General features: G+C 42.3%; 6 protein-coding genes across 10 annotated transcripts; 3 read left to right on the top strand and 3 right to left on the bottom strand.

The window, feature by feature from the left end:
* Positions 1-13,529: 13,529 nt before the first annotated feature.
* si:dkeyp-59c12.1 (Ras-related and estrogen-regulated growth inhibitor-like protein) lies at positions 13,530-15,202 on the bottom strand. The gene is made up of 4 exons (XM_053886366.1): positions 15,151-15,202; positions 15,016-15,069; positions 14,862-14,938; positions 13,530-14,203 (listed from the first exon to the last, which is right to left on the bottom strand). Exons 1-4 carry the CDS (start codon positions 15,197-15,199, stop codon positions 13,781-13,783), a joined length of 603 nt encoding a protein of 200 aa, XP_053742341.1. The 5' UTR covers positions 15,200-15,202; the 3' UTR covers positions 13,530-13,780.
* A 9,412-nt stretch (positions 15,203-24,614) lies between these two features.
* slco3a1a (solute carrier organic anion transporter family member 3A1a) lies at positions 24,615-61,376 on the top strand. The gene is made up of 10 exons (XM_053885235.1): positions 24,615-25,209; positions 34,196-34,655; positions 56,092-56,190; positions 56,402-56,677; positions 57,137-57,301; positions 57,364-57,562; positions 59,012-59,180; positions 59,399-59,571; positions 59,647-59,711; positions 60,494-61,376. Exons 1-10 carry the CDS (start codon positions 25,051-25,053, stop codon positions 60,844-60,846), a joined length of 2,118 nt encoding a protein of 705 aa, XP_053741210.1. The 5' UTR covers positions 24,615-25,050; the 3' UTR covers positions 60,847-61,376.
* Positions 61,377-64,050: 2,674 nt separating this feature from the next.
* Positions 64,051-80,714, top strand: st8sia2 (ST8 alpha-N-acetyl-neuraminide alpha-2,8-sialyltransferase 2). Of its 2 annotated transcripts, none has more exons than XM_053886649.1 (5): positions 64,051-66,373; positions 69,808-69,942; positions 70,005-70,262; positions 72,465-72,758; positions 78,175-80,714. In XM_053886649.1, exons 1-5 carry the CDS (start codon positions 66,273-66,275, stop codon positions 78,455-78,457), a joined length of 1,071 nt encoding a protein of 356 aa, XP_053742624.1. In that variant the 5' UTR covers positions 64,051-66,272; the 3' UTR covers positions 78,458-80,714. The 2 variants fall into 2 exon arrangements, with proteins under 2 accessions (XP_053742624.1, XP_053742625.1); XM_053886650.1 differs by lacking the exon at positions 64,051-66,373 and adding an exon at positions 67,947-68,054.
* A 3,303-nt stretch (positions 80,715-84,017) lies between these two features.
* Positions 84,018-87,128, bottom strand: fam174b (family with sequence similarity 174 member B). 2 transcript variants are annotated; one of them, XM_053885703.1, is made up of 3 exons: positions 86,607-87,128; positions 84,828-84,959; positions 84,018-84,417 (listed from the first exon to the last, which is right to left on the bottom strand). In XM_053885703.1, the coding sequence occupies exons 1-3, from the start codon at positions 86,876-86,878 to the stop codon at positions 84,414-84,416; spliced, it is 408 nt and encodes a 135-aa protein (XP_053741678.1). In that variant the 5' UTR covers positions 86,879-87,128; the 3' UTR covers positions 84,018-84,413. The 2 variants fall into 2 exon arrangements, with proteins under 2 accessions (XP_053741678.1, XP_053741677.1); XM_053885702.1 differs by having other exon boundaries at positions 84,018-84,959.
* Positions 87,129-99,268: 12,140 nt separating this feature from the next.
* On the top strand, positions 99,269-116,470 carry chd2 (chromodomain helicase DNA binding protein 2). Of its 3 annotated transcripts, none has more exons than XM_053885237.1 (38): positions 99,269-100,187; positions 103,288-103,516; positions 104,140-104,226; positions 104,353-104,414; positions 104,769-104,891; positions 105,069-105,257; positions 105,440-105,579; positions 105,654-105,879; positions 105,940-106,040; positions 106,111-106,152; positions 106,229-106,407; positions 106,473-106,597; positions 106,669-106,885; positions 106,949-107,038; positions 107,106-107,296; positions 107,366-107,554; positions 107,628-107,787; positions 107,862-108,014; positions 109,084-109,155; positions 109,236-109,385; positions 109,451-109,599; positions 109,661-109,757; positions 109,846-109,938; positions 110,620-110,790; positions 110,867-111,036; positions 111,115-111,156; positions 111,218-111,357; positions 112,201-112,339; positions 112,415-112,565; positions 112,659-112,778; positions 113,181-113,300; positions 113,615-113,755; positions 113,828-113,944; positions 114,011-114,189; positions 114,263-114,362; positions 114,436-114,616; positions 114,817-115,063; positions 115,130-116,470. In XM_053885237.1, the coding sequence occupies exons 1-38, from the start codon at positions 100,126-100,128 to the stop codon at positions 115,407-115,409; spliced, it is 5,424 nt and encodes a 1,807-aa protein (XP_053741212.1). In that variant the 5' UTR covers positions 99,269-100,125; the 3' UTR covers positions 115,410-116,470. The 3 variants fall into 3 exon arrangements, with proteins under 3 accessions (XP_053741212.1, XP_053741211.1, XP_053741213.1); XM_053885236.1 differs by having other exon boundaries at positions 113,612-113,755; XM_053885238.1 differs by lacking the exon at positions 104,769-104,891 and having other exon boundaries at positions 113,612-113,755.
* A 798-nt stretch (positions 116,471-117,268) lies between these two features.
* Positions 117,269-131,966, bottom strand: rgma (repulsive guidance molecule BMP co-receptor a). The gene is made up of 4 exons (XM_053886290.1): positions 131,550-131,966; positions 125,209-125,324; positions 123,368-123,885; positions 117,269-119,159 (listed from the first exon to the last, which is right to left on the bottom strand). The coding sequence occupies exons 1-4, from the start codon at positions 131,561-131,563 to the stop codon at positions 118,488-118,490; spliced, it is 1,320 nt and encodes a 439-aa protein (XP_053742265.1). The 5' UTR covers positions 131,564-131,966; the 3' UTR covers positions 117,269-118,487.
* Between the last annotated feature and the right edge of the window lie 5,285 nt (positions 131,967-137,251).

Here is a 137,251-nt window from a genome sequence, read left to right as displayed (position 1 = left end):
CAGTTTTAAAAGATACTTACAGTGGCACCTGGATCTACAGTGTACATTGGTACAGTAGGTGACAGTGTTGCATTAAGGACATATGGGTCGAGGAACTGAGCTGGGGTTTCATGATGAAGGGAGCGTCTGACGAGGCATACACTGTGTTTTACTGCGAAGGAAATTAACACGGAAGTTGGCGCAAGTTTCAAGTAGTTTCAAAGAGCCATGATGAACGATTAAAAGAGTTCCCCGCTGAAAACAGAGCCGTGTTTCTAACCACTACTTTAATGTACCTGTTCCACTTAGGACGGACATGGTACCACACATATGAGTCACGATGACTTTTATATCTGATTTGACTTGACCCTGAAACCACTGACAGACTGTAGAAGTTGAAAGAAAACAAACTGACCTATGTAATAAAACTTCGTTGATAGGGCACACAGGGAGCACATTATCAACATAAGAACATTTAAAGATAAACTAAGGTTGCAGTTTTTCTTTTGAGCTGAACTTTTCCTGTTTGTATCCTTGAAGTGACCCCAAAAGATCTCACCCATTACTGCACCGCTTACCAATCTCACATACTACTGATGTCAAGTACATTCACTCTAGCAGGTGTGGTTGACTGACCTCATGGTTCACTGGCTTGGACGCCCATTAGTCTAACCAGAAATTAATAATTCAAAAAGGGACAGAAACGCTCTTGTTACCTCTGTCAAGGAGGTGATGGTTCTGACAGCCTTCTTTGTCTGTGCTCCAAACAACAGGATAAGTTATGGATGATATGTTTACATTTTCAGGAATAGAGTAGAATGGGACAAGAAATAATGACCGAGTTTTGAGAGTGATCCGTGTCACCATCCGGTTCAAGGAATTTTTAGAGCTTTACAGTAATGCAAGTTTTTGTGTGTACTGAAATAGCTCATTTGGGAGCGTTAGACTGAAGGTCCCTATTTCAATCCTTGGTTTTGCAGTCACATGGTATCGCTTTCATTTTCACGTGATCTGCCAAGGAGGTTATCGTTTTTGAAGAATACTTTGTCAGTGGGCAGTTGTGTTTGAAGTGGACTGAAGCTGCTTGGCGGAGGTTTACTCTCTCCAAGTGCTTTCATTTTAGGTGATGTTTGTGTTCAGTTAAAAAAGGTGTGCATACAGTAATCTATCACAAATGCAACACATTTAAGAACAATCTTTAATAGAGGGAATAAATGGCATCACAGCTCTTTGTGGTCCTGTTTTTCGGTCGTCTCGGTCATGAAGACAAAGTTGTCTCTTCTGAAGTGATTCTCCACGACTGGCACTTCATCAAATGCAAGGTAGGCTTCCTCTTTGTCGTACTTTGGCCAGTGAACGAGACCCCTCCCATTTGGAGACCTGCATGCACAGAAAATGATGCGGTTGTTTGGCGTCTGAGGTTATAAGTTTTGACTTGAATCTTACCCGGTGCGAGCAAAGTTGGCCCAGTAGCTCATAATGTCTCTGTTAGACTGTTCCTCATCTCCTGGGCAGGGATCTGGGGACACCGTTGACTAATGTGGTAACCACATCCTACCACAGGTAGGATAGGAGTAATCCACACTGGGCTCACCAGGCAGTTTGACGTAAGTGTCTGCGAAACAGTATCCAAACACTGAAAAAACCTCATCTCCGTGATCACTTCCTGACTTCAAAAATGAAAGCGGATACCTGAACTCATAAAAGTATGTGGGGGCACCGGCGTCTGCAAGAAAGCAGATGAGCATCTGACACAGTTCAGTTATGTTTGGTCCAGCATGCCCCAGTTTCCTGCCATGTGCTCATCACCAGTGCTGCATTGTAGATGTTTATTCTGGTCAGTTTTGAAGTCAGGTCATTGCTGTGGGGTGTGATTGAAGCATGTATGTGTTCTTCGTCCTGGTTACCTTAGAAAGCCAAGGAGTCCCAGGCGGTACTGGATTGACACCACAACTACATTCTCATAGGCTGCCAGGGCAGATCCATCATACATTGACGCTGAGCCCATTACAAAGCCCCCTCCATGGATCCAGACCATGACCTGCCCAGACAAGAGCTGCTCTGTCAAACAGGCCAATTCTTGCATCCAGTTTCATTTTATATGAAATGAAGTTTGCTCATGTGGTCCTTAACAAACTTCACGCTTTAGGTACCAAAGCAGCAAAATTGCAACAGGCAACATTGCAGCATTTTTTTTTTTTTTTTTTTTTGAACACCAGGGTTTTATTTAGTTTGGAAAAACAATCTTGTTTCTTGCTTTAAAAGAGAGACTTGGGAGGAAGCCAAGAAACCCCAGTGATGACAAGATCAAGTCGTCTCGCACTAGTCTTCACCACATTGCAGCATTTTAAACAAGGTAAGCTGCAAATAGGAAGCCGGTTGAAAAATGTCGTTTGAAAAATCCTAAAATAAAAATAATAGACTTAGAATTTCTTTATTGTCATTGCACAAAAACAAATCACTATATTGTGGCAACGAAATTTCGGTCTGAGGCCTCCGGTTTCCAAAAACAAAACTATATGTCCATAAATAAATAAATATTAGATAAATACTAGTCCAGAAGATGTAAAAATAAACAAATAAACAGTATTGCAGCTACTGTCTAACATTCAGCAGCCTGACAGCACCAGGAACGAAACTGTTCCTGAATCTGGTGGTTCTGCATCAGATGCTACGGAACCATCTGCCAGATGGCAGGAGGGAGAACAGTGCATACTGGGGATGAGTAGAGTCCGCGATGATCGGGGGTCCTGATTATTTTCTCCGCTGTCCTCACCACCCTCTGCAGAGACTTCCAGTCTCATGCATTGCAGCTCCCAGACCAGACGGAGATGCAGCTGGTCAGCAGGCTCTCGATTGTCCCTCTGTAGAAGGTGGTCAGGATGAGGGTGGGCAGGGAAGCTCTTCTCATCCGCCGCAGGAAGCGCAGACGCTGCTGTGCCTTCCTATTTTTCAGGTGTTAAAAAAAAAATAAAACATGGAAATAGTGGCTGATGTTCGCGAGAGATGAGGAAGAGTACAACCGCTTTGAAGCAACAGCCAACCGTAGTGGCATTAAAGTTCAATATTTCATTGAATGAACTCTTGCACCTAAAGGGTTAAGTTTGAGTCACTGGGAGAAAGCCCAGAAAGGCGAAAGAACAATGTTTGTTTCAGTTGTAAACATTGAGCTGATGTAATAGGTGGCATGGGATTGCTGCAATCCTAAATCTACTGTTTTTCCTGACTCTTCCTAAACATCCTGAAATGATATCGTTGTTGCTCATGATCCCTAAACTCATCGGAAGAGGTCCATTGCATGGTTTGAGCCACTTTCCCTGACATAAGGATAGTGTTTATATCGGGAGTGTCAGTGTGTGAGATGTTACTTGGTCAAAGGTGCTGAGTTTATACGTCACATGTTGTTCTCAGTAGCACTAGCTAAAAGCAGTGGCCCATTCCAGCACCCTTAGGGATCCCCAGTGAGGTGTCCCAAGAAATGCTCTGGGTCAGATTATTATACTGGATATTCAGGCTCCTTCTGGTGGTGGAACCCAACCAACCCCCTCTGGTGGACATGCACAAAAACAGATCCATCTCCCGGGAAAGGCGACTTTACCGGGCCGACATGTTTGTAGCAAGCTTGTCATGTACTCCTCAACTTCTTCTTGTTTTATTGTGCATGTACCATGGGTTAAAATATTGTATCACATCTGTTAAAATGTTTTTCATAAATATATTTTTTGTCAGCCTTGGCTCGATTTTGTCGTGAAAACTCTCATTGACTTGCGTTAGAAGTTCAATTCACTTTTGTCTACTCACCCTGCGTTTCAGCAGCATCACAGAACAGCAGAAGAGTGGAGAAGAGGAGCAGGGTTTGTTTGGAGACCGTCTTCATGGGGGTCTCTGAGCTGCAGCTCTCGGTATCTGATAACAAGATCGTTCGACGCGCTTCCCTTCAGAGACTCTCACAAAGGAGTGTGAAGCGAAGGGCAGTGCAAAGGTCTTCCCATGTCCATACGCAAGGCTTAAACATCTGTGTCAGTCTTATGCAACATCCAGGTATGTACTGTAACAGATATGTTTTGGAAAAGACAAGTTGTTTTTAAGTGATTTTTTTTTTAAAACGTCATTTTGCGTCCTGACGTGGTATGGGAGCTTCCCGCCAGCTCAGAATCTCTTGGAGAAACTTGACCTGGAAGAGGAAGTGCTCCGTGGCTCACACTGACCACATGTGGCTGGTTTGGGGAATTGCTTATTGTGTTTTACCAATTCAGGTTAAAAATAAATTATATTAAAAATAATTCTCAAACACATTTAAATATACCAAAACATTGACAAAAAAATAATCAATTCCAAATGAATACTTTCTTCGTGGCTTCTGCCACTCTACACGGTTAGTGTTGCATTAATAGTTAATAGTTTTTGCTTGATTCATGCGTCTGATTGTACTACATGATACTGATACTCAATTTGCTAAGGACTTAATTTTGGTCATTCCTGGTTGATAATAAGAATTGTATAATCTTGACGAGAGCACCTCCTAGTGGTGGACATATTTTAGTCACTCATTTTGGACAATATTATTTATCTTATATATTTATTTATGTGGTTGTTTTTATATTTGTGATAGTTGTTTTGACCTATTTTAGGTTTTAGTTTCGATTCCCGATGTTGCCAAACGGAACTGTAATGCACTTTATCACCATTCCACTTTTTATTTATTTATTTTTATTATTATCCCATTGAAACACTAGTCTCTCACACACACACCTCAGCATGGTTAAAGTAAATTAAAGGTGTTAATGACTGAACAAGGATCAACTGCAAAAAGTAGAAACAGGAAGGAACTCTCAAAAACAAGCCCAAGCCCAGTGAGTAAAGCACTGATAAATCAATTTCCTTCACTCTTACGCTTTTTCCTTGGTAAATATTGAATTGAATAATCATTTATATATTATTTGATCTTGCCAAGACACGAATTGTGGCCTGTTCCCATGATGGTAATAATTATTTTCTGAATATGTTTGCATTCCATATAGTAAAACATGTTGAGAATATTCAATTTTACATTTTTTTGGGGTTCAAATTTGGGGTTTACATAAATGGTTGAGTGTTATGATCAGAACACAAGCAACATTAATGATTGATGGACTAACCCCAGAAGTTCAGGCTCCCATCACTGGGAGAAAGTGCAGTTAAAAGGCCTTTTTCGGGCACGATTGTACATGTTTTGCCTTTTGTGTCGCCCTGTAACATGGTACACAGAAGAGCTCAGATCAAGTTTGTGACAGACACAACTTGTACGACACTGTGAAGAGCTTTGACTCGGCCTGTGATGTTTATTGTGCTTCATTCATCTTCAGGTGTTAAAAATATTAGTTTCTTCCTGTAGCTCTCAGGTGTTCGGGAATCATGGATGATGGACGTTATTCACACTGTAAAAACATTTTCACAATATATACAGTCTGTCCATCCACTGTCTCTGGAATAGCCCCACCTCCACCATTGATACACGTGAGACAGCTCCTCTCCACAGCACAGTTGAGGCGCTAGAAGTCACAGAAAAGCAATTTAGGAGCCTTAAATTGATATGTAATTTGTGACATATTACAATTCTACTGGATGAAGGGACCCATTCTAACAAGAGGACGTCGAGTGTCGGGTCCTTGGTGGCTCTTACCTCTGTGATTAAATGTGGCTTTGTCATTCAGGAAAATGGTTTTATGTTCATTTTCCTCCGGTGTGAGTTACACTTTCAGACTTTCTTTTTTTTTCTTCTTCTTCTCTGCTCTGCTCTGAATTTCTTGGGGTTTGAAGCCGTCCAGGCCGAGGTGGTTTGTTTCCTATGAACTCTGGTTTCCTCCCACCATTCAAAAAAAGACACACAGCTTATACGCTGATTCTCCCACTGTTTGAGTGGTTATATGAAGAAAGGGAGGCCTGTCTAAGGCCCCCCTGCAACCCCCCTCTTCCCCCCACACGGTCATAATTTATCAGCGCCTTGTTATATCACATCATGCACATGCTGTGGGAACCCTGGCAGTTTCAGAAAATGCAAAACAGCATTCGACACTTTCAGCTGCGACTGCAACTCGGCAGCATAAACCCAGAGTTAAGGCTGTTATATAAGACCAGGGGCCCAGCTTTTCGACTTGCACATGCAAAACTTTAATATTATGTTAATAATGTCATTCCTTCAGTGGGAAAAGTCGACTAAATAAAATCTATTTCTGCCACTTTTCGAAAACAAAACTTTCATGTACTATTATTATTATCATTATTATTACTATTATTATTACTATAATTTAGTTGTATGAATGAGCGTTCAACTGCTTTCATTAATTATTATTGTGACTACTGGCAAAGTGGCACACAACACAAATTCAACATTACAGTGTTTATTCATAAAAAAGAAAATCATAATTCTAAATTTTAATGGAATGAGATGGTGAAAAGGACATGGGGACAATAGGGATTTTTAACTGAAAAAATTCAAAAAGACAGCAGAAGCTGTCACTGTCCACAATTGAATATATTTTATTTAATAAATATATTATAATAAATAATCTATTATTATAGATCATCATGTATTGAAGTGAAAAACTGCATTTATTTTCAAAACAGAGAGACAATTTCATTCAGATTTTCTGGTGAATAATGGCATTATAAAAGAAATAGTTGAATAAATGTGAGGGAAAATGTGAAATTCAACTTCCCCACTATTTTCTTCGGCTGCGTCCATTTTTTTTTTTTGATCAAAAGTGTTGATGCATTCCTTTAACTCGGCGAGATGAGTCACTCTTGATTCGATTTCCAGACTCACGTGGAGAAAACTGCTGGACTTCGCCTCCACGTGAACCCGTCATGAGAGAAGGAAGGTTTTCCAAACAAAATCAGCCGCTTTATATTAGATCACGGCATTAGCAGCGCTTCCCTGCAGACCTCATTACCCCCCGTCAGGTGGGGTGTTGGATTATTATCAGATTATGAAGCTGGAGCACCAAAAAAAAGTTAATCTTCTGGATCATGTTGATGGGGAAATCAGCTGTGAGGCTCTCAAGATGCGATAATTTGGATCCTGCTTTATCTGATGTGATCACAGGTTGTATTGAAGAGCCTCCTCTCTGTCCCCCTGAGCTTTCTGCTGCATGAAGCTCCGACAACCACCAGGTGGTGATGAGCTCCACCGTTCAACCTTTGGCTCTAGTCTCCTACTTGAGGTCTGTCAGGTCACACAGGGGTCTGTCCTGGGTCCCCTACCTTTGTCACCATTCGGAAATTCTCATGCTTCTTCCTTTCCCATCTTCTCGTTTTCCCAGCAGCAGAGCCAATCTCAACCTTCAGTTCAGGTCTGCAACATCTCAACTCAACCGTGAGAAGACTGAGCTTCTACTGTAGCCACCAAAAGCATCACTAGATCTGCCTCAACAGTGTGAATATGGACCCTTGTTTTTGCTTCTCTTTATCATGTCCACATCTAACTCGGGCGGCTTCAGCCAGGACACTTCCTTCAGCTTCCCCTTGTGCCCTTGACAACTCAGTTTATATGAAGTCAACCAGAGAACTTCGGCTTCTCCCTTCAGGGGCGGCCACAGCGGATCATCCTCTTCCATCTCACCCTGTCCTCTGCTTCCTCTTCTCTCAAACCTACAAACCTCACGTCCTCCTTTACCACCTCCATCAATCTCCTCTTTGGCCTTCCTCTCCACCTTCTGCCTGGCAGTTCCAACCTCAACATCTTCCTACCAATGGACTGGCTCTCTCTCCTCTGTACATGTCCAAACCATCTCCATCTAGCCTCTCTGACTTGGTCTCCTAAACACCTGAGCACATGTGCTGTCCCTCTGATCTACTGCTTCCTGATCCTATCCATCCTGCTCACTCCCAGAGAGAACCTCACCATCTTCATCTCTGCCACCTCCAGCTTTGCCTCCTGTCTTCTCCTCAGTGCCACTGTTTCCAAACCATACAACATTGCTGGCCTCACCACCTCAGTACACTTTCCCTTTCATCCTTGCTGACACCCTTTTGTCACACATCACACTTTTCTCCAATGATTCCATCCTGCCTGCACCCGCTTCTTCACCTCTTTCTCACACTCTCCATGGTCCTGGACAGTTGAGCCTCAGTACTTAAAATCCCCCACCTTCTTTATCTCTGCATCCTGTAACTTCACCTGTCCACTTGGCTCCCTCTCATTCACACACATGTATTGCGTCTTACTGCGGCTAACCTTCATTCCTCTCCTTTCTAAGGCAAACCTCCACCTCTCGAGCTGGTCTTCCACTTGCTCCCTGCTCTCACTACAGATCACAATGTCATCTGCAAACATCATTGTCCAAAATTTGAAATTGCACTTCAGTTCTTCTTGACACCATGTGACTTTAAAGACAGACAGCTAGCTCATTCTAGGTGAGCTCACGGCTGGGTAACAACTGTGGGTGACTGTGAGAACGAGGTGAAGAAGAATGTCAATGAAAAATAAGCTCTTAAATTGAAAGGTAAAAGAGCCAGCACAATTTTAACAAAATGGCGGAGCAGTTTTTTTCTTAAACATGAGATTTTCCTATTACACAAACTGCTGCTCTCCTCTCAGTTAAGCTGTACTTTAAACTTCACGCTCTAATGAGCAGGAACCTTATTTGGAAAGTTGCTGAGCTACAGCACCGCGGGGGGTCCTTGACATTCTTTGCGGGGGATCTTAAGAAAACGTAATTGCATATTCAGGACGATAGCTGACATTTTTGCACTTTTTTTTTGGCGTGTGATCTGAAGGTGTCGAGGGTCATTGAGCACTCACTTATTTTTGGCGGAGCATTCCAGACCCCCACGATCCTCCTTTATTCGGAAAATTGAAAGTCTAGTTGAAAAATTGAGCGTCATGCAGGGTGAGTTCAGAAACAGGACGTGAAGTTCCGCAGACTTGAGAGTGAGGGAAAAGAAAAAAGAAAAAAAATGGAAATAGTTGATGAATTTTAGCTAAAAAAAAGAGCTGTTTTTTCGCTCTTCTGATACATATTTTCATGCCAAATTTGAAAGTCAAAATGGGCCCATAGGTCTATTTCGTCCAGAGTTACTTGCGTCTGGAATGGATCTCGGCATTAAACAGCGGGATGATGGGGACACCCTGGAAAGGTGGCCAGTCCAAGGCAAGGTCTATGAGCACAATGATCACCCCCTTTTTGGAAAAATATTCTCCGAATTTGTTTGTGGGAAGACATCTTGTAAACAATCCCACTGAGGCAGGTACACAGAAAGTCAAAAGGATTTGAACCCCCAACCCCCTTGTAGAGATCGGAAATCCATCATTTGGCACTACAACACCAAAGGATCGCAGGAGCACTGCGGTGTAGCCAAACTACAAGCCCGGCACACGTGCACGGCATGGCTTTTTTCTTGTTTCTGAGCTCGTCGCACATTCGTCTTGTTTGAGCCGCGATAATAGAATAACTCTGCCGTTCATTCGATCAGTTGGCAGAAAATCACATTGTGTCTGTGCAGCGGTCACACGTGTCTGTTGAAAACCTGCAGCCAGAGAGAGCTCCCTCCAGGGGGTCAGACTTGGTCCTTAGCACAACATTGGTCAGTGTTTTAGATGTTCCTCTGTCTGTGAACATGATGTCTCACCACAGCTAATTTTAGCCTTTTATTATCTCCATATTATCAAGTCAATACTGCATATAAATACACAGCCAGGTGTGACTTCTCCTTCACCTTCCCTAACTCGTGTTCTTATTCTTCTCCTCATCGGTTGCTCTTCTTCATCTCCAACATCCTTGGTCCAACACTGCCTCACCTCTCCATCTGGCCTCCATAACTTTGTCTCCAAACATGACATTGTCTTGCTGATGTTGGCGTCCAGGCACACCATGAGGCACACTCTGGTTTGTCTCTTTGAACCATATGTGGTCATGATAGCAACACTTTCATTCTGCCTTAAATCAATATGAAGTTGAATTTTCAAATGTACAAGTAACATCCGACATACGACCTGCTCAACTTACATCCACCTGTACGTACGACCACGGCCTGCAGATGCTTTTTTTTTACGTAGCAGCTCGGCATCACGTACGACAGTTACGGCAGCACAGTATCCCAGCATCTCACTCTCACACAGCCATCTACCATTACAGTTGTACCTATAACCCTTGCGTCGGCTATTTTGAATGGCATTCCACTTGGTCCAATCTGACTTACAACTGGCTGGTTGGAACCGATCCCGCTCGTAAGTCGGATGTTACTTGTGTTGAAAACTCTTATAAGTTATTTAATTATTGTCATAACCAGATTTGGCCTCCGGACCATGACTTTGATTTGACCTGCACTGTTCCAAGTGGTGCATGACTACAGTATATTAAACAATGCAAAGGTGGTTATTATTACCTGCCGTTTATCTCTGAGTATGTTCTCAAAATAATAATCACATAATCAGAAAATCACGAATGGATTTCAGTGAAATTTTGAGGACATGCTGACAATGATTTTGGAGGTGTTGAGCACTTCAAAAGGAGGGAAAACTTTCGAAGTACTCATCACTTTCCGTCAAAAGAGCGCAGCAGCGGCAAGCGGCAATCGAACCATGTGGCGATGAATGTCCTTCACTCCACATGAGGAAACTGCACATTATCAACTGACAAGTGCAGAAGTCTTCACTTGGCGTGTAAATAAACCCTCACTGTCATGAGCTTGACGCTGCTCAGCTCGCTGATCAACCAAGTGGTGCTGGAACGCACAAAATATTGCAAAATATTATTAAAATTAACTGGATAACTTTCACAAAATGATGTTATTACGGGATGAGTATCGCAAAATGAAGTGTTACTGGACCAAAAATTACATTGCCTGGAAGGAACCTCTGACTTTGCTACATCTGAGACCAATGATCAAGAAAGGTCTTTGTAGGACAATAATATTGGTTTAAACTGAAGTGACTTCAAGTGAGATGCTTGGCGGAAGGCAGCACTCACTGAGTTGAACTTCAGTTCCATTTTCACGGCAGTGTTTTGCACTGTAACTCCAGTTGAAATGTGAGCGATACTGACTGAGTTCTCATCACGCACAGGTGAGTCAATGATTGAACCTATGACGCTGCCATGTTGTCGCGCATCTGATTCTCAGTCACGTGTGGCGGAACAGTCAGCTCAGTCACTGTGGCGCGGCCAAACAATCGCTGTGCTCCACGCTGTGAAGGTGCGCACCCACCTGTTGGGGTGAGTCACCCGTTTGAGCAGTCAGGAAACAAACATTAACTATGACATCACCTGTTTTGGCCAGTGGAGAATATTGTGTTCCTGGTTCTTAACTGGTTGATGTCGACGGATACTTCAAATGTCTTTTTTAATTATTACTATTTTCTGTTTTAGTAGCATCCCAGGTGTTTTACGATCCACTAAATGACACGACATGTCTTGTCCTAGTGGAGATTACTCATGCAACTGTTCTGTCCTGAAGAGTCGAGCAGACAGTCTGCTTCTCCTCCGTCTAACTGGCTGGGACACCGGCGCTGAGCACAAAATGCATTATTTGGCCATAGAAGGATGTTAAAAACAACAATCTCACCATGTTCTTCTCAAGATTTGATTTGCATTTAGGCCGAATGATAATGAGATTTGGGGGTTTCAGAGCGCAGTCCGTGCCGGGAAGAGCAGGTACATGGAGAGGAGGACACAAAGAAATGTGTTTTGTTTTTCTGGCCTAAAAGAAAAATAATGTTTATTCTGCAACAGAAATACACACACACACACAGGTGGTTTGGGTTAAAATGGATGAATACAGCTTTTTTTACAAATGATTTCCGCTGAATTCTTGGCTCACTGAGCTATTTCATATCAAGGCCACACAGCCATCGCTCATTAGGAGAGGCTCTGCAGAGCTTCACTGAATTAACCTGTGGCCTGTTCCTGTCAGACGGTTCCTGTGCCAGAATTATTCCGGTGACATCTTCCTGACGCCGGGGGACACAAGGTCAGGAGAAGAAAAGGGAAAAGGGGTGGGCACGGATATCAGGGGTGCGAGTGTGTTTACTGGAGCTAGGCCAGGAGACATCGACCCCACAGGAAGTTTAGTGGGCCAAAGTTAGTGTCTTCTCCATTAACTTATCTCCTGGAAAACACACTGTTTTCTTGGCATATGGTTGTAAGTCGTTGCCACTTTGCAACCTTCACTTCTGCATCTGCTGAACCAGAGTGTCACGTTCTTGTGTGTTATCAGTATCAACTCCTTGTTGGTATCTTCGACAGTCTCGGCCAACTGTTCAAGACGGTTTTCCATGTGAAGGATGACGTCACCCCATATTTCCCCTGAACAAGGAAGCGGAGGACAAGACACCAATGGTCTGTGAAAGGATCATTTGGCAAGTCCGAGCTTGTTGACATGTTGACTCTCAATCCAGTCGTTTTTCTGAGTGACAACGTAATATTTACATTGCTTTTAGATCGCTTCATATGAATCAGACCAAGCTCCAGCGGCATCCCACACCCATAAAGTTTTCAACACCCTCTAACACGGGGGTCTCAAACTCAGTTGGGCCATTAACCTGCAGGGTGAGGGGTCCTGTGGTTTTCCCTCTTGCTATTGGTCATTTTGTCTCATTTAATGATGCTATATATTTGCATTAAAAGAATCCTTGGTCATTCCACTTTACCTCTTGAAGATCTATTGAACAGACTAGAGGCATCCCATCATGAAAAGTCTCACTTGCCTCATCTGGTCATAATGTTAAAATCAGATGTGGTGACTTTTTTTGCACTAAAATAAAGGTGCTTCCAAGGTCCTCCATTGCAAGTCACTTGTACAGCGGTTTCTTCGCACCTCACTGTGGACCAACAGGCGGGTTGTGCAAAACTGCATCCTGGAGGTCATATATGGCCCACGGGCCGTAAGTTTGAGACCCCTGCACTAACATAAACAAAAATTGACAACTGTAACACGTGTGTTATTACTGAATGTTCAGTGGTTATAATACACCTCACACATGGATTCAGTGGTTCTCTAACTTGGGAAATAGAACATCTGAAGCGTTGAGGCATCAGAAATGTTCCACGGTACCACGGTGTGATTTCTAACTCAATATCATGGCTACATTTTTTTGCTTGGAGTCTTGAGCCAATGATGCTCTGAACTACAAAACACACATGTATTGTGTCACAGCCTCAGACATTGTTCTCCTTTCGCTACATGCACATCCTGTTAAATAAAGCACGACTCTGAGTTTGTCAAAGAGGATGTGAACATTCCTGTCTTTCGCGATTCCCTAATAAGATGGCAGGAAGCCTACCCCAGCTAGTTGGGGCGAGATGCAGGGGACACTATGAACAGGTCTACAGGGCTCCTATCGACATGAAACCATTCATGCAGTTATTCACATCTGCGGATAATTTAGAGTCCTCCATTCACCTGTTTTTTGGGGCTGTGGGAGGAAACCGGAGTACCCGACGGAAGCCTCCGCAAACAGAAAAGAGCCAGGTTCACTCAAAGTTCTCTCAAAGTGAACTGAAGCCCACAACCTTCTTGTTTCAAGAAGGTCACTGCCAACGTCTTTTGTAACCGTTTATTTTCTCTTCATTTCATCCGACACACAAGCATTTGATGCATGTTATCCTTTATTAAAGTTCTGTAAACAAGTTAAGGAGAATAAATACAGCAGTGTTTGGTTCGACAGTAATAAGTCACATCATATCATTGGCAGCTGTCGCACAAGGCACAAGAACGTGCGAAGAATCTCTTCCAATCTGAAAGTTCTGACTTTAAAAACCCGCTAAAGGGTCTCCTCGTGCCCGGCTTTAGATCCTTCAACAAAGTGGCATCCGCATGAGTCCACTCAGATGGAATCAATCCTCCTTCTCCCAAACACCGCCGACATGGTCTTGACTATTCCCTTCAAGCCCAGAGGTCTCTTCACAGGGAGCTTTGTGTCCTTCATCCGGTCCATCAGTCCATGAAAGACCATCAGCACGCTGTGGTAGTTCTCAGCAGCGGACACCTCGTAGAAGTGGCAGCCCGTGTTCTGAGCCAGGAGCCGACCCTCTTCGCTCAGCACCGTCCTGCGGTGGTGAAGGTCTCGCTTGTTCCCCACGATGACGATGGAGGACTTGCAGCCGCTTAGGTAGTCCCTGGAGGACTTGAGGGTCTGGATAAGTCTGCTGATGTAGGTGAAGCTGCTTCTGTCACAGATGCTGTAGACCAGGAGGAAGCAGTCGGCCCACTGGACCTTCTTCTCGAGGAGCGACACCTCAGACACGTCCTGCAGTATCAGTGAAGAACCGTGTGGATGTTTGGTTAGTTTTAAATCTTCCAAAGAACTTCTGAATTTTTCCTCCCTGCTTCTAACCAGCGTGTTTTATATGTATTAAAGATGAATTGCTCCATTTTATTTCCTGATTGGATCAATGTAACTTCTGGATTTATTATTTTTAGATATTCTCATTCACTTATTTTTAAATCTTCAGTACCTGTAATCGTTGTTTTTTACTTTCATTTCTTTGACTATTAACTTGCATTTTAATTATTTTTGTCAGTTTTTAGTACAATATATTTAAAATCAATGTACATTTTCCAAAAATATTTCGTTTTATTACTTGTTTATTTTGTTTTTAATTAAAGAAATTAAAAATTTAAATTTAAAATTTAAAATTATCATGCTTTAATGTGAACTTTTTTTTTTAATATATTTTTGTCCAAAAATGTATGGAATAGAATACCGATATTATGCTGAATGATTTCTTAACTTTTTTCCTTGTAAATATAAATAAATATGACTAAATATGACAGAATACCACACTTCTAGTTGCAGACTTTTCCCAGTTATTCATCAGTTTTATCGATTTATGCCAATATTTGTCCTTAAAATGGAGGAAATCTTTGAGCATTTTTGTTTTACATTTTTTTATGGTTGTTCTTACCTCAGTAAAAGGCGAATCCCAAATATTGACGTTAAATTCTCTCCCATCTACAATGAAACTGCGACAGTAAACAGACTCTGAAAGATAAAAATCAGACAGAAAAATTAACCAGGAGCGAATCGTTGTGTTCAGTGTTGTGGGTCTTAAAACGTACCGATATCTCCATACTCGCCGATAAACCTCCTGGTTAAAAGTCGCACAGTCAGTGCTGAGAAGGAAAGAAGAGCGTTACTTTGAGATGTGTTTGTCTTGTAGAAAAGTTGAAGACATGCGGATCATCGTTCTTCACCTGACTTGCCAACGCTCTCCGTCCCCATCACAACCACGTTAACGTCCATCGTGGGGGAGTCAGGGACACGGGGCTCCATGTGAGCGGCAGACCGCAGCTGCCGCGCTTATAGTCGGCGGACTGGAGGCGGAGTCACCGGAGGAGACCCGCGCTGACGGACGGAGGCTCACGTTGTGTTCCGCATGAGTCACAGTCTGCACCAACACGAGGCGAGCGATCGGACAATTAAATTTTAATCTTATTTAATTGAAGCATAATTGGGCGTCACATGTTACGCAAATATTGAAAGAAACAGTGGGATTAGATCTTGTGACATCGGTCTGATGGTTAAATTAATCTGAATTTAATACAGGTGGGTTAGAAAGTGATTTTTCTTTCAATCTATTTTAACTGAAAAAAATGTAACATAAAGATTAACTTTTAATATGACGATACTCTCCAGTTCGGTGGAGTTTAAGTATCTCTGGGTCTTGTTCTCGAGTGAGGGAAAAGGGGAGCGTGAGATTGATAGACGGGTTGGTGCCGCGGCAGCAGTGATGCGGTCACGTGTTTTGTCGTCCTGCTGCTCGGACAGTGCGTTGTTTTATGCACCTTATTGTTGTTTATTTTATTTATTTATGTTTCAAGTTTAGATTGACAGTGTTTATATAAACATAGAGTGAAGCACATGGTGATATTTCAAATCTACTTCAACAACGTTTATCACGCTGAGAAAGAGGCGTTGTGCTGCTGCTATAAACCTCAAGATGGCGCTGTCTCCCAAAACATTTCACCCTGACATGGCGCTCACAGATTACATTGCGCCCACTGGTGGCCATAGTTGCACTAACACTTTAAATTACAATTTCATAAAGATGCATGTGCAGTCATTGGGTAGCTATCAGAACACTATAGTGATCTTGACTTTCTAGCTACATCCTGTTTACTCTGGCCAAAAATAATGCTCATAAACAGATCATTTTTTCATGTTAAATGTCCTTATGGAAATATAGTAACACTACGCAATATAGTATCCATCATTGATTCAACATCTGTGTGTATCCATCACACATGACGTGTGTTCAAACATAACATCATAAAAGTCTGAAGAACTTATTTCAGTTAAAAGGAAAGAAAAGTACATTTATTTACAGCCAATTAGTGACTTCACAAATGGCCACAGTTTCCCACAGTCCTTGTTATTGTTATTTCACCACTGGAGTTTATATCAACAAAAATAATCAGCGCATTCCAACCACTTATCTTGGAATATATATGTAAATAAACAAATCCCATTTTCCTCAGGAGCAACGGTCGTCCACACACTTTTATCAAAGCTGTTTCACAGGAAAGTGCCGGCGCTGTGTGTGCTTATGCAAATAAATCTTCTTACCGACTTAACACACACACACACACACACGCACACACACACACCCAACGTGTGCGTGGTAATTCCACTCCCTGTGTTTCAGAGTTGCAATAAAAGGGAGAAGAGTGAAAAGTGTATTTTTTGATAGCTGGGCTTCAGACGGCTTCTACACTTGATTTGCAATTCTATTTTAAATTTCCCGTACAGAGACGCAGAGTAGCAAAGAGCTGTATGGTTTGATTTAAATTCACGCTGAGATTATTTGCATTATGTCTTTGTGAAAGAAGCCAGAGGAGGAAAGATGTGCGGCTGAAACTGTTCATACCAGAGGGACTTGAGGGATGGGTTGGTCGGGAGATGGTCGGTGCTGACAGGGACAGGTTGACTGAGAGGGAGGTCAGGTGATAAAAATGTAGGTTGTTCGGTCTGTTCTCCAGAGTAGTCTTGAGCTTTCTGTGTCAGATACATTTTGAATATCCTTTTTTTTATTTAGGTTTTCATTTGACCTTTGCTGCTACCTTTGACTGCACAGTTGTTGCAGTATGGTTTGAGCAAAATTCTGGGAAAAACTGTGACTATGCACATCAGGAGCGATTGAATACATGACATTCGTGGCACACTGTTTTTGTGTAGAAGATGGACGTGTGTTTAGGGAAAAGTGGTGTGAGGGGACACTAGTATTATCCACCTTTTAGTGCCGAGTGTTAAATGTTGTTTTTATCATAGTTGTCTTTGTAGTTAAGTCCTAAAGAACCGGGTGCTTGGATCCCAACACAGTCAAGTAGTCCGCCATGTTGAATGTTTTGGTCCATGACAAGTGTTAAGAATGAGCATTTCTATTGGTCGGTTTTGGGCGCATCACAAGCAGATCTTTGCTCCAAGGCATTAAATTGGATTGAATTTATGACATTACTCTGCATTCATTTGTACTGAATATTTTATTTTTAGAGAGATATAAGGGCGGAGGGAGGAGGACCAGGGATTCAGGCTGTTAACGTTGTTCAATAACCCTTAAAAAATAAATAAATAAATAAACAAATAAATAAATGGCCTCGTTCTTTAGGGTGATATTGGGAAGTGACAAGAGACATACACCAGATGCGAACCACATTGTGATTCAAGAGGACGTGTTCTAACTTTCATACTACTACAGAGTCATGTGACTAGCGGCTTTGCTTTCCTTTACTATGAACAGCAAGGTTTGAAAAAAATAACAAAACCTGGGGAATATTTTGAGGTTTTTCTTGCATTTCTCGCCACCTCAAGATGATTCTGCGGCTTCAGTGAAACTCATCTTAAATTAGATGCTTATTATATATTTCATTTTCTCGATGTTTTGGGCCAAACAGATGCAGACAAGACGCCTATATTTAGCAGCAGCCGACAAAGACGGATGCGGCTCTTCACTGCAAAGTCGATTACTGGTCGACTATAGCAGTATCTGATGGAAGTGAAGGCATCTATCATCAGTGAAAACGCAGCGCTTTCATGAGACAGCTGTGATGCAGCCCTGGCGCTGAGCGCGGAGAGGGCCATTAGCATGTCATTTCCCTGACAGGAAGGAAGCGCTCAGTCTGGCAGAATTACAGCGTGAAAAAAACTAATATCTGCACACACGCCTCTTATGGCCAGACAGAAGCCTAATGTTTGCAAGAGATGAGTGAAACGGCCATAACATGGACTCCATTGGATCCTCATACGTGAAAGAGTAACTTCAGGTTAGTGTCTGAGATTCAGTGAAATTACTTCCGAACATGTAGTGAATCTCCTTCATCAAGTATTTAGTGTTATAGGAAGACGCTCTGCCAGCATCTTGGCGTGCGTCCCTCCGCGCCCACGTCACTGAAGCGGCCATATGTTTGCATGTTGCCTTCCATTTTGCGCTATGGAATTATGTACAGCCTCCGTCAAAGTGCCGGCTGAATATTTCATGGAATAAACACGGTAAGTGGTGCGTAATGGTTGTGAAAGCTCTTCAGAATTCCTCGATAATGTCGCCAACTTCATTTAGATGCTGTGTTTCAGCGTGTGCGTCGAGGGCCGCTGCATGAAGACCATCTAAATGGGTTCCATTGTGATGGTGGGGGGAACAGCTGAGCATCCAGCGTCGAACTCTCTGTAGGAAAGAAGGTGTGAGCTCTTCCTCTGGGGCCACTGATCCTTGCTTGATGGTCAATAAAGTCACCTGAGTCTCAGCATCACTGAGGAACAATTCAAAGGGATTTGACCCTTTGAACCTGTATATACCAGATCTTCCTGAGGAGATCTGACACAGATCTTCCTTGGAGCTGACACAAGGCAGAAGTAGGAAGTAGAAGGTTCACTGTTTATCTGCCTCTGATTTCATTTCCTGTAATCTGATTTCACGGTCAGCTCAGAGGTTCTGTTACTGCCGACGGGATGGGCATTTAAATGGTAAACCATTGTTGGTGATCAACTGTCTTTTTCACTGACTTCCTCCTCTCCATCGTCTCCTCGCATTTGGTCTCAAACTGGTGAACATCAGCCACATTTCTTGCTTATGTTCTTGACATTATTCAACAGCTAGATTTGAACTGTCTCCCAGGATTTGTGACTGATCCGTGTTTTTCAGATGCACCAGCCACACAAAATGTTTGTGTCACCTGCCTTTAGTTTTTTTTTCTTAGTTCAGGTTAGTACAATATGCCCGGTACCATTGTGCTGCTCTCTGGAAAAGGGCACAATTCCTACCATCCTGAAGGACAAACCTCACCTCAGGGAGGGTGATGTCTGTGCTCTGTCCTGCTGCTTCTTTGTCACGTCTTTGTTCTACTCACCTCTGACATGAAGAAGGTCAGTCTCTAGGTGGGTCACTTCCGTGTTTAGCCCCTCACAGTCATGTCCCAGTCTCATACAGACGGGGCATATCTGCCAAACTGCCAGGTCACTGGGGGTTTAGCATACCATCCAATTGGAGGAGAAGACTGAGGAATATATGGTGCCTTTCCACCGAGTCTGGAAGTGATGCGGAGCTGTGTGTTGGTTTTTCAAAAAGAATAAATAGTTTTCAATTTGTCGATTTCCTCCGGCAGTCACGGAACCGTCAACCGTCTGCTCTATTTTTGCGGAGCTCCACACAGCACCGCGTTCAGACAGGAAATCAGCCAGTGAAAATTGATGTGACTCTGCAATATTTTCTCAATAAAAGACTATATGTCAACATTATTCGTGTTTTACTGTGAAAGAGCACTGTAAACATGTACGGTCACTGTACCTGATGGTAATTCAGGGTTCGTACTGTTTTTTGGTCCGATGATAGTGGTGCCACTGGGAGGCAGAGTTCACATGGTAGAGTCTAAATAAGCACCACGTACCCAAGATGGGACTTGGACATTGACTCAAGTCGCTGTTTTGATGATTTGTGACTTGAAAAAATGGACTTCAAACTCAACTTGTAAGTTGAAGACTCAACACTTGGATTGTCTTGAGACGTGATGACTTGAATGACTTGATTTTATATTTTTAGTTTTAACACAAAATATCAAACAAACACTTGGTGGAAGAGGTGTTTTTGTTTACAGCGAAAGCCAAGTTATTTCTGTTTAGTTTGACCCCAGGTATTTTACTGAATATCGATAACTGCAGTGCAAATCATACTGACGTCAAGTGGCTGTTACTAATATTTGTCTTTTCAATAAGATCAGATTGTGATGTAATATAGGGTGACTTGACTTGACTCGCCAAGAAAAAGTGACTCGAGGGTTAAGCCCTGAGACTTGGACGTGCAACTTGGTCCCCTGTTGCTGGTTCCTTCCACTGCATCAGTTTGTGTCTCATCTGTTTTCTGTTCAGTACATCTATTTGGTTTTCCACTTCTACATCTCCAAGTACAGTAACTGAAACTGGGATTCACTCTGTTTGTACTGAAAATATTGTTGCGCCAACTAGTCAAACAGAACCTCGCATGCATCAACGTAATCGGAAAGTCGTGACGATGAGCCACACTTGTCTGGCATTCAGAGTAAAATCACATGAATAGCTTGTGCTTTGTGAGAACGGAGAGTGAAATATCAGACGCATCAAATGATTTTCACGCTGGAAAGCCTCCAGTGACAGTCTTTTAAATGTGCTGCCCAATTAGTCAGCTCTTCTCCAGCCCACCTCCCACCACGCACTGACAATCAAAATAACAATTTCCAAAGAATTTCTTGTCAGAAAAAGAAACCACGGCCTTCACAGTAGCACAGCAGATCCATATCTTGGTTGACTTGTAGTTTCTGTTCCCGGTGGAAGAACATGGGGGAGGGCTCACCACACCCATCATAAAAAAAGCTTTTCCTTAACTTCCCAGAATTTACTTGAATCTAGTGAGTCATGGTTTTGTTCCTGAATTGGAGCCAGGTTCAGATGTGTAAAGTGATTGTAAGTGTTACACTGTCTCAAAAGGTGCACACAATATTTCTGTGTATGGGTCACTTTAATTAGGTTTTTTTTTTAAACATTTATTATAGGTGGGGAATAACACTCCAGACAAGCGCTCAGAGACTGCAAATCTCCACCAAGCAGCTCTTGATTTTTACTCTGCCATGTTTGTCTCACACTCTTTCTGCGCTGTTAAGGCCCATTTCAGGTCTGTTTCAAAGGATGTTACCGTCATTGATCACATGCTTCCACGCATTAGTTACGTTGGTTTTGCGGTTCACCAATACATCAACCAGATGGAGCAGCCCAGAGTCAAGAGTTTATGACAACAACAAACTCCAAAACTAACATGGCGACTGTGGAAGATGTATTGACAATGTACCTCTTGAACAACGGATGAAACAGAGGCAGCTTTGTAGGGGTGTGTTCTTCGTATCTCAATATCTTGGGGTCCACATAGACAATAAACTGGACAGGGCTCGGAACACTGAGGCCATTTCCAAAAAGGACTGAGTTGTCTCTACTTCTTGAGGAGGCTCAGGTCCTTCAACGTCTGCGGGACAATGCTGTGGATGTTTTATGAGTCGGTGGTGTCCGGTGCAGTTCGGTTCACTGTGGTTCGCTGGGGCAGCAAGTTAAGGGTGGTGGACACTAACAGACTCAACAAACTCATCCGCAAAGCTGGTGATGTGGTGGGGGTGAAACTGGTGAAACTTGTGTTCATTACGTCACTGTTTACGAAGTTTCTTGTGCCTTGCCTGGAACAAAACACTACTACACTCTGCGTTTCGAACACCGATCTCCAACTCACCCCTCGAACTAGTTTCCCGGGCCGAAATCATTGGCGTCTGAGCCAAGCTGACCTTGACCAGTGGATTGTCAGTTGCAGTTGCAGAGCTACAGAGGCCATAGTTTTTGACGAACTTCGAACGAATTTCTTCCACTCAGATAAGGCTGGATTGTATTGAACTTTACGAGGTACTAAAACAGAACCTCCTCGGGATTGCGTGACTCAAACTTCTTCCCAAAGGCACCAGTTTGATGGATTAGTTCCAAGAAGAGGACGCCATCATTGCATACGTCTTTCTTACATAAGACTTCGAAGCAACTTCAGACTCTCAGTTATCTCATATCTGATTGGTTAACTCAACATTCCAGTACTTTTTATGTTTCTTCTTCTCTATTTCTCGGAACTCGATCATGTGCCTACAAAGCCTGGGGTCTTTTTAATCCCATCTGTAGACCTGTGTACCTTCCTCCCTCAATCGTCTTGACTTTCTCCTCTCTTCAGCTTGTATCCTTGTTTACCGTCTGGATAAGTGCCGAGGGAGCGGGGTGGGGGCTTTTAGAACATTGCTATATTCAGAAATAGGGAAAACAATCTTATTGCCTGAACCTGCCAGCGACAGAACATGCTGCCTCGTCCCATGAAAAACCTCTCCCCAACAGTGATAGCAGTCTATTTTAAAACTGGCCTCTCTATTGATACGAGAGTAAAAATAGATGGGGAGGGGGAGAGGCAGCATGAAATGGTTTAAATGTAGAACAGACAGCAGCTCGCTATATTTAGAGGGGACACAATCACAAAAAAGTGCCTCGTGACATTTTAGCTATCGAAGCTGAAATGCCATGCGAGTGTCCACGGAGCCATGAAATATGTATCTGCTCTGAAGTTCCGACGAAATCTTTCAAGGTGTCACATCGATGTCGGGTTATCGTGTGGCCACTTGAGCTTCCGGAGATGTGTCTCTGTTTGACTTGGCACTCGGTGAAGCTCGATATGACCAAAGCCTTAAGCAAACACTCGGTGTAATGAATCCAGACAAGTTATTTAGCGGAGACTTGACACTGCTGCAATGTCACGGGGGATTTCCACTGATCCACTGGAGGAGATGTTCCAAGAGCTGCAGCACCTGAGGCCATGCGGTCAGGTTTTAAAGGGGGAAGCGGTTTCTTAAGTCAGAAGTGAGAACGGAAACAGGATATTTGGTTTGTTTGTAGAAGTAGAATATTGCTGCTAAGAAAACCAGGAGTTGACTTGGAGGATAGAGAGGAAGTGTGGATCTGCATGAGGAGAATATGAGATGCAGAGGGATTCAGGTTGGGGAGTAGGAGCTTCATGGTTCAAGGTTCAGGAAGATTCTTTGTGGACCATGATGTTTGTTGATGATACAGTGATCTGCCGCAAGAGACAGGGGGAGGTGAAGAAGAGAGTTACGGTATGGGGCAGGCACATGCACTTCTTCTCTTTAGCTCAAAATATCATAAAGTGAGAAAGTAACTTTTTTTAAGAATAAAAATGGGCTCTGAGAGGGAACTTATCTTATGCAGAGAAAAAGGACTAGAGCTTGGTCATTGATGTGACTCGGGTGGATGAAGAGGATGAGGATCACTTGTTAAATGTTCATTTTGAAGTTGAAAACACATTAAAAGAGGACCTTAAAACTTAAAAGTTTATAGCATCTTCACAGTACAGAAAGATTTTTTTTTTCTTACAGGCGTACTTTAAAAATGCATAATATCCGAGCAGTAAATGTCAGTTTCATGGTACACCTGCTGTAGATGTATTGGCAGACCCTGGAAAGATCAAGAAATAAAAGAGCCACTTGAGCATGTTTCTCTGCAGCAAACTTCGACAGACCCCCTGGCGAAGCTTCACGTTTCCTGACACGTCTGCGGTAAACAGTCAGTGAGGTAATTTCTTTCAACAGGAAATGTTGTCCTCCAGCATTGTTTGACTTCACGTTAAGCTGTCACACGTCTCCAGCTCCTGAGCGTCTCCCAGCAGACGGGTGTGGCTTCCAACTCCATGGTATTCCAAATCCTATAAATAGCAGTCATGTCATCGGCAGAACAATGCCCCGCAGAAGTCTCTATTCAAATGTTCCTGGCGCGGGTGAAAGCCGACTCTGCCCATCATCACCTGGGTCCTCATGTGCGTGAACTCCACCTCAAGTTCATCTATGCTGATGTTAGTTGATGTCTTGAACCTAAAATCTTTCAAAACTAGTCTGGCCTCGTGAGTCCAAAACAGCCAGTGGCCTAAGCCAAAAAACAAATATATCAGAACAAACTATCTTAAAACAGCCCTGTTTGAACCTCACATGCCCCTCACACATGCACAGTTAATTCATTTAACTATAAAAGCATTCAGAGAGCGCAAACCCCCACCAAACAACCTCCTAGTCACAAAGTATGCTTTGAAAAGTTCAGGATCCAAATGGTGATCCGGATCACTCCCAAAATTGAGGCATTTATTCCTTGTCCCATTTCTCATTTTCCCCAAAGAATTATTGCCAAATTATATATTTTTTAAATTATTTAATGTGGGCATGCATCATATGGAGACTGAGACTGGAAGAAGTGATGCACCTATCACGCTTGAATAAAAAGGGGAGAAATAATCATGATTTAAAGATAAATATCTTTCTAATGTCTTTAGTTTGCAATTTTAATTTATGTTTTTATTACTTATTGTTTATTTTATTTTTTTGTTTTTATTATAAACCAGGATTATGACCTTATATTTTTGTTTTTTTTATGTTTTATCAAGTGCCTGAATACCCCAATCAGAAATAAAGACAGTTGAATATTCTTTAAAGTATAAATAATAAACACCTTTAAATGAGTTGACTTTGATTTAAAAAGTACAAAGGCTGATTGCTGTGGATCAAAGGAAGCCCAACTCAATAATAAGAACCGAACGCGGTGTTTTTTAGTCGAGTTTTCGCGTCAATCTCGGATGTGTGACGGTGGCTGTGTGAAGTAGCCAACAGCGCCTCTAGGGTCGAGAGCGAGCTGACACAGGAGCAGAGAGGAGCGGAGTCATTGTGCGTCAGGGACCGTGCGGCAGCCCCGGAGTTGGAGGAAGACGCGATGACTTAAAACCTTCCCCTGCCGGGTCTTCGCACTAGAACCATGCGTGTCGAGCTCACTCCGGATCCACATGTGCCTTCGCCAACAGCTCCGGAGGGACTTCACGTGTTCGTGCGCGTCGACGAGGAGGAAATGTTGACGACCGGAGGAGTTTGCGTGTCCTAGCGTGTTAGGTCGTCCGAGCCAGACGACGAGCGCGAATGTAGCGGGCGAGGAATCACTGTCGCCCGCCGAAGCTCCGCGCGTGTTCTGGTCAGGTCCGTGGCCGCGTTGTGCTGGAGCCGCTGGGGAGGATGCAGGTGAAGAAGCAGCGGGACTCGGAGCGGAGCGGCGCGGACATGCTGGAGAGAGACGCCCCCCGAAAAAGCCCCTCTTGCTTCTCGAATATCAAGATATTCCTGATAGCGGAATGTGCCCTCATGTTGGCCCAGGGCACCGTCGGCGCTTACCTGGTGAGTAAACACCACCGGCTGCCTCTTCTAGACACAAGCGTTTCCCTTTTAATAACCAGTCAGCAGAGACCGCTCTTCTCTCCTCAGCTGCTTCTTCTCTGCAACTTTTGCACAGTGTATTATTGATTCACTTTAATCACAAAGTAATAAAGAATGGAGCAGTTTAACATATTAATATTTCTGGTATTATATTGTTAATGTGTTGCCCTCTATTGCCTATATTAAAGGCGTATTTAACCTATTTGTTTAAAGAAATATTCTGTCATATGAAAAGATTGAACTTGACTTTAAATCTATTGTCTATCCATAACTCAAGTGAAGACACTTAGTTTACCGCAATATTCCACTCCACTCCTAATGCACAGCATCTTCAGGGATCAAACTGCACTTTTTAACACTTCATAAATATGTCTTCACACTTCTATGACGAATTGAATGTCCATCTATCATCCATCATCCTCATTTGCTTCTCTATTCATGTTTTTTTTTTTTCATGTTAGTGTCTCCCTAATCTATTCAGTTGCAAAAAACTTCACATAGTATGGTTCAATAGTAAAGTTCTCAGTCAATAAAAACATTTCTCTGAAGAATATTGATAAAATATATAACTTCATAGTTTTTGTTTAAGAGCTACGGCAGCCTCAATCTAATAAACTTTGTATGAAATCTAAATAAATATAATCTACATGAATCAATACAAGTAATTTAATCTACATTTCTCATACTAAAGGATTTTGGCTCTGATAACACTATCACACGAATCTAATGGGAGTATTTGCTATAGTATTTTTGAACATATTTCACACTGAAGGTGTGACTGCTGTGCCCACAGCTCTATATTCAACTGTATGTTCAATAGCGGCATATGAATGTCCCCTCCTTGCTCTCTGCGTTTTGCCATGTGACTTTTTCCTTTAACTTCCACGGCTTTAACACATATCAACGACATTTCTATGTCTAAGTTTTTCTCAGGTGACGTAACAATCATCTCTAAAATAATGCCAAAGTCTGTTTGCTTCATTATGAAAACATGTATTTGTCACATCGCAAACACCGTTTTAGTTAGTTTAGTGTTTCTTGATCTTATGCAACAGTTTTTTTCCCTGTGGACATGTTTGACTTCAACATCATTTTGGCTAGAAAAATCTAACTCAATGTGTTCTGAACTTATACAAAAGCTTCACCTAAAATCATGAACAGTGGTGTAAGTCGTGATGGGAAAACGATTTACTCTGAAATATCACAAAATGGAAAGTTCAGACTGTACTCTAGTGTTTGGTAAAATGCGCGTCTGATAATGGATCTCTAAATAAAGTATGGTGTTTAGTTCATGGTTTTTATTGATTTAAATGGGCACTTCTGATCAGATGTTGAACTGTAAAAAGCAGTTGACTCTTGTGGCTCTTAATTTAATCTCAAGAAGACCAGAGAAGCCTCTCCGATCAGTTTCTCAAAACCATTTTAATAGACTTTCTGAATCTCACTGATCCAGCGGCAGTCAATAATATCATTGTCAAGTTCAGTCACTGAGACTAACAAACCCATATTTGCTTGAGAATGTGACAAACTTCACTTGAAATGTCTGTTTAATTAACCTTCTTGTGCCAAAGACGACCGGGGGCAATCGGATTAAGTAAAACTCCTCCGATACAGAAGGCCAGGGAGCCGCTCCAAGTGCAAGTGGAAGGCACTGTTGAATTGCTTTAGTTTGGACATTGATAAGGAGAGTTAGTGGAAGACTTCATCTTGTTTTTGTGCACTAGTGTTTGACAGGTCATTTAGATCGTGGCCGCTTTATCACTAAAAACTAGAACCTTTTTTCTGACTCTACTTTGGAGAGGGTAATGAAGTCATTGCATAAATACTCAGCCACTGACTTCTGGCAATGCATGCTGATCTAAAACCATAATTTAAGTGAAGATATGTTTTATTCTGGGCTCCATAATCTGCAGGTCTACCCCTGAATTCACCTCTCAGCAGCCTCAAGCCACTCTGTCAGAATTGATCTTGATAAATGTTTATTTGTCAGGGGCGTTTTTCCTCTGCTCCGCCGCAATTACGCGACTAAAATCTTCAGGCCTGGGGCCATATATGGAGTGGAACATGTTATCAGCTGCTGGTGGACCTGCTGAGCATCAAGCACCCCAAAGCTAAAAGCTCTGACGGATCGCACTTGATGCTGGGCTTGTCTTCAAACTCAAAGCTCTTCTTCTTCTCTGGTGTCTGAGAAGGGCTGGAGTGTTTTATCTCACCGGAGACTGAATGGATTTGTTTGAGAAATTAGGGTAGATTGCGTAGTTACTAGTTATGGATAGATAAGGGCATTTGCTCAGTCAGTGATGTCGACTGTTTGCTGGTCTTTGTTCAAACTGTTGCTGAAGGTGATAAGGTTTTGAAGGGTTTGTCATTCACCTGTATGGCTTGGCTGTTGTGCGACTTCTTTGTTGCACGCCTATGATGTGTGCCACCGCCACCTTCTGTCAGGTTGAGCTCACTGCGTTCACTGATATTTCAAATGCGAAAAAAACCATACCTTATATTGATCAAATATATGTGGTGCGATGATGACCTCTTCTGAGTTTCTTTCTAGTCACGACTGCACCTTGAAAACAGACATTTTTGGGTTTTTTCGGCTTATCAAAACAGACTTTTTAGTTGCGCGACTAACTCTTTTCTGAATGTCTTTTGTCTTTAAATGAGGACAAAGCAAGGCACCTGGTTTCCCTAAAATCAGCTTCATCTGAAGGGACCATAACCTTTTTTAACTCTTGATCTGGAGGCTTTTTTTCGTCACACTTGTCTGAAACCACTCAAAGGAGACACCAGACCACTGTTCTGCCTTGTCAACACTCAAAAGAACTGATAAATCAAAAATTAAGGATTGTGACAAACTGACAATCTGTATGTTCTTTTGGGTCAGAAACTGCAGGTGGATTCTCCGCACCATTCTTGACACTGTCTCGGCCATTGTTGCATTGCGTAGTTACTAGTTATGGTTATTTGTTGGTGACAGACAAATGTGTTGAGGTGTTCATGCCCATGAATTCGCTTCCTTTCAGCATGTGATAGCTTCTAGTTGGAGGTCTGATGCTGGAGAGTTGTCTCCGACCACAGAACTTGGTTAACTGTGTTGCAGAAAACCGCTGTTTCTGTCAATATCTCAGTCATTTCAGACGCACAGCTACACGTCTGGACCTGAGCCTGTTATCGGAAGTTACGCACGCAGCTCCACCAAGTTAACTGAATTAACTTTAACTACATTACAAGGTGGATTAACTGCTAACGCAACTGCTGTTCCCATGATGCAGAGCGTCGGCCGACTGTCGAGTGAAGCACTGATAAACTGACTGAGAGCCATAGTTAAGTTTAAGGCCTCTAATGTGCACCTTCACCTTCTAGTACAGTTTTCAACTCTGTTATTGTCACGACTCCAGTTGGAAACAAAAAGATGAAAAAGCTCGGGAGAATAGCTGAACTGAGGCTGGGAATGTTCTTGATTGTAACCTTGCATGCACATACCTGGAGGCCAGTCTGGTTTCAGGAGGATCTTGGAATTGAGTCTGAACCATCAGGTATGTGTTAGTGTTGCCATTAACCAACCTGTCATTTACTGGACTTTAGAATCTTGACTTCTCAGATGGAAGTGCCCCCAGATCCGCTTCCATGTACCCCTAACTTTGAGGTGCATAGGATCCATTCTAGGCCTCGAAGCGCCAGGTGCTGGTCCTGATGCAAAGGTGTGCACCACAGTTATGTAACAGCTGAGCTGGGAGGAGATAAAGGCCGTGTTCCGTCAGACCTGGCACATTCCTTTATTGCTGCTTTGTGCTTGTAAGCACTTTAGCCAGTCACTGAGCATTTACCCAGCCAGCGGTAGGTAACTGGATTGTCATGATACAATTGAGAAATAATGTTTTAACGTCAAGGCCAGAGGGACAGGTGAATAACGTGATAAAATAAACAATCTTGAAAAAAATAAAAAGCAAGTCAGTCACGTTTTTAACAACAAATGAATGTAAAATAAAATGGTTTAAAAGAGTTTCAAAGCTTCAGGAGACTTTTTCTATTGTTTCTCACTTACAGGTCGAATGTAGTTCAGTCTGCATCTTTAATGGAAGCTAGCATGTTCAATATCAAAACCCTTAGCATTAAACATTAAACATCACTTTGGAATCAGTCAGGAACAACTAGTCTGGTGATATTTGTGTTGATATTTTTTGACACACTTATTGTAATGCGAATTAAGGTTGTCGAAAATATCAAAATGTCATTCGCGATCCAATACCAAGTCTTTCTTTTTATCGGTAATTGAATAATATAGTATCTGAATCAGGACACTGAAATGATCTGAATTACACCTAGAAACAATATAGATGAATGCTGGAACTCGCCAAAGTAGCTTTGGTAAATTAGCTGGACTTTCTGGAGGTTTTAAATATTAAAATGTTTGAGTGAGTTAATATGAATCCTGAAATGCATCTTGAGGGTAGCTAACTAACACTGACTCCCACCACCTCATAAAGTATGAGGCGTTTACGTTTTTAATCCGAAGACTTAAAACGGATTCCCTCAAATATTGTGCTGTGGTTCAAGAGTGACTGTTAGCAGCTTGATTCAGGCATCGCAACTTGGTGTGCATCCACAAGACTCCAAACTTATGTAATGGGATGTCACACAACTGCACAAGGTTTATTTTGTTGCCTAGCAACAGATTAAACACGATTTGATATCTTGGAGGGAAAACTGTGGCGGTGACTGCTGACCAACCTGCGAGCTGGTCTTTCCTCTATAATTTATGCTGCTCTTAGTCCCTCTGGAAGGCTGCCTGGTCTAAATCAGGCCGTAAGTGCACAAACATGTTGGACTTGCAGGGAAAACCGACTCATCCAGAGTGTTCCCCCTGCTGGGCAGAGTGCAGGAGCTGTCACTCGCATCGCTCGCTCCCGCCTCCCTTAATGGGATGGGAACTGATTGGATTATGGCTTTGCTCTTTGTGAAGCGCACTGCAACACTCGGCATGAAGCTGAGGCTTCGCTGTCCACAGGTTGTCCGGACTTGGCGCCAGAGGCTGAGACCTCGGCGGGGTGGGCGAAAATGATGCACATCGGAAGGAAGAGAGACGGTTTTTTTGGACCACATAAACTCACCAGATGGCTCCAAACAAATGTTTGATCTGAACCTGGTTCGTCCTCAGCCATTAAAAACCGACCGGTTGTCACTTCTGCTTTTCATTTTTTACCATCGCACTTCAATAAAATCACGATGAGTCAGCGCATACATGGTGTGTACGTCGACGAGCTTTGTGTTATAGTGAAGTTGTCGGTTTTGGGTTTCATTTCCTGATCCACGATGAGTCTGCACCCACCCCATAACTGCGCCACCTTGAATTAGCATTGCCATGTTTTCACATGGATTTGAATCAAGGTCTGGCGGCACATCGCAGGTTGAAAATTGCTAAGTCAATATTTGAATGATGTTTGATAGATGCCAACAAAGGTCAAATAAACTATTCTGTCCATCATGAGACGCCAAGCTGCGAAACACAAAAGCTAATGCTGAACCTAAAGGATTTTAGCGTAGCTTAGAGCATATATTTTAGACAAAAACACAAGCTAAATCTACTAAATCTACAAGCTAAAACGCCTCATCAACGTTCAGTCATGCAGGCGTTGTCTGTCTTGTGAGTCAAACCTTGTTATGTTTGTTCAGTTTCATTTTGAGGTTAAATTGTGGTTCCATTTGAGACAGTGATTGTGAACCTGCTGGTGAACCAAAGAGGTGATGGAAGATGTTGATATTTCCTTTAAGACCGACTTCTGTTGCCATAGACATCAAGTCACGTCTTTTTTTCATGACGTGTTTCTCTAGCTGGTGAGAAGTTTCTGTCAATCATCCAACTTGATAGTGTAGTGCCGTGGAAAACACACGCTTACAAAGACATGCTGGTGGACGAAGAGATACTTTTTGTTATGAAAAATGTGGATTTCTTCTGTCCGTCCCAAATTATACATTTGCAGTAAGATGCCATGGTGAATAGACAATCTCAGGCAAATGAAAATCCTGAACATTGAGATCTCATACTGCTGTTTCTATTTCCTTATTGACTTCAAGGGTGCTGTCAATAGTTTTCATGTTTTCCCTAAATGCCTTAAAAGGGCTATGTGAAAAAGAAATTGGCACCATTCAGGTGGTTTAATGTGTAAGAACTTTGGAGCCTTTTAACCTCCCTCGGGGCAACGTTGGTCATGGATGGTGGCTCTAAACGTTTTTTGGTTTAGTGGCTCTGGTTTACATGTTGTCCCCATGATGGCTTGGGTTTCTGTTTGCTGGTTTCCCATCATAGAGGGAAAAACCTGCGCTGGGGTTAACTGGTGACACATCGGTGACGTGTCCAGGATCCAGTGTTTATTGGTCTCTAGCACCAATAAGACAGATTAGACATGATCGTCTCGGGATGTTTTTTGTAAATATTCGGAATACACCTATACCATTTTTTTGTGCTTGCATTTGAGTACTTATGCCATTCCCCATAAAGAAACTTTGTTTTTTTTCCCCACACATATTGTTATTTGAACAACATCTCTCTCAGGATGTTTTTCTTGTGCATGGGTGACGGTCACGAGTTTCACTGCAGCACAAAATTGTCATAAACTGACATTCAAAAACTGCGCGTTGCTGTAAAGTGGTATTGGTTTCATGGTACCGGCGGCTATTCTACGAGTACGAGTATGTGTGCTCAAACCCGGTATAGGACCAATACCCAATGCCAGTGCATCCTTAGCACTGTGTTGATACTAAGGCAGATTAGCATCTGAGTACAGTGTTTGAGTATTGATTCTTGACAACCTTAGTGGTGCGTCCTTCAACATCTGAAGAAGCAGATGGATAAGGTGGAAAAAGTGTCATATGGAAGAAACTGTGGGAGGCCCCAAGTCCGAAGCAGGGGCGCCTTGGTATTCCCCTGGCAGAGCCAGAGCAATAGGCCAGTCTGCGCCACATAAACTACACAAACTCAGATGACAGGGGTTCCGTAACATGTAAGCTATCAGGGCGCAGCGAGAATGAGAGCCACCATGCCTTCAGAAAAATGATCTCTTTCACACGTTAAAACAAACAAGTGGGGCCATCGGAACACGCAGATCATGGAGATGGACAGGTTTCGGTGTGTTTGTAATGGAAAAATCTCCAAAGAAACATAAAAATTGAAGTTCACTGTTACTCACAGAACTGAAGTCGCGCGTCTCGCGGGACATACAAAGGGACTGATCACAAGTGGAGATCGGTTCAGCCGTGGTTTCAAAAGATCCTAGCGGATTAGGACAAGAAAATGGATTAAATGCGAGTGTCTCAGAGTTCTTTTGGTGGAACAGCACCGGTGACTTCCTCACAGATGGAAACCTTGATTCATTCCTCAATGTAGACATTTTTAGGATGTTTATGTTGGCTTCATCTGAATGTTTAAAAGAGCCAGTGGGAGAGTGGAAAACTCGATGCCCTTGGAAGGACAGCTTGGATCGAAATAACCATGAGACCCTTTTAACTGGGGTTCCCAGTAAATAGTTTCCCTCCCAACCGACCGACCGACACGGCCGCAGCTCTATTCTAAAATTTAACTCAGTCTTGCGTCTCTTGGACGTTACTGAAGACTTGCTGGTGAAAAGTGTCCCACGAGGGTGGAAATTGTGATGTGACATGGAAGTAAAGGTTTCTGTGTTCGGCTAATCAGAAACAGGCCTGTTGGCAGGGAGGAGCTGTGGCTTGGAACATCTGAACAGCTTGTTATTTGAGATCCTCCAGTGGAAATACACTTCGAACAAGCCTGACTGATGATGAAAACATGGGTGGATTTGGAAAATGATTTAGATTTACTTTCATGTCAGGATCTCCCAGACCCTGAATGCGACAGTGGTGACCAAACCTGTGAAAATGTGAAGCTATTTTATTGCCATTATATGCAATTTTTGTTTCACATTATTTTTCATTATTATTGCTATTTTCATGGCAATGTCAATTATTTTTGTCTAAGTCTTCAGTCTGTTTTTTGTCAATCTTGTTTCGATCCGAGCAACATAACAGAATAAAATCACATAAGCAGTTGACACTGAGTGGTTAACCAGTCATAACAGGTTTGATTGTTGCAGTACATTATGGGACTTGGCGTCAGAGTGGGTGTTATGCTTTTGGCTATTAAAAAGAAAATAATGCACTGCAGAAAACCTTGACCAAAATTAAAGCTAGAAATAACAAGTGAGTTCAAGTGACCTTCAGTGGCTACTGAACACGTTGCTTGGAAATAAGTTGTAAATTCCTGGATTATAAGACGTACATTTTTTACTCATGGTCTGAACCCTTATACAACTTCGCAGCTAATATATGGATTTTTTAGGGGCTAAAAAGCGTCATGCTGCCAAAATATTGAGTCTTGTCACATCAAAGCTTAAAGCCCTCGAAATGTGCTGCTTTCACCCGCATGTCCACAGCTCCGCCAACAGAGCCGGTCTCCTGGAGGAGCAGAGACAAGACCGGCTGTGGTGTCGGAACTTGGGACACGCGGGCAAAAACAGCAGATTTTGAGAGCTTTAATGTACATAAAAGATGTGAGGAAATCATGATTCAGGTTCAGAATATTGCCCAGTTTGTTTCATGTGTCGGTCTCCATGCTGGAGCCCGTTTTCGAAACTAGTTTAGAAGTCATCCTCATGCATTTTTAAGACGGGTGCACCACTGACCTTTCTATGACACAGACAGCACCACTACAGGTGCAGCTTTTATGTAATTAAAATGTATACATTTTAGATCTAAATGTAAATATTCCAGTGCACTCTGTAGTCCGTAAATTAGGTTAAATGTTAAGTTTGCTTTGTGTGATGTTTGAGCCAGAGGTGGACTGCAAGTGTGAGTTTTTTGCTTGTGCTACTGACAGATACTGTGTGTTTAACATGATTTGTCTTGTGTTGTGTATCATTCATTGCCCTGTGTTTTTCAGGTAAGCGTTCTGACCACTCTGGAGCGACGGTTCAACCTACAAAGTGCCGATGTCGGCGTGATAGCCAGCAGCTTTGAGATCGGCAACTTGGCGCTCATCCTGTTCGTTTCGTACTTTGGAGCCAAAGCACACCGGCCTCGTCTGATCGGCTGCGGCGGGATTGTTATGGCGCTGGGCGCCCTTCTGTCAGCGCTCCCCGAGTTTCTCACCAACCAGTACGAAATTGGGGAAAGGGTGAGGACTGATAAGGGTCGGGACGTCTGCTCCAACAGCAGCAACAGTGAAGAAATCTGGTTGGCGGAGAAAGCTCTGTGCGCGAACAAGGCCAACACCAACATGATGTACCTGCTGCTGATTGGAGCTCAGGTCCTGCTGGGGATAGGAGCCACACCGGTGCAGCCCCTGGGGGTGTCCTACATTGATGACCACGTGAAGAAGAAAGACTCTTCACTCTACATAGGTGAGCCCTTGAAACGCAAGTCTAGTTAACTGTAGCTGTGTTGTGACCGGTGAACTGATATCAAAGCTTTACTTCACTCTCCATCACGGCTGACACCGAGGTCAGAGTCGGGTTAAACGTCTTTGCGGCTCTCAATTCCCTCACAAAGGCGAGATGCTGCTGATGTGGCTCTTCAAGGTTTAAAGGTGCATTCAGATTGCTTCCCAGGCAGAATCGGCGCTCACAATGGCTGCTCAGGGATGTGCGTGTTTGCGAGGATGGGTATTTTTCGCGGAGCTGGCCAGAAGAAGCTTTAATCTTATTTACATGCACGCTGTGTGGAGGTCGAGTTATAGAGATAATCAATGTACTACTGCAATGTCAGTCAACGGTGGAGGGTTTCTTTAGCAATTCTGCTGATTCAAAATGTGATAACCTCAACTGAATACACTTACTAATTTCAGAGATGATCTAACTGCATATTGTAATGACACAGTCATTCAAATAACAAGGATTCAGATATGTTCCGAGATCTGTCGTTCTTTAAACGTTTGTGTCAGTTAGTCAACAGTTTGATTATTTCTGAATATTTTGTTCGCGTGATGGCATATGAGTGGGCTAGGGTGCCTTCCAGTTGCGCTCTGAAATTTCCAGTTACGCCTCCCCAGTTACCTCACCTGATGAAGGATTACCAAATCGAAACATCTGTAGGACTCAATCCAAGATGACTTCCCATAATGTAAACAAAAAGATTCATCCTGTGAGTTTTTTAGTTAGTAACCTACAAGTTGTATTTATCAACAAGTTGCTAATGTCCAAACAAGGTGCACCTGAGAATCAGCTTTCATGTATGTTGCTTTTTTTTCCACTTTGATAATTTGTATCATTTAGCCTTGACATGACCACACACAAAAAACATTTTTTCCATGAACTAAGGACCATGTCCGTCCCTTGGGATTGCCTCGCACACCACCTGGGTGTGGCACCCCACTATTTTAGCTTGTCTCAGTACACTCAGCAGTAACCACTCAACTGCAAGTGGCTCTTCTTCAGGTGCTAACAGCATTCTCCTTGGCAACTTGAACTACTTTGTTTTATTCATTTTGCCATTCATTTATCGGCGATGACAAACTCAATTTCAAATTTCCTGCATTGTGTTCTAGAGTTGGACATTTTTTGGACATTTTTTGGCAAGTTTCAGAATAAAAATGGACAGGTATTTTGACAGAGCTTTAGTGAAAGCATGATTTGTTATTGTGTTCCGGGCTGTAGCTTTGTGAACTCTCGTTTCAATCAAGTGAGTTTGACATGAATAAAAAAATGAAATCAGAATAATTGAGAGCTTTGATACAGTTGTTTCCATCTGGTTCCACCACCTATTTTACCAGACGTTCCCTATGTGAACAAATGGAATGAATTCCAAACACGCCTCAAACTGGACAGTCAGCTTTTTTGTTTTCCATTCTTTTGTGGCGTTGGTTGGTGTTCTCAGTCTTGAATGGCTCGCTGCTACGCTTGACTTTATTCTGACACACACTGTACGGCCTGGCTGTAATTCAAGAGCACCCCTGAGATTGAGTCAATACGCCGCGTGTTTCAAGTCAACAGGCTGCACTGGCCTCCACTGGTGTCGTACGGATGAGTGTGTTTGTGCTGCGTGGATGAGTACGGTCCTCTGATCCATTAGCAGTGTGTGACTTCCCTTTGTCTCTCAAATTCAGACGTGACCTGCAAATAAAAGCACCAGTGTTTGTCAGTAATCTGGAGCCCACAGCCGATTTCCATGTTGGTTTGTTTGGACGGAATCTTTGAGTCTTGAACCGGAAGTTAAACAAAAGTACCACGATCGGCTTTTGGCAGGGTGAGCTGGCCGGGCCTGGCGTGTTCTGAGTGTACAGTGGGAAGCGGACTGGGAGTTTGGCAAGCGTTTAGTTCTGTCCCGCTCTGATAAGCTGTAAACACAGTTGGAGGGAAAACAAGCGGTGTGCAAGCGAGTACAATGTGGTATTGAGTTGTGCTCAGCTGATCGTCCTAATCCGCCTGCTGCAGGCGTGTCATGTGGCCCGGGCGACATGAATGCAGTGGATTGTGTGAAACTCAGCAAGATTTTAGGGACGTGTGGATTATTATCGATGTACAGCTCTACTCTGTTCTGCTACAGAAGGCTTTTTTTCTTGTTGCACATGCTCAGTTGTCGATGGAGCTCACGTAATAATGTGAATACAATGAACAGATTTGTAAGTAAATCCTTTATCATCTCACCCGTGTAAGAGCCCAGCAGGGGTGTTTGAAATAAGAGAGCCACAGTGGATGTCACACATTCATTCAATCATTATTGTGGGTGTTTTGACTTGTGGGTCCTTTTACTTTGCTGCCCATCTCAGCTGAGCTTCAGTGTCGACCTTTCAGATCATGCACTCATAAGTGGCGGAAACATTGGTTTGCTTTGAACGGAAACAGTTGGCTCAATATCTGATGGAGCGCCTTCCGAACATCAGTTATGGACTTTATTCATTTATTTATGGACATTATTTCATTAAAAAAGTACATTCCCGTCAAGACAAGAAAACATATTCAGTGTTTTCACAAGTTTTTTTTTTGTCTTTTAGTGGTCTTTACTGGTCCCTTAAAGTAAGTTTTAAAAATGTATATTGTAATTTGTAATTTAAGTTTAAACATATTCTAACCATTTAATGACAAACTAAACTCAGTTCCCTCTGTGCTAAAAAAAACTACTGTTATTTCCTGCTGTTGGGTGGTGATAGGCCACTCCATTATAAATCTGTCATCATATCAAGATAAAAGCTTTTGTTTTTGCCGAAACAAAGGTAGATGAAAACACTCAATTCAGGGTTGCGACCCTTTATTGCAGTATCACTGATTTAGTCCATAAAAAAAAATTATAAGAAAATAAGTAAACAGAAAAATGTTATGTTTAACATTTCACAAATGTTAGATTCCATATTGGTCAAAAAGGCTAATATAGTACAAGAATAATGTGGTTTTCGTGGTGTAAAGGGATCTGATCTGAGCTCAGTTTCAGAAAGGTGTTCCAGGCAGAATTGAGAGTGTGAGCAGAAACTAACAGCTGCAAACAGATGTGCTCACTGAAAGTCTTTTGCCAAGAGTGTGTCTACGTGGCACAGTGACTTCAGTGTTTTACACCCTCCAGTGTTTAAGTGTGCTGCATACCTTCCACTGGGCTCTGATTTGTGTTGCTCCTACATTGATTTGCAAAGTCAACAACTATGGTCTGTTGCCTCGACACTTTTGAAACTTCTTAAATTTGCTTGTATTGGTGATGATTTCCCTGGAAAGTCGGCTTGGTGAGCCGGGTGAAAAGTGCAGCACGTGTCAACATGGGCAGGTCTTGCCTTGCTGTGGAACGGGGCCACGCAGAGACGCTCCAGAGAGGAGCCGTAATTACAGAGAGGCGCTGGAATGCCAGCCATGAGGTGGGTCTTAGTGGGCTGCGACGCGTTCACATACCTCAAAGACCCGTGAAAACAACTCCTCCAGTCACCCTGACTGCCTTCTTTTACTGTCTTTCCCCCTGCAGTCGGCTGTTTAAACAGCAGTAAAACACAGTGGAGCGCCTGCTCTGCCCAGACACATTTAGCGTTCACTGCTAGTTCTCATTGTTACAATAATATGGAACGCTTCTATACGCTTGAAACCCCCTTCAGAACAAGGAAGGATTTCATGCGCCTGTGGAAAACTTCTTCCAGTCGGACGTCGCCTTGGCAAAAAATAAAAATAAATATTTAACCGATTGCATCAAGTGGATTTCTTTTCCCGCTGCTCTGTGACCTTTCACTGTCCACTGCTAATTCTGGAGCTTCCCACAGGACCCGGCCACATAAATATTCCGTACAGTGAGAGAGGAGTCTAGAGTTGACAACACACACAGCTGCCCTGAAGGTCTCGCTGAGCCATCATGAAAGTGTAATGTCCAACATGAGGTGCCCCGAAGCTCATCAAACATCTTGTTGCATAATTCTGGACTGATCAGAAAGAGGTGTATTTCCTCTTGGCGTCTGATTTTTTTCTGTATTTTTCAACATCATAGTGGAGTTTTTCCCAAATCTTTCCCTCATAACGTTGCTCTCAGGAGAAACCCTTGTCTTCCCTGGGGCCAGTTTGTGGATATTCAGTCAGTCCATGAATTCTGCTCTTCTGGATTACTGAGAAAAAAGATCTTCTATCTGTGGAAGGCAGCTGTCTTTCTTGCATTCTTCCCTTGTGTTTTCTGCCGTCGGACTCCGCTGACCACATGCTGTTGCACATGACACTGACCATGGATGTGTGCATGGACGTGATCTTCCCCAGGCAGCTGGAGGAATTGTCCGGGCCACTTTCTCATCCTCCTCAGAATGGGAAATATACTTATGGTTGGAAGCCACGCCCCTCTTGTCTTCCATTATTATTAGAATCCAGGCACCTCCAGTTTGCTTTTGCCCCAACTGTATAGGTCACACATGGGCATGTACATTATGTACTGTCAGTGTCACTTGGGAATGTCAAAAAAAAAAAAAAAATCAAAACAAAAAAATAATTAGTGTTTTTATGACAAATGATATATACATATTAATGTAAAGACATTTTTCCAGAAGATGTTGCCAACGTTATGAAAAGGCAAAATGCTTGAATAACAGTTAATAAAAATCAAAGAAGACTTTTTCCTCAAAAATACAAAGCAATTCAATCCCAATAAATCCTGAAATTTATTAGGACTAAAAAACAAAAGTTGTCCAGCTTGCCCTCAAGGCAGCTGGTCCTCTGTAGTCGGAGCCCTTCTCTCTTTTGTGCCGACATATGTGTGTTCTGTAGTTCATCAACACGCCAGCGTGCTACCACACCTTCTGCCTTCTCCCCATCCGTCGCCTAGCAACTGGACACACCTTAACTGTCAGGCTTTCTCGGCCAGGTGAACACAATGTGTCAAGGAGGATCCACACATCACTGTGGTGCTTCCTCTTTTTACCCTTATTATATTCAAATTGTTTTTTTTTGGCGTGAGAATTGTTTACTGAAAGGTATGAGTGAGTAACATTTTCAACGTCTACAGTTAGTCAACATTGCTGTGAGCTTTTGACTGTAATAGCAGTTTAACAGTAGATTTTTTTCCCCACCTTTACAACATGGGAGTTCCAGTATGTCCTGCGTAAACAAAGCTATTTTGTATATTTACGACGGCACACTCCCTCCTGGCCTTCATTTTTTTCTGCTATATGACCAGTCAAGTCCAGTTAGTGTGTTACCACTGAATTAGAACTGAAAGTAACTTGGAGACCTGTTAAACAACATTGCCCAATTAGCCTTCAGGCTCTGATAAAATCCCTCTCTGACTCATTTTCTCACCCGAAAAGAACACAATCGAACTTGGTTTCCAGCCTGCTCTCTTTTGGTCTGACTCTCAGCGAACGTATGACCACAGCTGTGCGTGTTTAGCAGGGTTTCATTTCTTGCTAACTGAAAATACATTTTGATGTGACTGTACTGAGAGAATCCCACGTACTATAACTTTGCCCTGGCCTGTGTTTGGGCGGGTTACGGTCGGCAGTTGTAGGAAACCCAATGGTGTCAGCCATTTGCGGAGGACGCTTTTTCATTCATAGCAACGATAACTTCATCAGCAGCGTCCAAAAGAAAGAACCGAGTCAAATCAAGCATTCCTTGAAAGTGTAATTGGAAGTCACCCCAGTATTTTTCGCGGCATTCCCTATGCACGTTTGAGTATGCAATAGCAACAAACTATTAGACAGGGGGTTGTCTCACTTCAAGCTTGGTGAATTGAATTTTTATGGCAATATATCACTTGAAAACACACAAAGCCGGAGCTGTTAAATCTTTATTGGCTTTCCCTCCGCCACAAATGACACCTTAGAGAGCTCCGAACGTATTGTTAGTAGTAGACTGGGTAACTAAAAGGCCGACCTCAGCTCAAAACACATGTTCTTCTCTGTTATTATCCAGTTTTCTAGCCGTGCATGCATTTATTCAGCAGCTCTCTGAGGCTGTATTGGAGAAGTGTAAATCAAGTTTCAACCCTGCTCTTGTAGCTTCATGGAATACCGATGGAAGTCCTCCTGACAAAGGTTTGACAAGGATCCTCAAGAGACTTGTCAACATTCCTGCTTAAATGCTCTGACTCCAAACAGTTGCTGCAGAAGGGCGTTTATATAAGCTACTTAAACTCAGCGCATGTTAATGTCATCTTGAAGGATTAGATTCTAAATGGGTTTTTTTTTTTCAGTTCCCCCACCATAAGCCGCATGCTGGGTTTGCCTAGCAACGCCCGCTTGTTTTATCTCAAAATACTAAACTACATTGCAGTCGATGAGTGAGCATCAGTGTGGCGAGCCGTGTGTGTGTGTCGGTCTGGCCAGACGCTCCACAGTCGGCCGCACGTGCGGGGTGACCTGAAGCCAGCCCCGACACAGTGGTGGCCTGCAGCGAGGTCCGGGAGGGGCCGGCATGAGATGATGTCATATCCAGCAGAGTCACAGCACACTGCACTAGAGATGCAGCCGGGGCTCGGTTTACTGTTAAATGGGAAAGTTATTACCAGTGATTAGCGACTGGCGTGCGGAAAAGATTTCAGCGGAGCAAGTTGACTTCCCTCTGATGCTCCTTCTCCAGTCTCATCAGTTCATGTGTCCGTCCTGCCTGATGAGGAGGGGAAAGATAGGGTTTAGATGCCTGATGCGGCCACGTCTGTATGAGAGTTTGTGGGCTGAAGCTTATCTGGGAGACTCAGCGGAGAAGGTGCAGATTGTCAGTTCAAAGTAGGGTCTCTACCAAAACTGGGATGATCTGCATCATCGGTTCTTTTCTTTGTTTTTTCACATGATCTATTAGCCACATTTCTTCCAAGGTTTCAAACAAAGGAAACGAACAATAAAAATGCTAACATCAACAACCTTCAACAATAAAAAGATTTTCCCGAAAGATTAAATTTAGCACTATTTTATCCTATAAAACAGAGAAGCAAGAAAATGCCCCTCAGTCAAAAGCACGTGTCTCAAAAGGTTAGGTGAAGACATTTGTCGGACCACGGTAATAATGTGGTTTTCTCAGCTGACTTGCGGCATTTGTGAGCAAAGTGTCTGATCAGATGTCGTCATCTACTTTTCTCAATAAAGCGTATAATTATCAGATGAATATATATATATATATATATTAAATATTAATAAAGCAATTACTTGCTTGTTATAATGCTGTTCAATATTTAATAATGTGCTGTGAATACACATATGGATACGTAGTTTATTCAGGGTAATAATCTAATGTTTGACCAAAATACTGTATATAAATGTATTATATATATAATAGTAATTCGAACTGAAACTCAATGGTTTCAGTTTTGAAACAACCTATTTGCATTAATAATTATTTTGTATTAGGTTGGTATTTTCTTACTCTCTTTGTTACCTTTCTTTGTCATTACAATAAAATAAAATCTTGCCATAGTTGGTAATAGTCTTTCTGAAAGGTATTCTTTATCACCCCCTGTAGCATATTCAGTATTATTGTTTTTAATGTATTTGATAGTGTGTCTGATATTTTGCCTTCATTTTCTTTCAAAGGCTTTTCATTCACATTGAGATGGATCACAGCTTCCTTTCGATCCAACTTTCACCCTTGAGGATTTTTTAGATCTCTGCCAGGTTGTCGTCAGCAGCGACACTGGCACAGTTGCGTGAGCTCTGTTCCAGGTTGCATCCTGCTGCGGCGTGGCCTGTATTTTTGCCTAATCGTGCTGGTGGCACCGTTCTTGTCGATGTATAAATCCCTGTGGCCTCAGTAAACCTCTGCCACTATCCAGCTTTCTCAAGGCGATCTAGGTCAGGCTCTGTCACCACTGATTAAAAAGGGGATTTTTGTCCTCAATGGGGGAGGAGTGAAAGGTTAAGATGTGGGAGGTGACGGATCATAAACGCGGAACATCAGCGGCCCCATTGATATGGGCATAAAATAGTTGTTTCACTTACAGATAATGATGTGGTGTTCTCATCCACACGTTCCAGTCTTATATGGATTTAAGTGACAGGGACTCCTCGTGTGGACGACCCATACATGTAGCAGAAATGCTCATCCAAAGCAACTTAGTAATAGCTCAGCATGTGGCACCACTGACTTTTCTCCGGAGTCCTTGTTGCTAACCAGTGAGCTAACCAACTATCACTGTAATCCAAGTGCATTTCATGTGTGGAAATCACATATTACTCCACAATAGGTCCTTGTCACACAGGTCATGATGTAATTTGAACCTTTATTTGATTCTTCCGTGACCTGGGATCAGACCACCATGACCTCTACCTCTGGCCAGCACCTCACACCGATAGCTACAGCTCCTCTCACAGGCACCAAGTCCACCTATTCAGGCATTGCCCAGCCGGGCCCTATTGCTGAAAGCTTGGCCTACAGGTGCTCAGTTGCAGTCTTCAATCCCAGGGCGGGGCACCAGTGGGCCTCCGAACATACCGTTGATTCCTCAACTAGTCTCTGACGATGGCCAAATACTACCGACAACCTTAGGACCTGAGGTGGTGACCCATGTTAGTCTTTACCCGAAATGGGGAAATTCAAGTATTCGAGAATGCGAGTATGCGAGAAATTCCCAAACATATCGAGTCAGTGTCAACAGTGATAGGTACACTCTGCTGGTTGCTGCTGGGAAGAAGGCACAGCTCTTGATTCGGTCTACGTTCCAACTCTCACCTTGGGTACTGACTGAAAGGACCTCATGGATATAAGTGGCGGGATGTATGGACTCAGCCCGAGGGTTTAGGTCAGGGGTGCAGACATCTAGCAAGAGGCTGACTGTACAGTAGAACAACTGCATTGAGATGAGTCAGATGAAGTGGTGAAGGCATCTGGTAAGGATGTCTCTCCCTAGGGAGGTGTTTCGGGCGCGTCCACTCGGGAGGATGCCATTGGTCAGACCCGCCACATTCTGGGGAGATTATATCTCCCTGCTGGCCGTCGTGTGTCTGGGCTTCCCGGGTGAGACTGTTGCCCCTGGATAAGCAACAGAAAATGAATGGGTAACCCAAGGCAATGCAAATGAGCTCGATAATTTTGTTTGGTTGCTGTCAGTATTTGACAGATTTGACTACTTTACGTACTTTATCTAGTGATCAATATCTAATTTAATGTTTTTTAAAAGTCAGTCTAGTTAGTTCCCGAAACATTACCCTGAAAGACATAGCTGGAATTCCATCATTTAAACAGCAACCAGTCAGGTGTGGTTAATTTTAAACTTTAATGACTTATTAGCTAGCGCAGCCTCCAGCAAGAATGTCGGTGAGCAGCAGCAGCAATTATCCAAAGTGCTCCAAGCGAAACATCTGTTCCAAATGAGCTCACGTCTTCAACAGTGTGTGAGTTTCAAAAGTGTGTCTGAGACTGAACGTAAACTACGAATAGGATATGACAGCGTGAGCGTAGCTTCAATAGACTGTTGGCTGGTATCTTGTGCCCTCCAAAGAGCAAGCTGAGAAAAGCTTGAATAAATAAAGGTCTCCTTCCGAATCGACAGTGATGAGTAGAAACGCACACATAAGCAAAAAGCAAACGTGGAAATCGATGCGATAACTTCATCACTCGTGCTACCGTCGGCACTCCCAGCTTTGATCCCTGCATCCACAAAGCCACTCACTTTTCAGAATTTAAGCTTTCGCCCGTGGACTTTGCTCTAGAAAATATCGAATCATGCTGCGCTGGTAGCTTTTTTTTTCGCAAATCCCAGGCCTCATTGATTGAGCGGCGTGTAAGTGGTTGCTCCGTGAGCTCCTCGGATTACTCCGATGCATGTTCGGCACTTAATCCCCCTATCAGTTATGGCGGAGAGTGAGGGATGGCAGTGCCTAATTAAATGGACTCTGATCAATAGGTGTTGCGATTATAATTGACTTTTTTTCGTAGGGAGCGTTTGCCTTTTACTCAGCTGATTGAAAACAAGCATTTACTGGAGGAGCTCATGAGCGAGTGTTGCTTCGTGGTGGTAATTTATAGCAACTGTGTAAGAGATTTTTTAGAAAAATAATGGGAAAAGAAAGTTGATTGTAATATAATATCAAGGTAAAGGGGAAAGGCCTTTTACTATACATCAGCTTGTCACCTCTTGTGAGGCGTAATATGAACTATATCGCACAAAACCTTTCCTCAATAGAGGATCGATTGAATTTGTCTGTGTCTGAGAATTGGTAATGATAATGAGAGTTGCCCCGCGAGGATCCCGTCGTGGCTGGCATTGGGTAGCATAAGTTAGGTTAGCAGCTACTAGCAACGTGTGCTAACGTTGGAGTTGATAGTCCAATCTTGGCCGGCAATTGTCACCATCAGAACTAGAAGAACAGTGACCACACTGCACAGAGTAGTCAGACCAAAGCAATGGATCGATGAAGCTGTGACCTCTGTAAAAGCTGAGGTCATATTCAGGTCATCTTGTGAAGATGTCACAATGAATGTTTGTTTGTTTGAATGTGAGTTTGCACGTTAATACTGTCCTTGTTTTCTGTTTTTTAGAATTTCCATAACAATCGTACAAATATGTACTTTATTGAGCAAATGAAGGCAATAATTTGGTTTTCTCAGCAAAGGTAAACACCCATTTGGAGATCACAGGGCAAATGTGAGTTGTTGTCTCAAGGTTGTGCTCCAAATATTAGAATATTACAAATATTAAACTAAATATTGGACGAGAATTATCGAGCAAATTATCATGAGCAAGTCACAGGGTTTGTCTGTTTTTGTTGGAGGTACAAGAAAAAAAACTGGCTGGAATCCTTGAAGTGTTCAGGGGTATACTTGGAAGGTGCTTCACGAGTACTACACCTGTTAACTAGGACTATTTGCGGCATTGTCTGAGTCAGATCCAAATTTCCATTAAGATGGAATATGGGTTTTTAGTTTTGGTTATAACCCTGTATTGTGGATGATGTTGTTCTTTGGCCCCTGTCGAACCAAGACGTCCATTTGGCTCTACGCTGAGCATCACTTTGCGGTATCTTGGTGTCTTGCTCGTGAGTGAGAAAGATGATGAATTCAAGGTCTTTGAGACAGAGTTCAGGTGCACCAGGGATCTTGTAAGGGCACTTTCTCGACAACTTCCTGGTGAGTTATTTTGCATAGTTGTGTGTCATCTTATTGTCGGATATGTCAACCGATGGTCAGTAGCTGGAGCCTCCAGGATGCCGTCATGGATTCTGGGTTAAATTTTCCACTTTTTCAACCATTGAGATGTTGCACCATCTCAGCTGGCGCGTCAGCTTCTCACATATTTCTGGAGGAAGAAGGGGAAGGGGTTAATTACCAGGCATCTCAATCGTGATAATTAGGCCGAGCCACCTGCTGCAGATGCCGATAGCAGCTGCCGTCGCTCAGTCCCAAACCACTCGCCACTGCAGCTCCTCAATAGAGCAGATGTGGCTCCTCTGCAGAGAGCTCCGGCCCCGTGCCCTCCTCTCCTGCGGGACTTCTTCCTGCCACACAGCTTCCCAATTACAGACAAGAGTGAATGGCCGCGTGTCAGAACATGAGAGGAAAGATTACAAAAGATCAGTGTAGAGCGCGGCAGTTTCCTCCAGTGACTCCAACCCGCCGTCTCTCCCGCCTGTCCTCCCTCTCTCCCTGACTCCCAACGCCTCGCCACTTGAAAACGTGCCCGGACCGTTTATGTAATCTCATGGCACTGAAAGGACCATCATTATTATTGTATCACCCGCTGGTATTACTCTCTCTTAGAAGAGACAAGACAAAGCAGCAGTGAGTCACCCAAGCCGTGAATCAAAAAGGCGACGCGCGTGTCCTTGTTTGTGTGCGGCTACAATTGGGATGGCTTCGTTAATTGAGGCTAAATCCCCGCAACATAAAATGGAAACAAATGGAGGTTGTTAGCGTTGGCTAATTCTGGAGTCATTTAGGCTAATGAGGGCTTTTTACCTTCTTCCTGGAAGAGAGGCAGTGTGATGCCACAGGGTTAATTGGACTCAAAGATTAGACTTCTGCAGGTCGCACTTAAGCAGCGTAATGGAATTGACCTACTCGGAGAAAGTACGAGATTGCAGGACGCCCAAGTCAAACAACGTGACGTGCAATGGGTCGTGATGTAAGAGCACCGCAGGAACGTGACGTCCGCAGATAATGATACACCTCTACACTACGTTTTTCTCACTTGAAATGTTACAAATTTCAGCACATTATTTTAGGAAGTGTTGCCAATGAAACAAAGAGCTAATGGTTGCATTTTGGAGGTATCATCTGTGCGGCCGGGGGGCCATATGTGGCCCTCTGCCTTTGTTTTTGCGGCCCTCACTAAAACTCTACAACTGATAAGTTGTCATTTTCTGTCATTTTTTTAATCCTGTTTCCGTTGTAACCAGTGCTAGCTCAACTTTTAATACAACACATACAACACGTCACGTTTTGTAGTCTTCGCCGCCTTTCTTTTGGCATGATGGCTCCTCACAACAGTCGCAGTTTATGATGTGGCCCTTTATGAAATTTAACTGCCCACCTCTGCTGTAGCATAAGCTAGAACTGGCTCAGGTTCTATGGGTTGTGCGAACGGTATGACATTAATGAGGACAATTTCATTGGATGAAAATATCTATGGGTGGAAATGTGCTACTGGAAAACACATTTTAGTCATGGTCACAATTTTTACCTTTTTTGCCTGCCACGACTTAACTACATTGATCGTTGGCGATATCTCTATTTGGTGGCGCCGCAAGTAAATTTCAAACCTAGTTTTGCAGGTCTCATCTGTATTCCCGAGGTTGCTCAGAAACATGACCCAAAACAATGCTGCAGTCTGAATCTGGCAGTCATTGACGGGCCGTTGACATACATGACTCGCTCCCTGTCTGACAGGTGTGTGGGGCGAATACAAACAGGTCAGTTGGTGCCGTTTGGATGAGCACAGGCTGGGAGGCAGTAAAAATAAATCCTGGCTCACCATAGTCCCAAACCCACCTTTTATAACTGTTGCATTATTAGCCAAGTCCATGTTTGCGGATTTACCAGCTACATTCCTGTCTTCTGTAAATTGTTTATTTTCAGTTGCACTTCGTGTTTGTGCTCTGTAAAAGCACATTTATTCCGCTAATGCTTGATATATCATTATAATTCTTGGGTAATCACAGATTATTTATGTGGCTATTGTTCATTCTCTTTGTACATATGGATTCTACCACTGCAATTCATGCGCAATTCTTTCTCACTTTTCTTACCTTTTAAAATGCAAATGCAAAATACAACCCCCCCCCATAAAAAAATTAAAAAATGGCTGATGAATCTTGAATCTTGTGACATTGTGTAGTACCTTCAAAAAAATCGAAATTCTCTACTTAACAATGTACATTTTTGCTCAGATTTTATATAAAATACTTTGCAGGGTGAGTTTCAATTGTCTTCTGTTGAATGTACTTGAACCAAGCAGCGTCAGACTTGGATCCCACAGAAACACTCTCAAAAGTTCCATTTGACAGCGTCACTCCAACTTATTTTTAGCTTAAAACATCATTAATGTCCAGGGCGGGACAGTTGTTCTCCGGCAGGGTGGGGAGACTTGCTCGCTCTGTCAACCCTCTCTCCGGTCCCTGGTGTCCTGCATTATGTTTAAGAGACTCTCCGTCTGTATTGTCATCTGAAGACACATCAGACGCGACATCTCGCTTGTCACTGAATTATGGAATAAGACTGAGGTCACCCGACTTCTTTGCTGCTCTAGTAAAGAATGTACGGACTTATACCCGCCGTCTCTTTAGGCAGTAGTCATACACACATGCTAGTCAACTGTAATTTTAGCATTTAAAGAGAATTATGACCTGGTATTTAAAGGGTGAATGTATGGTTATTACATTGTAATTACTGCACATTTGGTATTTGGATGCCTTAACCATCTGTTTCTGCCCCTTAAATCCATTTTCTTTTTTTTCCCGAATTGATCCTGAACATGCACACACTTAAAGCCATTACATCAATTTATTTGGCCAATATTTACCTCAGCACATTTTGGCTGAAGTATCAGAGTATGTGCATTTTTACAGCCTCTGCTTCAGTTCAACGCTGTGGTAGTTGGAGCCAAACAACCCACTCTCCTTGAGCAGGACCGTAAACTTCACTTGGCTCCATCGCAGGGCAGCATTAGCCACCGTCCCGCTGCTTTAGAAACCGCCATTATCTTCTGTCTAGACGTTCCTCAGGTGTCTGTGATGATAGGTGGGCCGTGGTGACGCAGTCAAACCTCCGCTTAAGCGTGACACTTGCCCTGCAGTGAAGGCTGCGACCTCTCAGGGGCTTAGCCAGGGCTGGTTCTGGGTCAAAGGATCGGCCGCGGTTACACAGCTTCCTCGGTCGCCCTCTGTGGCAAATGTTTCTGAGCGTGTTTGATGCTGGAAGGTTGTGATCCAGCGAACCCGACTTTATTGACGTTAGGATTTTGGATGATCAGTCGCTCGCGGGATGATCCTGATGTAATGGCATTTAACTGAGAGTGGAGAGCCTACTTACAGCTTTGGCACGTTATTGAGGTCATGCTGCTGTAGAATCAGCAGGGTTACTATAGGAGACAGCTGACCAACATCCATCTCCGCTTTAGCGTGGATTATTCTCCCGCCAGATGATGATGTCACCCTGCAATCGTTTTTGACTCACACTGTTTCTCTTGAGATACTGTTTGGGCTCATTGGGTGCAGTAGTCTTAGCAGCTCGCAGTCCCACAGACGTGTTGTTGTAGAACAAGTTTGGGCAGTAAAATGAAACGTGGCCACTTGACATACTAAGGGCCATAAAGCCGGGACAGATTTGCTTTTAGTCCACCAAGCAAGAAACTGTATTATAACTGAAGAGACGAGATTATGCATTGACACTTGCATTAAACTGTAGTTGCATTACAAAACTGAAATACTGAAACAATTTAAATTCTTCTGAAATTCATTACTGTGTCAAATATTGCAAGAAAAAAAATCATGAAAAACATGTACGATGCTTGTGGAGATACTGAGAAAATGGTTCACAAAAAAAATAAATCAAGTGATAAAAAGTTATCGTCAAAAGAGTTATCATGGAAGAAAATTTGAAATTACATATATTAAATTAAAAAAGTTCACATCATATTCAGTTGAAAATTAAACTGAGGAAATGGAACTGTAATAATTGCAATAACAAATTCACACGTCCATTATATAAACATATTATAGCTACATATCTGAAATAATCTTTAAAATATTCTTAAATATGATATAGTAAAGGATCCCAAAAACAAACCTGAAAATTGGGAAACATATTATGTAAAAAACAAGATACCTTAAATATGCAGTTAAGTTAAAAGCAACAAAATAATAATTTAAAAATATATAAATAAATAAGAAAAAACAAATATCAACAATAAATAATAAATTTTGTTTAAAATATTATGAGGGAAAAAACAGTCGTAAGAAAAGAACCCTGCAAAAGATGTAATAATAACAAACATCACATTTAATATACAATTTTAAAGCATATAATTTAGAAACAGTAATAAAACACTAATTATACACAATTTTATTATTAGAAAATGCTTTTTTTATTTTCAAAGTCAAAGCACTCACTTCACCCATGCTGTCGAATGATAATCGTAAAACATGACTGAATATTGTCTCTGTCTGATGCCAGCACTCAGTGTTTCCTCCTTCTACTATGATGTTTCCAATTATAAATGATGCTGACGTCGATACTAAAAGCCACTCAGTTCGCTGAAGCCCTGACTTCCTGGGCCCAAAGCTGCCGTCTAATGCTGTTAGCACTTACTTATGGATCACTGAAGATTTGCTCGACATTAATCTGCTGGGTGCCGCATCAAAATAGACTTCACCTCTCCGGCGACTCGCATGACTTCTACCTGTTTGTTATTAATCCCACCGACGTGTCAGCAGCTGAGTTTACATAACAGCTATAGATTCGGCTCTGAGCTGCAGGATTATCGCGTCCTCGCAGACAAGAGGCTGCTAGTCGCCATGTTGCTCACGATTGGGTGGAGATGAAGTGTGACAGAGAGACATTTCGAGATTCACTGAGCTGATAAAAAGTCATTTCATCTCTTGTTGGGCTCATCTTTTGAAGGCTGGTTTCCAATTTATCTGGAGTGCTTCCTTGATCCAGTGTCGGTGTGTGAAATGAGTCGACCTCGTGCTCTCATTTTGCTTTTCGAAAACCTACGTTTCTGATGAAGTCAGCCTTGAATAAGGTGAAATGAGCGGTAGAAAATGATGAAATGATTACTTTTGAAATGCGAGTTGTGTTTTATTTTGTTTTCCCCTCATTTAAAAGCATCATGTTTTGTCGGAAGACAGTGAGTGCAGATATAAAAAGGAGCAATAATAAGAGGTGCAGGAGCAGCACACACTTTGCAGAAAAGAGGTGACATAACAGCTTTTTTTTTTAATGTCAGAGAAACAAATAAAACCTCCACTGTTGTGTTTTCGTGCAGTGTTTCTTATCTACAACTATATTTTGATTGTGTTTTTGGTGGTGTGCTTCAAGCTGCTTGAAGAGTTGCAACTGTTGTAGTGCATTATGGGACTTCTGCATGAGTAGTACTGGTGCTTTTCAGATTAATCTCTCCGTATCAGTGAGTCCTGAATGAAGATCTATTGATCAGCATCTCTTTTCCTAAACAGCATGGGCACCATCCGTGTAAACGGATGGTGCCCATGCTGTTCAGGAAAAGAGATGCTGCGTCGTGCTGCAACTACGATGTTGTCAAGTGAAAAACAAGGGCAACAAGGCGCTCATCTCTATCTCCAGTAATCACTCAACGTGTTCTCAGTTTCAGTCTGGCCCCTTGAGAAAGTGGCACAAGCTGTTGTTTGGTCTCCCGTGTCGCTCTGCTCGCCCTGATCTGCGGGGATTATGTGGTCCACTTGAGCAGGATTAATGGAGGGACAAGGTTTTGCTTTTGTACAGTCGGAGCAGGAAATGAACCCAGGACAATGGTGGCACGACGCCACGATACTTTCCTTTAAATCTCCCAATGGTTCTGTTTATGAAGCTGTCGAATCCCTAAAGAACGCACTTCAATGCCTGTCAATGAAACCTGTTTTTTATAAGAGAAACACAATAGACGACAGTGGCTTATTCTTTTGGTTTTGTCATGTTCATGTCAAGTGCAGTGTTTATTTATGCATGTACTGGAAACACTCAAATTCGAAGATGTCTTTTAACAAAGTGTATTTCTGGAACATTATATGCTATTGTTCTGGTATGTCAGTTGCCTTTTATTTTCAAGTTCAATTCTGGCTCCGTCCTTGTTTGAGAGGTCCAAGAAAGAGACGCCACTTAGTCCTAAATCAAGTCAAGAACACTGACAGACTGGAGGAGTATGTGGTGATGGGAGTTGAAGGCCACTCTTTGTAAAGCCGGATGGTCCCGTGAGTGCAGGACATGTCCTTTTATTTATGCTGCCCTCAAGAGGCCAGAGCAAACTACAGAAAGTTCTTCTTTTTTCGTCATTCATGGCTATTTTAATTTTTATATTTTTTGCTTTGTCTTTAAGGTCCCTTTCTTCCGTTTTCATCATTTTTTGAGTCTGTTTTTGCCAAACAAGCCATGGGGCATAATTAGCATAACTTATTATTAATTATTGAAAAAATTGAAAGAATATGTGGTAATAAATGTGCCCCAATGTCAGTATCATAATTACATTTTGACCCATAGTTCTGTGTTCAAGAAAAACACCTCTTTCTTCTAAAATGTTATTTATTTACACCTGATAAAATGTCCAATAAATAATAAAATTTATTTAAAAAATGAAATAATACTTAATCAATTATTAAGTGTATAAATATTTTTTCCTATTTCTCCCTTGTTTTCTGACATTTTAGTGACAAAATGTCATTTTTTCTATAGTCCAGTTCAACTTGAAGGCCCTGAAAAAGAACAGCAGTGTATAATGTGGGCAGGAATGAAGGTTATTTGCCCTACCCCTGAAGTATGTGTTCTTTTTCTTGGCTCTCTGTGAGTGACGGTGTCACAGGTAGGATGGTCACGGGAGACAATTGGAACCTTGATAAAAGACAGAATGATTGAGTTCTCAGGGAGTATTTTTTAACCTAAATATATATCGCACATTTCCAACTTAAAGCTGCAGGACACATACAGCCAGTCTTGTAATTATCAATGGCCTGACATTAAATCATAATGACTAGTTCCCAGACAATAAACACACCCACCACTCATGCTAGAAGCCCCATAACCTCCTGCCAAGTCCACTGCTCATGCAGCTCAAGGACAAAGGGACTTAAAAACACTTTTTTTCTTGGCGTTCTTGATTATCAACCAACAGTCTATTTCTCGATTAAACACAAACTCGCTGGCTTTTTGGACGCACCTGTCCGTTACTGTCTTTGAGAGTACATTCATTCAACTAGTCCGAACCATGACTGAAGACTGCTCAGTCTTTTTGTAGCATTAGCCACCATGCTAACCAGGTCCAACACTGCACTTGTTACAATAATTTCAAAATTGAGTTTGCATTGTTCATTTCATGTCAAACCGTTTAAACCAATTCCCTATGTTTTCATTGAAGAAAACAATTTTGAAAAATCCAAAATAGTCAGCGATGTACGTAATGTGATATCTTGTTAGTGATATTGCCCAGCACTAAATATAAAAGTAGTCCTGTCTATGCTGTTAAATACGGTGTCCGATACCTAGCTAGCTTCACTCAGGCTGCAGGGGAGGTGAATGAACTATACGAGCAGAACAAATGGGGGGAAGCACTTGTTCTGAGAGGCACACTCACATGTAAATGCTGTGGCCAGGAAGTGTGAGAATGAATAGCTTGACGCCAAGGTTCTCTGGTTTCACCGAAACCACAGGAAGCCATACAGGAAGAGCAGTTTTGTTCTGCAAACGTGCTTCGCCGGACTTCAGTAGCTGCTTCTGTTTGTCACTTTCCGTCTGGGAGAAGGGACGCTGGCTTCTCTTTCGGTCCCTAAACAAATTAGACGGAGACACAAACAGCGGGGCAGGACCTTGTTATTGAATTACATCGGACATGCTCCCCCGGGAGTTCAATTCACAGGATGCTAAAGGACTCGGTCGAACGGCTGCAGGAAGAAACCAGCGTGTTCTTTGCTTATCTGGATTTTTGAGGCCGTTGGGAACAACAAAATTAAAAACATTACTCACACCGTGGTCACGCCGATGACTTTACACAGATGAAATAAAGCGTTTTATACCCCCCAGAACTGCCTGTTTGAAGCGGGGACGTCAAATTATGCTGAATAAAACGGCCATTGTCGACATGTTGTTAAAGAGATTACAGCTCAAGCGTGTTTATAAGCGTGAAGCTAGCTCACGTCACATGTCTTGCTAACTAAAGAAAAAAGCTACTTCCTGTTTCAGTAGTTGTTTTCCATGGTAAATAACTTATTTCTGGTCTCGGAGAGGAGAGACCGCTTTGGACCTAAAATGTTGCAGATTGGAGAAGAGGAAAGTGGTGAGGCTCACGGATGTGAGGAACGAAAATAGATGGCGCTATTGCAGGTGTCCAGGATCATTTAAGGTGGAGGACTTGTTGTGGCAACCCGGACCAGATGTTGCATCCCTAGTAATCCCAGCTGCAGGAGCTGGTTCTAGAAAAGCAAGTACCTGCGCAGCAACTGAACTTACAAGCCAAGTTGTCAGTAAATGTTTGGGAATGATGAAGTCTGCAAATAATAATTTCAATGTGGAACACATGTTCGAGCGACGCAAGCAACAAATATTAGATGTTTGAGTTGTGTCTTCTGGTGAGGCAACTATCTGACACGAGAGTTGACAACTGTGTGAGCAGCACTGGCTGGAAAACCACACTGCGCAAGGATCGGGCCATTGGCCTCAAAAAGAATGAGAATTATCTGGATGGATGGATGGTGTTTTAGCCGTGTTTAGTGCCATCTGATGGAAGTCTGTGCACCTACACCTACTGCTGTTTCATTTTCATGAGATAGTGTTTGAATCACAATTATAAATTGCTTTCTACGATGTGTTCAGGCTCATGTCCTTCTACATTCTGGAGAGGAAAAGAATGTTCTGGTCTTTACCCTGAAGATACCAGCCTGCTTGTATTGACTTTTTTTATCCCCACTGTGGGATAAATCTAATGTAAACCATTTCCATTCTGAGCTTATGTTTTTTAAAGAAGGAAATTGAATTTGGAAAAAAAGATTTTGAAACCAGGTTACTGCAGAATTAAAATGTTATTTTTGAAATAATTAAGTTTTAAAACTTTACTGATTTACTGATTTGAGAAAACAATTTTATGATTTTTTTTTTTTTTAAGTTTGGTGATCCTTTTAAACTGAAGAATTGTCGTTCTCATTGCAACCACCAGAGGTCAGCACACACTCCATCCTCTGACTCTGAATTCTGAGTCTAAGACAGTTGTGTTGAAGCTACACACACCACACACCACAGGCAGGTTCAGTCACATGACACCTTCTGTGGCCACTAAACGGATCGATTGTAAGTGCAATCGCAGGAAGTCGCCTGCTATTAGGTCACCGTCTCGAAAAGGAAGTGGTTGCGACCTGCGACTCTTCCGTCACATCTGTAGTGTGACACCCTCCAACTTAGGTCTCCGGCAGACACTGGATCTGTTTGCCATTTTCTTTATGTGTGGAATAACGTGTGTGAGGTCTTGTTTATACGGACCTGTAGATGATTTCCTTCCTGTGTGGGGGGTCGGAGATGGTGCCTCCAGTCTCGGTGTGGAGCTCACAAGTCACACTGTCCTGCATCTCTTGAGCTGGCTGATGTTTAGCTAGCCACAGTCAATGTTATTTTTAATATCCCATCCGTGCTTCCCATCTTAAACATCAACAATATGTGGACAAAAATGTTATGGTTTATTTACACTGTAAAAACAAATAAATCACAACATAAAATTTGTGAAATACAGTGTCTTTCGATTGCATTAACTCAAATAGCCCTGTGTTCTTTGTCTGTTTACTGTTCTTCCAAGTGTTCTTCTTGTGTGACATGTTCATAAAGTCATAATCAAAAGCTCATGTTATTTATTTGTCCATTTCTAATTCATGGAATTAATATTTAACAAGTATGTTTTGTTGAGTTTGCTGGAGTTTAGCAAATTTTAATTGTAGTTGTAGCCATGTGAACTAACTCAGTTCAGTTGTTTTTAAAAAGATCTCTTTATTTTTGCAATAGTTGTTCAAAAAACTAACACATGATGAGCGTCTTAGCTTAGTGACCCCAGTCAGTGTTGACCATGCATAGTTGCAACACAGAGTTAAGAATTTATATTTATTTATAAGTTATTTAAACTTTGATTCTGTAAACGCGTTGTACGTCTTTCGAGTGTTAGCATTTAGCTGCTGCTCTATAAGTCCTGCTATTTTCATGTGACCTTCTAAAATGTGGAATTGTACGATGTGAAGTTAAGGATTGTGACTCATTGTTCTTGCAGGGATTCTGTTTTCCACGCTGGTGTTTGGCCCGGCCTGTGGCTTCATCCTGGGCTCCCTCTGCACCAAGTTCTACGTGGATGCCATCTTCATTGACACCAGTGAGCGGATTATTCACTTTTTATCTTTGCCATTTTTGCTTTATTATTGGATTATTAAGTTCATTTAAGTAATTTTTTCTTACTTTTGCTGTTTAGAGTACTAGCACAAGTCGTAGTACTGAAGTAAATCTGAGTTGAATTTACTCATCAGTTTAACATCAAAAAAAGAGAATAAACAGTCTGGTGGACCAACACTCTCCTCGCTCCTCAGGTAAACTGGCCATCACCCCGGACGACCCGCGGTGGATCGGGGCCTGGTGGGCCGGCTTCCTCCTGTGCGGTGCCTTACTCTTCTGCTCGGCTCTCTTCATGTTTGGGTTCCCTCAGTCGCTGCCCCTGAAGGAGAGAGAGGAGGGGCCCGAGAGCGAGCAGGTCATGCTGCCTCCCAATGCTCTCAGCCCGGACTCAGAGTCGACCAAACCCAGCAACGGCGCCCTGCTCAGCCATGAGCCTCTCAACAGCGCCACCTGCTGTGAACAACTGAGAGGTGCGCGTCAGCGTCCCTCAGATAGAAAATAGATTCACAAGTGTTTTGTTATTCTCCTCACCATTATCTTTTGAAATGTAGCTGTCATTCAAAGCAAAATATATTGTAGGATGTTTATTTTCTTTATTTATTTATCTGCCAAGTTTTTTGACAAGACAAGATGCATATTTAGGAGGAATACACTTTAACTAGCTGTCAGCTGGAATATTTTAGATAAGTAAAATAAGTGAGTTATTCAGCCAGACATACGAATTGAAAAAAAAAATACACTGAAATATAAATCATATTGACGTCTTTATTGTCTCATGCAAAGGATAAGAAACGGAAACGAAATGGAATTAGAGATAAATATAACAATGTATTTTATGAGCACCTTGCAATGCAGTTAGTGAATTAACTGTGTATATTAGATTAGAACTGCTTGTCATGATTGTGGTTGTATCCTCTTTCCTCCCTCAGTGATCCCCAAAGTGACCAAGCACCTTCTCTCCAACCCGGTGTTCACCTGCATCATCCTGGCGGCCTGCATGGAGATCGCCGTGGTGGCCGGATTCGCGGCATTCCTGGGGAAGTACCTGGAGCAGCAGTTCAACCTGACCACCACCTCAGCCAACCAGCTCTTAGGTTCGTCTCCCAGACCGAGTGCGACTCCGCACCCGGGACTCACCATCAAACCTGCCTTTCAGGCATGACGGCCATTCCCTGCGCCTGCCTGGGCATCTTCATGGGAGGCTTGCTGGTGAAGAAGCTGAACCTGTCGGCACTGGGGGCCATCCGCATGGCCATGCTGGTCAACCTGATCTCCACCGCCTGCTACGTCTCCTTCCTCTTCCTGGGTTGTGATACGGGTCCAGTCGCTGGAGTCACCGTCCCATATGCAAACAGGTTAGAGACCTCTACACAGAGTCACATCCATAAGTGCTCTCTGCTGACACCTATTGTACAAAAAATGCAGTGCAAGTGCAAGAAATATTAATATTTTATTGAAAACTTTTGCATCCTAAGTAGACACATTGGTGTTATTACAGTTCTGATGGAATTATTTTACTCATAATCCGAGCGGTCTGACATATATACTGGCATTTGGAAAGTCATTACTTGTCAATAACCGTCATGGAAGACTGAAAAATTTCCACTCCCTTGGTGACCTCTTCCGCTTTTACAGTAGCCGTTCTGCGTTCGCCAAAAAGCGACACGCTAAAATAAATGTATTGATATGAGTGGTTGATGGTGAAGCAGGGAGAGGTGCTGACCCACTTTTCATCCAGGTCAACTGCACAAAATGAAACGCTTCAATAGATATCTGAAACTCGCTGGGTTTATTTTCTGAATTGAAATACGTTTGCATTATGAGTCTTTTAATATCCCTACAAGTGTCATCCTGCTGTTTTTGGAGAGGATTTAGATTGATTTCTGCTCGGAACTGAGATCAGACTGGAGAAGCCGACCGTTTTTGCCAGGTGTTTTACCATATTTATTTATAAAGCACTTGAAAAACAACAACACAAGATCGTCTCTTAGTGCTGTGCAGACTGTAAAATTAGGATAACACAAACATTGAAAATAATAAATACATAGAATTAAGACATGAAAGGCAGCAGAACTGTTAAGACAAAAAACTGCGCAGATAAAATGACTAACACGATCAGCTGTGTGGTTGTACCTGTATGAAAGCCAAGCAAGTGAAAGCTAGCTAGAGCTCACCACATGGGAAACCAGTGCTAATATAGTTTCTATTATCAAAGACTGGAGCTATTAGCTAACAGCGCACCTGGAACCCCAGACTCTGGACATGTAGTTGATGAGAAGAGGAGCAGCCTGTCAGGTTATAAGGCAACATTCCGGGCCCTGTTCAGGTGTCCATCCCACCTCTGATACCACCTGCTGTTTTACCCCTCCTACGCTCCTGTAACCAGTAGTGTGTGTGTCATTATTGAGAGTTGACAGGACATATACAGGGGTTTCAGAAGGTAGCAATCTGACCCCAGTCCTGTAGGCAGCTCATCACATGTTCAGAAAGCCCATGATGAGAGGACCACTTCAACAAATGCAACATCAGCAGCAGCACTTCCAGATTCTGCCTGACTTCCAAATGTCCTTGTGTGTGTGTGTGTGTGTGGTGTGTGTCACCTTCAGTCTGAGTGATGGATTTGAAATGTTGAGCAGATATTTGGCAGAGCAGTTTGGCAACTGAAAATAGAAGTGACCTCATTGGAATGTGCAAATATGTGTGGAGGAGTGTGACCTCCAAAGATTTGCTGTGCAGCCTGAGAGAGTCTTTTTTTGTGTGTGTGTGTGTGGTCGGTGCTGAGTCTCCTCCATGTCTCTGCCCAGCACACTGCGTGTGGGTGAGGTACCAGAAGCCAAGTGCATCAGCCACTGCAACTGCTCCACCTCCTCCATCAGCCCGGTCTGTGGCTCCAACGGGGTCACCTACCTGTCGGCCTGCTTCGCCGGCTGCACTCGCTCCAACAGCGTCCAGACCTCGACAGGCATCATCCAGGTCAGTCTCATGTTCACCGCCGCCTATTTAAATGTGTGGGAAACACTGCCCTCTGTGGGACATTTGTCTATTTTCTGGATTATCCACACAAAGCGAGGCATCTCTAGATGTTCCTGAGCCAGAGTGGAGATGCACTCCATCCATCTGGACCAGAACACATGTTGCATTGAAGCAAGACACAGTACTTCATAATCATGAGAGCTGCTCTGCCTCTGCAGAATCTGACTGGGTGCAGCTGCATATCACCGGACATGGAGTCCGCCAAGGCTGACCCGGGAAAGTGCCCCACTCCAGGCTGCCAGGAGGCTTTCCTCATCTTCCTGTGTGTGATCTGCGCCTGCAGCCTGGTGGGCGCCATGGCCCAGACCCCCTCCGTCATCATCCTGATCAGGTGGGTTGGAGGTGGAGCCGGCCAGTGACTTTGTTGATGGATGCTAGAGTGTAAACATGTGTGTTACTGCCTCAGGACTGTGAGCCCGGAGCTGAAATCCTACGCCCTCGGAGTTTTGTTCCTGCTGCTGCGACTCTTAGGTGAGTCTCCATGTTCACATTCAATGACTTGGAATGGAATATGTACAGTGGTACCTCGGTTCTCGACCACAATCCGTTCCAGGTGGCCGTTCGAGAAGCGATTTGTTCGAAATGTCGATCGATTTTTCCCATTATATTAGGCTTTTGTAGGAGTGAATGTGGAGTGTCTGCTGCAGGTGCGCTGTTCCTCTATGTGTGTGGCCGCTGCATGTGGGAGGGGTTGCCGAGTGAGTGACGTCTCTCCAGAAGTGAAGAGGTGCCTGGTGCGTGTCCAGCTCTGAATGTGTGCTTCTGTGCAGTTTGGCTGTGACAAAGTCACCTCAGTATGAAGAAAAAACAGTCAGTAAATATAGCTAACGGGACACGTCTGCATACAGAGGCTGCGTTATACAATAACAAAACAAACAATAACAAAGCGCGTCGTGGGTCAGCTGATCAGTCCGCGCACGCTATGTTTTTTCCGGCTTTTTCCGGGGGCGTTCGAGTTCTGGATTGTCGTTCGAAATCCGAAGCCAAAAAAATCTCAAAACTTTTGTTCGAACTCCGATTTGTTCAAAGTCCTGGACGTTCGAAAACCGAGGTATAGACATGTACTATACTATATATTTTTGTTTTGTATTTTGCATTTTTTGTTTTTTTTTGTGATGGTCTGCCACCACTAGATGGCACCGTGAATGCTCCCAGCATTCGGAGATTATAACTGTTATCTAGCAAAGTGATTTGACTTCCAAAGATGTTTTATTTGACTCACCACTTGAGGCCACTGAACTCTCCCCCCCCAGGCTTCATCCCGCCGCCACTGATCTTCGGCGCGGGCATCGATTCCACTTGCCTTTTCTGGAGTTCGGACTGCGGCGATAAAGGCGCCTGCCTGCTCTACGACAACGTGAAGTACCGCCACCTCTACGTGAGCCTGGCCATCATCCTGAAGGGTGTGGCCTTTCTCCTCTACACCACCACGTGGTACTGTTTACGCCGGAACTACCAGAAGTACATCAAAAGCCAGGAGGGTCAGATGACACAGACTGAGTTCTTCCCCTCACTGACGGACGGGCCCAAGCTCGCCGGCAGAACCAAGTTTATTTATAACCTAGAGGACCACGAGTTTTGCGAAAACATGGAGTCTGTTTTATAGGACAGAGACAAGACTTTTCTCAAAGGGTCCATCGTAGTCAGTGGGCTCCTCGAGTCAGTAGGAGACCAAAACGTTGAGGTCTAGATGGAGGCGTTACTATAGTTGCCATATTTTTATTTTGATTTTTTTAGGTCTGTCGTGTGAGATGACCTGTCAGTCAGTGCACTGTGTGTTCTGTCTCTCTCTGAACATTGAAAAGTCGGCGTGGTTCTCCTTTATTTATTTCAATGTTGCCTCAAAATACAATGAGCGCTGAAGCAACACGACGAGAACCCACCCGGCTTGGTTACTTTAGTGGCCTATTAGAAGCTTTAAGGAAAACAGGATTGTGGTTTTGTTCTGTTGAGTTGGTGTCGCCGGATCCTAGACGATGCTTAGACTAGACCCAAGTCTGTTAGCTGCGGTTCATATCTGTCTTTTCTAGTCTTTGTTTTTCAGCCTGTTTTGTCTTAACAAGGGAAAAAGATATCGTTTGAGCAGAGGTATATTTTTGTGTTTTGACAGTCCAATAAAAAAGATTTGGAGTAATATATCGGTGTCGTAAGGCCCAGAATGTTTTATTAGATGAGAAGATTTGGGTAAAAAATTCATGTCAATGTTTGGGTTTGGGAGGATTGTTTGCAGTGAGACTAGCGTGCAGCATTACCGGGGCTAGTCCCAGACACGTGTCTGTGTGTCTTCAAGGTCAGACAAATGTATTTCAGTTCGAGATCACATGGTCTCCAGCAGTTACAGTTCGTCCCCTTTTCTTACACTTTTTGTATCGCGACATATCATTTATTTTATTCTGGAAATAAATTATTTTTCAGAAAACTGCGCTGTTTCACGTTTGTTGCACCAGAAGAAAGGTCAGAGTTCTCGCCGCCTCATCATGCAAATACAGTCAAAGCAGATGCAGTCTGCTTGATATGGAAATCACAGCTTCTCAATTTGCATCAAACGTCCATAAATGTGCCGACGGCGTCTCAACAAAGGCTGTCAAATAAACCAGGCTGCACTGCGGTGGGGTTCAGTGTGGCTTACAGGAAGTACATCTACTGGAGGTGCTCAAGTTTCCTCCCACAACCCGAGAAAAAAATGATGCTGGATGTAACTTTTGATTAATGATATTTATTTTAAATTACTTAAGTCAACTCCTGCTTGAAGCACGTCACGGAATGTACGTCCTCTTTGTGAGGCTTTCTCCAGTTTCCTCCCACTGTCCAAAAACTAAGGTGACTCCAAATTGACCGCCGATGTGAGTGAGTGTATGGATGCTCGTCTGGCCCCTGGACCCCAGCTCAGATGAACTGATATTGAATAGTCAGAACTGGTGTCAAACTCCAGGCTTGGGGACCTAAAATGGTCCACCTAGTACTTTTGTATGGCCCGCAAGAGCTTTGAATAGCTATTGTTGGCTGAATATTAATATATAATCTGAAATTTAAAAGCAGATCAATTACAGTGCTTATTGAGACTAACAAATACCGACAATTAATATGGAAGGAGGATGGAGCATGTTATGAGGCTGAGTTGGTGGTGAAAATGAAGTAAAATGGAGACTATCCAGCCTCCTGTGGTTGAGTTTGGCTCCTCAGTGTTTAGCGTGTAGGGTCACCCTAGCTAGCCAGGTCCTCTGATGTCGACAGTATTTCGGGTCATGGTTCGTCAGTAATTTTTTTTCATGGTTCTTTGAAAGTAGACGTGGCCAAAGGTCAGTTAGGGGTCCACATGTGGCCCTTGTGTTTATGTGGCCCCGTGAGAAGAAGAAATTGTGCTTTAATTGCCATTTGAATTCAAAGTATTACTCCTTAACTTTTTTGTAGGTATTTATTTATTTATGTCTTATTTTCTTACATTGCAATTAATATTTATGTCAAAGATGTTTTTTAAAATTATTTCGCTCATTTTAACAGCATTTCTTGCCTCTCAATATAAACGATGCAAAAAACCCCCACTATTTTTAAAAGTGCTCCATATTTCTGTAGCAAATACTTTATTATTTATAGAGACTTTTTATATGGAACGCATTCACAAATATATTATTTTCTCCAATATGTTAGCAGCAAAATTTAAAGTTAATTTCAAATCTTATAGTTGTTTTCCTATGGCTAACAATCACAGTGTGCAGTGCAGACCACCCATGTTTTCAACTGGCTTGACAGTGGTCTTTTATTTAAATGTGGGGTCTCTGACTCCAAAACTCTGGTAGGATTCTGTGATAAATGTAATGTTGAATGTGACGCAGGCCATTGTCTGTTTGTTCTGTTCAGCAGTTCAGAGTTTCTCACATCCTGAATACAGGATTAAGTTAGATTATTAAGTGAATGAATAATTTTTCCAGTTAATGAGGTGGAACTACTGCGGGTTTTTTGTTGAACGGAACCTGTTTCTGTATGAAGGTCACTTGACTCTGAAAAAAAAAATAGTATTCAATTAAATATGAATCAACTGGTGCATGAAACAGTCTTTTCCCAATTGCAAAATACAACTGCATTAATCTTAAATAGTTGTCAGACAGTGAAGTAACCCTTTGTCTTTGGTCTTGAAATGTCTGGAATCAGAGCAAGCTTTCCAGTATCCTGGGTGCTGACTGGCTGCGTCGACTGTCTCAGAACTCTGTGTTCTGTCTTGCTCATCTTCATGTGGTCTCTTCGCCGTTTTGCTCAAGTGACAACTGAACATTTCAGGACCTCAGCTCTGTTTTAAACTGTCCGGAACAGTGAAATCTGGGCGTCCATAGTGACACGGCGAAGCTGAAACCTTGCAGGATTAAAGCAAGTGTGTAACTAAACCCTTTCTTTAGTACACAACATCTGTTTTCAGTGCTTCCCCCGGAGGCCCGGTTTGTCAGAGTGTGCTCGCAGACACAACTTTCCTCATTAATTCTCAGTAGAGCCGTTTGGTTCTGTTGATAATCCGTCATCTGTGGACCACCGAGGCTGCTGATGAGGGAGCGAATAATGATTCTGGAACCAAGCGTGGTTCGCCTGCCATTTTGACCAAAAATAAAAATAAAAAAGCTTGGTTTTTTATCTGCTGCTGTCAGCAAATCCAGCTTTTAAACCCTCCAACTCGGGAAGCCGATGTTCGCAGTGAAACCCAATGAACTAGGATCATTTTTGGCTGCTGCTTTTGATGGAGTTTTTCATGAGGAAGGTGCGGGAAATGCAAATGAACCTCAGGAATATTAGGTCTGTGTTGTGTCGCAGGTGCTGCCTCCAGTATTTATGGCTCAGGAGCAGAGTGGACATCAGCATCAGTTTCCATCAGCAGTTCCCTGATATGACAGCAGGAGAATCTGCTGCCTCCAGTTAAGGCTGAAAGAACAATTCCTCACTTGCTTCTAAGTGCCTATTATTTCAGGGAATCATTTACAGCATATTCCAGCGTTCATTCAAAAGAACAAAAACCTGCTTCAGAGCCAAGGGAGACCTCTGTTCTTCCATCCTGCTTTCAGCAGAAATCCACAACGCCCTGATTCTGAGTCGGTGATGAATTTTCCTAATCATATAGAGCACTCATCCCCATGAGTTGTTCCAAGGTCGGACTCCATCCCCGAAGGTCATCCTGTCTTGAATGTGTCAGAGAGCGATTGGGAATGTTCGCGGACCTTTTCAAAATGTCCTCAATCCCACAGCTATTTGTCACCATATTGCTCTGCCACAGAGCTATAAAAAGATGCTCTAGTTAGCTGAAATGGGGCCACATGTGGTTCATGGAAGCTTAACCCCAATTTCATCAGAAAGTAGAGTGAAAAACATGGCATTTCAGGAGTGTCAGCCAAACTCTTGAAGGTGACCACAGAGACTTTGATGTCTCCTGTATGAATGAGCAGGAGGGACGACACATGGAGGTCTTCTTTAAGTCACACCTCTTCATGTCTTCATCCACCACAGCATGAACCACTTGTCTTCCTCCTCTTCCATTTCCAGCTGTCCAAACCATCTACAAACTTCTCATGATTTGTCCCTATGATATACTGTTCGCTCATCTTCTCAGTTCCAGTCGCCCCATTGTCAATCTCATCCTCGTTATTGTCCGTATCCTTGGCGTAAACGTCTTCGAGGTTTAGAGCGTTACAAAGAAAATAAATATTTTAAAATAATAATCTTACTAATTATTACTTGTTTTACTGTCCTCATATGTTCACACATTTCAGATAATAAAAGTAATCATTCACTACTTAAAGCCATTTCGATTTAAATAAATAAAACACGGAATAAAAACTTAAAATAAGGAATAATAATTTATTTATTTATTTATTTTAGATTTTTTTTTCCACATTACAGGACCCTTATAGTCGATGTTACAAAAGCTGAGTTGAAGAAGAAAAAAAAATGAAATAAAAATAAATAAGGGTGAAATTAAATAGTAATATATAATACAAGCATTATCGAAATAGACCCCCCCCAAAAAAACCCACACATTTTATTTTCTTCATTAAAAAAATGAATAAAAACGGGGTGACAATATACAAATTAGGGAACAAAATTGTTGAACTCGAGACCAAAAAACTAAAATGAGGAAGCAGATTCGCCACCTTCAGACTATAAATTAATAAATAATTATTTAAAAAGTAAATTGACAAATAAAACACTGAGTAGATGTTTTTTTTTTTTTTTTTGTCTTCAGCAATATTACGTTTTTTTTAAAATCGATAATATTTTGATAGTTTTATTTGTGGTTATTTAAAGAGGTTTCCGTTTCCAAGACCTCGATAGTAGAAGTTAAAAACAATATGGTTACCCAAAAAGTGACTTCAACAAAAAATGTAAAACAATAAGAAGAAGAAGAAGAAGAAGAAGAAGAAGAAGAAGAATATGAAATACAGCCATCAGAAAAATAGAAAACAAATGGAAACTGAAAACGTGTCAAAATTAATTTAAATTAGAAAAAGGAAAAAAACAACCTATAGGTGGGAGGGAGAAAAATCTATAACGGGGGTTTTAATGATTAAACAAGAAAAACAGGGTCGCAGAAATAAAAATAAATTAATTAAATTAAATAACAGAAGATGAATTCAACTGTTAAAAGAAATCTTTTGATCACATCGACGTTAGAAAAAAAAAAAATCAGGGAATGAAAAAGAGAAGATGAGCTCCCCCACCCTCCGGCTCCGGGACTCTCGCACCCCCTCACCTGGAGGAGCAGCAGGCGCTTGTGGATTCTGTCCCTTTAACACCGAGTAGTGGAGTCCGCCGCCGCTGCCGCTGCTGCTGCTGCTGCCCGCATGGCTGGGTGACCGGGCTCCCAAAGTTTGACTGGGGAATCCTGGGAGCAGCGAGCGGAGCCGCGGCTCCTCTCTGCCGGGAAACACGAGCTCGGAACCGGAGGCGGGACGGACGCCGGTCCGGTGCAGGAGCTGCCCACTCGGGCGAGCGGAACAAAGGCAGCGATGACGGCGCGGATGACGGGAGCGTGAATGAAAGAGAAGCCAGGGAAACATGCCGCTGCTGCCCCGAACGCTGCTGCTGTTCGCCTCCGTCACCTTGCTGGTTCTGGTTCTGATCATTGACGACATCGTGGAAGTGGAGGAGGAACCCGCGTGAGTACCACATCGAGACCTGCCTTTGTGTTTGACAGTCGAATGGAAAAGTTGGGGCTCGGCAGCAGCTGCTGCCCCGGAGTCCTCGCAGGGGGGTTCGGCAGCGGGATACATTTCCACTTCAAGTGTGTGACATTTGAAACCATTGAATTCTCTTCTCCTGCATCCCACATCTCCCTCTCGCGCCAGTGTTGCATTCATGGTCTTTTTCATTCACTCAGTGTCAAAGGAAATCCGTCCAAAAAAAACAAGCTTTTTAAAACACCAGCCTTCACCCGCGTCTGTCTGAGTGAACCTGTCTCTCCTGCAGTTACCCAGATGCGCCTCCAGTCGTCATGAGAACATATTGGCCTGTGATTCCTTTTGGGGAAAGAAAAAAAAAAACCCAAACCAATTGCAAATGCACTTGACTGACTCAGAACACGGTGGAGCAGCGGTCAGCGCTGCACTCACCTCTGGGTTGGAGGCCACTTGATGGCTCTGAATGGTCTGTTGGTGTGTGGCTCGGTGTCGGCCCTCTGAGGTCCTGCCTCTCACCCTGTGAAGCCGGGACTGACACCCTGAAACCACACCCCACCCATAGTGTCCGAGCTACTTCAGAACTGCCTCACAGTACTGAACTACTCGCCCCCTTTCATTGAAAACCGGAGCAAAAAGAGATAAACACTTTTGTTGGGTTGTGTCTCGCCGACACGCAATGTTATTTACGTTGAGATTTATAGTTCCGCTCCTGTGGTACGTGTCCAAACCGTGACGTCACATACGGCAGTTGTAATTTGAATTCATGAGTACCGGTAAATGAAACTCAAACAAAGTCTATTGCACTTTCTACCTCGCGTGAAACGTTTCTGTTAGCATGTTAGCCAAGCAGACAAGCACGTGATTGGCTGACTTGTATCGCGTCTTTTGTCAAAACAGGAAGTAGCCCAGGCTCGTCGATCCATTTCGCTATAAATGAGTAGACCTATCTTCCGTGATGCGTAGTAGCGTTATAAAGAAGTCAATCTCGATTTGTGTGTAGTAGCCTCTACCTGTCAGCCGTCAGGACGTGTTAGCCGTCAGACCAGGAAGAAGAAGGCTGAGCTTAGTTCTGTCCTGTCCTCATGACACTTTGGATGGTCAACACCTGACAGTGATATTAGTGAGCAGACTCAAGGAGAACAAAGTCCCAATCTACATTGTCAGGCAGCAAACAAGTGTCTTGCTCTCTGCCTGACAATGTAGATTTGGAACGTGGGGGCCGACTTGGGCCCTGCGACTGGACATTGTCCGGTGTTCCAGGGGACCCTCAGGAATTACTGGAACCAACAAACAAAGTCTCTCAGAAGAAGAAGCTTGGATCAGAAATAGAGACCAAGAGTCAACAGTTGGATCAGTGCGGGGCAAAGCTTCATGATGGGTGGAGACTAAATCCCCCACGACTCGGCGGAAGAGCTGGTGAAGTTGGAGATGACACAAAGGCGAAGTTAAGAGTCTTCTTTAGATGGACTCATGACACTCGAGTGCGAAAAAACTTGTAGTTTGGGTCGCAAATATCCAGGTGGTTTGCCACAGTGAGAACCAAACTCACGGTGCCAAGTAGAAGTTAGGTCTTCCTGAAGACCCCCAGAAGGACTGGGCCCAACATGAGGACTCTCAGGCTCAAGGCAGTTTTTGGATTTGGATATACCCCAAATCAAAGGTAGGCTGGTGGAGTCGTCATGTTCGTCACCAGCAGAGGCAGAAATACTTCGCAAAGAAGGACGATTGAGCCTTTGGTTACATTTAAAAGTCAAATTGTAATCCAAAAGTAGAACATGTTAGCTGCTGTCAGCGCAGTCTAGGGTGTCCAGTGCTAGCTAGCACAGCAAAGCTAAATATGCCACTAAAATGTTAGTTCATGTGTCAGTTATTTGTTGCAGTATATGACTAAAATGCTGCAGTACAAAGCGAAACCATAAATGTTGGCAGCAGTCATGGTAAGTAGAGAATTATTAGCTGCCTCATTCCCGCAAGCTAATAAAGCCATCTTCAAGTATATTGCTGCTTCCCCTGAGAGTCTCCTGTGTTTCCGACATAAACATGATTTCCTCTAGCTGTTCCAGCGTAGAAATATCAAAGCGTTATTGACTCTGTTCCCCCTCATTTTGGATGAAGGTCACTTCCCGTGCTCACATTTACTCTGATCTTCTCCGTGTCAGAGCACATGTTACAAAGAGACGCACTTCCTGTATAACTGTGCCACCTCTCTCCTCATTGCATCAGGAAACGCGCAGTAAAAATACCCGCACGCAGGGATTTCTCCTTCAATTGATCTCAAAAGGGAGGAAACGCGTGTTTGTTAATATGCTGAGAATTATTTGGCGTCTAACAGATATTAGCTTCTACTCAAGGAAATCCCTTTAGCTCAACTAGCGTGGCGTTTTTATCCTTTTGTTCGGCAGGAAAGACTCTTTTCTGTGTGTGAGACAAAAGCTTTGTGGGCTGATGTATTGATCCGGTCACTTCTGATCTGAGTGATCACGCTTGAGAGGCAAACCACCTCTCTGTTCTGAGAGCTGCCGTTTCCTCCGAGCGAGTCTTTTCTGGGGTCTGCTACAGCTGTTTCAAGCCTGCTTTTCAAAATCCTTTAGGTTCTTCACTTGAATTTTCTAAAACGTTGCAAACTTTCAACATTCAAATGTGTCTTATGATCTATTTTGTTATTGTATATTATTATTATTATTATTATTTTATTATAGATTTATGATATGATTTTCTTTCATTGTGTTGCTAACAATGTCTGTCTCATTGACTTTTTTTTTTCACTTTATGCAGTTCATATTTTGGATATCTGCTTCTGTTCACCTCCATAATACTTTATATATAAAATAATAATGTGCATATATACTATGTACAATAATACTACTATGTACAATAATACTTCAATAAATGTAGTGGCTTATTTCGGTCATATATATATATATTTTTTTTTTTAATTTTTTTTATCATCACTGTTATGTTTATTTTTGGATATATAAGTAATGATACTTTCAATTGCTACTGACAGATAAGACGTATGATTCAGGATAGATTACTTATTTATTGGTTGTCACAGTGGTGCATATTTCAAGATGGCGGCGCGGACACACGCAGCGGCTTCTCTCAGTCAGATATTTCATCCATGCTATATGTCTTGTACTGTAGCATATTTGACAATAAAGTTACCTACCTACCTACCTATTTGCATGAGAACATTTATTTGTCTGTCTTCCGGAGAATTCATCTGCAGGCGAACAAGAGAATTCCATAACTCAGATGGTCGTGTAAATCTGTTTGATGCTTAACCGCCTTGTGGTAAACAAAAATTGATCAACACATTTTCCACTGTCACACGTCCCATTGACTCGTTCATTTTCATTTCTAATTCACTTACACGCACTGATCTATTGTCTTTGTCTCCTCCGCGTCCCCAGAAAAGCTGCTGCTCACACGTATCCCCCGACTCTCACGAGGCTCACTAAAGAAGCTACGACTCATTCAAATTTTAAAAGCGCCAGTCTTTCATCTGGGAACTGGACCTTCAACAGGACCCTCTCCAACATCATCAGGTAGCACCCAGGCCACTAGAATGTTCCCTTGCAGCGGCATGACTCCCTGTTCTTGCCTCCAGGAAGAACATCCTGAGATTCCTGGACCCTGAGAGAGACATCTCCATCCTGAAGGGAACGCTCAAGCCAGGAGACATCGTCCACTATGTGTTCGACCGCCACAGCACCACCAACATCTCCCAGAACCTCTACCGCCTGTTGCCGGTCCAGTCTCCCATGAAGAACCAACACCACCGGAGCTGTGCCATCGTGGGCAACTCTGGAATCCTGCTGAACAGCTCCTGCGGTCCGGAAATCGACGCTCATGACTTCGTCTTCAGGTACTGTCACTACAAGCCGCTACTTTTTTCCAGTGGTCTAAACCAGGGCCTCCTAGAGGGCCGGTAGAATTTTTTTTCTTTTACACCTTTGGGCCATGACGGCCGCGAGACGCTCAGTTTTAATACATGAGCCACGTATGGTGGCAGCAGTGAGTCACTGAATTGACTTGTCAGCTGCAAATCTGTGATAGTTAACAATTATGCAGATGTTCTTGAAAAGAAAAAATTATGAAGAAAGTGATGGCGCCCCCTACAGTAAAAATTGTTCATGAACGCACCTGTTGAAGCAGTTTAGAAAATGTATTTAATAATGTAACATTTTGTGGCAATACTTTTACGCTTTACTTATATCTTCTTTGGAGTTTAAATAAAACATTGTTTTTATTCTGTGATATTTGGACATGGTTTTATTATATTTATTTTATTCAGGATTTTATTCAGTTTTTCCAAATTTCTCCACAGTTTGCATCAAGTGTATTTTTTCTTTTATAAATTTTATGAATATAACTTGCACCTGGTTCTGTTGCTGGTTGGACTTTTAAATATGGTTATTGATCACAAATAAAATCAAGAGTCATGAATCAGTTCTATTGAATGGGCCCCAGGTCCATTTGTTCTGGGAAAAGTGGGCCCCGAGATCAAAAAGGTTAAGAACCCCTGAACTAGACCCTGCGATGCAGCTAATATATGGGTTTCTACTGACTAAAGAGCATCAAGCTGCCAAAATACTGAGCATTGGAACTTTGGACATGCAGGCGAAAACAGCACAGTTTGAGCGCTTTAATGTCAATAAAAGATGTGAGGAGTTCATGATTCAAGTTCAGAACATTGTTTCATGAGTCAGTCTCCATGCTGGACCCCGTTTTCAAAACTAGTTTAGAAGTGATCCTCATGCATTTTTTAATCGGGTGCACCACTGACCTCTCTACGGTCCAGACAGCACCACTGCACCCACGGCCTAAAGACAGGTGCAGTTTTTGTGTAAACAAGATCTATTTTCCTCCTTAAATGTAGCGACTGCAGCTCTGGAATTCATAGCATATTTTTGCCGGGTATGTGCCACCTGTTTGCACCTGCTTGGTCTGCAGCGCGTCGCCTACCTTTTTAACTAACGTTTTAAGTCGTGTCGCTCAGCAGATGTCTATAATTCCATTTACTGCTCGACCGACTGCAGATGTTTTTTAATCAAGATGGAACCGAGCACTCAGAGGGAGAGTAATTAAACGCCTTGAACGATACAAGATATTGACATTTTGCTGCACAAGCAGAAACGTGTGCTTTTTGAAACAAAACCCAGCCTCTCTGGAGCCCTGCTCTGATTTACTGCAGGATGGCGGAGACGCAGGAAAATGAATCTGTCTGTGATGCAAGGTTTTCAGTCTCTAGATACAAACGCGGGTGAGATTTAGTTTCCACTGCAGTGTTGAAACGCTCCTCTTCACTCTCCTTCATGTTTGTCAATTACATCTAGTCGACTACACCATGGCTCGTTTGCTAACAGAAGCAGCTGCTCTACTCTGAGCTTCCCGTGGATGACTCAACTCAACCAACGGCTCGCTTCACCACTGAACAAGACAGAGCGTGTCTCCATGACAACCCACTGAGTTGCATTGGTTGCATTGGTTCATTTGTATGTACAAATGTTCCAATGATTTCACCATTCATTTCTATGACTTCAGGTCACATGACAGCTGTGGCAAAAAAAACAAGGACCTACTGAAAAATCCAACAAAAAAATACATCACAATATTCCATCAAATCACTGAAATAAATCAGTTGTACGTTGTCTATTGTGACAAAATGTGTTGTCCACATCTTTTCTGTGGTAAGACCTCAGCATCCGACGAGGATCTTGTCTGTTCTCCTGGTGTGGAAGCTGTGTTATTTTATTCTGTCTTTTGTTTTATAGACAAGTGACTGGTGGATTTTAATAATAAATAATAATAAAAAACATGAGACTAGCAGCAGTGTTGTTTTCAGATCAAAAATATTCACGATGATTGAGACGAAATGAAAAGTTCATGTGTATCCATTCTACTCACTCAGGTGGCAATTATTAACTGGTGATTAATCGTGATTTATTATAAACCTCTATTACGTTTTGCAGTCACATCCCACGCTCTAATGTTGTCTTCATTCCCTCAAACGTCCTGTCTTCTAACCTATCTTTGAGAGCTGACATGCTTCTGCTGCTGCTCTCAGGTGTAACCTGGCCCCGGTGGAGGACTTCTCCCAGGATGTGGGGCTGCGGACCAACTTGGTGACGATGAACCCCTCGGTGGTGCAGAGAGCCTTCCAGGATCTGGCCACCGACGAGTGGAGGGTTCGATTCCTGCAGCGCCTCCAGAGCCTGAGCGGCAGCGTGCTGTGGATCCCGGCCTTCATGGCCAAAGGCGGAGAGGAGCGTGTGGAGTGGGCTCTCCGCCTCATCCTGCTGCACACAGTCAACGTTCGCACCGCCTTCCCCTCGCTGCGCCTCCTCCACGCCGTCAGAGGGTAAGACGCAGCTCCCGCTGCGACGGATCTTTGAGAAACAGATGCTTAGCGGAGGGGTGGGCTCTGATCTGCTGCCAAGATGCTTATTTTAAGTATTCAGACCAGCAGGGGGTTCGCCCTTGTGGTAAAGACGGGCCACCTGCTGAGGCCGAATCCTGTTTTGGATAGTAGGTGGTAAGACACAGGCAGAAAGAGGTGATGGGTATTGTTCCTTAGACATGAAGATTTCTTCAGGTTGTTGGAGACAATGCCTCCAAACGATTTTTCATTAAGGAGAAATGAGAGTTATGATTTCCTCAGTGCGAAGATTTCCTCTACAAGCTGGAAGCTGATGTTGGATGAGCAGCTCCCCAATCGGTCCCACCAGCTTTATCACAGCAAGCAAAGCACGGCGGATTTTGGGAGCGGGCGGGACTTGGGTTGCAACCCATCTGTGCTTATTTGTAACGTGTAACTGAAGCATCTAAAAGCAAGACAAAACGTTATTTTGCTCCTGATTTCCAGACCTTCCAAAAGCAGGGGGTCACTTTTTTTTGTTGTTGTTTTTGTTTTTTTAACCTCATGATATAAGGGCAACAAATATTGAAAAAAAAGTAATTTATTTAAAAGTTCAAAGAGCCATAATGTGACTTTTTTGGGGACATAGTGTTCCAGTTTCATTTTATTTGTTTGTTTTTTTATTTATTTTTTATCTGTCGATCAGTGGAAAATATGCACTTTTTAATGAACTATTATTATGTTTCCTCATCTCTTCCACAATTTCTCAATCCTCCCAAAGGGCTCAATAAAGTTGTCTGTTTTCTCAACACAGAAAAGGAAGTTTAGAAGCCACTGGCTTGATTAAAGTAAGTTTTCCATTACTAAATGGGGGGAAAGTCTTCCCTTTTATAGTAAATCCAACTCAGTCTTGCAATGAAAAAAAGGCTCATTTTGCTACACAGCTACCAGGTGGATTGTTTCAGGAAACATCATATTTATGTTTAAAAAATATTGGAATTACTTTAGTTAGTTTATTCTCTCAAATGACTTGAATGTGTCAGTGGACGTGTTTGGTTGTATTGTGTTTACATAGTTTTTATTTCATTTTAAGGGGCCTACTATGTCTTTTTTTCATCTGGAGTAGCTTGGCATTTAAATAAATGAAATATCAAAACTATGACTATCAAAATGGCCGATGCTTTTTCAGCAGCGTAAATGAAACAAAACAAGGTCATGTAAATACTCAACTACATTAAAGTTAATATTTGATAATAAGTAGTAAAGTTGCAGCTGTAAAAGAAGCAAAACTAGAAAGGTCATGCTAAATTTAGTTGTCAGTTCACTGTGCTTCTTTTTTCCTTTTAATAAGCTTTTGGGCAGAGCAGCAATTACAGAAATGTCAGCTGTGTTGTCGCTGCCTCTGTTCGTTATCCGGCCACATCGTCCGTGTGTTCGGTTTCTGTTGGCTTGAAGTTGAAGCTCAACAAGGAGCCGAACAAACCACTGCATGAAACAAACCCTGCAGAGGCTTCTCAGGTTGCCAGGCAACCGGCAGAGACGCAGCACAGATGGACAGATAAACTGCTGCCCGCTGCATCTCCGAACAAGGCTGATCATTCTGTCCGGTAAATGCCGACTCCTTCACCTAGTTTAAAGCTCAAAACTGTTCAGTCACAGGGAAGTTTTGTTCGCTGTTTCTCTGTTCCTCTTCGCCCGTTCTTCATTACTGTTGACTTGATTTTTGGCCTGCTCAAGGACAAATGTTCTTTTGACACATCGGTTCTGTGAGGCTGAAACTTGGCTTCTGCAAGGTCGCCTCCAGTATTTACTTTTGTGAGTTATTGACGTGTCTAGTTTTTCAAGAACATCTGTAATTCAGCACATAAAAAGCAACAGTCTCAGTGAGAAGTGTAGCGTTGGTGATAGCTTCAAACAGCAACGGCCGTAGCAGCAATTGTTATACAGTGGTACCGGAATTTGAAGTTCGGAGTTTGAACAAAAATTTCGAGATTTTTTTGCTTTGGATTTCGTAGAGTGTCACAGGGGAGGTGCTCGCTCTCCACACCTCCGAGGCTGGAGCAACACTCCAGGGTTTGATGTCCCGTTGTGGGCTGGAGCTGGGACAGGGATGAGGCGAGTCTGGGACAGAGCGTGACTTGGTTTATGACTTTGTCACAGCCAAACTGCACAGAAGCGCACATTCAGAGCTGGACACGCACCGGGCACCTCTTCACTTCTGGAGAGACGTCACTCACTGGGCAACCCCTCCCACATGCAGCGGCCACACACATAGAGGAACAGCGCACCTGCAGCAGACACTCTACATTCACTCCTACAAAAGACTATTTTAAGGCTTGGAACGCATTATATCTTTTTCCATTCATCGATCAAAATCGATTCAGATTTCAAACAAATCGCTTCTTGAACGGCCGTCTGGAACGGATTGTGGTCGAGAACCGAGGCACCACTGTATAGATAAATAGATGCAACAGTAGCACCAGAAATAGCTTAGCATTAGCAGTACGTTCCACTTTCCCGGAAAATGATGTCCACAAAAAACTATTTTCACGCTTGACAATTGCATGCTCCATTAGAAAACCTGCCAGATGAAGGGGAAACACAAATTTGCAGGACGTGTTTGTTTCTTTTTACGCATTTCACTGATTCAAAACATCCCATTTCCAGTTTAGGTTCAGGGAAGCCATCTTGGATTGCATGTTCATGCTAATGCTGCGTTCAGTTACTACAGAAGTGGAGCTGAGAATGATATCAGAGCCGAGTTCAGTGTGTTTCAGTTAACAAAGTTGTTGCAGGTATCGTCCTTGCTAGCGATAGCCACTGTTAGCATGGTTCGCCTTGGAGTTCCCATATACAGCATGAACATTAAAATGACTCGACAGACACATTTTCATTTTCATTGTTTTGAGTTCCATAATACGAATAATTTACTTTCAAATCTTCAATGTAGCGCTACATGATGGGGGAATAAATGACAAAATGAGGTTTTGAGAAATACCGAAGTAAAAACAATTACAGAAATGAAAACGGAAAGAAAAACATAAAGAATACATTTTTGTATTTATTTATAGATGTATTTCCATGTAGTAATTTTATTTCTCATGTATTTTTGAATGAACATATTCATTATTTTCCTGTACTTAATTTTGTATTTTTGCATTTCCATTTTGCATTTATTTACATATTTCCACATTTCTGTCTTCGCTTGGTTGGAGGCAAAAAAGTCAAATTGGAAATTAACCAGATTAGCATTAGCAGATGGTGTTGAGGCAACAGTAGCTCATTTAGCTCCAGTGATCATACTCGGGTATTAATTTAGCTATTCCCTTTTTGTTCCAATGCATCCAGCTAATGTGACCAGTCAGGCGAAACAAGCAGCACCAGACTTGAGAGGTTTATCCGAGCTGTTGAAGTCGGTGATCTGGGGTGTTTTAAGCTCCTCATCCCAACATGCTGTTGGCAGTTTCCACCTTCACTGCTTCAGCCTGCAGGCGATTCTCCACGATGAGATGCGGAGGTCGTTCTATTTAAAGTCAACCGCGGCCACCAAGGACTAATACTGCAGGTTTAAAATTCAGCCGCAGCAGGTGATCAGCATTCTGCCCACCGCAGGGTCTCATTATCATGACGTCCACTCGCCGGGTAATCTGGTCCTGGATCTTGAGTTCAGCCTTATCGAGTTAATGACTGGTGCTGGAGGGGCGAATCGCTTTCACATGAGGACGTGGGACTGTGCAAGAGGATGGATGCGGTTCAATTCTGGAAACACAGCTAGGAAATGAACCGTCTCATTCATGAAAACAAATATGTAGATATAAAAAAATATGAATAATGTATTTTTTAGGAAAAAATATTATATATATAATATATTAAATATATAATATATATAAAATATATATATGTATATATATATATTTTTTTTAATATGATTTGTTATTCTTTTTATTCTAAATAATAATAATAATAATAATAATAATAAAGGTAAATGTCATTAAACAATAATCACAAATGTGACAGATCACACAAGAATGTCTTCAGGTGAGTTAAATGTGTACTAAATATTGCGATATTAAGAGGGCCATGAAATGGAGAACAATTTAAAATATTATTTTAGATGTTTTAATTATTATTTTTTTTAATTTATAAATGATGGAACTCCATTTAATACAATAAAATATGGGAGGAAAATATCATATTTCTAAAAATATTTTAGAAAGAAATTGAATTCCCGAAAGCTATTAATAGTCATGATGAAATGGACAATGCTTGTTTTAATAATGTAAAATATATTGTTTATAAATATAAGCGTATAAGGAAGTCCATGATGTCATTGCTTACATGATTCATCTGAAGTTCTTTTCCCAAGATATTCATTCTTTAAAATTTTCTAGCATTTATGATCCATAATAACAATAAAACGTGTGTAAACTGAAAAAGATCAGAATGTATATACCATCAAATAACATGTTTTAAGCTCAAAGTGTCATGGCCTAACTACTATTTTTGCTATTCTTCCTTTGGTTGATAATATTTTATTAAATTTTACTTAAATTTTCTTCTCTCTTTTATCTTTTTCCCACCATTCCAGTGTACATTGTGGCCCCTCCAGGAATTTAATTTCCGCTTCCAGTTTTATACAATCTTGCACTGTATAAAACACCAGGTCCATATCAATCAGGTCCAGAAGCAGAGAACTAAAGCAACGCGGATGAGGTTTTCTTTCCTGGACCTCACTGACCGATCACCCTGCTCATCTCCTATTCTCTTTGAGGTTCTGCAGACGTCTCATGGCTCGGGCTTTTAAACCCGATACCCTTCTGATGCGAGCCTGCTTCACTGAACTTGTCATTATCTGAGACACTCATCTATGTGAAGCAGGAAACTGCTGGACGCAGACGTCGACATGTGAAGGGCCAGAATTCTGAAAACTGTACAGAGAAACCTGAAATGAACGTGGCAAGCAGCACAATGTTGCGGTTTGCATTTTTCTAGGACTCGAAATCAATCTTTTTAAAACATTTCCAGCCACTGGAGCACTTTCAGATCAATAGAAGAAGACTTTGTTGTCGTGAAAAACGTGTCTTAACTTCTAAAAAAGTGGAGCTGGGACTGTTGCCCTGCTTCATTTCGACCTGTAATCATCACTCTGAGGTGGAAACAGGTTGAGTGAGCGAGCTGCCTGGTTGCTATGGCGATCAGAAGCTCACTGGAGTTTATAATGTTTATTTCTCTCGAGGGAAGGAACCGAACGACCTCGCTCATGACTCGCTTGTGCGTCTGGCACGTCTTCCCCGCGTCTCTTTTCTCTCGTCTCGTCTTGTCACGTAGCAATGTTTACAGTTTTGGGAGGTCGACTTGACATCAGCTCATTCGTGGTCTACATCTCCCTAAGCCACTTTCTTTGCTTCACCTCCCACAGATACTGGCTGACCAACAACGTCCACATCAAGCGCCCGACCACCGGCCTCCTCATGTACACACTGGCCACTCGCTTCTGCGAGGAGATCCATCTTTACGGCTTCTGGCCCTTTCAGCTGGACCCACGGGGCCAGCCGGTGAAGTACCACTACTACGACACACTGAAGTACGAGTACACGTCCAGCTCCAGCCCTCACACCATGCCTCTGGAGTTCAGGACGCTGAGGAGGCTGCACAGGCTGGGAGCGCTGCGGCTGCACACGGGGACCTGCCACTCTGAGTGACACCTCCTTCTGATGACACTTGAATGACACTGTTCCCAGGAATGACCTTTTCCTGTCCAGATGCACCTTTAAATACGTTATAGAATCATCTTTTGCGGAACTGTTTATACGCTTTGTTCCATTTTAACTAAAAAAAAAATTTATTTAATTTTCAATTTAATGTAAAAATTGTTATGCTGAGCTCAGCCGGTAGGGGGAGCTACTAGATAAAATAGCAGGATGGAAGTTTGGCGTATTTATTATGGTGTTTAAAGGCCGTTTTTCTGTTGACCAAGTGGTGCTCGAGGGTGTTTTGCTTTCATTAGGTTTCCAAATAAGTCTAATGGTATTTATTTCTGACGTTAAGGAGTGAATGTAAAACATAGAAACGTTTTTCTTTTAGAAAAATCGAATATAGTCATTGTTTAAAAATGTATTTTAAGGCTAATGTTCATTGAGACAAATCATTGTGACCACCTGTCTAACATTGAGCAGCTCACTTTTTTTGAAGGATGGTAAATATGGAGTTAAGTGTTTTTTTTTATTGTTTTGAAAATCCAAAAATGTCAAGCTCGACCAACGATTGTTTTATATTAATACCTGCAGCGTTTCTGCAGGGTGTTTTCTTATCCATTTTGAACACATTTACTTTCAATTTCACATTTTCTCTCTTCATCATTACATTTTTTATGCCTACTTGTAATTTTTAAAAACTTTTTCTTCTTTTGTTTTCTTTACCCATTTGTCTTGTTTGGACTCCCCCCACAGCCAGTCCTGCACCGGGATCTGCCTTGACCATCCTCTTTTCTCCTGACCCCACACTGTCTCTCCTCCCTCTCCCTCTGATATACTAGTTTCAGATCTTGTCCTGTCAAGTCTCTCTCCATGGTAACCTCAGTATTTTCATCTCTGACTCATCTCTGCCTTGTGAGTCACGAGTCAAACTCAAGGCACCAAGTTAATTCAGAGACAAGTCAGTATTGTGACCCACGAAGACTCCAGCGTGGAGGATTTGCCTGAAAATCCAGAGGCCCACCAACAAAGGAACCTCAGCCAAAGAGCGACTGTGCTCCCCAAAGTCCTGCAGAAAATCCCTTTTCATTTGTGAAATATTGTAGCGACTGACACTCTGCTATTTATTTGCAGAAACAAATTGCAGAAAATGTATTTCTTTACAAATATATCCAGAAATGGGTAGGCAGTATTACAAAAAATATATCAGGTGTATTTATGTATTTATTTATTTGAATTAACTTTAAATTTTATCTCTTATCTTTTGCATGATTTTATTCTATTTTGTTTTTATTCTATTCTAACTTTCTTTGCCTCAACTTCATAACTAACTCTGTTATCGGGGCCCACCACATCCTTCTGTCGTGCAGGTGTGTGGTCAAGTTCGAGGTTTAAAAACAACTCAAAGTTGCACATTTGACCAGCTCCTTCGCTGAGAGGAGCACAGCTGCAACTGAGGGACGAATCGGTGCATCAGCATAGATCTATAGTGTATAGAAACAATGTGACGGAATCTATGCGATAGCCTCTCATTGGTAGAGCGACAACGTGTTTGAATTGTTCGTGATTTCCGGACAAATTTGATGAAAGTGGATCATTTCCCGCAGGCACTGTAATGTGCCACGACACAACGGTTGAAAAACGCCGTTCGATCAAACGGAAATCTGAAATTGGAGCTCCAATTTAAAAAAATTCTTCAGCTCTTGACATTTGTGTGCAACATATGAAGTTTAACACCCTGCTCTACACCATCCAGCTCCCATCACTGTGCTGTCACACCTGTTCCACCCTGTCTGCACTCTCTTCTTCACCTCCCTGTGTCATTTTAAAACACTTACTTAATAACAGCGAGGTGGTCATAAAGTTATGGCTGCAGTAAACACAGTATAACATTACATAACATCACCTGAATCCTGTGCTTTGCAAACGTGTTTTAGATCGGAGACAGAGGAGCAGTTGTGGCGGTGCCAAAGGTATTTATGAACAGCGTTGTGCTTCCAATTCTTGATCTTATTTGTCTGGTTGCCTAAGGAGATGAATGCCCAACGAAGTGTAGCCGAAGGGAAGCGGCCGGACTGTGGCAGCTGGTCACATAAGGCTGTTTGCTCAGCCAGAACAAACATGTCTCCAAGATATAACCGGCTGCTCCGGAAAGTGTCGTCAGAACGTAGCACTGGTTCGAAGCCCCTCGAGAAAATCCGACACTGCAGTATTTGTGCCTAAATGACTTGTGCACTGAAGGGTCTGCGAATGTTTCCTCCTGTGTTTTCTGATGTCAAACAGTCTGTATTTGTTTGGTTCAATAAAAGTATTTTGTCACGAGTCATGTGACGGGCCGCTGACTTGGATCTGGGCCTTATTAAGTCGCGGAGGAAGACAAGAATAGACATGAAAGTTGGGTTTGACGTCAGCACGACCAATAAACTTGGTGCTTTTTCTGAGGGCTTATCTAGTGCTGCGGGTGAGGGGTGTGCTGGCACTGACTCTGTTTATGATTAACCTCAATAGCTGACCTGGACCGTCCATCATCGGTGTTCTATAGAGTCTGTGGGGAACCCAACTGTCTTGGTGAAGACAGAGCTGAGCCAGAAGCTTTGAATTTACAGGTCAATCTATGCTCCACCTTATAACTGTGAAAGCTACTAGTGACCCCCCACAGGGTCTCTGGACTTGGCATGCAGGAGAGGCTCAGAGTAGTGTTTTAGTGTGAAGAGAACTGAGATTCAGTCAGGAAGCCACCGGACATTTTGGAAAGGCTTGTGTGGTTGTGCAACAATATACTTACCCCAGCATGAGACAGTTTTCAGCATCATCACTGACCTTTATGAAGGACTTTTGTCACTTAAATTTATTTATTTACGGTGAAAAAAATAAAAAAATAAAACATATATATATATATATATATATATATATATATATATATATGTTTTATTTTTTTATTTTTTTCACCGTAAATAAATAAATTTAAGTGACAAAAGTCCTATATATATATATATATATATATATATATATATATATATATATATATATATATATATAATTCTACTTATTTCCTCAAATATATGGGAACATTCATAATAATCATATTTTGATATCAATTATAAATAAATCTATATATTTTGGACGTTTTTTTGACAGTCATTTCTTTAGTTAGGCTTTTTATTGTCTTCGTTTTGTCACCTTTTAGAGCTGAGCCAGACAGCATCCCACTCTGAGTGGCAGCTATTTCTAAATGCTGTCCAGTCTGTCAGCGAGTGCTCCCTTATGAAAAAATGTTTGCAATCGTTCCACTTATTCTCGTTGAAAAGAGGCAGCTGCATGTTTGCTGTAATACTTGAGACACCAACTACTGCTGAACTTTACCCGACTGAGTCGCACGGTGGCTACGAGGACATAAACGTAGGGAATAAAGGAGGAAGTGTACAAAGGAAATGCAGGAAAAGCACATTTATTTCCAAATAATTCAATCGCTAAAAGGAAATATAATCATAAATAGATATAAATATGCAGAAACATTAGATAAATATATAAAAATAAATCCATGTGTAAATATTGTTGACTTCACATCAGTCAATAAATGGATTGGAAAATTAAATAAGAAATTAAAATAATAATTTAAAAAAATATTAAAATGATATATTTGGTAAATACAATGAAAATAAATATGTAGAAATTTGGTAAATGGTGAAGTAATATATAAGAATTTCATTAAATAATACAAATAAATATGCTGATATTGATGAGAAGAAAGGGATAAACAACAAAATAAATATGTAGAAAATACATATTCATGAAAAATGAAATATTTTTATCATGAACAAATACCATATTTTGATAACACATGCTGTATTTCTTTGTGAGCAGTGTGATGACGGAAAACAATATAAAACAAAACGGCTTTAAAGATGTTGAAGGGGGAGGCAATTGAGTTTCAAAGAAATGGAAACTGTGGAAACGTGTCTTTCGGAAGCCTGCTCCTCATTAGTCGCCAATAAACGTCTTCAACAGCATTCAGTCACATTTTTCCATTAAAAGCACAAACTAGGACTTTTAACACGCTTCAGTCTGTAAATAGAAACCGCATGTTACAGATGTTTAACAAGTGGAATTATCTGGGGCAGGAGTTTGTTTCACTTGATTCCAGAATTAGATCACAAGACTGAGACAGACACCACAGCAAAACTAAGATTTCATGTTATTTTCTGAATTTGGGTTAAAGGTTTTCTTTTTATTTAATTATAACTTCTGTTTCTCACTGTATTCTGATTTAAAAAAAACATATAATGTTAAACGCTGCACTTTAGCTGGTTCATAATACTATCAACCTTTTCAGTGTCACTGTAAGTGAGCAGAATCATTTTATTTCTTTATTTTAGAAAATAAAAAACATGGAGTAAAACATGTCCAACCAATCGTCTCACGTATTTAACCGTCGTTGGAACAGTTGATCAGCAACATGAACTGCGCTCTGAGGACAATTCAATGTTTCTTAGGGATCAATTTTGGAGGAAAAAGCTGCGTTCAACATGAGCTTGTGAATATGGGTCAACTGGATGTTTCAGCTTCTTTGAATTCAACGCACAAGTTGACCTGGAACATCACGAGGCAAATCTACTTTCTGCCTGATTGTCAGAGATACTGACCCATTTTTTTTTTTTTTTAAATGTCACGATATGCAGTGTCAGAGCCGGAGCCTGTCCCAGCTACACAGGATGAGAGGCGATAATTTAATAATAAGACAATAATATTTAATAAAATAGTTACAAAAGTTCTCACTTATTTCTCACCCAAACTTTTTATTGATTTTTAAGTGCTTTCTTTGGGGAATTTTGTCACATTTATTACATTAAATTATTAAAAGATCCATCTGAAGGTGAATTTCTTGAGTCTTAACATAGTCAATTGTTTAATGGAGAACACACCTTTTTAGGTTTGGCATAATTTCAATTTTAATTTTTCAACTGTCATATTTGTGATTATGGTTTAAGGACATTTACATTTTGTCAATTTTTTCTTTATGAAACATCTAAGATATGTCATGTATATTCATTATTTTTCTGGTGCGTTCCTAGATGTCATGCTGCTTCATTTTAAATTTTATTTAACTAATCTGGCCATTAAAGAGAGTCATGACAAAAAAAGGAAGTGTATTTTTGTAATGGCTTTAAATATATATATATATATAATTTTTTAAATAATATATATTATTTTATATTGTATTTTATTTTATTTTATTTTTTTACAGTTTGTCATGTTTGTTGTTGTTTAAGCGAATTGTAACTTTTCATGGCGCGTTCCTATTTGTCATCCTCCAGCAAGAATGTTAATTTTATTCATCTAATCTGGCCCGGATTTTGTGGAGAGAGAAAAAATTAATTCATTCATAAAGGAAAAAAATCAGCAGAACAAGGTAAACAACAATGATTTTTATAAAAGAAAATAATGGTAATAAAACTGCAAAACCATGTTTGAAGTTAAAACTTTCAGCTCATAATATCTGAGTAGTGTTTTTAAGGTAAAAGAGAGGAATCAAATCTTTATTTTATTGAAGAAATGAAAAGCGTGTCAGTCATGGTGCATCAGTTTAATAGCACTTTGCTAACAAACCACTGGATTTGACACGTCTACATTGACAGAAGTTGAAAAGATACAAAGCGTAACATCAGCGCTGAAACTCTACACAAGAAAAATGATCAATAGATTCAAATTTTTTGGTATAAAAATGTTCTTAAAAATATCAAATTTTACTTCATTGTGTGCAAAGTTGTATCACTATGTTTATAGAGGGATTGGAATGACGTGTTGAGAGTAGCTCGGGCAAAACGTCCATTGGAGAATTCACATCCTGTTTGAGAAGACGACCATGTGATGAACACATGAGTGCAGCAGCAAAAATCCGTCCATGTGGTCGCTGACAAGCGGGTAATATGTGTGGTGTGTAGGTGCGACCTGGCACTTCCATGGTTCACCTGTGAGGAGAGAGGAGTGGAATCCGACGTGACTTGAAGTCAAGAATGTCAGGTAAACAGGATTTATCTTCGAGGAAGTGGTCGGGAACAATGGAGGGGGGGGGGGGCGGAAGGGCGGGACAGAAAACCAACATTTCAGCGCCAGTGAAGCCAGACACGAGAACAGGAGGAGGAGCAGGACTGGGGCCTGAACCGAGCTGAGGGTCAAAGCTGAAGCTCTCAAAACATTCAGCTCACCATCCACGTTCACGGCTTGAGTCGGAAATGACGTTTCGTGAGCAAAATACTGATGAACTATGGTCTTACTTCTCCTTGTTATTCAGGAGTGAGGCACAACTGGAGGCGCTTCATGAGCTAGCAAAGCCCCACCAGGAGCGGAAAGCATGCTGTTGACTTATGGGTGAACGGACCTGTATTTGACATCAAACAGAGTGGAGTCATCTTCATCCTCCTCGTCCTCATTGAGAGGCGTCATCTCCACACGCTCAGCTGGAGTCGTGATGATGTCATACTTTCTCGTTTTCCGGATCCGCCTTCCAGACCTGCGAGAAGACGACCACTTTTCAACACCCTTTTATGAAATATCAACATTGTTTTTCCCATTATTAATATCAGAGTGCTAACATTTATTAAAATAAAAGCATAATTAGAACATAAATGCTAAACATTTTCAAATATTCAAACAAACTTTTACTAACCAATCGCAGCGTTTATGATCCCAGACTTATTCTGTTTAAGTCCTACTCATCTGAAAATCTACTCCATTATAGGTGGCTTTTACAATTTATTACAATTGAAAATTCAACACTTGAAGCAGGTCACGTCAAGACAGACGCAGAGGAGGGTGCAGGCAGGGTGGAGCAGCCGAGACAACAGAAAGGTAGCGGAGAGGCTGCGTAGCACCAAGAATGTTGGAGATGGAAGACGCGGGAGGCAACCATGGAGGTTCATGAAGAATGAGGACAGAAGCGACAAGGGGTGAAGATTATGGTTCAGGAGGGGGACTTGCTGACAAGAAATGCAGACAAAGACAAATTAAAGTTTTTTTTTACATGTCACGCTAAAATGTAGCTTTGAGACTTAAAGATGTGAGACCCGCCGCGTCAGCAGAGAGCAGTGTAAACTAGATAAACACTGAATCACCACTTTTTGCTCCTGATCTGACCTGATCTGTTGACTGTCTCCAGCACATATGAGCTCAATTTGAAGACCAGCCCGTCGTACAAACATCCACAACAACGTAATCAGTGTATTTAACATGTAAATATTTAAGCTTTATCACCTGTTTAGGTAAACAGCCACTCGCTAAGCCTTGCTGTAACTTGAGCCTCATGGATTGGAAGTGTAACTTTCTCAACAGCGTTTTTATTGTGGGGAATCTGTTGTTCACGTCCTCCATTTTCCTGTCAATGTCCTGCTTCTTTCCTCAGGAAAATCCTGTCCTCACACACATTAAACTCCAATATTCACAACATAATTATGACATTATTTTCAGTTTCCAAACAACTTGGATTTAGTCCATTTATTGTTAAGTTTTTTTTTATGATGACGGTCCTTAATTTAGAGTCGGATAATAACATCTTTCAGCTGATAACAACAACCAACTTACTTGTTCTTTAATATATAGTCAATCATAGGATAAAGAAATACCATTCATTCAAGTCAGATTTGAAGATCTCTGGTGTTGAGGCACACGTATTAAAAAAGCTGACCTGAAGTTTTTTTTATTTTTTAAACGTTTTAAAAATAATTATTATCAACCATTTCTTTGTTTTTCATGTTTCTTGAATGTCAATATCTCAATTTGTTTAGTGTCTATCTCCCTGCAGATGTATTGATTTATAAATAAAAGAGACTTAAATTGTACAGCTTTTCAATTGAAATTTTGAAAAACAATTGTAGCACAGTACAATGTCAAATTGAAAAAAAAAAAATACAGATTTTTCCTTTTCTATGACTAGTTCAGAGGCTGTCCGTAAACTTGAATGGCCCGTGAATTCAATGGCTTTGGAAAGGTAAACATTAAATTAATGAATTAAACATTTTAAAACTTAACAAACACAAGTAAATACAGCATTCAAACTGCAATGTTGACTGCGGTTCCACTATTATAAACGCTAAGCAAAGGTCAAACGGCGTGTGTCAGTTGAACAGGAGGGCGCACCTGAACGCATCATGAGCTGCCGTACCTGTACACTTTGATGAGCAGACACGTGACGAGCGCCGCTGTCAACACGCAGATGAAGAGGACGATGACTTTCAGAGTTGGCAGGTGCGTCAACAGGGAAGAAATCCTGGAGCCCACGGACACGTCGGTGGCGTTGCGAGCGTCGTGACGCTCCGTGAGGGCGGATGATGTGGTGAGGTTGACCCGCGTGCTGGCCGAAGGAAGAGTTGGGGGCTCGCCCGTGACCCCGCGCAGCGCCACCAGAACCAAAGTTAAAGCCAAACCACACGACATGATGGCCGCAATTCAGCAAACACGTCTGCGTATATCTTGATCAGACAGCGACGATGGCAACAGCTGTCACATTCTAAACGACGTGCGTTGATATCCAGACGTGAAGAATCCGTGACAAGATGGTTTCCCTCGCCTGTCTAGCTCACGGCCGGTGCTCGCAGATGGAGTGAAGCAAATCCCTCTCGGTAGAAGCAGGCACTGGCACAGACATGAGGATAATCCGCCTCCGGAAGAGCTCGGCAGGCTGGTTCTGGACCTGCTGCTGCTGCTGCTGCTGCTGCTCAGCGATAGCGTCATATGGACCGTGCTGCATTCAAGTGACGCTCAGACGATCCCATTTCAACGGGTGAATCACGAAAGTCATGCGTCGTCATTGTAACCAGAAATGTGGAAATTAACCTCCCGCGATCGGTTTTTACTATTGTATGCAAAGCACTACAAGCAAAGCTTACAATCATTTATTTTAGTCACCGAATTACGTCGAAAGTACAACTTTGGTTCAACATTCCTGCGTTCATCTAAATGCATCACGTCTCCTTAGCATATATTAGGGCTGGGATTTGATTAAAAAATCAAATTTATTAGAGAATATATGATTAATCTCAATTAATCGCAGTTTAATCGTAAGAATATTTGCCACATTTTTCAATTTGGTATATTAGTGAAACTAATGATGGACCCATACATACATTTAAACAACAAAATATGGTTTATTTTGCATCAGTTTGACAATGGCACAATAAATCACGATGGTGGCTATATTCAAGTTTTTGTATATATACAACCGACAATTTTGCATTTTCCATGAAAAGTCACACTTTTATTTACCACCATGAGTTGTAAAATAAATAGAAAAGACATTGACAAGGTTAGAAATAATGATGAAACATTTTTTCCTTCAAACTTTGTTTTCATCAAAGAATCCTGCATTTGCAGCCATTACAGCATTGCAGACCCTTGGCATTCTAGCTGTTCATTTGTTGAGGTAATTTGGAGAAATTCTTCTAGAAGCCCTCCGACAAGTTGGATTGGCTGGATGGAGGCTTCTTGCTCACCATACGGTCGAGCTGCTCCCACAACAGCTCAATGGCCACTCCATTACAGATAGAATACCAGCTGCCTGCTTCTTCTCTAAATAGTTCTTGCACAATTTGGAGGTGTGCTTTGGGTCATTGTCCTGTAGGATGAAACTGGCTCCAATAAAGCGCTGTCCACAGGGTATGACATGGCGTGCAAAATGGAGTGACTGCCTTATTAAAAAAATCCCTTTTACCCTGAACCAATCTCCCACCTTACCAGCACCAAAGCAACCCTAGACCATCACATGACCCCCACCTTGCTTGACTGATGGTGTCAGGTACTCTTCCAGCATCTTTTCAGTTGTTCTGCGTCTCAAAAATGTTCTTCTGTGTGATCCAAACACCTCAAACTTCCATTCGTCCGTCCATAACACTTTTTTTCTAATCTTCCTCTGTCCAATGTCTGTGTTCTTTTGCACATATTCATCTTTTTCTTTTATTGGCCAGTCTCAGATATGGCTTTTTCTTTGCCACTCTGCCCTGAAGGCCAGCATCCCGGAGTCGCCTCTTCACTGTGGATGTTGACGCTGGTGTTTTGCGGGTACTAGTTAATGAAGTTGCCAGTTGAGGACCTGTGAGGCGTCTATTTCTCAAACTAGAGACTCTAATGTACTTATCTTCTTGCTCAGTTGTGCAGCGGGGCCTCCCACTTCTCGTTCTCCTCTGGTTAGAGCCCGTTTGTGCTGTTCTCTGAAGGGAGTAGTACACACCATTGTAAGAAATCTTCAGTTTCTTGCATGGAAAAGCCTTCATTTCTAAGAACAAGAATAGACTGTCGAGTTTCACATGAAAGTTCTCTTTTTCTGGCCATTTTGAGCATTTAATCGACTCCACAAATGTGATGCTGCAGATACTCAACCTGCTTAAAGGAAGGTCAGTTTTACAGTTTCTCTCACCAGCTAAACTGTTTTCAGCTGTGCTCACATGATTACACAGGAGTTTTCTAATCATCCATTAGCTTTCTCATGCAATGAGCAAACACATTGTACCATTAGAACACTGGAGTGATGGTTGCTGGAAATGGGCCTCTATACACCAATGTAGATATTGCACCAAAAATGAGACTAGTTTGCAGCTAAAATAGTCATTTACCACAATATCAATGTATAAAGTGTATTTCTGCTTAGTTTAAAGTTATCTTCATTGAAAAAAAAGTGTTTTTCTTAAATAAGGAAATTTCTAAGGGACCCCAAACTTTTGAACGGTAGTGTGTGTATGTATGTATATATATATATATATAAAACGTCATATATTGTGGAACATCATATATATATATATACTTTGAATAATTCATACTATATATATATAGTATGAATTATTCAAATTAATATTATTCAAACAATTTTTTTTTGTTTTCCGCTCAAACACCTTCCAGTTATTGTCAATGAGAACTGTGACTATTTTAATTTGGTTTGTGAGGAGGATTTGTCAGACTGGTCTCCAAAAGAGACACCGCCCTTTCAGTAAAGTTTGCCTAAGGATGCCAAAACAGTGATGCAGGTAATGGATTGCTTAAGACAAGCCCCCGGCGTAATTCCACTGCATTCCTATTCAATTTGTTCAGTCAATAACATGCAACTCGACCTCATGATATTGGAGTTAGTGTCAATGTAAAAAATCCAAATACATGTTTTGAACATGAAATATGCAGCATTAGGTCTGCACTGGTGAGGTGACAGAGGGCTATATAAAAAAAAGAGAAGAATGAAGAATAACAATACAAGTATACTTGTAAACCATACAAGTATTACACTGCAGTACCATTTGTCTTCTGAGGTGGGCGCTAAAGCTCTCAAGACTGGAGAAAAGTTCAATTTCACCTTTTTCAAATTGACATTTTAATGTTTACTACAGTAAACAGCAATGTTGAAATGCGGCCGCAACAGTTAATAATAACAGTTCACTGCTTCAAGTGGAGGGATTATTACCCGTGGGGAGGATGAGTGAAAGAAAGGTCATGACCACCGACACCAGGACTCACCGTCTGCATGATAAGAAATAATAAATACACACTTCTGACCTTTCAAGCAGTTTCATGAGCACATCGTGTTTTTGCATTACAAGACGATTACTTTCAAAATAAACTAAATTAGAATCAAATTTAGAGAGAAAATGTTTGTATTAATCCTTAGCCCTGTGGTGGCATGATTATATTTCAGGTAAATAATCCAACAGTTATTAAGAGTCATGACACTTCTCCAAAGACAAACTAACAGCCTGCCTTCTTATTTCTACCACAGTGGAGAGAGGAGGGGAATTAAGTGCGGAAAATGTTGACTAATGCTGAGCCATGTAGATAAAAACAAAATAAAGATTTTTACTTACCTGGCCATTAATAATAAAAGTAAGAAACAAAAGTAGTCGTTTAGTAAAGCGTGTTACTAACACAAGACGTTGCACTTATTCTACCTAACGATATACCTGATTATTAATCGCAATGATCGCGTTGTTTGGAAAGAAATGTGTTATACGTCACAAGAAAATACGAGCTACCCGGTGCCAGTTGCTGTTTTTGTCCGCTTGATGGCAGCACTAATGTTCCACACAGGCTTGTTTGGATTCACCACAGACTGAACAGTTGGGAAACCGGTTTATTACTCAGGAGGAGTATGTAAATCCTCGTGTCAACATAGAAGGGTGTACTTGGAAATGACATATATTCACGTCATATAAATGTACCGGTGCATGAAGAAGTGCGAAAAGGTTTGTTTTTCTGTGAATAGTCTGAATGTGAATGTAAAAAAAAAGCTCAGAAAATGTTTTTTTTTCTGATAAGAAATGACGCAGAGTTAAAGCAGGGCATCTTTTCAACGACCTTCAGCTGTCTTCCAAGTTACACATGATGAGTGTTACACTAGGTTCCGGAGCTCCGCTGTTTTTGATCTAGTTCCGCAGAAGACTGAAACCTTGCATTTTTTCTGCCAGCTATTGGAATGGAATCAAGTAAATTGATCACCGGTGATGCTTTGACCTCCGTCTAAATAAGGAGGCTGCTTAGACAGCTTTATATATAAAGGTGAAGGCCACACTCCGTGTGAGGTCTGTTACAGATGGGAGTTTGTGGCCATTGTAATAACGTAACGCTGTAAAATTTCATCCTTTAATAATAAAAACATTCATAAAACAATTATGAAAACATACCAACAAACCAGCAAACCGTAATTTTACGTGACAGAACTACATCAACTAGAAGAGTCCAACTTCACTTAGTCGTGAAAGGTTAAACCCTCCGAAGGTGTTGGGCTATTTCAGTCAGAGGAATGTGACGCAACAGGTTTCCTGAGCTAATACCATCCTCCTCCACCCACAGTCTGTTCACCCACTGCTGGCTATTTCAACAGCTCCACTGTTGCTAGGCTGAAGATCTTTTTTAAGAAATCTTCCTCTCTGAAAGGCATGCGCAGTGGAGAGGGAGGGTTTATTGGTCAGCCATGGGGGAGGAGTGCATACCACACACTTTTACAATAGCTGAACTGAACCTGCAGCTCAAGCACGCCAAGTTTGGGTCTGCACATGGGATGCTTTTAATGTCCTGTGCTTTTCCACACAAGCATGATCTGGTGTTCAAGACCACATATTTAAAGTTCGCTTCAATAACGGCCTGAATATCATATGTATATTCATATTCTATTGAAGTCATCATGTCTGCAACAACCTGGTTTTAGATGACCAGACAAGCTCTTCATCTCAGAGAGACAAATGTGACTCATAGATGGTGAGGTGTCCACCCACGTTTTATGCTGAATGCAACACCTTCAGTGGCCTTTGTACCACAAATTCTTTTGCACAACACATACGTAACCATTGACTTCCTGACTCAACATCCTGGACACAGTTTAAGTCTCTACCCAAAGTGTCAACCTCAGTCATATAGTTTGTAGCACACTTTACATTTACACTGTCAAGTTGCACATCTCAACTTTATAATCCTTGTTAAGGTGAAGGAAGCACATGGATTTATAGAAGTAGAAAGGATACTATCCACCAACAATGCCACATGAGAACTGTCATGAACCAATGTTCAGTCGCTGCCAAGACTATACACCGAATATTGCTTTGAATTAAATCAGAACTGATCACTTTGATCACATTTTTAGTCTCTGAGAGTCTGATAACTTCAGCTTAAGTATAATGACTACATTATAAGGGTGATTCATGCGCTTAATATTGCTGGAATTAAATCGTCCACATGAAATATAGGTGAGGTCCTATGACTTACACATACCGGTTACATTTGGAGTCCTTTGCAATGACAAAAATGATAAAGGGCTAGTTGTGTGACTAAACGAACGCAAAGAAAAGTGAGAAAATTGTATAAGTCTCTGACTGAATGGGGGTGCACCTCATACAGTCCACTGAATGGCTGTTATGGGACACTTGGCCATGATCAACCTATTCTACATGCCAGGTTATGGGGTTGCGGTCAGGGATAGGGTGAGGGGTCATCCTACACCCAGGACCCCAGGGTTAGGAAGGTTTAGGTAGCTAGCGGGGGCAGAGGAAACTGGCCATTTTATGTTCAACACATAACCATTGCTCCCTCAAGCTGGGGAGGAAGCATGTGGCAACTTTTACACACATGTGAGGTGAAATAAGGGGCTGTGACTCTGAATCTGCCAGATAACTCAGTTGATTGTTGCAGCTATTGAGGCCAACCCAACTTAAATGGCTCATTTAAAGCCATGAAACATGAGACACAGATCATTCAGGGTTAAACTTGAACTATTCCCACAGCTCAAACACATTTCCCATTTTGAGTGCGGAGGAACAGGGCTCCCCTTAAAATAGCCAGCAGGTCCTTGCCTGTTTGCTGCCTTGCTTATTTTGGTCATCGACTGGCCACAGGTTACCTTTACCATTAGTCGAGAATTCGGCATAAAACAAACACTAGAGCATGTGTGCAGTTTTGTGAATAGTAATTCAAGGAAATTTGTCTACACTTGGATTTTATTTGAAACTTTATATTTGATTTATAAAGTGGTTTGAAATGCATGTTTGACACCGTAGCCTTCAATGTGTCACATGATGATGACGCCAAGTCATCATCATGTCAAGACGCCAACTCATTTGAATAGTCAGTTATTCTCGACTTCGTCAACTAGTTGTGGCAGCCCCACTTGAAATCCACCTTGGAAGTTCCCCCCCAAAAAAGAATGACCTCACTGAAACCACAAAAGATACACTGACCAAATGGTTGAACCCTACATATCAATGTTGGGCAATGGCCTGCTGTATCATCACAGCAAAGTCGGTTGAAGAATAAAACTAGAGCAGGCTTTAAGTGTGTTCAGAGCAACAATAATAGCAACGCAACTGAGCACATGAATATAATTTTAAATGTCACATCTCCACTTTTAGAACGGCTTTGTCCTGTCAGCCAAAACAAGGGGCGCCCACTGTGAGGTCCGAGGTCATGCTTCAAATCTGCACCAAAATGACAGTGACTTTGTGAAGAATGTATTTGTATCTAGTAAGTGTTTTGCTATTGGACAATCTTGGTCAGAGAAGATTCACCTCAAGGAAGCCAAAAAAAAACTAGAATAGCACAAATCCCAGATCCAGACCATCCAATTTGACCCGAAAATGAAATAATTTCTTCCGGCTCCCGTTTCACACACTTCCTGAAAATGTCATAACTTTACAAACGGTTCAGAACACAAACAAACCAACGAAAACACGACCTCCTTGGCAAAGGGAAAAATGAACAAGTAAATAAGTAAATAAAAATTTATTTTTATTTTATTTTATTTTACTTCTGTGTGATTAAGATTGAAGCCAAAGCTCTCCACATGTAAAGTAGCCAGATGAGTAAAAAAATTAGGACCAGATATAGGAACGTCTCGAGATCCCTCAAACGCTACTATTGTAAAGACCAGTGATGGTTTATTGGACAGGAGGAAGGGTCTTTAAGGTCTGACATATGGTTTGAAGACAGTGGATTTTGAACCGATTATGTTGACTCTGGGCCTCTGTGTGAGTTTGGCTGGTCCAGTGTGTCCCCTCGCTCTTGCCCTTGGGAGCTGGGACAGTGAAATAGTCGAGGAAATATGTTGAAAAAACATCCTTCTCTGTATGAAAATGCACATTAAATATAATGGCAATGCCTCGTTGAGAAGCACAATTAAACAGTTATCTTGTCTAATACCATGTAAATACAAAGAAAAGGACGTGTGAAGCTACCGAGGACTCGACGTTCAACACACGGCCATTGCTCGCTCGGGCTGGAGAGGAAGTGCAGTAGTGTGGAAAAGTGGGCAGAGCTGAAGGATATCAGCTCAGAGCGGCACAGAGCAGACTCACAACACCGGAGGACGGCGGCAAGCGCGGAGCACAGGCGAGACGCGGCTCAAGCACCCGAGAAAACCGCCAAAAATGGCCCAAAATCGCCTCTCCCATCGGCACAGACCAAGGAGGACAGCTTCGACTCTGGAACTGGGTAAGAAGAAGCGAGAAATGTCATGTAAATAGCCGTTCTCGTTGTCAGGGCGCTCGGCAATATGGTGGACAGTTAGGCGCAGTGTTAAAATGGCCATGATGTGCTGTCAGCGAGAACCGATAAACCGTCGAGAAATACGGAAAATGGCGGTGAATCTAGTCTATTTCGCCGCAGATCGTTGTAAATGCTCATCTTATAGAGTTTAACATGTAAATATTCGACTGCGCTCCATTGTGCTGGTCATATTTCGAGTTTTTTGCAACCTACGCATTTAAAATTTCCTTTGTCCTTGAAAGGGCAAACGCTCTTGTCCGGGTTTTGTCGAATTATACCATAAAAATAACATTTTCAGCCGTTTTAAACGATGTGTCGAGGGGTATTGACGCCTGTGCGTCGAGATTTGCTCTTGTTTTGTTGGTTTTGAACGTTTTTGAGGTTTTTAACAATTTCCACAGAATTAAATTTCAGAAATAATTCCATTTTTCACAGCTGTTTCAAAGATTTCTACCACAGTGTTGGAGAGGTAGAAGTGAAGATGAGTGAAGTTGTTGTGGGTTGATTTTTGCTTTTTATATAAAATTGGAACATTCAGTGACATCAAAATGCTCGTAAATGTTGAAATATATTACAGTTACTCGACGTTAAACGATGAACTCCAACTTCAAGTCAATTCTTTAATCCAAGTCTGGGTCTATAAGTTTAGCAAATCCAACATATACTTCGAAATACAAAATAGGGTGTTGGCTTTTAACCCTTTCCTGTTCTGAGACAAGAAAGAATTCATAAATGTACATGACTACACTTTTCCATGTTACATTTAGTTAGCAATTACTGGGAAATGCTTATTTTTAATCTGAGGAAGCATTGACCACAAGTTTATACATTTTAAGACAAAATAAGAGGCTAAAATTAAATATAAAAACCATATTAAATTCCAACACCACTGGGCTTGGAAAAAGCTGCATATATTTTTACATGAAGTGATATGCCAAGTAAGAATTAAGATGTGTTTATTAGGTGTTTCTAAACCATATTTATGTTTTATATTATACATTTATCAAGTATATGTAGCACACTGTAGGGAAGGTTTTGTCCTTCCAGTGAACACATTGCTGTTTAGAACATAAGACTAGAAGTAACATTTTCTTGTAAAATATTCATTTAAGTATTTTCCCGTTATGACTGAATACTAAATGTTGAATAACTTCAACATTTGTAAAGATCTGAACCAGTTCTCCTTAGACAAAGAGGACGTACTTTTATTAGACTTTACTGTCTGACATGTCTAATCACCTGCGTTTTTTCCATCTTTAGGATATTTCCTTGCTGTTGGCGATTGAAGACCAAAGAAAAATGAAGGTCACCTGACCATAGGAAAAAGGTACTTAATAATTACCACAATTAACATCGATTGTCATTATGTCCAATCTTGACCATTCCAATATTTCTAGCCACTAGGTTGTGCTGTTACGTTGAGTTCTGTCTAAACTCACTTTTTATCCTTTTTCAAGGTTGGCACTGCGCTAGCATGGCAGGACCGATTGAAGTGATGTCTCCTGCAATATGACCCTGTAAGTACAATTGATTAAGTGATGTATAAATAACTGGTGAAGACTTGCTACTCTTTGCTTTAAAACCTATACAATTGACAACATTTTCGTACTTGCGATTTTTTTCGGGGGGGAAAACGCATTTTGCGAATTTCCGTCAGAATCGCGTTTCTAAATCGAAACATGATCTTCTTTGCTCAAATTGAATTGTAGTTCGACTGAATGTAAATCTGTAATGGCAAATGCAGTTTTTAACTTTTCCGATGCTAGGTCTGTAGCCGGCGTGCATCATGCTAACGCCGTCATGTTCAACAAGTTTCATTGTTGAATATGAACAATGACAAGGAGACAGCAACTTTATGTTTACATTTGTTACTTTGAGTCTTATCTGTTCCTTAATTTAGCTGCAAGTGTCACATGTGCGATGTTGCTCCGAAAAATGTCCTGCCCCCTAGTGATAGCACGGATATGCTATTTACCGTGTTACGAAATCGTGCCAAATGGTCCTGCCCCTTGTTGCGTTGGAAAATTGAACCCGCCCTCAAATCACCATGTATTTATAACATTTAATTTTTTTGTTAGAATGATTTTGTTTTCTTTGAAAAAAAATATGATTTGGCTTTCGAATTGTGTTCAACAAGTCGCGAGAGTTTAGGTAACACCGTCTTGAAGCGTACGTGAAGTCATCTGGGGAATGAGAGCGTTGCATCAAACAGATTTGACGTATGAGTGAGCCAATCCAGTCACAGTTATTTGTATAAGCACTTCAGATGTCAGCACAACCAGCTTTTTGGGAAGACACTCACATATTGACAATGGGTCAAAACCATTTTCTCAGACTTCAAGTTAGACGAGTTGTCCACTGCCTGAACAGAGAAGACTTTGGCCAAACCCTTTGGGACCAAGAGTATCTGTGATGGCTTGGGTTGGCTTCATTGACTGTATTATATTTGTAGTGATGCAGATAGTGACTCATATTGACTTGCAAAAGACCAACAATTTTGAACTATTGATGCCCCAAATGAACAATAGTCAAATTATTGTGAGCCATTTGTCAGAGAAAACGATCTCCATTCTTTGACTATGAATATTGACTCAACAAAACCATAACACCATTGCAAGAGTTTTTCATTCTTCCAAACTCTTTGAAACCAAACACACCTCACCAAAACCAAAGACATTGATGTCAAGACCATCAAGAAAAGTATAATTCTAGCTTGATCAAACTAAAATAATGGCAACATTCCTTTGGGGTGTAGAAGATTATATGGGGAAAATGACATCTAGTTACACAATGCTTAAGTTGCTTTGAAGGATCTGAAATCAACTGAAGAACTTTCATCCCTTCACAGAGCGGCCTGACAAATGGTGCAAGAGTTTCGAACTGGTGAAGACAGCTTTTGTAAGTATTTATTCCGTAATTACACTGCATAACTATCATGTGTAATAGCACCTGTAGGGTGAATTATCCTCAGCTAAAATGTCATTAATGATTATTTGTGTTTTTAGGGGTGGGTGTGGTCTTGATAGTGAAAAATCAGCGCAGGGTTTTGTTAATGCAAACAACTTGTGTTCAGGCATGTTTGCTGGTGTTCAAGCACAATTGTGATGTCAGAACTCTTAGCTGCACATGGTTCTTCCAGGATTTTGTTATTAATTCCATCAAATAATAATGGGTTTTCAAACATTTGAAACAATTGTGGCGGGTTATCTTAACATGGCAACTCCATCTCCATTCTTGTATACTTCGAGATGGAGGATTACATTGAAAAACTTCAAAATGAAAGAGTTGCTTTGGAAAGATTTTCCACTCGGAAAATGATAATACACACAGGGAGTAGTACTTGATATTGTTATTTGAAGAAAGGGTAAAAAGGATTGGGACCAATACGAAACGCAGAGAATGTGGAAGGGTTGGAGTTCAATTTTGTATATTTTATCAAAATGTATATAAACAATCATGTATGGCTGTAAAATTGGCTTTGGTTTTAATTTACAAGCTAAAATAAAGGTCAAGAAAAAGCTGGTAGATCACAGCATCCACTGTGGAATCCTGGAAGGACTGACGAACAAAAATTGGGTTATACTTCAACAATTCTTCTGCGACAGTTTGTGACAATCACAAAAGTGATTTTTAGATTGAATTGAAATGCGATCCGATTGATAAAATGGTTCTCAATTGATGCTAAGCTTTTGGTGAGTCTAAATTGATGGACTTGTTGCTTTATGTGGAATTTGGATGCTTGTGTCCCTGCTGGTCGACTGTGGGAAGAGTTTTCTAGCATCACACTTCTTAGCGTGTTACGACAGTCTTCTGTTATTGACATCATTTAAATATTAGAAATGTGCAACGTATGTTTGTGGCAGATTTGTAGTTGTGTGTAGTGGAGTTATTTCAGCGTAAACCTGTTGGCTAAAGTTTGGCATGTGCGCTGGATGATTTGTAATTGTCGGTTCTATCTTGAATTGTGGGCTTATGCACCTTTCCTTTTTTTGTTCTTGTCCCATCAAGACTCCTGGATATTGCTGGCGTGGAAGAGAGACAGCATTTTAATTTTTTAATTTTTTTTACACGAAGATGGCGATTTTTGCAGCTTATGTTTTACATATTTTGGACCTGAACCCCCTCCCCCATAACCTGGACAGTTGAGCTGTCTTGCTTTGCTGCATGTTGAGTTGTTGAAGTATTTCAAGAATGACCGTCATCAGCCTTTGTATGTTTCAAAACTGTTGTTTAATAAACCGTCTAAAATTGCATTTTTTTCCCTGATCTTATTTCATTCACATATTTGTCCCATTCCATATAATCGTGGACTGTGATATGGCTACTATTTCGATTCAACGTTATCAAGTGCCGCGAAATGCGTCATTTAGTTAATATTTCATGATTTATCAGGTGGCTAATGCTACATCATCAATAAAATCACTTATTTCTTGTAATTGCTGCATGTTGTGGCGACAACTACCGCCAAAAGTTGCTTCCTGCATTATTAGTCTTTTTTGTGTTAAAAGTTGGTCGTTTCCACAAAGATGCTGATGAATAAAGAAGGAATTTGAGGGAATTGAAATGGTTTCCATTAGCTACCTAAAATGGCTTCCTCCTCCTGTCTTGGCAGGAAGTGATGCAATTGGTGCAAAAAAATATTTCACTGCTTATATTCTTCTAATCGGAAGGTTGAAAGCAAATATGTTTTCCTTCCTAGCTTTACGTTGTGGGTGTAAAACCAAGTAAATTTTGTGTTAAGATAAAGTTTAACATAATAAAGTGGGAGGGACTTAAACATCACCTGAGTGTGGGCTAAATGGAAATAACGTCAATCAAAGGCAGAGCTTTCAGAGCTGGGAAGAAGCTCTAGATGGCGGCTGAGCCTTGGGAAGGGTGCCATGGGCTTTCGTCTCGCCCTTTTTCTCTTCCGCGTTTCGCCTATGGCCACGTCTATTTGATCTCAAGTGATGCTTAATGCTTCGCGGTCGTTGTTTTTAGCGAAACCACTGCGTTTTCGGTCGTTTTTATGCCGTTTTTTGCGCTCCGGAGCAGCCGTCTGTGCGGTGGGAGTGCTTGTCGTTGTTTTCCATACAGAGCTCCGGCAGCCATGGTGCGCCTCCATTTTTAGTGCTGCTCGCCTCTGTCGTCTGACAGTGCAGGAGTCTGTTAGGGCCTACAGCCCATTTCCAGCTGTATTTTCTCAACAAAGTCGTTATTTAAACTAGTATTTTCGTATGCTTTGGGGCTTTTTCCCGTTTTTTATTTAAAACGGCGATCGGCAGTTGTTATGCTTTATTTTCGGAGCTACCGCATTTCTTCGAACGGAATCGGTATGTTTACAGTAAATATTGTTTGAAATGACGATATTTTGAGCTTTAAGTCAATTGTTCTTTTTTCCGTGTCTGATGACGCAGTTAAAATTAATTGCATGCGGCTCGACCCGTGCACCGAAAGTGAACGGACTTCCAGCACCTTGTTAGCATTTTAGCTTTATTTACATGAGCCATGTAAACAAACGACCCTTATATATTTTTATTTTCAAACACTTTCGTCGTGTGGTGCGGTTTGGGATTTAACTGCCAGCTGCGCAGAAGCAAACCTTGAGAGACTTGATAGTTCCTGACAACTTTTTTTTGGACAATAAATATCTGGAGATCGAGGACCATCCTTTGGAGACACGATTCCAGGATTCTACAATGATGAAGAACAAAAGTAAAAAGCAGGAGGATGAAGGGTCAACACGAAGCAATGCATCCAGGTACGACACTTACACTGCTTTTTACACTTTCTACACTCACTGGTCTTGATGTGCACCTGTCAGGTTTGTGTATAAGAATGTAAGGTTCTGATCCAGTTCATCGGTGTCACCGATGACCTTGCCATTGTTTTATAGCCACACCCTTATTTTCTGTCTTTAAATCTTCCTACACAACTCCAAAGGCCTATATGTCTGTTAAGATGTGTTCAATCCGGTGAAAAGTTCTTGGATCATGTAAAGAGTTTCAGTCAAGTATATTACTGACCTTGTCTTCCTAGTTGGCCCACTGCATTGCACCATTTTATTTGCTTTTCGACTTTATTAACGAATGCCTTGCTATTATTATCACAAAAAGTGCACTTAAGTTTAAACATGCCATGTCTTACCTTGCAGCCGTTTGCTGTAGAAGTAAGTAGTATGTCAATATTTTTCCATAGGAGTTGAAATGTGAAAAAAAAAAAATTCAAAAACGTCTGATTTGTGGACTCAGCCAAAAGCAAACAGACTTGTTATTTTACCTAATAGTGATGGACATAAAGTTCAGACTGATTTCCCAGTTTGAGGATTACTTTCATACTTGTTTGTATTTCAAAAACGTTCTTAACATTATTTAAGTTTCGGGACATTGAATTATTAATTTTGTGTTATGCCTGATATTACAAGTAATCTTGTGATTTGTTTTGTACTGTAAATGAAAGATTGTGGTGTTTTTTAAATAGAATGACCATTAATAAACATATGCCAACTTCCTGGCAGCTTGTGTTGCTTGTATGAATGAATAAAGATAACACTGCTCCTAACAATTTTAAATAAACTTGCTCCTTCTAAAGAAATTATATCTATGTCACTGTCTACTAAGTATTTTGACGTTAAGTTTAAACATTTAACATATAAGTAGAAATTCCCATACCATTCCCTTCTGAATTCTTTTATTAGTTACTTTTATTATTAATATGTAGTATTAAATAGTACTAATTTTCAAAAGTTGTGCAGTTTTGCATTAGGATATAGAGTTCTTCTGTGAAGTAACTTTTAAATGAGATGACATTTTTCAAATATGTCTTGTGCTGCTATTGATTATGGAAATGAACTTTTTTTATTTATTATTTTTATTATTCTTTTGCAAGCATTAGCATAATGATATCTTATTACTCTCATTTGTTTTTCTGAAAAGTTCTATGTATTAAAGATCTTGTTAAATCATCGACCAAAACACCTAATGTGGAACACTTGTTCGGCAAACAAAATAAAGGCATATACTTTGATTTGAACCTGGTCGGATAAAAGTTTATAAGAGATTAATCTGTTTTTAACTGTTATGGTTTTAAACACATGAAATATACTCGCACATCATCTTGGATTACAGTATTTCAAGTGACGTGATGAATCTATAAAGCTCAGTCAGAGAACACAATTCTTTGCAAATGTTCTTTCCTCTGCAGGTCTCCTCCATAAACCTCACCAAAAAATAAAGTCTGCTTTGAAAACCTTTGTCAGTCCATGTGCATAAAATGCCTTCATTGTTAATGTGCCTGTGTTATATTTTAAACACTATATATTTTCTCAAAACCTGCTTTTACATCGTCGCCTCAGAGCTGCAGGTTTTTTTTTTTTTAACTTGTGGCAGCCATTTTAGGTTTCTTGTCAAACTCTGCCTGCCTTCATTTTATATATCTAATGGCTTTATCTGTGTGCTGCTACAAACATGAGGGACAGCATTTGATAAATACATTAAAAAGTAAATTAAGTTTCTATTTAATACTCTTTCTGACATGAGTCTTGCCATGTTTTCATTAGTCACAAAATGGCCTTTGCTAGTCTGTTCACCTCTCTGTTTTTAAATGGTTTTTCTATGGAGGAGAAACAGGAAGTCCACCGCTCTTGGAAAGCCGGGGAAATAAATGGCCATTGGTCTGAGGGTTTCCTAGCAACGCGTCGGCCAATGAAAATTCGAGATGTCAGCGCCGCCTCCTATTGACGTCATTTAAAGCGGAAGGACTCCTGTCCATTCAAGATTACGTGACTCTACACGTCACCTAATAACGGAGTGCGATTCTTATTCTAGTTATTATGAAAAGTAAGCTATTTACCGAAAACGGTCGCTTGAATATATGGTTGCTGAGGTAATGTGATTGCAACAAATCACTTTTTAATGCTGACTTGTTGACTTTTCATTTTAACTCGGTATAATAGTTGGCATTATTTTGGATACATTTAGATGATATCCATATAAATTATTACATAAGTCCATATTCTTTAGTAATGTTCAACTCTTTTACCTTTAATTAGCCTAAAGAACAGGTTAAGTTTATATATTCCCCTTCTAATTGGCATTGCTATGAATAAGATTAACAATTTATAATAAGTGTAATATTTCAAGCCTTTTTAATGTCAGCAAAGCATTTAAGAGGTGGAAGGAAAGGAGTTAATTCAGCTGTCTCCAGCACTCCAGCTTCACCCCTCACCTTCGTGACACCCGCCATGTGTCAGCTTGCTTCACTTCTTCAGCTGTCATTCTTGCAACAAATTGCAACACCATTGAGACAGTGTAGACAAGTGTGTATTACTTCAGAGCACCCATCACCCTGAACCCCTCTCTTCAAACCAGCTGGCTCGTGGAGAAAGCTCCCATACTAAAGTCCTTCCTGTGTCAGCTGACATTCGTGCAGTGCACGTCTTCTTCTTCATCACTATGTTGTATTCGGATACCACTGTCAAAGTTGGGGATAAACTACAATTGCTCATTTGAGAAGCTGCCTTACTTGTTCTTCATGACATATACGCGTCGGTTTGCAACCGATAGCCCTCACCCAGGTCACTGCACCTATGAACTGCTCTCCCCAGGTAGAGACATAGTCAAGGACCAAATCCTCACACTAAAGGACAGTTTCTTTCCAGCTCCTATTTACTTGTTTTTTGCTTTCACTCCTTCCTGTTTTCCGCACTTAAACATTTTCTGATTCTTGTAGGGGCAGGGTGACATGTAAGTCATGGATGAAAGTGATCTTTTCACAAGTGTTGTAATGTTTGAATTGTGGTAGTAACTCTGACTTGTTCTCCTCTTGAGTTTATGGTGTGTAAATGTCTCTTGTTCCAATAGCAATTCCGCCTCAGAAGAGTCCAACCACTCCGCGTCGGACTCTGGAAGTCAGTCCGAGAGCGAACATGGAAGCGAGAAGAGGAAGTCCCATAACTCGGAGTCAAACAGCTCGTCTCAGTCGGAGTCCCGCTCCGAGTCAGAGAGCGAGTCTGCCGGGTCCAAGCAGCAAACCACTGAGGTCAAAGACAAGCCTCCAAGAAAGAAGGAGCGTCTGGCTGACGTGAAGAAGGTAAAGGTCAACTGGAGAGAAGTTTGTTTGCTCTTTCGCTTTGTGTCTTTCAACCATGGTGCTCTTTAGACTCTCCCACCACTACACTGTATTTAAACTGGAGTTCAAAGTCTTCTGTAATTTGAACAATATAAGATCCACATGGCACAGTTTGGATTCTTAAATTGCTTGGACCAAATCTTCATCAAAGCATATTGTTGGAAGTATCACAGATGGCCTCTGTAAATGGTTGCTCAATCACAAATCTATCATATTATGATTTTACTCTCCAATAATAAGATGGAGGTTGGTGACTTAAGGATTGCGCTGCTTAAAATGCTTCATCAAACCTTTTGGCTAGACCTTTTAAGCCAAGACCTTCGAAAAAGATACTAGTCAGGAAGCTTTGGCATTCTCCACATCTTAAAAGTTTCAGTGTTCACAGTGAGGCCGTTGCATTCCATTCCATGTTCAACTACATTTCATAGTGTCATGGTTGCATTAATACATCTGATTTGATTAAATAAAAATAGAGTCACAATAGCAGGTCTTCACTTCGTGCAGCCAACCGTACGTTTAGATATAATTTGGAATATTTTGAGGAATACCAAACAAGATTTTTTTTCCCCTCCCACTGGTTTCAGATGTGGGAAGAGCACCCGGATGTATACGGTGTCAGACGGTCCAACCGCAGCAGACAAGAGCCAGCCCGTTTGAACATCGGAGCTGGGGTAAGAACTCTCATCAAGATACCTGAGATTTTTGAGAAACTAGTTGAAGTCAGTAGTCGCAAGGACAATGGCGCTTCTACTGCCGCCTAGTGGGAGATAACTGCAACTGTCAACTTTTTTTCACAGGGAAGCAGTGACTCTGAGAGCGAGAGTCCAAAAAGAAAGTCGTCAAGAGTCAAGAAAAAAGAGTAAGTAGAGGAGATTTTCATGCTCTGGATTTGTTTTTATTCTTTGTTTTTGTTCCATAGTATTCTTTAAATTCATCACTCTTGTTTCCATCAAGCATGTCCCTGTTTCCTCTTTTGGCCACTCGTCTTCTTTCTGCTGTTTGTGTTTGGGTATCTGTTTGCTCCTCAATGGCTCAGTTATGTCCAATCAATCAGGCAATGAGGAATTTTATTCGATTCATCATATACTTCTGGCTTCTCCTCATTTACCAGTATGATGGACACCTGGTGGCTGGTGTCTGGAAAACCTTTGGGCTTGTAAGCAAAATTGTGATCGGGCTAAACGGTGAACTTGTGGCATTTTTTCATTGTAAGAAATATCTGGAAAGATGACTCAAATGATACTGATGACGATGATGATGATGAGGAGGAGGAGGAGGAATCTGACAGTGAGCTGGAAGAGAAAAAAGTTAGATCCAGACGACTCGCTGCAAGAAGGTAAGATGACGTTGAGTCTTGGTTCACAGACAGCTACCCACCTGTCACATTGTCTTCACTCTATTTATTATATCTTCAATGGCAGACGTGTTTATTAAGTGGAGTGTATATTTAGCCAACCCTCACTGCTCGAGTGATGAATTAACAAGTTCTTTTGACGCTTTCATTTGGCTGAAGGCCTCAGTCGAAATCATCCAGCAAAAAGCAGTCTCAGAAGGGGAAAAAGAAGAAGGTGGAGTCGTCCGCAGACGAAGATGATGATGACGATGAGGACGACGATGAGGACGACGAAGATGATGATGATGACGATGATGAGGACACTCCAAAACGACAAACTCGTAAAAGAGGCGCAACTAAAGTCAAAAGGTATATATATTTTTCACCAGTTATTTTGTGTTTTTAATATTTTTGTATTCAGGAATTAAGGAATTGTTTTTGGTTCCTGACTATATTACCCAGTCAGGAGGTTGAACGCACAGTTCCATTTCTTCATATTTGAAAGAATACAGATGTGCCAAATTACAAATAACCTTATTCTGACTTTGTAGCTACAAAGAGGATCAGCACGACTTTGAAACAGACTCGGACGACCTCATTGAAATGACTGGCGACGCCTGTGAGGAGCAGCAGGACGACGACAGTGAGACCATCGAGAAGGTGCTGGACACCAGGACCGGCAAAAAAGGGGGTGAATACTTTTGCTCTCTTCCTGAAGCTTTGCTGAAATGTAGGCGACTTGTAAACATTCTGCTCATCCTCTAGTGACTGGCGCTTCAACGACAGTGTATGCTGTGGAGGAGAACGGCGACCCCGGTGAGGGCTTCGACCCGGAGAAGGACGAGGGAGAGACTCAGTATTTGATCAAGTGGAAGGGCTGGTCCTACATCCACAACACATGGGAAAGCATCGAGTCGCTGACTCAGCAGAAAGTTAAAGGAATAAAGAAGCTCGACAATTTTAAGAAGAAAAATGACGAGCTCAACGCATGGTGAGTAGGATTTACACCCCGGGGATTCAGTTGTGTTTCTCATGATGTGTTCTTTTGAAGGTTGAGAAAAGCGTCGCCGGAGGATGTTGAGTTTCACAACTGTCAGCAGGAGCTCTTGGCTGACTTGAACAAGCAGTTCCAGTTTGTGGAGCGAATAATAGGTAAGAACGAAGCAGCTCAGACAAGGAACGATGTTTCATTCGTTTATGATTTATTTTTCTCATCACTCAGCAACAAAAACAGGAAAAACTCCAGGGTCATCAGATTTTCCATGTAAGTACATGTCGTAAGGATTTTGTCGTCGTGACTTGCTACAGGGTTTAACCCAACTGATTGTTCCCCCCGTCAGCTCACAGTCACAAGATGCCGTCCTCCAACGAACCCGAGTATCTGTGCAAGTGGATGGGTTTGCCGTATTCTGAGTGCAGCTGGGAAGACGGAGCACTGGTTAAGAAGAAGTTCCAGCACTGCATAGACAGTTTTTTGAGCCGCAACTCCTCCAAAACAGTTCCCTCGAAAGACTGCAAGGTAGAAGTCTGCTCAGACTCGAACCTGAATAAATGTTGTGTTGACGACGAAACATGTTCTGTCAGGTGTTGAAACAAAGGCCGAGGTTTGTCGCGCTGAAGAAGCAGCCGTCGTATATTGGCGACGAGAACCTGGAGTTGAGGGACTACCAGCTGGCTGGGTTGAACTGGTTGGCTCATTCCTGGTGCAGGTACGGTACTGGTGACGTCGTGGTTGGATTTCATCTGAATGTGACTGATCTTTTGTCCGTCCCCTATGCAGGTGCAACAGTGTCATCTTGGCTGATGAAATGGGCTTGGGAAAGACCATCCAGACAATCTCCTTCCTGTCCTACTTGTTCCATCAGCACCAGCTTTATGGGCCATTTTTAGTTGTGGTGCCTCTGTCCACACTCACCTCCTGGCAGAGGGAATTTGGCACTTGGGCTCCTGACATCAATGTGGTGGTCTACCTCGGTGACGTCATGAGCAGGAAGACGGTAAACTGCCTTTATTCGAAGTGATTGAGCTTCTAGTTTCATGCTGACCTGTGTCCTCCTTAGATTCGGGACTACGAGTGGGTCAACCACCAAACCAAAAGGATTCGCTTCAATGCACTTTTGACCACGTATGAAATCCTCTTGAAGGACAAGGTAATTTAAATACATATGTCGTAAACAGTCGTCCAGTCTTGGAATACCTTCTGTGGTCGTCCTTCAGGGCGTGCTCGGGAACATCAACTGGGCCTTCCTGGGGGTGGACGAGGCTCACCGGCTGAAGAACGACGACTCCCTGCTGTACAAAACACTGATGGAGTTCAGGTCCAACCACCGACTCCTCATCACCGGTACTCCTCTGCAGAACTCCCTCAAAGAGCTCTGGTCTCTCTTGCACTTCCTCATGCCCGACAAGTGAGTCAACGTTCAGACGCCTTTTGTTTCATGCGGACAGAGTATAATGTGTGTTTTCTGGTCATCAAGGTTCGACTCGTGGGAGGATTTCGAAGACGACCATGGGAAAGGTCGTGACAACGGTTACCAGAGTCTCCACAAGGTCCTCGAGCCCTTCCTCCTCCGGCGTGTTAAGAAAGATGTGGAGAAATCGTTGCCCGCTAAAGTGGAGCAGATCCTCCGGGTAGACATGACGGCGCAACAGAAACAGTTCTACAAGTAAGAGTGTGGAATCTTCGCTCCCCTTTGCTTCTTCTTGCCTTCCTGCTCACCCTGCTTTTTCCTCCTCTAGGTGGATTCTAACAAGGAATTACAAAGCTCTTTCGAAAGGGACCCGAGGCAGCTCCTCCGGCTTCCTCAACATTGTTATGGAGCTGAAAAAATGCTGCAATCACAGTTTTCTCATCAAACAACCGGAGGTGGAAGAGTTGGAGGTGCAAGACCACCTGCAGGTGTGTTTTCTCTCTCAGACGCTTCCAGCGCCTCCTCAGGACTGAGCTTGGAGATGAACCTTTGCTTTCTGCAGAACCTGGTGAAGGGCGGGGGGAAGCTGGTGCTGCTGGACAAGCTGCTGACCAGACTCAGAGAGCGAGGCAACAGGGTCCTGATCTTCTCCCAGATGGTCATGATGTTGGACATTCTGGCAGAATATCTTGCAAAGAAGCGCTACCCTTTCCAGGTGCATTTTTTATCCAGTTCATGTTTTTAGTGTGAAGTGGACAGTATTCATTGAATGTGAGAACTCCCACTTTCTAATGTGTGTGATGCTTGTACTGCACAAGAACGCAAACGTCACTGGCTTTGAGGATGGCACGTCCTCAGATGCTGAAAACAGATGCTGTTTTTAATCATACAACAAGTTTAATTGTCATGGTTAGATGTGGTCATAAGAAAAAAATCTCAATAAAATATATAAAATGAAAAAAGAAAAGGCAGGCCAAATTTGAACATGATGAAATTATATTCAAAATATTTTTATTGGGTATTCATAGTTATTGAATACAAAAGACACAAATTAATGAGAGACAAGACACAATCATTTTGTGTGTACATTATACAAAAAGGCAGAGCACTTGTCAGTGTGATGTCTTGCAAAGTAAAATGTGGAAGTAATGCTTTTTTCCTTTTTTTCCTTCACAACTCACAATGAATAAAATGGAATAAGAATTAAGAAAATACAGAAAAACAGAAATAAAAAACGAATACCAACCCCAAAACATCATGAAAGTTAACACCGGTACCGTTTCCCAAAGCATCTTAAACAGTTCCATGAAGGTGTCCCACATTTCATGGAAGGTTTTCTGGGATTTAGTTACAGAATATATGACTATCTCCATTTTGACACATCATGTTTCTGATTTTTAAGTGATTCATGAATAGATTCCAGGAAATAAACATGAATCAGTCTTTAAAACTGAATGTGAAAATATGATTGGGTTGATATAAAATAAAGACATGGACTTTGATTTGTCTGGTGTTTGTGACAAGTGGTCTGGAGTAGTGTGTGCGCAGATCAGATATCAGTGTTGTTGCACGCAGACTCTCGGCCAGGTTGAGAGTTCATGTAGTTATTTATACCGATGTGATATTTTGTGCTGCAGACCAGCACCATGTCACTCGGCTCTCTTGTTGTTCATTTGTGAACTGCTGCAGTCGACATGAGCGATCACTCGAGGAGGTTGATGCCAGGATAGCAAACACTTGGGAAGTTGTTCACGTTCTTCATCTGTTGGGTCTTCTCTTGACAGCGACTGGATGGGTCTATTAAAGGAGAAATCCGAAAGCAAGCACTTGACCACTTTAATGCTGAAGGCTCTGAGGTAAGTTTGATCAAACGTGGTCATCTTCTTCAGTCAAGTGATGAGTCAAAGCTGACACCTGACTCTCCTCTGTCTCAAAGGACTTCTGCTTCTTACTGTCCACAAGAGCTGGAGGCTTGGGTATAAACTTGGCCTCAGCAGACACCGTAGTCATCTTTGACTCCGACTGGAACCCTCAGAACGACCTGCAGGCGCAAGCCAGAGCTCACCGGATCGGCCAAAAGAAACAGGTGACTTCATCAATCCCCCTTGGTTTTCCTCTGTGAAATGACACTCATTTATGCTGTCGTCGCAGGTGAACATATATCGGCTGGTCACCAAAGGGACGGTAGAAGAGGATATCATTGAGAGAGCGAAGAAAAAAATGGTCCTGGATCATCTGGTCATCCAGAGGATGGACACGACCGGACGGACAGTACTTGACAGCAACTCTGGGAGCACAAAGTATGGGATTAAAAACTGGTGATAGTTTTATTGTTGCGCTCCTAATAATGTGTCTTTGTAGTTCCAACCCTTTCAACAAAGAGGAGCTGACGGCTATCCTCAAGTTTGGTGCAGAAGATCTCTTCAAAGAGACTGAAGGAGAAGAGTCTGAGCCACAGGTGCAGTTCATTCGTGGCCCATGGTTGTTGTTGTTGTTGTTGTTGTGTGTGTGTGTGGCCCTGGGCCTGACTGGTTCTGTGCTCGCAGGAGATGGACATCGATGAAATCCTGCGGCTAGCTGAAACCAGAGAGAGTGACCAGGGCCAGAGCGCCACGGACGAGCTTCTCTCGCAATTTAAAGTATGTAGAAGTCAGGCAGCCTTCTCAGTGTGGCATGTGACCTTGTTGTGTGCCACGCGTCTAATGATGCTGCACAAGCAAACACTTTCAACTTTTCCTTGTTGCTCCTGACTTTCTGACTGACATCTTCCTCTTACAAATAATACGCCATTTACCGCCATCTAGCGATATAACAACGGAACTGTCATTTTGTAGAAAGACCGTCCCTATAGTGTCCGGCTCATGCCGTTTGTACCTTTACAAACATTCACGCGTATTATTTTTAGACACTTCCCTGTGCCCTTTGAAAAACAGTTACTCAACACTTCGGTTCAATGAGTTTCGGAAATGAGGAAGTAGGAAACTCTGACCTCACTATAGCTCACCAACTGACTCATAATATTTTAGTTTAATTTAAACGTTTAGATATTTTATTAAAGATATTTTTTCGTTTGTTGTGCTTCCAAAGTCAGGTTATATTCTGTATAATGCTTTCAACATTGAAGTTGCAAGCTCAATGTCCGTATTAAGGTTGCTGTTTCTGAAGTTATTAACTCTTGAGGGAGAACCTGTCTTTCATATCAAACACTATTTTAGGGAGTGTTTTTGCTGGTTCTGCCGCCGAGTGAAAAAATGACACTATAATTGTGTTGTTATGAGTGTGGTCTGAGTAATGACCCATTCTGTTTCTTGACGTCTCAGGTGGCTAATTTCTCCAGCATGGAAGAAACCTCTCCGGACTTGGAGGAAAAGCCATCACGGGACTGGGATGAAATCATCCCGGAGGAGCAGCGTCGCAAAATTGAGGAGGAGGAGAAGCAGCGGGAAATGAACGTTTTCATGCTGCCTCGGAGCCGCAGTTCCAACAAGCGGGTGAGAGGAGAGATCTCACTGCGGAAGTCGGAAATGATTACCCTCGTCTCAAACCATTAACTCGGTGATTTCTCAGGCCCAGGCCAACGAAAGTGACAGTGACGTGGGCTCCAAGTTGAAGAACCGCTCGTCTGGCTCAGACAGCGAGTCGGACGACAGCGATGACGACAAGAAGCCGAAGAGACGAGGCCGACCCCGGGCACGGAAGAACAACGTCGAGGGATTCACCGACACTGAGATCCGCAGGTCTTTTGAGCTTTGATCCACTGCATGACAGCCTGTATATCAGACTGAAAAATAACATTACATCACCATCTTTTACAGGTTCATCAAGGCATACAAGAAATTTGGATCTCCTCTTGAAAGGTGGGGATGATTAGAAGGTTTCCTTTGGCTGACGTGTAAATGTTGCTGTTACTAATGACAGGTTGGAGGCCGTCGCCCGTGACTCTGAGCTGGTGGATAAATCCATCGCAGACCTGAAGAGACTCGGAGAACTGATTCACACCAGCTGCTTGGCTGCAGTGCAGGAGCACGAGGAGCAGATGAAAGAGAATCCCGTCGAAGGTAAGTGGATCATCACCTGATCACAGATTTGGAAATGTTTTTTACATTGTCCTTCCATCAGCGCAGTCTCATTTAGTCTCCTTCTTCATGGATGTTTTGGTGATGACACTACAATGTTTGATGCGTTGCACTAAAACATATTTCCTGTGAAAGAGAGCTTATTATCTGGATGTTTTTTTCCTGTGGTCCCATCTCTATTTTAAAGACTGAAACTATGTTTTAATGTCTTAACTACTGGAGTTTACTCTCATGTAGCCCTCATCCCTGTGATATATCTTGCATATGTTTTGATGGTTTGCCTGACAGTTGTGGTTTTTCAAGAGAAGAAGTTTATGTTGGTCCTTGTCTTCTGATGCTATTTTCATACTCATGTTCTTTGTTTAAGTGTTTGTAACACTTCACTACTACAGTTATACAATGGTCTCCTGCGTTTGTTTTGATTTTAAGGCTGAAGAATTGTTAGAAAATGAGGCTGTGAGTGAGTCTTTTATCCCTTTTTCCTTGATAATATCTTGGTTTTATTTGGCATCAGGGGTTTATGACTGTAGTTAGTTTCATTGAGGAGAAGAGATTTAAAAAAATCCTGTTGGATTTTTAAACGTTTTTTTTTTTTTGTTGGAAAGCTCTCATTTTGCGCTGTCAGGAACTGTTGCCCTGTTTGTGTGTCACCCCCCGATTCTTTTCTCTCAGATAATGTTTGGAGGATCTTGATAAGATAAACCTTTGAGGAGTGAAAGGTGCTCGTCAGTGGCGACATAGTCGTTCATAAGGGGTTAACAAATTAATTTTGTATAGGTCCATTTGTTATCACATGCTAACTGTTAGCTTTTGTTCCATGTCCAGCCAAAGGTCCCGGTAAACGTCGAGGTATCAACATCAAGATCTCAGGAGTGCAGGTCAATGCCAAAACCATCATCCAGCACGAGGAGGAGTTCGAGCCCCTGCACAAAGCCATCCCCCCAAACCCAGAAGAGAGAAACAAGTATGACATGCTGCAGATGAACTCGATCAGGACATTTGTGTTTTGTTTCACCGCGTAACAACCCTCGTGCTGCAGGTTCAAGTTGACGTGTCGGGTGAAGGTGGCCCACTTTGATGTGGACTGGGATCTGGAGGACGACACTCAGCTGCTGCTCGGCATCTATGAGCACGGGTTTGGCAACTGGGATCTGATCAAGACCGACCCAGAGCTCAAGCTTGCTGAGAAGGTAAAGCTAAATATAAATAGAATCAAGATGAGTGTGAAGTTGAAACTAATGTTTCAGCACCATCAAAGCCTTAAAACATTTGTCCTCGTCCAGATTCTACCTGACGATCCAAGCAAGAAGCCTCAGGCCAAGCAGCTGCAGGCGAGAGCCGAGTATCTTCTGAAGCTGCTGAAGAAAGAGCAGGACACAGATGCATCGAAAACCGGGGAAGAGGTACGTGAACTGCATCAGGCTGAGAATCAGATTTCTCTCTCGGTACTGTTTCAACATGAGGTTGCTCTTGAAAAAACGATGGGCCTCAACCATGACGGCTTTGAAAGTACTCTGGGATTATTGTTGTTGTGTTGCAATGAGTGAAAGGCCGCATCATTTTATGAGTGATGGTGTAGCTGGAAGGTTATCTTTAAGTAGATCTGCTAGGTGAGCTGTGTGATCATTAGTGCTGAGTCACTCGGCAAAAATAGGGAGTTCATGTGCTGAAGGTTTATTAAATTGTGACCTGTCCTTCTAAAAACCGATGAGACAACAAAGCTTTACAGAAGCTATGAGTAAAGTCACTGGCAAACTGTAGCAAATTCACAACAAAAAACTGACCATAAAAGGCTTTCCATCAAGGTCAAAGTGAAGAAGAGGAAGCCTCGTGTGCGAAAGGAAAAGGCCCTGAAAGACGAACAAGGCAACGAGATTTCGTCCCCTCGCCTGTCGGACAACCCGTCGGAGGAGGGCGAGGTCAAGGTGAGCTCTTAAAGATGGTTGTTTGGGGTCCTTGTGCTGCGGCTTCAGTTGGCTCTAAATGGGGAATTCAAGGCTTAATGAAGTGGAAAAGAAACAATTGTCAGGGATGATTTTGAGTTTGTGGGTGAAACTTGTTCAAGTCAAGTTAATCCTGTTCTTTAAACATCACACTGCAGCCTCCTTGAACATTCACTTCAAAACAGCTCCTTGTCTTTGTGAATTTAAGTCCCTAAAATGTGTGTTTTCATGGTGAATCCCTTGTTTGACACAGCAGTGTTGAGTTAAGTACAAGTGTCTGCACTCTTCTTAAGCAGGACGGAGGCACGGAGAAGTCGCCTGCAAAAAAGAGACAACGGAAAAAGGACAACAAGGAAAACAAGGAGAAGCAAGGAACCCCCAAGAAAGAGAAAGATGGGGACAAGGAGAAGAAAGCTGGCAAGCCCAGGAAAGAGAGGGTGAGGAAGTGTTTCCAACTACGACTCGTGTCTTGCTTGATGAACAAGTACTGACTTGTTGGTGCCTCGCAGGCGAAAGCTGCCAAATCCAAGAAGACTCAAGGGCCGGTGCACATCACTGCCGGCTCTGAACCGGTCCCCATCGAAGGAAAGGAAGATGATGAACTGGACCAGGAGACTTTCGGCATTGTCAGTAGAGTTTTGTTGGTTGCAAGTGTGTCGGTAGCAGCTCAGTGACGTTGTGTTCTGGTGCAGTGCAAGGAGCGAATGCGGCCGGTGAAAACGGCTCTGAAGCAGCTGGACAAACCGGACGAAGGCCTGTCGGACCAGGAGCAGCTGCAGCACACACGCACGTGTCTGCTAAAGATCGGCGACCGGATCACAGAGTGCCTCAAGGCGTACCACGACCCGGAGCATGTGAAGACATGGCGACGGTGAGGAAGGGTCCCTGTCGGCGTCCAGGTGGCACCGCCACTCCTTTCATAAACAACCTCCGTTTCTTTGCAGGAACCTGTGGATTTTTGTGTCCAAGTTCACCGAGTTCGGAGCCAAGAAGCTGCACAAGCTGTACAAACTGGCCCTGAAAAAGCGATCGCACGAAGAAGAGGTACGTGACAGCGGAGTCACCGTGAAAGCTGAAGATGTTGTTAGCTAAAGCCGCCCTGGTTGGCCTGTCGCAGAAGGACCACAAGAAGAAGGAGGACCCGGGGCGGGCCAAGTCTTTCAGACCCGACACGTCTGGTTCCAGTCGGGACTCTTCTGGTGCGCAGCAGACCTCGAAGCTGGGCTCCCACCCGGGCCAGTCGGCCCACCACAGAGAGCCCTACAACATGGCTAACAAGCGCCACTTTGGCAACGACGGTACGTCTGGGTCAAGTGCTGCCAGGGTAACTTTGAAAAAGTAATCCCACTACTGATCACTCCCTCAAAATGCAACTTAGCTACTTACCGATTACTTAACCTGTTAGGTTTCATCATACTGGACAAAGTGGTAACATAAGAGTGTCGCGTTACTGGCATCACTGGTCTGTGTGTCTCATCGGAGCGGACCTTGTGTGCAGACCGGGGCGACTGGCGCAGCGACCGCAAGTACAACTACCAAGGCAACAGCAGCCAGCCGTGGCAGGGAGAGCGCCACCACCCGTACGATCAGCATCGATACAAGGACCACTACAACGATCGGCGCCCGCACGGGGATCAGTACCGCAGCTCGGGCGGGTACCGCAACAACGTCTCCCCTCGGAAGAGGCCGTACGACCAGTACAACAACGACCGGGACCACCGGGGGCATCGGCCCTACTACGACAGGTGAGATGGCTGCACCCGAACACGCCTGAAGACTCCCTCACCGTCCCATGTGTTTGCTCTCTGCAGGCATCAGGACAGCAAAAGGCGACGTCCAGATGAGTTCCGTCCCACCTACCACCCAGGCAGGGACGGGCCCCCGCAGGACTACAGGAGGCTGCCCGATCACAGGCAAGCGGGACCGCCCGGACCGGAACACTACGCTCGGCCCTTCCAGCCTGATAAGCCCCCGCTGGACCCTCGCTCTCCGCCGGTGCAGAAGTCCCCTCAGGACACGCGCTCGCCCCCGGAGCGACCCACGGAACCAAGTGCTGCCCCGGACTCTAACTGGAGCAACAGGAAAGCTTGACTTGAGAGAGAGTGGTTTCGCTATCATGTGCGAAACGAAGCGCACGCCGCCACCGCAGGCGATTCCTGGACCCGCCAGTCATAAGCTGAACTATGGAAGAGACTTTTGGACGTGAATCATTTGTGCCGCACAGGAAGAGTATGATGTCTTCTGCCGCCATGATGAAGAACTTTGACGAGCAAATCCACATTGGAGGTTTTAGTCCCATGGACTATCGGACGATTTAGGATGTTTGGAACCATGACTCGATCCTAAAAGTGCCTGAAGGTCTTTTTTTTTTTTTTTCTTTCTGGACATTGAACGATTGATTCCTGAAATAATCTTGACAGACGTTTTCGTGTCAAGCTGTGTGAACAGAGGATTGTGTCACAGGATCACCTGCACCTTCTCACGTTGACCTGAACGGGAGTTTCACGCACCGTGTGTACAGATACAGACAAGCCTGTATAAGTGTAGCTACTTCTACCACTCGGTCGGCCAAGCGACGTTCGCAGTATTTATGACCGCGGTAACACTAAGACTTTTCAGTATTATTGTCGGAAAAGGTTGTTCACTGTGTCCCACCGAGCTCCGTCGGTATTCTGTTGCAATAGTATCATGCATGTTGCTACGCTCGCCGCCGCCGGCGTTTTTAGGACTCCCAAGCTCCGCCCCCCGTGCCAAATTAGCCCTGCTGTGATCTTTATTTCATGCGTTTCCATTTGTGCCTTATTTATGTTTCCATGCTTTGGGTTTGAGTCGGGGCAGAACCAGGAGTCTGGTATTAGACGTGCGGAGGTTTCCCCCAAACGGCCAAACTGCTGCTGAGCAAAGGGACCACGAGTGTGTAAATGTGTCGCCCAGGTGTTTCATGAGCGGCAGAGTGGCCGATCATTTCAGAGAAATGGTGCGTGTTCGTTGGAACTGTTACACTCAACAGCCATCCAGTTCCAGGTGGAGCCGGCGTCACTTCATGTATCATAGTAGAAGATTCGGAATAATTTATATTTGTGACAAAAACCACTCTTTGAGAAATGTGCTGTGCATATGTTTGGACATATGTAATAAACTTTGTTACACAAGGTCTCTTTTTTCCTCGTGAACTCTCTGAGCCGTCAGTCGACCTCCTTCATCTTTACATGTCTTCATTCAGGTTGCAATACCTGGTCGAGTTGGACGGGTCGTGACGTCATTTCATGTCAATTCAATGCTCCAAAATAACATTGAACACAAATGTTTACAACACTTTACACAATTTTCTTTTTTTTTCAGATTTGCCGGCGTGTTCGTCTAGCCAGTTACTTGTTCCGGTAATTCAAGGGTTTTATTTACTTGTTAATATTCAAATCTCAGATGGTAGCAGTGATAACTGTGTGAGCCTGGCCACTGTGCTCCGCACCATTGTCTCTTTCAATGTTCATTTCAAATAATCTCAGTCAAGTATTTTCTATTTTGTATTTTCTTTACCATATCCATTATCTTTTACTTAGCACTGTTGACATTTTCAGGTCATTCATGCATAATATGTATTTTACATATAAAATGTATTTATTTTCTTAATAAAACAAACTTAATATAGACCTTTAAAAATATATTAATACAATGACGTATTTTAGTTATATGATTTGAATTTAGAGGTCTCATTCCTATTTGTTTTCCCACGGAACTCACTCAAATTTTTTTCTGAAGCCCCAATCAATAAATTACGTTTACATGTTCAAATACTTGAAATGGACTTTCAGCAGGCTTTTTTTTTTGCAATAATAAAACAGTCTTCATTCAGCTCTCAAGGTTCCCCAATAAGTGTAGTGCCGTATCTGGCCAGCAGGTGGCGGTGCAGCACACAATAAAAGCAACGCGGTTGAATAACAAGACGTTTTCATTTATTCAATAAATAATTTACATTATAAACAACTGGCGTGTTTCACCACATTTATTTTACAAACAAATACAGTTTGACCTTTCTATTTGATCTATTTTATCCACCGACAAAATAAGAGCTAGATGAAACAAACAAAAATAAAAATAAAGTGCTTAGAACTGAGAAAAACATCAGCGCCGCAAAACTATCCTTCAAAATTCTATTCTCAGGTGAAAGAAGTCCATAAACATTAGTGGTATATGATCAATATAATTCGAGGGATCTCGCAATGATATATTTTTTAAATTGACTCCAGTTCGTGCAGGAGTTCTGCGGCGCTCATGTTTCCACACAATCCCTTTTCAAAATAAAAGTTTCACATTCACCAAAAACATCTGGAGTGATGAAACACAACTGGTAATATACAAAATTACAACTCACAAATCATATGTACACACACACACACACATATATTTGTAGAAGTCACAACACAAATCACACTGATTTAAAGTCACAATCTTTTTTTTCTGTTGTCGTCACACTGCTCCTATATTTTAGTGTATCGCAGTAGCCAGGCCTGCTGAATACTTCAGTGTAGTCATCTCCATGGCGACGGTAGAAAGAAAGACAAGCAGAGCAAAAATGTAAAATGTCAAATTTGTTCAGCGTTTTTTGTTTGTTCGATTGTTCAAATGGATTCCGGATTGACACCTGGACGTGTAACGCTAAACATGCCGCGTGAACTGTTTTGTTTGCTACATTCACATTACAACCAGAAAACACTGTCTGAGGAACTACTGAAAACAATGGCAGAGTGAAAACGCCCTGCTTTTTTCGGGACCAAATCGGCCACAGACACAGCAGTCGTATACCCCCAGGCATGTGACCCGCTACCCTCCACGGCAGACGACTGGAGACCTTCTTCTGCAGGCTCTGAGGAAGCTAACCTGACGTGGCGCTGCTCTTCAGACTAACAAAAGGCGCTGTCAGGTCCTGCCTCGCCACATGAGCGACGCTGGCTTGGCACCAATGAGAGGATCAGAAGTGGGCGGAGCCGCGTCTTTCTGCAGGAGATCATCTTGTCCGGATTCTCGAAGGCATGCGGGTCTAATCCCAGGTGGATATCCTGACGGCCCGGAATAGCGGGACTGTCCCATGTCAGCGCCCCCTTCACAGACCAGGATGCGACGACGGGTGGAGCAATTCAAGATGGAGGAAACCTTCTACGTGTAAAGTGACTATAGATGAAGGGTGCAACACAGGAGGACCACCAGGACGTTGAGCAGGAGGAGGAGGTCTTGGCCTCCCGGCGCTCTGTTCCCGAGAAAGGAGTCCTTTTCATAGATGTGGTACCGTTTGCTGTTGGAGTGGAGCATCTTCACGTCCTCGAAGGCGTAGTAGGCAGCCATGGTGAAGTTGATGTCTCCGGACGAAAGCAGGTCGAAGACGCACGACTGGAAGTACAGATCCTCCACCGGGAGTCTCTCTTTGCACTTGGCCCTGGCAGTCTGGTAGGTGAAGGCGCTGCTCCGGCTCCGACCCGAACCTTCCGCCGCTCGGGCCCGGAAGCTCCTGAAGTTAATGCGCTGGTTGACGGGGCAGCCGTGAAGACACAGGTACAAGTCCTGGTCGTCGCCTTCCTCCATAGAGTTCACCACTTCCTCCGGCATCCGCACGGCGAAGGTCAGGTAGCGGCCCACCTGCCGCACCACGATGGTGGTGCCGATGTACCGGGCTTGGATCTCCACGTGCTGCCCGGGAACCTTCTCCACCACGCGGAGGGTGTTGGCGCCGTGGCGGTCGCCGCCGTTCTTGGAGCCGTCGGCGAACGCACCGGGAAGCTCGTCCGTCTCCGCGTGGTACATCTTCTGGTCCACGCATTCCTGGAAGTTCTTGAAGATGATCGTAAGCTGGAGGAGAGAAAAACACAAGAGTCGGTGACTCACTTCTGGACATCGGAACAATCAAACCCTGCTTGTACTTTGGACTCCTCAGACCGTCCCAGATCTGTAAGGAGATCATGACTCAGTGATAAAACTTCCTCCGACTCCACCATGAGTTCCAAAGTCATCTAAGACAAGCAGATGAAGAAAACACACTGGAGAAATCCACCGACTTCAGCACTTTTTTTTTTCCACAAAAACTTTCCAGAATCTGAAAATTTCACTTCTGTGATGCCTGTCGGGATTTCGGTGGCGCCGCGTCAAGTCATTATTCAGGATTTTATTCTAATGTGAAGTCACTTTTCCATTGAGCTTTAAATAACCTGTATGAATTAAACTTGACTGACTGCTGAGCTCTGGCCCTCAAACACACGCTCCTCTCTTCAGTTGAGACTGGAGCTACGGACCGAGGCTCGGAGATGTAGGTCAGAACAGCTGAGAAACGTGAACTAGCTGTACATGAAAATAACTAGTCAAACCAAGATTTGCTCGAGAGAGAGAGCTAAGTTTTGCGATACAGGAACTCCATTTCTTGCGCTGTAATCGGATCAAAATGTGATTTATTTGAACATGCTAATGGTTAGCAACAGCGCCGCCGTTAGCACGGTATGCTACCTCACAGGTTTTTATCTACATCATTTTAACGTCTGATATCAGGAGCTGCAGATGGAGTCAGATGACGTTTCTCATCTGAAGGTTTCTCCTACGAGACTCACAGCCAGGAGAGAATCAAAGAGACTTTCTATTTTTAAACATATTTTAAATCCAAGAATCCGATTTGAGGCTGTGATTTGGGCTGTTTTTAATCTGCATTTTTTGGTTGGGGAAATATTACCATAAATATAGACGTATTCATATGTGTATCAGCAGCAGTAATTGATTGTACATGAGGAAAGACGCCCCGGACATCCACCTCACATAAACATGAGTCAGCTACGTTGGAACTGGACATTTGTTGCTCTTTTAGCCACACAATACTTGACCCAGGAATGGTCACCAAAAGTTCACGGTGAACAACAATTACTGATTGTTAGCAGTAAATAAGCAATAATTAGTGTTTCCCAATGTAATGAGTTTGCAGACCAGCTTGATACGTTTCAGGTTTATCTGATCTGGATCTGATCTAGATCACCCTGGCAACCGCACACAAGCCTGTTGCGATTTTTTTTTACATTATCTTTGGTCCCTGTCAGACGAACCTCTGTTCTTTTATGTTCTGTAACAAATAGCATAATTTCCAGACAACAAACTGCTACTTTTTTCTCGTGGTCAGAGCCCTGCTGCTTATACAGCGACATGGATAATATATGGATTTTTACAGGCTAAAGAGCGTCATGCTACCTTGAGCCTTGTCACATCAAACTGGTGAAATCAGAGGCGTTTTATTGACCTTAAAGCGCCCCCTAACCCTGTTTTCACCAGCGTGTCCGCAGCTCCGCCAACAGAGCCGATCTCTTGGAGGACCGGAGATGAGGAGCAGAAGCTGAGACCAGCTGTGGTGTCAGTACTTCAGACACGCGGGCGGAAACAGCGCAGTTTGAGCACTTTATTGTGAATAAAAGATGTGATAAGTTCATGATCCAAGTTCAGAACATTGCCTAGATTGTTTCATGAGTCAGTCTCCAAGCTGTTTTCAAAACAAGTTTAGAAGTGATCCTCATGCATTTTGAAACCTTTCTACAGTGCAGACAGCACCACTGCACCCATGGCTTATGTATGAACAAGATCTATTTTCGTTCTTAAATTGAATGGTTTAATGGCTAATATTCTGCTGCACACCATAGTCTGGAATGTATGGTAGTTAAAATAGAAAATCATTGTCTTGTGTGTTATGGTCTGAATGATCTGGAGCTGGTGAGAGGACGACAAGACGTTCAGCTAGAAAACACTTCAAACATCATACACTCTGATGGCTTCATTTTTAGCATAACGTGTTAGTATTATTGCACTCTATCTAATAGACAGAAATCAACACTTCACTTTGGATATCTAGTCGACAACTTGTGCAACGCCACTTCAGTGTCACATTTCAGCGCCGTGAAGGTGGAGTGGGGGGTGGCAAGGCAAACACCCTCCAAAAACACGAGTCTCGGCCATGTAAAATCAGGCCTCAGTTCGCAGACACAAAGAAGATCCATTCATAGCTTTGAAAAACCTGCCCGTGAACCCCAGAACTATGCTCCGGGGAGTGGCGTCTGGCCAGCGCCGAGCAAGGCACTCCGCAGCTAATTAAGTGGGACTGGTCAAGATCCTGCGAGCCGGGTCCCGTCGGGCACCAATGAGCCCTTGTCAGAGGCGCGACTCCAGCCCGGTCTGCGAGGCTGGACAGAAGACGACGCTGTTCCCAAAGTCCTGGACACAAAGCTGCGCTAAAGCCCATCTATTACCAGAAGGTTCTTGTTTGCACAGGTGGCTCTGGCTGGTGCCTTGTTTTCCCCTTTGTCCAGATCTTAAAAAAAAAAAGAAAGTCTGATCCAGCTCCAAGTAAAGCAGTGTTTAATAAGCAACGCGGTTAGTGCCCCAACTTGACTGGAGGAAAATCCGCGAGCGCCTAATGGAGCGCCATTTAGACGTCGTGATTACAGAAAATGATACAAATGTGATGAAGGGACAAAGCCTGTCTAAAACCAGCGTTTAACTCCGGCACAATCGTCGCTGTCCAATCTTGTCCAAATACGGAGCGTCTCGCTCGCACTGCCAACGAAAATCACAACCGGCGCAACCTTTGTTTTTGACCTCGGGTTCAACAGTTTGTGAGTGGGACGTTTATTTAATCACAACAGCATCAAGAAGACCCATGATGTCGGGGAGAGACTCGCTCGCACCACTAAGTAGGTCAGGCTGAGGCCTTTTTTTTCTTCTCCCCCAAACCAAACCGCTCCATGTCACAGCGACGCTGGATCACGCCTGGGTTCTGGACGTGTGTGTGGACATCTGAAGGGCCTGTCCAGAGGGTTCTGGTGCTGAGAAAACACTAACAAGCAGACAGCTGGGCAGACGACCAGAGCTGCAGCCGCTCAGCGTCGCCACATGAGACAAAACTCACACATGCAAAAATATGAACCGCAACTTGTTTATCCTGCAGTCACCCCCGACTAGCTTGCTCCACACAGACCGCCAAGAGCGAATGAAAGGACGTGTGGCACGTTTGCTTCAAACGGGGCTAATTATTTTTAGACTTCAGGTGAGTCTTTTTTTGTGTTGTCAAATGTACAGGATTGTGCTCTCATTTCACCCCACATTGCCTTTCAGTTTTAGTGTTTGCAGCCAAGAGCTGTTGCTTGTTTCAAGCCGACAAAACATCAACCAAGGAGTGAGATTAGACTAGTAGACGCATGAGTGCTATTTTTGCTCACACCAAGCTTAGTTATGGATATTAAACCTTTACGCCTTCTAAAATACTTTCATATTCTCTTGTACTTTCGTCAGTGTAACGGACCACGTCGGGTTTTTAGCTAGCGGGGGACCACGTACTTTGGATTGGACCCAGGCTTCTCCCCAGCGCAACAGTGATGCAAGGCACTGGGATCTTAGGGCAGCTTTCTGCTATTTTTGTCACTGCGTAGTGACCGACTTGCAATGTCAGACTTCGCCACCATCAGTTGATGGAGGGGGGCTTCATCTCCACCTGCCCCCACCTGTAAAACTCAACACTCTCAAGCTACATCTGGCAAGCAATATTATCATGTGTGGCTCTCGACATGACCCCCCCACCACTCGTACTACAACCCCCATAATGCATCGCAACAGGAGAAGTGTTAAATAGCGTCACATTTGAAGAGGCCGCACTCATTTTTGGATCATCAACAAACAACAATAACAACAATGTGCTACTATATTGTTTGCGGATGCTGGATACAAAAGCTGCAGCTGTAGCAAGAAACAAACTTTGGTGAGAAGCATCTTGTAGCTGCAGTTGTCTACTTAATTTTAGGATTTTTTGGTGCAACCCTTAAGGTAAAATACTGTTTTCATCTCTGACGTTTCCCCATGAGTGGGTCATCCAACCCAGGTCTGTCAATAGGGGGCACCGAAGATGTTTTTCATCAGCAGACAGTAGCCCCAAACATAAACATCAACATAAAGGTTGATTCATTCTTAAAGCAAGTGAGTCACGGCCAACATTTAAAGAGTGCGACAATGACGTTTACACAGTTTAAAAAAGAAGTCCTCACCTTGCTCGTAGCAGTTGCTGATGATCCCGGCACCACAGGGGTGTTGGTCACCTGCACCGACAGGTATTTGTTGTGGATGAGCGGCCAGGCTCCTTCCACCCTACACGTCTGGAAGTCATCGTTGAACGTCCGCAGGTGGGGGTCGCCGAAGAAGCCGCAGTGGGTGTAGTTCGGCGGCGCCGCGTTCCGCGGGAGACTCCGCTCGTAGTGACACACCTCCGGGCCGTCCGAACGCTCCTGAGTATCCGGTAGCAGCTGAGGGGACTGAGGGAGGAGAGGAGGCCCGGGCCGTGGTTGGGATGTGGGACCCTCTTTGGGGCAGTTGTGTTGGCTCATTAAATCCTCGATTCCATGTTGCGCCGAGTGGTACGCCAAGTCGCCCCTGCAGGTGCGTGCGGTTCTCCGCACGCAGCTGGTGTAGGTCCGCAGCGCCGTACAGAACTCCTCTTCCGGCGCAGAGTTTGACGTCGAGGCCCAGAATTCCGAGTTACACTTGAGGATCTTGCACTGCAGACTCACTGCCAGACAAAAACAAGAAATGAATTGAAGTATTTTGATTGGCGTTTACACACAAACTATGGCAACTTCACAACAAAAACAAGCTCCAGAGCCCCCGGCGGGTTATAATGGTTGTTTTTAACATTTTTTCAAAGGATAGAAGTGAAGTATCCTGACATAAACTACAATAGAAACAACCTGCATTGCTTCTTATTGACTGACATCAGTGCTTATCCCAGTTTCTGAATCAGATCAGAATCAGAATTTTTTTTTTTAAGAAAACCTGTAGCAGTGGATTTCAGGACGCTCAGAGACACCATAGTCAGTATAAACATCAACATGACAAGCACATATACAAAGGAAAATATCCTCAGGAACCTGTTTAAAATGCACTATTATAAAGCCCTGCTCAAGATAAACGCACAGCAAGATTCACTCTTTTAAGTTTGAGCTTGTTTAAGGGTAAATAAAGCCATTAGCAGCGCTAATCTGCAACTGAGAGCATTGGATGGGATATCCGGCCAACGCTTTACACAAATATTCTTCAAACATTTCCCAGGGTGTGTTGTTGCGACACCATGTTTAACTAGTGTGGCTTTTATTTGAATGGCCTGCAACACCAAGTGTTTCCAGGGAGGAGGGGGTGAGAGTCATATCCACACTTTTAACAATAACCCTGCTGAAAGCCTGCGCCACACACACACACACACTCTCCATTTACCAGCCATTTGATGGATGGCAATAAACCCTTCTTGATCTGGACTATCAGTGCTTTATCACGTTGTTGTTTGACGGTAAGTGACTTAAGAGGGAAACTGATAAGAGTTTGGTAAACACTCCCAGTGTGAAGACAGGAGGTGAGTCCTGCAAGCAAAAGTGAGCGTTTATCAAATCACACAGCCGTGTTTTTAATCAAAATATCTGCTTTTAAACACAAACATTTGGGCCCATTGAAAGAAAGCCACATCAGGGGTCGAAAGGCTCCACAAGACTTTTTTATAAAAGTTTTCAGGGGCTGGTGTGAAGGACTGAGGCATGTCCCCATCCCCCAAACAAAACAAGAGTCAGGGGTTGCAGCTGAAAGACCCCCAGTTCCTTTCGTCCACATGTGTGGGGAGAAAAAGAACAATGCAATTTAAGGCTTTCTTTCTGGAGCCACAGAGACACAGACAATGAAGTCAACAGTGATAAGAATCTCAGATCAATGCTCTGTTTTGATGCTATCTAGAAAGGATGTGCCGGACATTTATACGCGTTATTAAACGATTAAAATACATAATAAACGTGTCATGTTTTAGGTGTTTTAACAAAAGTTATATATATTTAAGAAGGGTGTTTCTTACCGGAAGGGAAGAGCGAGAGAAACACAGCGACGACTCTGCACACTTGAAGCGCCGAGGGTCTTCCTCCTTTCCCCATAACCATCCATCCAGCTCGGGGTCGCACTTCGCTCCTCTCCCTGGTCGAACCGGAAAATGGAAGGACACAAGGAGCCGAGTTAGAGGCGCTGATTCGTCGCGGAAAAAAACAGCAGGAGAGAGTCCATGGAAGTGTTCCACAGGCGTCGTTTCATCCCGGTGGCTACTTTTTCGTGTTCGGGCTCGGAGAAGTTGGCGGAGCTAGCAGGCGAGCTAACACTGGAGCAGGCGGCTACAGGGGCAGGTAGTCGCTGGGTTCTTCCCCGCAGGGAGTGTCGACTAGGTGCAGCCTCTCAACCAATCACAGCCGCACGGAGCGCACTCAAACCCCCCTTCCACAAGTTTCGAATTACATCTCAAAGTGCAGACTTGTTCCGAGAGGGCTGACAAAGTGCCGTGGAAGATTTGCAGCGAGCAGAAACACAAGGTAGATACACGGTGAATGCAACGGTACACAACGAACCTCTTCTAAACACACTTTATTGAACCGTTTAACAAGTTCAACAAAACTACACGAATCCAGTTGGTTTGACAACCCAAACCACCCAGATTTATCCATCATAAAAGCCCTATTATTTCTTAAAACTTGTATAAGTTTGAGGTTCTAAATAGGGCTGCAACAAGTATTTAAACTTATATATATATGTGCATTGTTGACTAACCGATTAGTCACCAACTGCTGGACCATTGGGACAACAAGGAATTCAAACCCCATTTTGAGCAACAAAAGTGCTCAATTGAAACCTGTACACTATGAAAACATTAACATTACTACCTGACCGCCACCGCCACACAATACGCTTGTAATAAAACAGAAATAAACAGTGTAGCCAATGACAATTTACATAGATTTTTCCATTTTTTTTATTGTTTTTATTGAGTGTTTTCAACACTATAAACACAAGCCTGTGCGTTTGTCAACCAGCACACGTCATACACTGAAAAGTTCATTCATAGTCGCTCTTAATACAATCATATATTTTTTCAAATAATCTTCTAAGATTTGACTGTTTTATAACTGGTAATCTACTAATCTTAAGCACATGGAATCATTCAAGTGTCAGACTGTGACAACACTATCTCTTTCGTTTCCACCGATATTTTATCATAAAACCAATTTCTATGTAGAGGTTTGCTTATTAGGTGTTTATGAAAACAATCCTTCACTCTATTAGACTTTGTGTCGGAGACAAGAGAGTTGTCGCTTCAATATGTCTCACCCCTTATTAAACAGATTTTCGCTCCCCTCACTCATCTGTGGCGTGGAGATTAGTTTCTTTAGGTAGCACACGCCTTGTGATTTGTTCAGCTCCTCTCTCTCGAGACTTAGTGTTATTACACCACAAAAGTGATTGCAGTGTGAGGATATCAAGTTCCATTCACCTCATGAATCTGATCCGAGTGGTCGTGGCCATGAGCTGGAATGATGAGTTCTGTTTACCTCCTGGGGCTCATAGTTCAAGGGCTTTTCATTTATTACAGAGAATGCTGTGCAGTTTATGCTCTGCTCAGTTCTGTTAGCTTCCTGCAAATATGATTGCAACTTCAACAGACTGACTGAGTCAACAACATGCTCTTTCCTGCGATAAAATATTAATATTCTTGTTAAATTATGAGTCCATCACATTGTCCCACCTCTAATACATACTGTAACGGATGCTCTTCTGTTGAAATGGTGAATCACAGCAAATCACAGTCCTAGAAAGACTCCCGTGTTCATTCAAATAACACATTTTGTGACTATATTATGATGTTGAATATTGCTTTTAGTGTTGACAGTTGTACCAAATCACTGTCCTATATTCTAATGTGGACCACAGCTTGACTGTATTGGAAAGCGGTGAAGTTCCACCTTCGAAGCCTTTCCAAAGATGTGATGCTCTGATGTGAGATGTTGAAAGAGATCTAGAACTAGTAGGGTGACAGGGTAGCATCCATATAAGACACTTCTAGATTAGATTAGATTAAAGATGGCCATTTTCCTAGTGGGGTCAAATAGTGCTGGAAATGGAAGGTGAGGTCCAACAAATCACCTCTCATTCCTGACTTCCCTTCATTGTTTCATTCTTCCACACGTGCTATGAGCTTGAAACACTTCCCGGCATTTATCACAGAGTGCGAGTTGTTTTCTCTAGGGCCACTTAAAATGGAGTGATAATTGTTGAGGATAACACAAATAAAGACAGGAGTGGTTCAACCTGTCACCTCAAAGTGAAGGGAGGGGGGTCAGGGAAGGGTCCTCAGTTATATTTAGTTCCTCTTTTTGCTGGTGCGGATGCATGTTGCAGAAGCGCCACATTCATTTCTCCCAACTAGACAGCGCTGGTGGTCGAGCAGCACCTGTCGCATGGACCTATGAAGGTTCTAAAAACAATCATCTTTTGAGTCACTTGAACATGATCATCTTTTCAATAACAGTATGTAGTATATAGCTTAATAGCTCATGTTTATTTTATACTTTTAACTTATTGAATTTGTGTTATGGATTTACAGAAAAAGATCTTTTATCACACCCACATTGCACCTAAATTCTAATGAAAAGTAAACCTGTTGATACAAGTGGTGTCTGGCCACACCTCATTTTGGAAATATCCACAGGGCAATGTCACATTTCTAAACTCATGATGTATGCGTTGGGTATTGCGTACTCACTTTTGAGTTATATATTTCAAGAGCGTGCCGTGTATATGTCTTAAACACCGACCCACAAACAGCTACAGAAATGAGCGCGGCAAAGTAGGGCAGAGAATATGTTGACCTATTTCATATGTCCGCATAAAATCCACGGTGCTTATCGGCCAATGAAGTATAGTGCTTTTGAATTTTAGCTGACTCTAAGAGTTTCATTAGGCGGCCTAGTATTCAGTCAGGTGGTCAGAGGATGAATGAATCCATGTTCTCTGTCTGGTTACAGGAGAGTGGCGGCTGGCTGGAGATGAACGTGCGGTCTGAGACAGGTAGGGCTGTTTTACACTGTGTTTCTTCAGATTCATATTCTGGACTGAACACTGTAGTGTGTACATTGTGGCACATCAGCTATATGAAACTTACCGAATTTACCATTATCAATACGCCATCGAACGGTAATTCAGTAAAGAATCATTTGTAAAATACAGAAATTAAACTCCTATTCTTACTCCAGACATGATCATTTCCAGTATTTCAATTAAGTTTTAATCTAAATATAAGATTAACTTAATGCAGAAATGAAAGTAAAACAATTTTTCTGACAGTGTTTTACACATATCATCACCCAAATTTGAATTTCAACTTTATAGCGCAGATCTTCACTGAAAAAAATAGACACCAAGTTACATTGAGAATATCATCTGATTTAAATCCAGGAATTACAATATAAAACAATCAGAATTGCTATTGGGTCACACCAATATTCATGCAATGAATCCTTTCTAGTCATAGTGTTGGATCACATTGTGATTTCATGATATGCAGAAGCATGGCACAGTCAATGTGGTTCTGAAAATAGACTGCTTTGATACGTCGCTTGCTATCAAGCTCTCAGAGGCTGTGGTGTTTTATGCATTTGTTAAACAGCTTGGCGCTTTATTTCCAGTCCACCATCCGACCCAGAGCAGGTGTATTAATGGCCGACTAGAACGGCTTTGATGTCGCCTGAAAAGAATTTAATATATTTCCCCCCCAACTCTCCTCTTAAAGGCCTAATCCCACCTCCTTTGATTGTCCGTCTGGTGCACAAATCACACATCACCACTGTCACTCCTCCTGAAGCACCATCAGACGGACTGCAGTGTACTCAGGTCGTGGCTGGCTGTGTTTTTCCACCCAGCAGTGAATGTCTTTGTGATTGCTGTCCCTCTCCTGTTTGATGGATTTGACGGCGCACAATGAGCTCTGAGCCTACGCATGTTTTCAACAGGGGTGGCCGAGCGCCGCCTGATTCGCTGGGCTAATACTTGTGCTATTCAGCGGCGAAATGAATGACTGCAGCTGAAAGGTGTGAGCCGCTCGCCGGTGCGTTGTGATGAATTGCGGAACATTTTTGGGCTGCTTGGCTGAGACGCCGCGGCTCGAGGCGCAAATTCAGGATTGACGCGGCCCGCGGTGACGTTAAATCAACCGTTCTGAATCTTTTACCGTCTGTTTCAACCACCTGCTTTAGTGGGTCGAGTCGAACTTCTGTAAACACGATTTGAAATCTGATCATAATTTAAGAGTATTTTTTTTCTTCTGGCCTGTGTTTGAGTGTACACAGATTGTCACGCTCATTACTCAGGGCTATTTCTCAGCGAGATTCAACTTCAAGAGGAGCTGTCAGGGACGACTCCTGCAGCATGAGGTGTGCATTGTTGCTTCATGATGCAGCCTTTAAATAATTGACTCAAATTATTTTAGACTGGGGCCTTTTTTTGGGCCCCACTGAACAGATGAAATAATCTGAAGAATGTATCTATATTGAAGATATTTGATACATCCAAAAGCTTAAATATTCATCCTTCAATAAACCGAAACACAGTAACACACAAACACAGAGGTAATTCCAGACAGATGGCGCTCAAACATTCATGCTTCTCAATTATGTTGGGTGCTATACTGGAAGTTGCTCTACGAAGAAGCCGATTCGTGAGCTGGAGAATCTTGTCTTTGTTGGAGGAACAGTAGTTGAACAGCACCTTTCATCATGGGCTCTAAACTTGTGGTGAACTTTAGGATGTTTTTTGGATCTTGTTTTACTGCCTATTTTTGACCAGTGAACTACTGCTGACATCTTGATACATCGACCGAAGAGGGGTAAATTTGGAGGTGCCACAGTCAATGCACTGAATTACCTGAAATAATGACTTGTCAGCTAACTCTTAGCTTCACTGACTATATTTGGTTTAGACTGTTGTGTTTATCTTGTTTGTGTGTCAAAGTAACTTGAAAAGTTATGGACGGATTTGGATGAAATTTTCAGGATATGTGTGACATGGTACATGGAACAAGTGATTCAATTCTGGGAGTGATCTGGGTCACTGTCTGGATCCAGGAATTGAAAGGGCTTTCAATGATACTTTGTCATCGAAGCTGCTTGGCGGAGGTTTGCACTCTCTGAGCGCTTTTCTAGCTGCCATTGCGCTAACAGGTACCATAATGCATGTGTCAATAAGTCATTCCCATAATGGTTTAAAAGCCTATATATATATATATATATATATATATATATATATATATATATATATATCAAGTATCAATATTTTTGATTCTGTATTGAGGCCAGATGTATCAAATATTAGTGATGTATGTAATTTAATTCGATAGATATATTTGAGCAATGACGACCCATTTTGAGAAGAAGAGCTATATGTCAATGATTTAATAGTATAAGGAATAAGGAATAAAAATATAATAAATATATGATATATTTCTGGTTTCTGTGTGCTACTCGGAACATGTGATCGCGCATATTTCCTGAGCACCCACCTGCAACACGATAAATATCCAATAATGAACAATTTAGAACCTTTGAATAAATCAATACTGCTTATTGATCGACAGTCGATATCATCTGTCACCTTCTGAGTCAGCTGAGACCCAATCCATCGTATTGTCCGATACAAATATCATTCATGAAACAACATAACTTGGGACTGCACTTTCCATGTTTAAACCATTTGCTTATATATTTGAATGAATGAAATTGTATGAGGATTTTCACTATATGAACGACGATCGTAGCTACAGCTGAAATAATTCTAAATTTGGGACATTATTTTTTTAAATAAAACTGTTTGTAAAAGACCTGAACCTGTGTGGCTCGAAGATTGGTCAAACACGACACCAAAAATGGTTGTAATTTCTGACCCCAATATGTTTCAGAATTCAGTTGGCTTTAAAGAAATCCAGAATTCGAGATCATCTGTGGATGCACATGCTGTAACAGGTTGAGGTGACATTTGCTTAAGCATGTCTATAAATCCAGGAGACATATTGCAGTCAGGTTTGTTTCACAGTTTTACATCTCATCCTTATGAAACAAGCTTTGTTTTGCCAACAGATGCTGCTTGTCAGGCTGTAATCGTGCCACAATCGCACATGGCTTTAGGAGGACAACTAAACCTGTCATTATACTGGAGCTTTATGGACAGCTCACGTATTGACTCTAAATGTTATGCAATTACGGTGTTAAAGAAAGCTGTGGCAGAGTGTTGGGCTTCTTGTGAGGATTAGATGTGAGCACACAGAGCGAGATGTACGCGACAGAGTTTCGCATGTCATGATGAATGAGAGGAACCAAGTGAGGCTACCTTGGCGAATGCATGAGCTCCTGCAGGACAGCGACCAGCGACGAGAGGAAGCCCTGGAAAAACACCTCTTGGAGAGAGCGAGCAAGTCAAAATAATCCGAATTCAGCCGCGCTCGGCTGGGTTCTGAGCACAAAAGGCTCCACCATGGTGTCCGACAGAGAAGCGAAAGTTGAGAGTCATGAGTCTGCGATCAGATCAGTCCCGCAGTTACTGAACTCATTTGACTATCAGTCGATCGGGAAAGAGACATTGTGATAAATGAAGTCTGGGTAATTGCCTCCGTCCGAGCTGCAAATCGTAAAAAAAAAAAAAAACATGAACCGCCGGGTTAAATGGTGGAGGAGCTGGTGGAAAATCGCCCCGAGGGTGAAGCTGCTGCTGCGGCGGCGGCTGCTGCCGGAACGCTCCGCTGTCTGGATGTTGTGAAATGGCTCGTTAGAAAGTGTGAGAGAGACAATGATCAGCTCTGCGTGACGCCACTGACTCTCACACACACACACACACACACACAGTGCGTGAGTTTCTCACACACATCCGAGGCAGACCCCTGTGCGAGTTCAGTTTGCTTCAATTGTATTTATATAGGTATTAAACGCTCCCTTGACTATTATTGAAAGTGAAAGTATACTTGTTTATGAAATTAATACACAAGAAAAAAAAGTGATTTAAGCTCTCGTACATATGAATATCTAATATACATAGATTTCCTGTTTTAAATTTCCATTTAATCCTCCAAACTCATTGTTTCATATGGTTTTATTTAATTGTGGATTTCATTGCCTGCATTACTGACCAATAACAACTACCTTATCTTTCATCTCACTCCACCATAAAGAAAAATATTAGAATTCCATTACACACCAATAAAAGTGTTTACAACAGGTGGGAAAATATGACAAAAATGACGATTTATTTTATATAATAATGAGCTTCACTGCTAACAAGGGTTGATTCCCTTGGAAGACGCAACCCATAACATTTTATTTTATATATTTATTTATCTTGTACAAACATGGCTGTCTTTTGCATTGAATTATTTGTGAATATTCAATCACCCTGTTGGACAAACAATCAAAGCATCAATGCTGTGGATTAAATATCGAAAGTGTATTTTTCCCTCTCAAAGTACAATAAAACCATTCTTTTCTCAACTCTGTCTTTCAAAAATAAGATCATATGAAGTACTGTGGTATTAAGTATATCATTTGTGGTCGCCGTTGTTGATACGTTCGCAGGGTGCACTTGTTTCTCGTCGCTGCCAAATGTATTCATCCTACTCAAACGCTGACACCCCTTATTGACGTAAATGCTGTCTGAACACTGACTGGTTGAGTAGAGTTGTCGCCTTCCACTACACAATAGTGGTGACACGTATCACAGAAAGAAAGAAACAGAACTTTCTCTTCCAGTTTAAAAAAGGAAAAGGAGGAAGTAATTTGGTAAAACGTTTTTTAAGAGAACAGAATGATGAATGTAAAATTCTGTGTTTCATATATGTTATACTTACATTAAATCGAAGCAAAACTCTCCTTTATAAAGAAAAAAACACTAATGTTTTAATGCAAAACAAAAACCTTTATTAAAGGATACCTTTTACATATGGTCCATGTTTGCTCACTGAGATACAGACGGTCAACATTTGGGTATCAGGAATCAAATATGGCTCATATTTTGGAAAACATAGTTAGTCTATTGACCATTTTCTTTTCTTTAGAAGTGAAATTTTGGCCTCAGATTTGCTAGGAACATTAGTTGTCTAGAACCTTTAAAGTTCAGATTTTTAGGATACATTCATAAAGGTTTACTACGGGGTAAAAGGGCTGAACAGACAGGATGTTCGAATTTATAAACCAATAATTGACAGGTTATTAAATATTCATGTGGATGAGAGCTCACTAATTGACAATAAAACAAAGAAGAAAAAAGGGTATTAGTTTTCATCTGCGTTCTCTTATGGGACCGTGTGAGTACAGCGTTGGTTGTTTATGAGCGATATCTGCGTGTTTTGAGTCCCTGAAACAGATGCTTTTGCAACCAGGTTCCAAAGATTAGAAATCGTTGGTTTTTGTCTTGGTCTGTAAGACCAGGTCCCCCATATGTCAGAGTGCTTGGAACAACAGGCGACATTCTTGGCAAGAGTAGTACATAGTAAAGTGTTGTCAACTGTACTACTTGGTTTTCTGTGAATTTTTTTGAATACAGTTGGAAAAAAAGAGTACTTTTAGTGTACCCTATTATTGTTGAGGGATAGGAATAGTGAACATTTGTGACTTTTTCAAAAAATGTTGAGGTGAAAAATAAGACTTTTACTGAACATTGGTTTGGTTCAACCTAAAGATCCTGGGTAGCTGGGACTGGCTGCGGAGCCCTGCAGCCCCACAGATGGAATAAGTTGAAATCAATAAAGGAATATATGCAAAGAGGCACATGGTTGAAATTAATTTGGCAGGTTGAGGGAATTAAATTTTCTTTCGGCTGTATATTTTTCAAGCCCCAATTACGCTAAAATGCTCTCCCTGCTGCACTGGTTGTTTCCCATGGACATGCTTGTCTCATTGCCGCATTAATTTCTGGAATTGATTGTGACCAAACAGCCATTTGTTACGTCCCATCTCTCCCTGGAAAACATTTAGTGTCCCCCTGTCTCTGGCAGACCAGAGGTTGGAAAAAGACAAATCCATAATAATTGGGATTTAATGGAGGATCAGGTGGACAAATGCTTTGCAGCTTAGGGGGAAGGGTGCAAGTCGGGCTGCACCTGTGTTTTAGGCTCTGACTGCATGCAGGGGAATACCACCACCACCCCCATTTCCTCCCTTCTCTTCTCCTGTTTGCAGCCCTTCGAGGTCTCTCTGCTCCATTTTCCCTCTGATCAAGGAAATCCATCACAGTGTGGCTCAGAGACTCGTCTGACAGCAGCAGCAGAAGGACAAGTTCACTATTCTTATCTGAAAAGCTACAAATCGATGGTCCAGCAGCAGACGTGCAGTAAAGAAAGAAAGCTTTCTTTTCCAGACTGCTTCCTCTCTGCGAGATGCTTTCTGCCACTGGACCAAGCGGTCGCATTACATCATCCCTTTGTGTGCCGCGCAAGATACTGACCTCTGTAATCCACTCACTTACTCTCACAGCCTGGTCCTGCCCTTTCCAGATGGCCACTGAGAGGCAGCATATTTTACATTGATGTAACCCAAGAACATGAAAGAGTGACACCCCAGTGCGAAAAGAATGGTTTTAGAGGTGCCGGATGCCGGCCACGACTCAAACACAGCTGGTGAGACACGCTGCCGTGCTGAGGGTATTATGCTGAGATAACAGCGCTTTACATGTCACCAGCGAGGCAACAGAGTCTGGTTTGTAACGTGGGCTCACATCTGACAAACACGACAGCTGTCTTAAGGTTTCTGGCTCATGTCCTGTGATGGCTTCACTTCCCAAACCTTTCAGGGAAAAGTTTTCGTTACATTGGGATGTAAACTGCAGCCAGTGTGCGATGCAAATAAGCACCCAAAAATGAATGTTTGTATTCCCTTGAAGCTACCAAGTACCAGGAATCTTGCCATCGGAGCTTGCCACTGGAGATGGCACTTGCCTCTGGGTGTGACAAGCCAAATTAGGAAGAGTCTGTCCCATCAACCTCTGAGAATGTGTCTCCTACTCAGATCAAAACAGAAACTATAGTCCACCTTTGACTGCTGAGAAACCAAATTCATCCCATCCACGTGGAGAAATAGTCGGCCGTATACCAACAAGGTCTGTGTCGAAATGGATCTGTTGTTTTCAGTCACTATATCCTTTTTGAAACCAGGTCCCAGATTGAAGAAATTTGATCCATATCCCTGTGTGTAACGCTAATCCGGATTTATTTTTTTAAAACAATGACGTCCCGCCCCCATTTGCCTTGGCTCCCTCCCGAATGTCACAATATTAGCATGCTACAGGTTAATGTACGTTGGGCAACTGTTATTGTTAACATTAAGACAGAATCTTCTTCTGTTATGAGCAGCAAATGTTTGAGATTTGCTATGCTTCTATGCCAATTTCAGCTCATACTGTTAATGTGCAATTGGGCACCAAATTTGTTTTGTGAGAGCATTACAGCGCCACTACAGTCCTGGTGTATGTACAACATCATTTTTGATTGTTTTCAGTGGATCCGTGTGGAATCATCGGATAGGCAAATGTAGGGCTCCATGTGGATGTAGCCTCTGCAGTGTCAGACATTATGAGTTTAGTAGTGTACAGTAAGAATAAATCGTTTGCACCTTATCACTTTCTTTAACATTACGACCACCTTGAGCGGGAGGAAAATTCAACAACAATATTTTAATACAATATAATGGAGACAAAGTGAGGTTTGTTGAGCCAAGCGAAAAATAAATTGAATGAACAAAGCAAGATGAACAGACACATATCAAGTGTTGTTTGCTCGCAAAACAAATGCTTTAAGAAAACAACATTAACCAGAAAATGTATTTGATATTTGAAGCCTGTGTTGACATAATTTTCTGAATTGTTTAGTGTTTGATACGCGTGAGGAACGAATCATGTTGCTAGCCAAGTCAAACTGTACCTAACTATCAGTAATGAAGGGCAACTCCAGTTGACTAGTTTTCTTTTCCTGCTCATAAATGACTGTCCCGAGTTGTGGCTCTGTAAATCTGAGATAAGCTTCAGAGGCAGTCCACGTAATTCCAGGACATTTTATGTCTTTACAGAGGGCGGCAACACTTTGCAACACTCGCTATATCTTGGCGTTGAGCTGCTGACAAGACAGCTGGTCTCAGCAGCAGTTGTGCTGTTCAGTGCAGAAACAGACCAAGATGAATGTTTCCTGCTCATGATCAATACGAAATGTCATCAAGCAGCTCTGTCTTTGGTAATAAAGGTGTGGCAGTGAATTAAAAGAAATCTATTAGGAGCTGTGATTTGTGAGACTCACAGGCTCGGCGGATCGCTGCCATAGTCACTAACAATATAAAAGCAGGAGCTCGCACGTTGGCCTCTCCGTGCCCCCAGAGGAATGCGCTTGAATATCGAGAACCTCATTACAGAATATCCTCCCTCAATTTAAGCTGTGGAGGTGCGTTTTTTTCCCCCCCGTCTGAAAAACCAGACCACAATTCAAGGAGAATTACACACACTGTTTAATTCCTGACGCGATCTGAACTAGATTGAGTGCGTATGGGCTTCAACCCCAATAATTAGCTTCACTGCTAACAAGGGTTGATTCCCTTGGAAGACGCAAGCCGTAACATTTTCAGCAGCAACATTAGAGAATGCAAAGCCATCAATTAGCATCACAATTTCGCACCTGACAGAGTTGCTGTAAAAAAAAAAAAAAAAACACTTTGCTGAGCTGCCATGACTGTAGCCACACACAAAATGCCTTAAATGCGCGAGAAGAACGGCGTCTTATCTCAATAAAACAGCTGCATTTCTAATTTGCTGGCGTGAAATGTCGGGAAAAACAAACTACGTTAAAACCTAATGACTATATTTTTTGCTCATGAATAGTAAACCTATAATGTCAAATCCCTGTCTCCAAATTAAAGTCCAACAATCTTGCCTCGGAAATTGTTTAGGGAAAACACATTTGGAAGTATCTGTTTACTATTTTCATAATTATTCATGTAAAATATGATTCTATAGACAAAAAAGATCCAGTATCATTGGTCCGCTTATCTTCTTTTGGGGAATGT

The sequence above is a fragment of the Synchiropus splendidus genome, chromosome 14 (assembly GCF_027744825.2).
Source record: "Synchiropus splendidus isolate RoL2022-P1 chromosome 14, RoL_Sspl_1.0, whole genome shotgun sequence".
Lineage (NCBI taxonomy): Eukaryota > Metazoa > Chordata > Actinopteri > Syngnathiformes > Callionymidae > Synchiropus > Synchiropus splendidus.
Note: the sequence above shows the minus strand (reverse complement) of the source record. Positions and strands in the feature narration are given on the sequence as shown.

Excerpts from the sequence above, each read along its gene's own strand:
- si:dkeyp-59c12.1 (XM_053886366.1), bottom strand. The coding sequence starts at position 15,199 with ATGGACGTTAACGTGGTTGTGATGGGGACGGAGAGCGTTGGCAAGTCA. Across the intron at positions 15,070-15,150 it reads GGAGAGCGTTGGCAAGTCAG|CACTGACTGTGCGACTTTTA; the intron begins GTGAAGAACGAT and ends TTTCCTTCTCAG. Across the intron at positions 14,939-15,015 it reads CGGCGAGTATGGAGATATCG|AGTCTGTTTACTGTCGCAGT; the intron begins GTACGTTTTAAG and ends TTTATCTTTCAG.
- slco3a1a (XM_053885235.1), top strand. The coding sequence starts at position 25,051 with ATGCAGGTGAAGAAGCAGCGGGACTCGGAGCGGAGCGGCGCGGACATG. Across the intron at positions 25,210-34,195 it reads GCACCGTCGGCGCTTACCTG|GTAAGCGTTCTGACCACTCT; the intron begins GTGAGTAAACAC and ends TGTGTTTTTCAG. Across the intron at positions 56,678-57,136 it reads CTGCTGTGAACAACTGAGAG|TGATCCCCAAAGTGACCAAG; the intron begins GTGCGCGTCAGC and ends TTCCTCCCTCAG.
- rgma (XM_053886290.1), bottom strand. Across the intron at positions 123,886-125,208 it reads TCTCTCGCTCTTCCCTTCCG|TGAGTCTGCAGTGCAAGATC; the intron begins GTAAGAAACACC and ends TTTGTCTGGCAG. Across the intron at positions 119,160-123,367 it reads CAGCAACTGCTACGAGCAAG|CTTACGATCATCTTCAAGAA; the intron begins GTGAGGACTTCT and ends TCTCTCCTCCAG.
- st8sia2 (XM_053886649.1), top strand. The coding sequence starts at position 66,273 with ATGCCGCTGCTGCCCCGAACGCTGCTGCTGTTCGCCTCCGTCACCTTG. Across the intron at positions 66,374-69,807 it reads GAAGTGGAGGAGGAACCCGC|AAAAGCTGCTGCTCACACGT; the intron begins GTGAGTACCACA and ends CCGCGTCCCCAG. Across the intron at positions 72,759-78,174 it reads CTCCTCCACGCCGTCAGAGG|ATACTGGCTGACCAACAACG; the intron begins GTAAGACGCAGC and ends CACCTCCCACAG.
- fam174b (XM_053885702.1), bottom strand. The coding sequence starts at position 86,878 with ATGTCGTGTGGTTTGGCTTTAACTTTGGTTCTGGTGGCGCTGCGCGGG. Across the intron at positions 84,960-86,606 it reads CTGCTCATCAAAGTGTACAG|GTCTGGAAGGCGGATCCGGA; the intron begins GTACGGCAGCTC and ends GTCTTCTCGCAG.
- chd2 (XM_053885236.1), top strand. The coding sequence starts at position 100,126 with ATGATGAAGAACAAAAGTAAAAAGCAGGAGGATGAAGGGTCAACACGA. Across the intron at positions 103,517-104,139 it reads GTCTGGCTGACGTGAAGAAG|ATGTGGGAAGAGCACCCGGA; the intron begins GTAAAGGTCAAC and ends CACTGGTTTCAG. Across the intron at positions 111,037-111,114 it reads ACCGACACTGAGATCCGCAG|GTTCATCAAGGCATACAAGA; the intron begins GTCTTTTGAGCT and ends CATCTTTTACAG.